At 41.3% G+C, this 144,179-nt stretch overlaps 1 protein-coding gene across 1 annotated transcript; it reads right to left on the bottom strand.

The window, feature by feature from the left end:
- Window positions 1-63,430: 63,430 nt before the first annotated feature.
- Window positions 63,431-143,040, bottom strand: LOC310955319 (neurexophilin-1; the record flags this gene model as incomplete). The annotated part of the gene is made up of 2 exons (XM_083925132.1): window positions 63,431-64,186; window positions 142,987-143,040. The coding sequence occupies 2 exons, from the start codon at window positions 143,038-143,040 to the stop codon at window positions 63,431-63,433; spliced, it is 810 nt and encodes a 269-aa protein (XP_083781258.1).
- Window positions 143,041-144,179: the final 1,139 nt, after the last annotated feature.

The following is a 144,179-nucleotide window of genomic DNA, read 5'->3' as shown; positions in this document are numbered from 1 at the left end:
CAACATCAGGCTGCTCCCTCTGTGCTCTGCTGGCCTTAGTCAATGGGCTGTAACTGTGAAAAAGATATCAGCCTGACAATCAGATGTGGGCTTGTCCTGTTAAAGCCTGTTCTGAACCCTCTCATGATCAGGAGTGCTCCGAATCAGCCCAGTCACAAGTGAGCAGACTCTTCTTTCAGCCTTATCAATCTGTCCCTCTGTGCTCTCAAATCTTGACTTGCAGATAGATTACAGCTAGAATGTGTTTTGTTCCAGCTCAATAGTTTTGTCATTAATAAAGTGCCACAGCTGAAGGATGAAGGAGGAGGAGGATGTTCCTTGACTCATGTGTGTGAAAATCACAAAGCAAATTTTATCTTTCAGATAAAAAAAAAAATCACTTGAAGTGCAGACTAATTTCACTTAGTCACTGACTTTTTCTCTGCGAGCCCCCACATTTTTATAAGCTGAAGCTGGAGCTGTGAGAGAGCAGGTCAAGAGCCTCATTGATCTCAGTCTCATAGGTGGCTGTATTTTGTTCAAAGCCCTTTGGCGCAGAGTGTACTTCGATCCACGGGTGATTTATCAAGTCTGCAGGGCCAGTGCCTTGCTACAAGTCACAACACACTGCCACGGTGATTCATTATGTGCTTGAATGGCAATACGGAGTGTAAGCTTGTACATGATGTGACAAGAAGGGTCAATAACCTGTAGTCAAATGGACCTGCAGAGAGGAAGGACCTCCTGGCATGATTACATTTTACAGAAAGGCTGTTTGGAGACACATGCAGAAACATGACATAACCCAAATATATACACAAAAAAATATCATGTATCATACACAACAATAACAACAGTAGAGATAACAGTTAAGGAGGCCCTGCTGCAGAAGGGTAACATTTTACATAGGACAGGGTGATAATTTAATATGATCTTTTATCAACTTCCAGTCGCTTGGTATTGTGATTAAATGGTCATAGTTTCATGAATGGTTCTGAGAACAACACAGAGAGCTGGGACCCAAATGCAGACACGGAAACTGAGTCAGGTTTAAACGAGCCTTTAATGCAAGAACTATGTACAAAAGTGTCCAGGAATTGGGGGAAAAAGGAAAGAGGTCAAGGTGAAGGTGCAGCTCTCCAGAACGATTCCGGTGACGGTGAAGAAACAAACAATGAGGTGATCACTATAAAAACACGAACGGGTGGCAGGCAAGCAGGCGGGGATGCAGACAGGGAAACAGGATCACGGGAAACTAAAACAAAAATAAACAAAGAAACAATGAACACTGAAAACATGGAACAAACTAACTTTCTCAAACACAACGTGGAGCCAACGAATGAGAAACGATACAGAGTAGATGATGAAAGATCTGGTGCCGGACGTGTCCAATATTCAGCTTCTTATACTGTTAGGGACGTGATTAATGGGATTAGCTTCAGCTGGTCCAGAACCACGCCTCCCGTCTCCAAACAGACAAACACAGAGAGGGGAGACAAACGCAAGCACGAAAGGAAAAGGGAAAGGGCTGCCAGAACTGGGATCCTGACACATAGTGTGGTATCTTTTTTAATTCTGTTTTCTAAAATTATGATTTTAAGGCAAAATATTGAAAGAGTTTTTTATATTTTATATGATCATAGTAAGGTCTTAATTGAGAGACGTTTCAAGATTGGGTTAAAGATATACTCCATAAGATTTTCATCTTTGTCTGTTAAGTTACTATCTATTAAAGTGAGTTAAAACAATAGTGACTTATCATATGACCCACTAATAAAAGCACTTGTATTTTCTGCTTTGAGAAAAATATGATCCCAGTGTCTGTGGTCACATTCTCTCACAAGGTTAGTGACACTTTTTACGTCAGTCAGCAGCGGTTGGTCTGCCCAGGTGGGGTTCCTAGGTGGAAAAGTGCAATGAAACGGAGCGTTCAAGTCTGAATTTCAAGTCAGGCTCGTTTGTATGTGTCTTATTGGTGCAGGTACATGTCATTACTGCTGACTCACAATGGAGGCTCAACAGACATATAGAGCATGTGAAGGCATGACGCCACATCACAGAGGGGAGAGCTGCCAATCTGCTGACATCATACAGTCCACACTGTTCGGTTTTCAAAGGAACTCTGGAAGATGAGGCTTGCCTGCAGTTACATCTTACTGCCAAAGAGTCTGTTAGAAACTCTGTATCTGAATTCTTACAAATTACAACTTTAACTTGTAAGGGGTGTAACTTGAAGCTGTTGGGGTTGGTGTGGGGGGGGGCATACATCAACTGTGCTGGCTGAAGTGGAAACTAGTGGTAAACCTGAACTTGTACTTGTACTCAAACCCGAACTTGTACCTGTACCTGAACTTGTACCTGTGCCTGTATCAAAACTTGTATCTCATTTGTAGTCTGTGCTTAAACCTGTACTTCTACCTGTACCTTTACCTGAACTTGAACTTGTACCTGTGCCTAGTCTTAAGCTTTGCACAATCTTGACACCCCATGTATATTATTGGTAATTGGTAAATGGTTAATGGACTTGTACTTATGTAGCGCCGTTCTTGTCTTCTGACTACTCAAAATGCTATCACACCTCTTTATCACATTCACAGAGACATTCATACTGATGGCAGAGGCTACTTGCCCATCATTTAATCTAATCATCCACACCACATTAACACATCCATGTGCAGCAAAGGGAGCAATGGGGTTCAGTGTCTTGGCCAAGGACACTTTGACATGCAGACGGGAGGAGCCATAGATCAAACCATCGATCTTTTTCGAAGGGAGGCCACACCCGCCCCTTGTCATATGCAACAAATGGGGTTACATTCATTTAACTTCCTCCTTTGTGTCTAACGAATCCCAATGCTGTATAGAATAGGATAGAATAGAAATACTTTATTGTTGTATTATGTGTGAAAATGTAATCAAAATAACATTGTTATTACAAATTAAAATAATTTAGTTTTTTCTAATATACCTGTATTTTTAGTCTGTATAATATTTGTTGTTTGTCTATCTGTCTGGAGTTTTGTAACAAAAATTATTTCCCCCTGGGATTATTAAAGATTTCTGATTCTGATTCCAAAAATGTACAAAATCAACCTTTTCATCTGACCTTATTAAAACCCAGTAAATGTCAAAATCAATCATAGACTCAAAGCACAAAAATCCACTGCATCTCAAATAATTCAGTTAAGGGTTTCACATAAACTGCAGTTATTTTGGACATCATAATTCACACTTTTCAGAAATTCTGATAGTTGACTTATGAAGCAGTACTAAAAGAGTAGTGACATTCAGATGGTGTCAGACACGTCATAGCCGGTGTACTGTAAAAGGAATCTCTGAAGGAATTTCCAAATGACACTTGATGAACTCCTGGGAATATTTGAGGGACCTCAGTGACCTTAAAGCTAATGATAAAGAAGTATAGTGTCATCATGCAGTTTTAAATCATTTAACCCATGGTGACCCATGGTGACACCCTTGTAACACACACTTTGAATGTCCTACAATCTTCCTTATACAGCTTTTTTGTTGACTTTTACTCATTAAGTCCCTAAGTGACATATTCTTAACGTCCTGGTGTGGTGGTAATGTGACAGTCATGTGACTGTGACAGGAAGTGACTTCCCAAAAATAGCATTTTGACATATGCACGCAAGTGAAGGACCTAGCTCATTTTAAAAATCATTTTTTTTGTTACTAAAGGTGAGTTAAAACCAATTGAACAATTGGTATGCGTTAATAAGGTGTCCTGTATTACATTTAACTTAGTTTGACCATATTTCATGAACAAATTAATGTAGAACAAGTTACGAAAATATCGCTGTGACATATACGTCACATCGGGTGTTATCCTTAAAATATTCTTGGAAATTTTGATGTGACATATTTGTCACAATAACAAGAATGCTAATAAGCCGCTCAATTTAGCTACACTGTTTAAATTATTTTGAATTAATATATGTTATTTTGTGCAATTCAAAGTACAGTTGAACATATATAATTAAAAAATAATGATAAATTATAGTGTTATTGATCAAATATATTACAAAACTATTTTTGCATATCAGTAAATAAAACAAACACAATTCACTGTCCCATGCTGGTCCCATTTAAATGTAGAAGGCTAATTGTTTAGTTTTTTAATTGATTTGTAGTATGACTGATAATAAGCACTACACTGTTGAGAATGCACTTGAGATCATCATGGGAGATGACAGTGAATTTGAAGGCTGTGACGACGATACCTCGGATGAGGACCCTGATTACACTCCCAACAAAAAAGAAATGGAGAGGGATGAGTGTGGCGATTCAGACTCTAGTGAATCAAGTGATGTAGATGAAGTGCCACAACCAAACACAACTGTTGATGGGAAAAAACAGTTTTCTTGGAGAAAGAAATCTTTTGATGTCCCTGAGTGCACATTCAAAGGACCAAGTGTCATCGCTCCAGACAATCCTCTTTCTCCCCTGGAGCATTTCAGAAAGTTCATAACACCTGACATGCTTGAGTTACTGATTGAAATTGTTTCAAATCTTACCATTAGGCTAAACTGTAGAAGATGCCTAACATATGTAAGAACTGAGAAACATGGTTCAAACATGGTGCTGATAATACAAAGGTTTTGTTTCCCTTCAGCATGTTTTGGTCTGTTGCACTATGTTTGTGTTCCCAAGTACATAAGTCTATTGCTCGGGTTTCTACGGATACAGTAGCTTGTTGAGAGGTGCTCCAATGAGGCAATGTTATGTGATTGCCTTTATGAGATGTGTTATGCGGTTCTATTCAGAATGCGCATTTTGTGACGAAAAAAAGTCTTCAAAATGATTTGTTGTTAAACAGAATGTTTCCATGTTGTGGAAATGCAAATAAAAATGCAAATGCATGTTACTTAGCAGAAAAACTGTCATGTTGATTAATTTTCAATTAAGGAATACATTTACCATAAACGCCCACTGTGACATATTTGTCACATCACAGATCTTTGACATTAGGGGTAGTATTTGAAAAAAAACTTCAGAAATGTGTTCTTTGTGGTCCACTTGGTCTGTGTTATATCCCCCATATTTTTCCTTTAAGGAGAAATGGGTCTGGGTTCTTATGGGTTAACTAGTTCTGCTGTTTAACCAAGTATTTCTTCTATTTATTTATATCATATCAGTAATGAAACATCACTGAAATTGAGCAGATAAATGGCTTCCTCGGCTTTTTAGTTACTCTGCCTCCTAAAGGTGCGTTCACACCAGGCCGCGACAGACGTGACAAATCGTTTGACATGCGAGATATGTGTTGCATAATTATATTTATCATTATATGATCAAGCATTAGGAGAGACAGGCAGTTAGCTATTTAGCCATGTTGTGCTAAATGAGTAGTTATGCTTGTGCTAGCCAGGTCTGAATTCTTCTAAAAGAACAGGAATGAGCTCTCAGATGAAGTGTGTGGCTCTTAAAAGAGCCATTGTGTTTTAGTGAGAACAGACCGTGATTAAATCTCCAAAGTCGTACTGGCTGCTGACCTGTCTCTTCAGGCAGCGGGTCTCCGGTAGATCAGCCCGCCATACACTTCACTCTGTAGTGACAGCTTTCTTCTTCTTCTGGATTTCTGGCAGACTAGAAGTCACTGCCATCCACAGGTCAGAGTTATATCCATTATTTTATTATATCCATAGGAACGGTCTGGTTTCCCTGATGCAGTCAAGGACTGCAACCACTGCGGCTTTGGTTATGACGCTTAACTTGATGAACTTGCTGACGCACCACATTGTCTCGTGACACACCTGAAAAGTTAAATAATTTCAGCTGGCCCGCTTGACGCGTTTGACGCATTTGAAGCGTCATCACGTCCATCTTGTCGTGCAAAATGCGCCTAGCGTGTTGGCGTCTTGAAGTCGCGTCTGTACACTGACTTTGTATGTATTCCTGTCACGTTTGTCGTGTCTGTCGCCCCTGGTGTGAACGCAACAATGTATTCATGAAGTTGAACTTACTAAAAGGAATTTATACATACAATGTTAGCCTTTAAATGCATTGAAACATCTAAGGTATTAGTAGGATCATGGGTTGCTAAAGCTGAGCTGATGGGCCTTCATTTACACCTGTGTATCCCATTCTCTGTTCTATGTAGTTCTTCAGTGCTGGAATTAATTTAGGAATAAGCACAAATCTGAAAAGATCTTCCTTAAGGCTCTTATCTTTCCTTGTGATACTGTGCATGATTTGTACATATTGAATCAATATCAGAATCAGCTTCATTGGCCAGGTATGCTTGCATATACACAGAACTTTCCAAACGAATGTTTAAATTACATTTCCACAAACCAGATGACACAAAGTAAAGGCCTTTTTTATCCAGAAAGGTGCTTAAGGTCATTTGCTCCAGTATTTAAACAGGCTTGACTTGTTATTTTGATTTAAAAAAGGTGTAAATGAAAGCAGGATAGTTCCTGAGCATCACAACAGACAGTTAGCTGTGAAGTTTTTACAAACATCTTGTTAAACGGTCAATCATATTCTTTTCCTCTCTCAGTGGTTGTCATGCCAACTGTAACATCATGCTGATGCAGTCCTAGTTGTTTAAAAAGTGTATTTGTTGGTGATCTTTTCTTAAACAGATTTAGTTTGAGACACTTGACGGTTCAGAACACTGGTCGGCTCCATATTGTGGACTATCATTTCACTTTCCGGGCACACGTAGGCTTTCAGTCATCCATCAAAGACACAATGGGTGAGACTTGGGGAGAGTTAGGGGAGTGGTTTTCAGGTCCAATGTATTCGTTCCATAGAGTAAAGCAAGTTACGTACGCAGTATCTTAATGAGTATGTATGTGGAACCGATGGGCGCTCCGAAAATTGCCATTGTCAATCTCGTCTGAGACCTGTAATCAATGCAGTCGTTGCTTTAAGTTACTTTAATTGCAGAAAATGCATTATAAGCTACTCAATGACGACACAATTGTAATAATAGGATGAAAATAATGAATGAATAAAATCAATTAAAAAAAGAATTAAGTTTGATGCAGAGCAGGAGGGGCGGTGCCCTTGCACCCTCTATGGGCCAGCCTCCACTGGTCATGTATTTGGGAATGGTCTGTGAGAGTTGGTGAAAGAAATCCAAGCCAAACCTTTCTTCAGAATTTAAAGCTCAGCTCCTTTAATGTTTTGTGAGTGTTACATCTGTTTTGAGACTTTTGGTTCAGGCCTGTGTGTGTGAACTGTGTTTAAAATAATAAGTGGAAAAATGTGTTCAAGCAAATGATAAAAACTGCAACTCTATCCTCCTGCATGTATATTCCAGACACTTTGCTTCCTCTTTGTTAGGTCCCTTCTCATTTTAATGACCCTGGTTTCATGCCAATAGTGTTAATTTTCTCAATATGTAAATTTTGTTAATGTGAACCCCCCTTTGACTGGCAAAAAGTGTTGTGAGTTAATGAAGCTTTTGTAATTACGATTGCTATAGCAACAGCGGTACCTGGGCCTGGATGATATTACATGCAGTCTGTTTTCGCAGTCAGCAGACACAGGCTACCAAAGCCGATTAAAAGCATCTCATAATGTGGAGACATTGCCTCAGAGCACAAATAGGTAGGAGCACAATGCATCGTTAGCCTCTGAAAAACGAAACACTAATGCCATTAAAGCAACATAATGCAGCATAACAACCAGCCAGGTATTTTCTCTTTAGCTTTTCATTAGATCTTGTTGTCAGGACCCGCTTGGCCAAATTAAATCAACAATGAGCCAAATCAAGAGTTGACAATTTGGTTCTTCATAATACAAGAATCGCATAACACCTCATAATTAAAGAATTCAATGTGAGACATGAAAATGAGAAATAGAGAAATGATGGCCTGATAATCCCCATAGAGATGAAATTAAATGAGGAAATCAGAGGGCTTAATGAGTGGTGATGCTCTATATGTCCACTTAGGTCAGGGTATAGACCATAGATATATACACACAGATACCACATCCAGGTTTGAGAGATGCGTGTCAGCTGCCACCATCTTGGGACAGGGTTCAGACCTTTTCTAGACTCATAGAAAATGTTCAAACGAAAGAAATACCAAAAGTAATTAAAATGGATTAACATTTCCCAGATGAGAAATTGTTTTATAATATTTTACTGTTCTGTATGTGTTGGATTTGATATAGCACAAGAGGGAGGTCCTAATCCTTTAAAGCCAACATAAACTTATGTGACTGTATAAATAATTGACATAGTCTCTGTGATGTCACCCATAGGTTTCTGAAGAACCAAAATTAAGCTAAGGCTGGGCTCAAAGTTGACAGCATCATAGCCCTGCTAATTCAATAATGCCCAAAGAAGTGGAGCCGATATCAACTTTAATATCAACAGCGCTTTGCAAGATTATTAACTTGACTGTTGAAAAACAATAATGGTAACCAAAGTAAAAACATTCTGGAATTTCAATCACAGACAGACTCAGACAGACAGCTAGCAGCTAACATAAGCCTCATGAGACGGCAGCAACTTGCCAATCAAAGCAGCCACACCCTTAATTATGCAAAACTTTAAGCCTTAATAGCCTTATATTAATGGGAGAGATATAAACAATTTACCCCCCCATGTAGTTGTCATAAATAGTTAGATTATCTATAGAGACCAAACCCGTGTTCTGTACCAGGCTGTAAACATGTTTATTTCTGCTGTGAATTTAAGCATTTTAACATGGGGCTCTATGGGGATTTGCTCTGTTTTGGAGTCAGTGTCAAGTGGCCCATTGATGAACTGCAGTTTTTGGCACTTCTGCATTGGCTTCATTTCTCAGACCCAGAGGTAGCACCTTGGTCCTGATGCTAACTTAAGCTAACACTAGCTTATTTCGGATATATAGTTATCAGTAATATTTCAGTAAGATGCTGAAAATTATGTTTGGCACTGTATGTCATACAAGAGACAACCTCTGGGCTGAACTGCAGTTCCTCCTATGGCTACTTGGGGTGTTCTCCAAGTAAGTCGATCCCAATAGACTTAGACTTAGACTTCTCTTTATTGAGCCCTTTGGGATGACTCCCGCAAGGAAATTAAGTTTCTAGCAGCTTACAAAAAAACACAAGGGAGGTATAAAAGATACATTATAAGATAAACAAGAAACAGTAAACAACGAACTCTTCGTTAAATATATATATAAAGTAGCGATCTGAATACAGGTCAATAGAATTCATGGAAAATAAAATCAGATAAGATAGACCCCCAATGTTAAAATGCCCAACTTTACAGCAGAGATAAAGATGTCTACAGCTTGGTGCAATAACAATTTTGGTCTCTATACATAAAGGGCAATTAGCCCCATTCATGACATCTGCACTGGGGCTGACTTTTTACACAGTTTACCCATTTAAATTATATTAAGGTTTAAAAATGCTTACGCCTCTCTAATATCAAACCATTGAGATTTTATTACTTCTCACATGATTTTCAGAAGTGTATTTGATCATGAGCATGAGCATAGTTTTCTTGTCTAATAAAATATGTATGGTGGGCAAGTAAACATGCTGAGACTGAGCGCCTTTGCTATCTTTGCTACTTCTGTCTGATACTTTGTCAGGGGTAAGATCACTCTCAGTTAAAGTGGTAATAGTTTACAACCTGTTTGTTGGATTGTCTGACTGCCCATGTGTATTTCCCCATCAGACTTTGTTTTGGCAATATCACCACGTTCAAGAAACTAGTAATCAGTACTTATGATTAAATATTAAAAAAGCATCCAATCATTTATTTTACAATTTAAGTATTTTTCTTTTTTACCATGAACATACATAATTATCACCACGGTGGTGTTTTGAGCATCATGTCTTTTAAATAAAGACTTCATTATTAACTGTCAATTGTATAAAATGTATGTGTGTGTGTGTGATGTGACTTAGCTGTTATAGGACATCTAAGAATAGGATTGATAAATGCATCACAATCCTGTCCGGAAAGATGATGTCTTGATGAAAAAAACTCAATACTCGGAAATTTCATTTCATTTTGTCCTACTTTTGATAGAAAAACACAAAAACCTTAATTCTAACTTGCAGGATCCTGGGGTTACTCTGTAATAGAACTGTCTCAGGGCGCACTCACACTGTCCAATTGTACCGTGCCCATGCACGCTTCACGGCTTAAGTCTAGTTCATTTGACCAGTGTGAGTGCAACTGTACTGTGCCCAGGCATGGCACGCTTCCCAGCCACAGCCCGGTTGAGAGGTGGGCTTTACTAAAGCACGGATAAACATGTACAGGCACATGCATGCGCACGTGTACAAGCATGAGCGCGAGCATTGACGGTGGTCCTGATGTCTATATATATACTTCTGTTCCCCGAGACGGACATTTATAAAGATGTGCTGAATGGTTTGCAGTGCTTTGATGTGGAGTCTTTACTGCAGATTTGGTCAGATGAAAATAATAAAAAACAGTCAGACAAAACTAAATCTCAGAGGAGTGATGATGTGTTCGGATCATTTCAAGTAATGTGAGTACAAACTGGCCTGGGCCGTGGGGAAAGAGGGAGGGGGGAAAATCACCCTAAAGCACGGGGCACGGTACGAATGGACAGCATGAATGCGCCCTCAAACTATCAAACTAAGACCCAATTCGTGGACCACATGTTCGAAGCCTGTGCCTCCTTGTTATCTGTTTTGATATTATCTTGTCATGTGCCAAACATATAGCAAAAAGCTTTTTGGGATTATTTCTACACTAAAAGGGGCACATTTTGTCTTAACTTATAATGTAAATGTTGACTGCACTTTGTCATGGCTATAGAATAATGATCCAATATTTAGATTGGTTCTCTTGAGCTTTGCTTTCACCGTACAGTTCTGTCTGCAACCAAGTACAAACTTCTGTCTTCCAATGAGTACAATTTCCTGTCTACCATGATGAAGGTTTGCTTTAGGGCACAAAGGAAGAGCAAAGCATTTGAGTTATGCCTATACACAACTAAACATATGTTATAATAAAACTGAGGCTCCGTAGTCTGAGCTAAGCTGGCAAACTCTTTATTGCCTCCCTCATTGTCCGCACATTACAGCTTTACTACTTCCATTCTTACCTTTGGCAATAAAAGGTACTGTCGAGCTGGTCGACAGTATGTGTCACTGCTTTCCAGAAGGCATTTCCCTAAGAGTCAATGCAACAAAATATCTTTCACCTCAACATAATAGGTACAGGTAGCATGAATGGCAGACGTTGGACATACTGGAGTAACTGTGGATGTTCTAATGTTAAGTAGCAAAGGAAAAACAGCCCTGTGGAAGGAAGAAGAGGCAAAGACAGTGTAGAGGGAGAGGGATAAAAAACATTCTTTCGACTAAGCTAAGTAAGTGACAAAACCTGCCTACTCAAGAATACTGCCGGTTGATTCACTCTGCCTTTATCAGAGCAATGAGCCCGGGGTTTCTGGTTTAAACTGGGATTCTGAGCATTCTTGTTTTGGACAGTAGCCAGGCTGCTGCCCCTTATTGATACTGTATGAGTTAAAACGTTTTTTTTTGTTTCCATTTTAAAATATTTCTATTTCCTCTTGGAGAACATCAAATGTGATTTAAGGTGACCAGCTAACCTCCCCCATCATATGAAGCCACATGTGGCCATTAGCTTGTGAGTGGTAGCAGCTAGCACAGCTGTATCATGGGTAAGAGGTACAGTACAAACTTGGTTTTCACCCTTGTTCTCTGCCTCCAACTCTAATTAGGCAGGTGCAGTTTTATACCACAGAGACTCTTCAGAGTATTGTGCTCACTATGATCTAATTAAATCCCTGTCAGTTATGATGAAACCCCCTCCTGCCCATATTCCCTTTCACTCTGTAGTACTTCACATTATTGTAGACGCTCTACCTGCTGTTTCACTGTGATGTAAATAAGAGGGCATGCTATGAGTGACTTCCTAAATAATTCTGGTTATTCTAACAACATAGGTTGGCAATCTCAGATGTTACATTAAAATATAAACCAATTATTTGCCATCAAACAGATTTCCCTTACCTTTACATCAGTGACTCCCCCAAAGTATTTCAGCTGTTAGTTAAACCACGTCATTTATATTTTAACACATATATTTCATTTGATAGACGGAACATATCTCAGTCTGCATCCTCTCAGACTCCCCTCTGTGAACCACAGAGGGAGGTAAAGTTATGGAGAAAGCCCAGCAGCTGACATTCTGTCATACAGTTAAACTCAGTGCTACATTTTTCCATTGACATTAATTGCAGGTGACAGGGCTAAGTACTAGGCTCCACACAGTGACAATCATGACTCTGGAGGAAATTCTTCATAGTCTCCCCTCTGTCGTTGTGACAGGAGTGATTATGCAGACTAGGAACTTGTCAAGACAGCATTACTGGACCCTGGCTGACTGAGGCGACCCAATATTGGACAAAAGACGAAATCCAACCGAATCAAAAGCCTTTTTCACTTGAGTGACTGAATTTAGAAATGTGGTTTGTTTTTAGTTGTTCTTGTTTAAGATCAAGTGTAGTCTACTTCCACTTTTTGCTTAATGTCTTTTAGGTGTTCTCCTTTTAACTTATGGCTTATTTTTCATTTTACCTTTTATTTATGTTGTTTCTATTCTGCTCTGTAGCACTTTGAGATTGTTGAATTAAGAGTGCAATACAGATGAAATGTATTATTATTAATATTCTTATTATTATTATGGCTTATACATCATCACCCCTCCGAGTTTTTCTATTGGCCAACTGTTTTTGAATATTTTCATCTGACCAAATGCAGTAAACACTCCACCTCCACATCAGACCACCACAAACTGCGAACTGTTTTTTTTATGTCCATTGCGGGGAACAGTAGCATATAATAATGCATAGTGTAGTTTTATTTCAAATTTTTTTTAGATGATATAGTAAAACAAGAAACAATTAGAGTAAAAGTGTAAAGGTAAAGTGATATGCAATGAGCTCATTGCTCAAGAGTTCATTGTGCAGGCATTGTGCTGGAGGGCAGCACATTGCCTCAGTCAATTCAAAGAATAAAGTAAATATGTACGGTATATACATGTGTGTGTGTGTGTGCGTCTGTGTGTATATGTACAGTATATGTATATGTATATACATATATGTGTATACATGTATGCAATATAACTAACAATCAAATATGGAAAACAGGAACTACTTTTTTTTACAATTAGGGTTATAACTAGGTTATAACTTATACAGCCATAATTTTCTTCTATATTGGATTATTTTTTTCATATTTGATTGTTGCCTTGTTGCTGTTGTTAGCTGGCTCTATGGAGGACAAAGTTGGTTGGTCCGTCCACTATAATCGTTGAGACTAAATTAGACTATTAAAGAAATGGATGTAGCTATCATGACATCAGTTTATGGACTACCATTTTGAAGTTTTTTTTTGCTGTGTCCATCTTGGTATTTTGGAGCCAGAAGTGATCATATTTGGGCAAGCGGGCGGAGCTGGGGGGGACTTCAATGCAAGTGACATTCCAATGCCGCTGCACTAAGCTAAACACTAAAGAGGGTTTTACAATTTTCAACCGAATGACATAAATCCTTCAGTGCATGAGCAGGTACCTCCCGGTGTTGGTACCGTTACTCCGCATGTACTACAGTCACACAGAGCTGGTTGAAAATCTGCAGTTTCCTTTAGTTACCAGCTAATGCTAGAGCTAGCTTGGATAGCACGTTGCAACCACCAAGTGCTGATCAAGACGCCAACCAAAACGTTATCAACTGTGATAAAGGGAAATCACGCTGTGAGGGGGTCAAAGTCTTAAAACAATAACGGAGAACACCCAAAAAACAAGTTGACAGCTATTTTAATATCCACAGAGTCCATTACTTTAGTTTATGACCAAATGACCTGCAAACTAATTTAATTTTAGTCGGCCTCAGCTTTACTTCGTTTTTATAGTGCTATTTAGCCGGTGTTAGCACGCCAACACACTAAGCTATAGTGAACACTTTTAGCATACCATCATCATCAGCATGTCCAAATTGTCCTTAAGAGCATGTTACAGTCGGGGATAGCCTCGTAGAGCTGCTAGTCTTATTCAGGTTAAATTAGAATAGAATAGAATAGAATAGAATAGAATAGAATAGAATAGAAAAGAATAGAATTACTTTAATGATCCCAGACTGGGAAATTATTTTGTAACAGCAGTAGTAGTGGGTCAGCAAATAAACACTTTGTACATAACATAAATAGAATCCAATATATACATAGTGTATATATACAGTGCACAGTGTGCTATAAACAATAAACAATAATAATATATACAACAAAATATGCAAAATATACTATAACAATAATAACAATAATGATATATATACAACAAAACAGTAGAGAGACCAGAGTTCTCTGTCAGGCAGAGGTGAGAGAGTTATTATATACAGTGATGGATTGTGGCAGGAAAGATTTCCTGTATCTGTTGCTACGGCAGCGAAGCTGAAGCAGCCTTCTGGAGAAGGTGCTCCGCTGTCTGACAAGTGTGAGTTGGAGAGGGTGGAGAGGATTATCCATGATGGATAACAAATTTTTCAGTGTCCTCCTCTCCACCACAGCCTCCTGTTTGCAGCCAATCACAGAGCCAGCCTTCCTGATCAGTTTGTTGAGTCTGTTGGTGTCGCTGGCTCCGATGCTGTTTCCCCAACAAACCACAGCAAAGAAAAGTACACTGGCCACCACAGACTGATAAAAGATATCCAACATCTTGCTGCACGTTGAAGGATCTCAGCTTCCTCAGGAAGTAAAGTCTGCTCATCCCCTTCTTGTAAACAGTTTCAGTGTTAGATCTCCAGTCCAGTCTGTGGTTGATGGTAACACCCAGGTACTTGTAATCCTCCAACGCCTCCACATCCCTTCCCAGAATGCACAGAGGTTGGAAAGCCGTCTTCCTCTTCTCCCTGAAATCTATCACCATCTCTCTGGTCTTGCTGATGTTCAGCTGCAGGGGATTCTGTCCAGTCCACTTCACAAAGTTGTCTACCAATGCCCTGTACTCCTCCTCCTGTCCCTCACTTATACACCCAACAACAGCCGAGTCGTCAGAAAACTTTTGCAGGTGACACGACCCAGTGTTGTACTGAAAGTCAGTGGTGTATAAGGTGAACAGGAAAGGAGACAGTACAGTTCCCTGTGGAGCTCCTGTATCACTAGCCACCACATCAGACAGAACACTGCAGATACGGACAAACTGTGGCCTGCCTGTCAGGTAGTCAGTAATCCAGGAGATTATTGTGTCATCTACTCCCATCACCCACAGCTTCTCCCCCAGTGGCAGTGGCTGAATGGTGTTAAAAGCACTAGAGAATTAAAAGAATGTGATTCTCACAGTACCTCCTCCACCATCCAGGTGCAAATGGGCTCGTTGCAGCAGGTAGATGACAGCGTCATCAACTCCCAAGTGGGGCTGGTAAGCAAATGGCAGAGGGTCTAGCAGGGCTCTCACCTGCGGCCTCAGGTTGACCAAAACCAGTCTCTCCAGCACCTTCATGACGTAAGATGTGAGGGCCACTTGTCGATAGTCATTGAGGTCTGATGGTGTCGACTTCTTTGGAACAGGAATCAGGCAGGAAGTCTTCCAAAGCACTGGTATTCTCTCCTGACCAAGGCTCAGGTTGTAGAGGTGTTTTAGGACAGGAGACAGCTGGCTGGCACATGTCTTCAGGATCCTGGGGCTGATACCGTCAGGGCCTGCAGCCCTATGCTGGTGGAGTCTCTCCAGCTGTCTCCTAACCTGGCCTGCAGTCACAGTCATGCTGCTGGTGTCTTCAGTGAAGGACAAGGAGGTGTAGGAGGAGGTGAAGGTGAAGGTGGAGGAGGAGGAGGCAGAGGAGGAGGAAGTGGAGGAGGAGGAGAGGTGCTGCACAGGAGAGCTCACAGCAGGGGATTGAGGGGGGAGGGGAGGAAGCATTTGGGGGCAGTGAGGGTGTGTGGGGGTCTGGAGGTGTCATGGAGACGTCAGAAGGCTGTGAGCAGAACCTATTGAAGAATCTGTTCAGCTCGTTTGCCCTCTCCAGGCTGCCTGATTACTGTCTGCCGCTCACCTTACACCCAGTGATCTGCTTCATACCAGTCCACACATCCCTCACATTATTTTGCTGGAGTTTGGCCTCCAGCTTCCTCCTGTAGACGTCTTTACATGTCCTCAGCATATCCCTGAGTTCATGCTGCACTTTCCTCAGTTCTTCCTTCTCCCCAGACCTGAACGCCCACTTCTTCTTGTTTAGAACGGCTTTCAGGTCATTAGTGATCCACGGCTTATTATTAGGGAAGCAGCGTACAGTCCGGGTTGGCATGGTGGTGTATTCACAGAACCTAATGTATTCTGTGATGCAGTCGGTCATGCTGTCCAGATCCTCTCCATGTGGCTCAACAAGTGCATCCCAGTCTGTCGACTCAAAGCAGTGCTGTAGTGCATCAGCAGCCTCCTGAGTCCACCTCCTCACGCTCCTAGTGTGGACAGGCTGCCGATGAACAAGGGGAATAGACTTAGGGGTCAGCAGAACCAGGTTGTGGTCAGATCTTCCAAGAGGGGGGAGGGCTGTGGGACTGTATGCATCCTTAGCATTTTCATACAACAGATCCAGTGTGTTACAGTCTCTGGTGGGGCAGTCAACATACTGGTGAAATGTTGGAGGGGTTTTATCCAGTGAGACGTGATTAAAATCCCCAGTGATGACATTAAATGCATTAGGATGCAGCGTCTGTATCTGGGCAACAGCGGAGTGGATGACGTCACAGGCCAGCGCTGCATCAGCTGAAGGAGGAACATACACACCTGTAATGATGGCAGATGTGAATTCCCGGGGCAAATAATAAGGCCTCATCCCCACAGTCAACAGTTCGATGTCCGGGGCACAGAGACGTTTCTTCACGTGAACATGCCCGGTATTACACCACCTCTTACCCACGTAGAGTGAAATCCCTCCTCCTTTTTTCTTTCTGCTGCTTTTCACGTCCCTGTCCGCCCGAACAGTGCTGAAACCGGGAATCGCCACGCTGTTGTAGGTGCAACCGGCACCCAAAGATGATTGTTCATTTCTTGATTAACTCAAACTTTCAGTTTGACTAAGACTAGGCCCAACGCCTGGTTGCCTTTGTCTCTGAAACAAAGGCCTGCCATGCCTTCTCCCACACAAATCACACCCAGGTGTGATTCTCTAAGGGACCCCCAAACTGTTCATTGGCTGACTTTACCTCTGACGATGACATCACCAGGGCCTATATAAAGTGTAGCACACAACCTGTACTTCCTCTTTCTCCTCTCTTCCTCCCGATCTCTCTCCTGGATCACTCAACTCGACACGCTCCTGCGGATCCAGGAGACCAGCTTCCCGCTGTCCCCTCGGCCCTGGACCTGGCCTACAGCGATCAACAGCAGAAGTTTAACCAACCGGTTATCCTCAACTGAGCAGAACAAAGAGCGATCCTCTTTTGCCTAAGCGCACAACTAAGACGAGCTTCCAGCTTCTTTTCTTCAACCAGCCATTGGCATCAAGCAACGCAAAACATCTCCCATCTCATGAACTGGTAACTAATCACCAACTGGGCATTACTACATGTTATAGGACTTTATGAACGGCTAGATACAATTGTAACTTTGTCATAAGGACTGAGAAATGAGATTTCAAGCTGCTGGTGCTTTGTGTAACTTAAATGTTCACACCTTCTCTGCAGGGTTCCAAGCCCCACCTCTTCTCTTTGTCTCTCTCACACTCACACACACACACACCCACACACACACACACACACACACACACACACACACACACACACACACACAAACACACACACACAAACACACACATTTGCTGTTAGCTTTGGTTAGTTTATTGTGTTTTGTTTGTTGCATTTATTAATTTGTTAATAAATGTTTGTGTTTACCATATGTCTGATTATTTAATATTACACAACGATGAATGAGCCAGCTTCTACTAAGAAAAGAACTTTTAAATCCTTCAACTAATTAAACTATTACATTTATCGGTGTTTAACCCTTAATTAGTAGTTTAATATATTTAATGAGACTTTAATATTAGTTGTCACTCCGTCTATGACGGTGGTGCCCCGATGAACTCTGGTTTGACTAGAGTGATTTTGATTATTATCTTTGATAATTATTGGTGATAACTAATATTTACTTGATTAACAATAAGTTTATTGAGAATACTCAATCTCATAATCTGAACGTGAGTCAAGGCCCTACATTTGATTGGTTCTCCGTGTGAAGTTTTAATAAATTAAAGTTATTAATTTGTAGTAATTTTTCTCTATTAATTTTCTTTATCAAATATTTAATTTGATAGTCACACTATTGATCCAATTAAACCTAATGTACCTACATTGGTGCCCCGTGTGAGGGTTAGTTATGTTGGCTGGCAATAATTCATAATTGTGTGATATTAATATTCGTCATATTTTTGGACATTTTACAATTTTTGGATTTTTCATCCAAAATTTTTCGAAGTCGTTCCATTGAACCCCATGTTGTCTTCCACAGGAGTAGACATCCAGCTGTACTTACAAACAAGTATAAAGTGGTGTTCTTTGATTAATTCTCCAAATTTAGCTAAAGCGATTTGAGAATATTGATAACCTCTGTAAGCCTGATAGTTTCCCTTAAGATTTTGCTATTGCTGCTAGCTAGTCAAGTTTGGTTTAGCATTTGAATATCACATATTCAATGCAATCTAATGAGTCTTGTCATAAATTGTTGCTAAATTAAGTGCTTCTTCCCCTTAACTCATTGCGTGCCCCCAGCCCTTTGAACCCGAGAGCTTGAACTTTTGGAACTGCCTTGCATTTCAACCTGAGTGGAGATAGATAGAGACACAGTGTGCTACCAGCCCTGTGAAATAAAGTTACATGCCCAGCTGTTTCTTCCATGTGTCTCAGCTTGAGTAGTACTTTACAGATATTATTCCCTGACTGACTGCCCTGCATCTCAGTTAGTGTAAATTCTGGTCCCAGAATCAAATTGTGCTGCAGTTGCCCCTCCCCGTGCAGGAAGCAAGCTGACCACATAGTGTAGATCAGAGGAACTGTTGTTTTAGGCTAGTGTACTGCCCAAGTCACGTCACAACAATTGTTGTACTAGACAACAAGTTTTAATCTCACCTTCCATTTTAACACAATGGAGAACCCATGTGTAGAGAATTTAATTTCTTCCCTAGCACAGAGCCTTAAACCTGGCTACGCTGAGTTCATTAACACATTGAACTTAAGTGAGTGCAGTAAAGAAATAGAAGCACTTCTCAGTGACACATCTAAAGGGTCAGTGTTGAGATGTTTGCTCCTAAACATCCACTGGCAAACTAACATTGTCTGTCACAGCAAAAACAGCATTAGAAAAGGAAATAGAATCCCTTAAAGCTCAAAATGCTAATCTCATTAGTGAAGTTCAGATAGCAAATCACAAAGTCCTGAGTTATTTAGAAGATTTGAACTCAGCAGAGTCACAGCTCTTCTCCCACAAAAAGGAATTGTTAGGGCTTAGATCAGAAACTCTTGCCCCACCAAAGTCATTCAGCCATGCTGATTCTGGGTTTTCAAATTCAAATTCCTCCCTCAATGAGAGATTAACGCCCTCTCCAGAGCCGACCAGGGAAGTTCAGTCCTGCTCTACCTCCTCACTGCATCACTTTGAGAGTGATGACAGAGCTAGCATAGTCTTGCCTTCACAAACGGTGACCTCACAATGTCCCCGCCTTGAAGAGCTTGAGCTTCTAGCTAAAGATATGGACGTGTTTGATCCAGACAACTGCGATCATAACATTGAGGACCATTTTAGGGAATTAGATGAAAATCTAATTGACCTGCCCAATGCAACACAGAGAGAGAAAGTTAAACTTGTGTGGAAAACCAGCTCAAAAGCTGTCCACAAAGTTATACAGTCTCAACCTGCCAGAGTCAGAAATTACTACAATGAGCTCTGTCATGCACTGAAAGAAGAATTCTCTTCTACTGCAGACGAAATCGCTTCTTTGGTTGCAGCTAGTCAAATTAAACACACCCGTCAAGTCCCAGAGACTATTACAGACGTTTGAGACACGTATACTTTCAAGGAAAGAATGCACCAGGCTTAGAAGAGAACCCAACCTTTAAGTCCCTGTACTTGCAGAATCTCCATCCTTGTATACGTACGCACGTTATTCTTGGGACAAGAAAAGATAACCTCTCTCTTAACGAGGTTAGGAAAATAGCACAGGTGGCTTGGGAAACTGTTGTCAATTGCAAAGCAAGGGAAACAACATCTGCTTCCAGCAGCTCAAAAGCCGTGAGGTCACACAGACCTTCTGTCTCAGAACCCCAACCTCAGAACAGATCGAAAGGGGGGGACAAAACACAGCATAGGGACACAGAGCGTAAACGCCATTTCCGCCAGCTGCCACAGGATAGTCATGCCCAGAGCAGGAGCTGTAGAAGGCCATATTCTGAGATCCTGGCCCAGCGTAATGACCTGCCAAACCACTGCTCAGATGATGACCACAGCATCTCTGACCGCAGCTCAGAATCCAACAGTGACTGCGCCTCTGAGTGTCTCACCCTAAGACTTTACATAACTAACACTTCTGTTCTCACTAACCTGAAGAGTAGCTGAGAATCAATGTTTATTGTGTATTTAGTATAGTGCCATTGTCATGTTTAGATTTTGTTTTGTAACTTTTGTTCTTGCCTAGTCGAGATATTAGTCGTGTTTAGCCAATTCCCAGTTGGTGAAATAACTGCCCAAAACGTTGCAGACAGTAAATGAACTGACAAATGAACTCTGTACATCTATGGACTGTGAAAGATGCCCTTAAAACCGCACATCGGGTGCAGTCTCAAGGACATCGGGGGGATATGTAGGTGCAACCTCACACATCACAGGATGTGTGAGTGAAGCACACTGCACTGCACTCACAATATTCCCTCTGAGCCTTTATCAGCGCGGCGAGCTCGTGCGTCTTGTTCCCCAGAGACCTCACGTTCCCTTTTCACCCTCCGTTTCACTCCAGCTCTGCAGCCACTCCTCCGCAGCTCCTTCAGGACCTCAGGTCTGGCTCCGGGCAGCAGTACAGGTTCACACAGCGCATGAGCTGGTCGCGTGTGTAAACAATGCGCTCAGTAATGCGCTCTGACCCTCTGTTGCTAGGGTTAGCAAAACCATCACAAAAACAAAAACATCACAAAAATTGCCGTAACAGCTTAAAAAAGGGGGAAAAAAAAAAGGTTTTCGTCCTCTCCCAGTCTCCGGAGAAGAGACGCCAAAAGTTCAGCAAAAACCAGAACACAAACACAACAAAAACTTTTTTAAAAACTTAAAAACCCACGGGGGCTGCTGTTACAGGCTGCCACCTAGTACGGCGCCTTAGCAACAAGCTCTATCTCATATAACAAACATTAATCATTAATCGTGCAAATAGTTTGTAGAGTTCTGCCAAAGTAGAACATCAGGGGGATTATACAGTATACTGCGGGACTAACCCACGCACATTTGAATCATTGTGGACATTGCCAAAGTCAGTACTTAAAGGAGGACTACACAACTGACGACGGGGGTTTTGCTGACGTCACTGCTCAGGGGAACGTCTTTAAGAATTCACTTATGGCCATTTAGGACAGCTAACAAGCAAAGTCATTTAATACATCTTTAAACATGTTGTTCAGTGCATTCTCTAATTCCCCACTCACCTCCCACCATGCTCCACAGTACATGCGCACACACAAATACACCCCCCACACACCTCACCCTTATTCTCTAGTCTTTTCTTCTTCCTTTTTCAACACCTTAAGGTGTCATCTGCGGAGCTGTAATGGCTGTTTTAATGGTCCTGAAATAAGTGCTTTGAACTCGTTGAGTGTAATCACCTTAGACATTTCCCACTTAATCATTTCATATTTGCAGCATTCCAATTACTCTATAATTTATGCCCCTAGTAAGCTTCACACTTAGACTATGGGACACTAACACTCAGCACTGAAACACAGGGTAATAACAATAAATGTACTGTAGTGATGAACTTAGATAGAATTCAAATTTCTAATAAAAATAAGTTCAGGTCAATGATTCCAATAGGAACACAGTAAAGTCCTACATTTAAAAAATAGACTTGCCATCAGGTAAACTGTGGTCTTAGCATGCACCTCACAACTGTCAGGCCACTGACACTTTGGTGTTGATCAATCGAAATCTAAAAAAAGTAGATTGTACTGAAATTATTGTTTTTCACGTTTTGCAAATGGGTGAAATTTCGTGAAATCCGGTCCACCAGATTTTGAGATACACATTTGTGGTATTTGTGGTGCCACCTGTGGGTTGAGCTCAAAATCCTTTGGTAGGTCTATTCCTCAGGATAGGCATAATATGTTCAATATCTTCCATAATTTATGACGATTGGATAAATTGTTGAGTTGAGTTGTGGCAAATTTCATGCTAAGCCCTGCCTTTTTTTTTTTTTTTTAACCAGTCATGTTCATTTATAGTAGAAATGTGTATCACACAGTGGCATTGATGGAATCAAAATCCAAAAAAGAGATGTCCAACTATTTTTCAAATTAGTCAAATTAGAAAAAAATCCATCATGGCTGACTTCTATGGTCCAAGAGGCTTTAGTTGTAGAGCACATTGAGTTTGATTTGTGTGCAGTATGTAATGTCAATCAAACTCACATACATTTTTTTATACAACTTGAATGTCGACATTGTTCTTATTATTCCAGTTTAAAACTTGCGCACAAACAGGCAAAATATTTTCCTAAATTTCAAAAGAAAAACATGTATACATGTGATAACATGTATAAAACAACTCAAATGAGTATTCATTTTCTGAGTAGGGATGTGTTCTTACTCAAGACTGCTACTTCTTAAAGTTTAATCAGTTTATTATTAAAACAACAGCAAATAATTTTCTGCTTGGCAAAGGGGTCTTTTGCATCAGAATTCGCAGTTAGTGGGTTGGTAGGTCTCTGCAAACACCTCAGACAAAAGAACCCAGAGCCTCGCATGTACAATGTAGTAATACAGTTTTTAGCTTGTTGTCAAACAGTGAACTTGGTTAGAGCAGAGGGTTCGACTCCGTCTGTCCTATATGGTAAAAGGCCTGAAAAAAAAAAAAAAAAGGCCGGAAAATAATAATTAAAAAAAAAACAACCTGTTCAAACATCCCTACTTTAATTTTAAGGCCATCCATCCCACATACACACTCAGATGCACTCACTCACACACTCACATGCACACTTTTCATTAATTCAGTGGTGGTGCACAGGCGAGCCCCCGCCTCTTCGGCGCAGTTCTCCAATCAGCAACAAATTTCTGAAAAGAGAAAAACCTCCTTTCTCAGTTAATGATATCTGACTCCCCTGTGTTCTACTCTCACGTTCCTTCTGTATCAGATTTCTTCTCCCAATACTATTGTTTTTCTGCCTAGTCTGAGGCAACATTCCTTCATTTAGTCATCTGTTAGATTACTGATTATATAAAAGCATGCTAAACTAATTATCTAATAATTCTATACGTGCACAATAAACAATAGTAAATCATATTGTGACAAAAATAAACACTTTGTGTAAAAAAAAAATATATGAGTGCAGTGAGCAATAGTATACTTTAATCATATTGTGACAAAAATAAACACTTTATGATTAAAAAGACCCACAGTAGCCCAACTGAATTGAATTTGGTTAAGTGTGTAGTGTGTTGAGTGTGTGTTGGAGCTGACTGGAGAATGTGCCCTGTGACAGATCCATACGGGGAAGAGGTCTGGTGTGTGATAAACCTGTCACAGGAGGAGAGAGTACAGTGGATATCAATCTTCTTTTTGATACATATGACTCTGCTCTCATGGAGAGTCAGAGATTCACTGCATTCCATCTGACTGTTGAAGATCCTTAAGACATTGATTCCTCCCTCCTGCCCTTCACACACTGCATCAGCTGTAGGTGGAGCTGGGGGATATGTTTAAAATCTTCCACCCTAATATAGGTTATTACATATCCTGTATCCCTATTTTTTGGCAATTTCAAAAATCGCAGTCTATATGAACATGGTAAAGCCTATTTTGTGGCAACATGAGCATATTGTTAATATTTTAGAGACCCCCAAAATTTCACAAATCCTGTTATCAGGAGAGCTCATGTCTTCTTACGAGGAGCCAAGCTCCCCCTGGCTCCCTGTATTTCGCATCCTGAATCAAACTTGAACTGATGGAAATTAATCGGCTGATTGTAGAGTTGTCTCTGCCTCTCCATTGAAAACTATCCAGCGTGGTCTGTCTTTGGGGAGGGGGAGGAGCCTTTCTGCATCAGCTGTTTGTTGACCAGCAGTTGGTATTTGAGACTCACTCACATGGACAGTAAATGCAGATAATTTTGGTCTTGTCCAGAGAACCACATGGATTTGAAGCTGAACTTGCCATTCAAAAGTGCCTCTTAATCATTTCTGCTCAAGGAGGTTTGCTTCTGTTCATCAACCACAATGTTACTGCTGCATCTCTTCCTGATTTCCCAAACTACAGGGTGGGCTGACTGCATTATCAATCAACGAACACGCACATGTTAATCACATGTCAAAAAGAGTAGTGTTAAAAGGAATTTGCATTCACATGTTATCGCTTTGACTTCGACAGCCTTAATATATATATATATATATATATATATATATATATATATATACACTATGGTCTTCTTTCAGAGTGGTGGAATGAAAACATCTTAAATACAAATGTAGATGTTTATTTTACCACACTTTGTGTATTTGCGTCTCTAGATATCTCCTAAATTCAATAAAAGTTTGAGCGTTTGGTATTTCCTCATTTGCACACTTAAACATACATTTTCAGAATACTTGTATTAGTTATAAAATTATTTGTCTTCATTGGAGTTTCATGGGGGATATCTATTTGTTAAACTTGTTTGTTGTTTGTGTCAGACCTGGGCAGGAATGAGGACTCAAATGCGGAGGTACGCAGGTCAAACTGGTATTTGTTCTCAAAATCCAAAACGTGAGGCACTGAGCCAGTAAAACACAGAACAAAAGGTCACTCCAAACAGGGGGAGAAACAATAATCAAAGTTAACAATTTAAACACAAAAACAAAGTCACTCCTGTTTCACGAAGCAGGTTTAGTGAAAACTCTGAGTCTGTTAACCCTGAAATGAGGGAAACTCTGAGGTTTCCGTTTCACAAAGGGAGGTTACTCAAACCAGAGACAGAGGGGTAACTCTAGCCTGTTTCACAAAGAGGGGTAACTTAACCTCTCGGTCAGTTACCATGGTAACATGCTCTCTGAAACTAACCTGGTCGGGACCAGGTTTTTCTCAGAAAACCTTGAGTTTCTCTCCTTCTCCGCCCTCTTTCAGCCACACATGGTATTTGATTTCCTCATTCATTCAGTCAGCACGCGTGTTTTGGCGTAGTATAGTTCTGTCGTCTGTTTTTTCAGAAAATCATTGCAAACATCAGTCAGTAGGCCTACATTAGAAGTTATATTAGGTGGCGACTATTTCACTACCATGGCGTGTCCTTTTGATAACGATCCCGTGGATGAAGGTGCAGCATTACTGCACAGAGAATTAAATATTCATCGGGAGATGATTATCAAACTATTGATTATAGATGTTCTTGCATTTCCAGGCAATTCTCTTTTTGAGCGGTACCTTTTCATATCACAGTAGATATTGTGTGTTGCGCTGCGTTTTTTTGCAAATGGGAGTTTTTTATACAACATATAAAACAGCCACTTACGGTAATATTTACTTTATCATGTAAAACATGCTTGAAATGAGGCGTCACCATGAGATTGTGCCGATGTTTAACCTGTTTGAACAATATTTTTATGTTTCATCTTAAGCTGCTGCCAAGTGCGCTTCTCCCCCGCGGGGTTGCACTTAAATGAAATAAACTAATAGGCTCCCACTCAAGCAGTTCCCCCTGTGATATTACTGTGATTGCTTGATTTTGCTGCAGCAGCGATGTAAACCTGCTCAAACTCACCGTATGAGCGCATTAATATTCCCAATTTCCAGTGGTAGCGTAGCCCTCCGCTTCCCCGTTGCTATGGTGACTCGTCGAATCAGGGCTCCATTGATGCTGTCTTTTTTTACTTGTGGTGCACGCACTTAACTCCAGGTCAAACTACTCTGAGTTGATCAACCTAACGCAAATCTGCTGTTCTGAACCGAAAACTCAGAGTTTCCTATCTCAGAGTAGATCAACTCAGAGTTCAGGGTTAGACTCAGAGTTTTTTGAACCTGCTTTGTGAAACGGACCCCTGGAGGATAACAGGGTGAGAAAAAGAGCTTTCAAAAAAGTTATTCTTACTAGGAAAAACAGGGAATACAAAAACCTGAGCATGGATACTAGGATCTCTTGACATGAAACAAGGCTATGGAAACGAGCTGGAAACATTCGGCATAACGGACGAAATATTCTGGCAACGAGACAGGGAAAGACACAGACTATATACACATGAAGGGAGGGGGGCCACAGGTGGAAACAATCCAGGATCAAGGAATGACGTCAGACCGGTGACAGAGGAGGAAGGGCAAGTTTTTAAAATAAAACAGGAAATTCACAAGACAAAAACCAAAAGACAGGACAGACCTCACCTTGGCGTGACAGTTTGGACTTTTTCATGTCTTACAGGACAGCTGGACATTGACAGGAAACGGGGGATAGAGAGGGGCTGACCTGCAACAAAGGGCCACAGATATGAGGCAAACCTAGGCTGCTGTGGCAAGGACACAAAGCTTCTGTATATGGAACGCTTGCTCCACTGCTGAGCCACCGGGTGCCCCTGGATACACATTTTACCTTTTCGGCTGTAAAGTCTCTCCTTAATAAGAACACATTAAGAGTTGTGAGTGTATGTCCTGGGAAAGTTCTTCTGCTGTGACTGAGGTGAACTTCCATACTTCATCAGCAAAGACTGATACTGACTGGGTGACAACTAATATAGAATCAAATGTATTACACCCAAGCTCCCACCACAGCGACTTCCTGGTTGATCCAATAAGGAAGTGCCAAAAAGTGCAGTTCTATGAGTGTCCACTAGGGGCATGTTTCATGATAAAGCAATTACTCATTGACACCCATGTTAAACAGGTTGTTTTCACAGCATAATTAAACCTGTTTAAGGCCTGGGACGAAAAAACTTTCTAGTCTGTATATTTAAGACATATCTCCATGAGAACAAGGAGGGGGGTGATTTTTTTCAGGGTAGTTTTTATTTTATTGGAGGTTTGAGCCCCCCACCCCTCACACCAATGCCCTTTTTTGGTAAGAGGAAATGAGGCAGAGTCAAAGTCTGACAAGATGGTGACTCCTGTAGGCGAGGACGATTGGAATAAGTTAAGAGAACAGACCCCGACGGGTATGCTACGTCCAACCTGATCTCTCTGCCGTGGCGGCTGTGGCAGCATTACAGCCGGTCATCCATTAACCACGAGGTTGGCGGTTTGCTACCCAGCTCTTCCTGTCCCCATGTCTGCAAGAGTCCTTGAGCAAGACCCTGAACCCTACATTGTCCCTGACGGCGGGCCACCTTGCAAAGCAGCTCTTCCACCATCTGATTATGAATGTGTGTGTACGTGGTTAAATTGTCCAGTGAGGTACAGTTGAAATGTGCTAATTGAAGTCTATTTACCATGTTCCTATTCTTCCTATTTGTTTTTTCACACCATGAACATCCACACCAATGTTGTGTGTGTCTAGTATGTGGGTATAAAAACAGGACAGCAGCTTCACCACAGTCCTAGCTGCTGAACAACCTAATAGTTTTGTTTTGGATTTTCAAGCATGATTGCCTTTTGAAATTATGAATAATGTGCTCGCGCAAAAACATGCAGCCCATTGAAAAAGATGGGTTTGTGCACCCAAACAGGCTGCTGTGCTAGGGGGGTTGGGATTGTCAGAATCATACTCAGTTACACATCATTATCATTTATAATTTGTTTAATCATGGAACATGAAACCAGACGACAACAGTAAAAAACACTGATATTAAGGACAGAGACAATACATAACAATGGATTGGATTTCTATAGCGCTTTTCTCAGTACTCAAGGCGCTTTACAGAGTCCAGGTTCCATTCATTCACACAGACATACATGGGGGTGGTGGTAAACTACGATAGTAGTCACAGCTGCCCTGGGGCAGACTGACAGAAGCGTGGCTGCTAATCAGAGCCTATGGCCCCTCTGACCACCTCCGCAAACATACAGCAGTCATACACATTCACACGAGGCAAGGTGTGTGAAGTGCCTTGCCCAAGGACACCACGACCATGACACGAGTCGGGCAGGGCGGGGACTGATAATATCATAATAACATGATGTTAAAAAAATTTACCAAAAATAATGAGTTCTGCCATCTGCTGATGAAGACCATGAGATGCACTAAAAGCCTAACAAAGTTAGTAAGTTGGCCCAGTATTTTTTCTGTCAAACTAATTTCATGGTCAAGACGAAAACGTATTGTCAGTCTTTAACACTGGTACAATAACAACAGTAACACTTTGTCTATATAGCAGTCTTTAAAGTTGTACTGTTCTTTCAGAGTCTCCATGTTGTCACGTTCACATTCAATGTGTGTGTTGTTGTATTATTATTTTTTTTGGTCTTTTGTTGAAATTGAAACACATTCACCTCTCTACTTTCAGTCCGGCCCCTATATGTAACCCTCTTAAATCCATACATACACACACACACACATACACACACACACACACACACACACACACACACACACACACACACACATGTGTTACTATTATGCAGTACTTCTACCCTTACTTCAAGCCTGACTCAGAAGTTGGAAGTTCCAATTTCTAGTTTCAAGTGAACGCAGCATAACTGTTAGTGACGATCTGGGCCGACAGACCAATGGCTGTCAGCAGAGTCACTAAAATGGCGGCTTATTTACATCTAGAGAGGGAATGTCTCCACAGACACAGATATTGGAATACTCAGCAAAAAAGGCAACAAGTTCTTTCATTAGTGGGTCATGTGATCAATCACCATTGTTTTATCTCACTCTGTGATAGAAAGGAACTCAAAAGACAATTAAATAGATGGAAATTTTATGGAGTACAACTTTAACACAAACTGTATATTGCAAAGTGATTCTTGACACACGTGATGAACCACATTCAGCAATTAAAACTGTTACTAGGTTAATATATACAATTATAATTAACTGTAAATGAATAATATAATGACGTTAAAGCAAGTATGCCATTAAATTTCTTTTTATCATTATTACATCACTATTTGGCTCCCTCGTGGCCTTTCAATGGGTAAAAACAAGTACAATCTGTTTAAAAATATACGTAAGATAGGTCATTGTACCAGTCATCAGAAAGGTCTGACTACATAGGACTGGAAAGATGGGGAAGTTACAGTTATCCTGCCATACTTTGGTATGTAGCTACTGATGCACAGTTACCTGTGTAATAATAATAATAATAATAATAATAATATAAAACGTTTATTTGATATAGCACCTTTTACAGACAAAGTCACAAAGTGCTTCACATGATAAAATTATTATAAAGACCAAAAAAGGCCAATGGAAATAAAATTTAAAAAATAAAGAGATTTAAAAAACACAAAATTACAAACACGAGACAAAAGCCAGTTTAAACAAGTGAGTCTTAAGCTGCTTTTTAAAAGCATCAACAGAGGCCACAGAATGTAAAACAACAGGAAGGATGTTTCACAGAGTGGGAGCCAACGCTTCAAAGGCATGGTTACCTTTAGTTTTTAGTCTAGTGTGATGCTCTATATGTCAGAACAAGAACTTTAAATTATATCCTCCCCTTTGGGAGCCAATGTAATGCTGATAAAACGGGAGTCATGTGAGATGACCTGCTGGACCTGGTCAGTAGCCTTGCAGCAGCATTCTGGACCAGCTGTAGACGGTTCAGGGACGACTTGCTGAGGCAGGTGAAAAGGGAAATGCTGAACCGTGAATGATCATCTCAAGCTCAGATTGCAATACAACAGCTCTAAGTTTGGCAATGTTTTTAAATAAAAAAAAACCTGAATGGGTCAGTGATTTCATATGTTGATCAAAATACATATTATGATCAAATATAACACAATATTTCTTGGACTGTACGAATGAAGAAAGGGTTATAACAGCACTAGCCTACCTCTGCTCTGTCTGCAGCCCGTGTCTCTACTCTTGGAGCAGCATTTTTCTGGATGAAAATATTCTTTGGTAGGACGTCCTCTCCTCTTTGTCTGGCAGTAGTTTCCTAGTCAAACTGCAGACCCGATGGTCTGAAGGTGCAGTGTATCTGCTGTTAGTATGGTAGAACAATGTATTATAAAAATAGAAAGGTCTACAAGAAGGAGTCAGCAGAGAGGTCTCACAGCAATCAAGGAGAATTTATTGAATCAAGGTTTGATACACTCATCACAGAGTTCCGAGATTCACAATACCAAAATTCTAAATGTCTCTTAACATAAGTTCCTGTCTTATACCAAGGTCTGCGTGATGACAAAGTTTACACGCCCCATCAGGTCTTTCCAATACACACTCAGTACATTTACAATCAGTGGCGTCTACTTTGTGTCCAGACGTCATCATGCCCAAATACAGTTCAATTGTTTCTAAACAGAATGTGCTTATCAGGCCCTATGTCCCCAGTACACTGTGACCTCGGCCTGTTATTCACTTTCTCAATCATATTTTCTAACACATTAGCTGGGTAAAGTGTACAGTAGCTCCACATATTGTTTGCACAATTTGCAAATGCATAAAAATGAACCAGTATTTCTAATAAAATGGTTTAGATAATAAAGCTACAGTTCTGACAACATTCAGCAAAATTTCAGAACGAGGTGTCAGAACAAGACTTCACCATCTTTCCAAAATACAGTCAGACACTTCTGATATCAATGTGAGCCAGTGGCAAAAACAAATTATTGTACTAGACATTGACAGTGCTCAGGCTCCCTGTTTGATTACATTCAATGTGTGAACTAACCCAGGACACCATAATTATATCTTTACATACCACAAATATGTTTTCTGCTGCAATAATGTTTTGATTGTTAAGTACAGAACCTTTTCATCATATATTATACTGTATATTCTTGAAACATTCCTTTCAAAATAAGGAATAAGATATAAGAGTTAAATCAATTCTCAAATTATAAGGAAACCAGTGCAATAATGCTGGAGTCTTGATTCATGATTTTAATTAGGCTCTGAAAGCTGCTTCTGACTGAGGCAGGAATAAAGAAAGTTGCACTGGTCTAATTGATAAAAGACAAATACATGTAAGACCTTCTTCATGTAACTGAAAGACATGATAGATATTATTATAGAAATATATTAGTAAGAAAAACATCATTATCTTTCTTCATAACTTGTTTGATTGCGTCTTGAATTAATCTATCTAACACAAATCTCAAATGTAAAGTGCTGAAACTGTCTAAAAATGAAATTCTATATTTAGAATAAAGCAAATCTTTTTCAGGAGAAATAGAAATAATCTATCAGGATGGAAAGCAAACAGGCTAACTGATATTTGCATTTATAGGGTTTGCTCAACACCTGCCTCTAATAAGCCATTTATTCGCTCTCCTTCTTTTGTTTTTATTTGCGTATGATGGAAATATTAGTTCCTGTCTGTCAAATTCTACACAGCTGTCACAACCAATGAAGGAGTCCATTTGTTTCTACACACTCCCACACTGTGCATTTACACCAATACTAGGACACAGGGCAGAGCAGGTCAAAAATCAATAGAGATTGGATACAGTCCAGTTCCTGCCTCAGGTCTCCTTTCAGGCAGAAAGGCATGCTGGGACAGACCTGCAGAGGCCAGAGGAGAAAATCTCCAGATTTCAGTAATGTCCGAGTTACAAATGCTGGTACGTTTACTAGAGATGGATGGATCCACTTTTTTTTTCAGTTACCAGTTACCTGGATTTTGTATTTTATCACTTGAATCTGCCAATACTGATACAGATACCAGAGCTCTTTGTGCCTCCCATTTAAAGGAGAAGATTTGTATTTATCTGCCACATACAACCATACAGTACAGTGGAGGCAAATTCAATGAAAACACAGTGGCCCTCATTTATCAAACGAACGTACAGCAGAAAAACTTGCGTACGACCATTTCCAAGCAAACTTCGGCATTTATCAATTTGGACGTGAGCGTGAGCTACGATCAAATCTCACGTCTGGTCTGAGATCATGTACGCAAATTTGAGCCTGTGTATTTGCGGTGCAGCACAGCAAAATCTGGCTGAAAATAATGAACAAACCTCAGTTGTCATTAAGCATAAGCAGTCACATATTAAGAACAGATCAAAACGGATTCTTAAAACGAATAAAAAAAATAAAAATTGTGGTTGGAGCAATTGATTGTACTCATGTGCGTCTGAAGGCACCATCCATGAATGATTACGCATTCATCAATCGCAAAAACTACCACTGGATAAATGTACAGGTGATTTGTGATGCCAAGCTATCGCTTTTAAACGTGGCGGCCAGGTGACCAGGGGGACACACACGATTCTTTTATATTTCAAAACAGCTCGGCTCCAGCCCCCCGCGACCCCGACAGGGACAAGCGGTTGAAGATGAATGAATGAATGAATGAATGAATGTGTTGGCGCGCGGCTGCAGGAAAGCGCACTGCAGAGCCAAAGTCATCTCCTCGGTAAGTGGCTACCCTTGATAAATTGCATTAAATCAAACAAGGTATCAGATGATTAACATCTTGGTATGGTTCTTCTAGGTGACAAAGTTGATCCTCTAACTGAATACTTAATAACCCAGCTGGCAAACCCCGCTACAGAGCAGGAGCGCAGGTTCAACAGTGCGCACACACGCACACGGGTCACAGTGGAGCGCTGCTTCGGGTTGACTGCCTCCATTTTTCTTTTCCATACAGCGTTTTTATGGGCCCCTATTATTCAGCTGTTATTATATCTTTATTTTGCTCCATCTCGGATGTCAGGATGCCGATCTCTGTGTCGGAAAAGTTTCTTTTCTTACCAGTGTTTCTTCTCTCCATGTTTGACCTCAGTGGGCGAGGCCTCCGAAACAGGAATACTTACAACATGTTAATGACGATCGAATTCAGCCGCCACATTTATCAAGGCCCGCTCATTCGTACACTGAGATTGGTCAGATACGAATGTTTCATAAATCACACGTGTGTCCTGTCGTACGACCAATTTGGCGATCAGATCTGCGCCCGTTTTCACGCAAGATTGATAAATGAGGGCCATTGTGTGGCAGAGATGGGGACTCAAGTTTCAGACTCTAACTCAAGATGCACGCAAATTGTGACTTAAGACTTGACTCGGAATCAAGATCTGGGACTCATGCACAATCTTTTTATTTCTGTACTTTTTGGAGCATTAACATCAGGAGCAGAAAGTCATTCTCTCCCACAGAGATGTGTGAGCGGACACACTCCACAGATGACATAGAGAGCACGTCACCTGCTGCTGCTGACCGGGGTGAGGTTAGTTTTTAGTTGGATATTTGACAGATGTTTGACAGATGTCGAATATCCAACTTCAAACTAACTTCAACCCGGACTGCTGCTGCAGTTACATTACTGTTTGTCATATAGTTTGGCTTTTATAACTTTTACTCAAAACCAAAACAAAAGAATTGCTGAATGCAATGTCTGTGTTTAAAACACATTCATAAACTATCAACGTGGACCTTCTACTAATGTTAGCTTTGTGAGGGATTAACTTTTAGATTGGCATTCGTTGAATAACATAACTATTATGTTATTATGTTAATTATCAATGTCAGCTAAAGGCAGGTTTACGTTACAGGTTTATTGTTGACCACATAATGTTAATGGTGCGCGGTTATTAGCTTTAACCATTACACTGAGTTTGAGAGGCTGGATGATGTTTTTATTCATTTAACCTGTTTTTTATCGTTGACATTAAAAATCTCTTTTTTCAGCAACAACAAAAACAAGTTATTTCAAATGTCTTTACAATCCTCCAAAGAGAGCAGGACCTGGAGTTTCAGGTGTGTTAGTTCAGGTAAAGGGTCTTATAAGCTGTCATTAGTTGGGACCTCAATCTGCTTTGTTACATAATGATACAAAGTAATAAAAGGTATTGTGTATGTTGTAATACTGATTTGAGACCGTAAGTGATTTTCACTGATATGTATGTGCTGTCACATTAGAAACAGGTTTAGGTTTTGAAAAGTTTGCCAGCAGAGCCCCTGTGAGTTAAAAGAGGCTTTGACTTTTCCAAAAAAGATCGAATGGAACAGACATTCCCACCTCCGCATCTTTCATAGGAAACTAAGGGTCTACTCAAGATGATTCGTGCTGTGCTAAAGCGCAATTAGTTACAATCACACTGATCAAACAAACTAGACTTTAGCCGTGATTCGTGCTTGAGCACAGTACGAATGGTAGTGTGTGTAGACCCTTACAGATTAATGTGTTTACATAGACATGAATATCCCCTTTATGTGCTTGAGCATGAAAACACCATATCCTGTTTTCAGAAACCTGGATAAACCTTTATCCTGTTTATGAGAAACCCAAATATGCTAGGCTGGCTGAAAAAAGGGTGTAATATGATTTATAAGAGAAGATGCAGAGCGTTGGAGAAGGACACAGAGTGGGGTTTGATGTTAAACTGCTCAGGGGTTTCATTGGAGCTGGCTAAGCACTGGTGTGCCATCTGGTCGGAGCACAACGACCTGGCAGAGAGTTGAGGGAGAGAGAAACGAAAGGAAGGGGATGAAATGAATGGAATTGAACTGAAATGCACACACACACATGAACACACACAAACACATACACATACACACACACACACACACACACACACACACACACACACACACACACGCGCGCACACACACACACACACACACACACACACACACACACACACACATACACACCTTTTAGAAAAAAATCCCCTGACAAAGCAGAATTACTGTACCAGCATTTGCACAGGGATGTACATGCTTTTCCCAGACAATTGTGTTGGATGTAAGCTTTCTGATTTGTGTTAGTTGCAGGCCACTTCACCATTCCAGAGGCCTGTCAATGTTGTTGCACAAAGAGGGCCACATGAATCCTTCTTGTTATGGTCAAATTCGTCATTTTGGAAGACACATAGATCTGTGTTGTCATGTAGGTATGATGACTGTCCCCATTTCCATGATCTTTCCATTTCCATCTTCGCAACATAGCATCCCAAACAGCTTTCCCAAAATACCCTTGGCCCACCCCCCCGACACCCCTTCATTTGTTTCCATACCACTTTGTGAGAATAGATTTAGATTTTATATTTCTTTATTTAAAAGGGAAAACGCACATTAATAAGTAAGAGCAACAAGTCACGTATTTAAATGTGCCAGAATTAGCCATGCAGGCTCATTTTCATCCGCAGTCCCTGACAGGTCGATAACATTTAAGAAAACATTAAAAAGCATAGAGGAACGTGCAGCACAAAAAATAGAATAGAATAGAATAGCCTTTATTGTCATTGCATTTGCATACAACAAAATTGGAGTGCTACTCCCCCTTGGTACATTTTAGAAAAGAATATATAATAAAACAATAAGCAAAGTATAATATAAGCAATAAAAACACAATTTAGTATAAACAATATAATAATGTGAACGGTATAGACAGATGGGGAACAGTATAAACAGATGGGGAACAGTATAAACAGATGGGGAACAGTATAAACAGATGGGGAACAGTATAACAGATGGGGAACAGTATAAACAGATGGGGAACAGTATAAACAGATGGGTGGAGAACAGAAACTATACTAAAATATGTATATTTAGAGTGGAGCATGTTATTATTGTACAATAACTTTAAAGTGGCTTTTTTCAGTTTAAAGTGGCTTTGTTTCAAGTTATTTAAATTCTATCCGTAAAGCAATTTCAGTCAAAAAATTTCACCATTGAAGGGCTTAAAGAGAAAGCGGACCTCTCACTCCAGAAACTGACATCAATCCTACCTGTCTCTATCATGGAAAGAGTTGTGGATTTCACCCAGAAAGCCCAACTATCTCAGCACAACAAGAGCAAAGAGAGACAAACCAAGAAATTTCACAATTTGCAATCCCGGGATACTGGCAAAAACACAGAAATACTCACTTGGAGGCAAAAAACTGACTTTCCAGCAAAGGAAGAAACACAAAACAGATGGGTTAAGAATTTGTCGGACAGAGATCTTTCCCACCCAGAGAAGGAGGTCTTAGCCAAGGGCTTGAACTTTGCCATGACACCAAAAGAGGTACCCGTTGTGGAGTTGATTACGGCTACGGAATCGGCTATAAAGAAAAACAACCTTAATGGAACTGAGGCTGAACAGCTAAGGTTGAAAGTGTCAGCAGCGTTGTCCCAGGCTAAGGTCCCCCCATCGAACCTCACCATTGAGGAGAGAAAAGCAGTAACGGCACTGAGCAAAGACCACAGCATCACTATCCTTCCAGCAGACAAGGGTAGATGCACAGTTGTTCTCAATACAACTGATTATCAGGCAAAGATATCTGCATTACTCAGTGACTCTAACACTTATGAAACTCTGAAACGAGACCCTACCAGCGGTTACAAAAAGAAGGTGATATAATGTCTACAGCAACTACAAAAAGAAGGAGTCATTAGCAAACCACAGTATTACAGGCTTTACCCCCAGGACTCAACCCCCTGCTTATATGGACTCCCAAAAATCCATAAAGAAGGGGGCCCGCTCAGGCCCATTGTCAGCAGCATAAATTCGGTCACTTATAACATTGCCAAGCATGTTGCCAATATTCTGGCACCACTGGTGGGAAACACCCCATGCCACATCCAAAACTCCATGGACTTTGAGAACAAAGTCTGAGACCTAAAAATGGATCCAGATGAAACCATGGTGTCCTACGATGTGACTTCCTTGTTCACCTGTATTCCAACCATGGAGGCCTTGGCCACGGTAAGAGAGCGGCTCACAGGACAATTCCTTACAAAACCGAACAAATCTCAAACCAGACCATATTTGCCAACTTCTGGATTTGTGCCTGAATACCACATATTTCCAGTTTAATGGCATTTTTTACAGACAGAACCACGGCTGTGCCATGGGTTCACCAGTATCCCCTATTGTGGCAAATCTGTACATGGAGGAGGTAGAGGGCAAGGCTTTGAACTCCTTTAAAGGAGTAACCCCAAGCCACTGGTTCAGATATGTGGACGACACATGGGTTAAGATCAAATCCAAAGAGGTGCAAACTTTTACTGAACATATCAACTCAGTGGACAGTAACATCAAGTTCACCAGAGAGGAAGTTAAAGACAACAGCTTGCCCTTCTTGGACTGTGACGTCCATATGGAGAATGACAGGAGCCTCCACATAGGGGTATACAGAAAACCCACTCACACGGATCAATATCTACTTTTTGACTCTCACCACCCTTTGGAACACAAGCTTGGCGTTATCAGAACACTGCAGCATAGAGCTGATAACGTACCCACTAGCTCACAGGCTCAAGGGGAAGAACGCAAGCACCTGAGAGGCGCCCTCACAACTTGTGGCTACCCCAGCTGGACCTTTGTTAAAACAGCAGCTGCCTCCAGAAAGAAAACCAAAGTGGTTGAGAAAGAAAAAGATAACAGGAGAAACAACATAGTCATCCCATATGTGGCTGGGGTATCAGAGAAACTCAGGAGGATTTTCAACAAACACTGCATCCCTGTGTATTTCAAACCTGGTAACACTCTCAGACAGAGACTAGTACATCCGAAGGACAGAACACCACACCACCACAAAAGCAACCTGGTTTATGCTGTCCAATGCAACGAGGAATGCAAAGATCTTTACATTGGAGAAACAAAACAACCACTGCATAAACGCATGGCCCAACACAGGAGAGCTAACTCCTCAGGCCTGGACTCCGCTGTCCACTTACACCTCAAGGAGGAAACCCACTCCTTTGATGACAGCAATGTCCAAATCTTGGACAGAGAGGACAGATGGTTTGAAAGAGGAGTAAAAGAAGCCATCTATGTAAAAGTGGAGAAACCATCGCTAAACAGAGGAGGGGGTCTGAGACACCACTTATCTCCAATTTACAATGCTGCCCTTTCATCCCTTCCCAGGAGATTCAACAATCTAACCTCAAAGGACAACTGTTCACACATGGCCCGGGTGACCCCAATGACTGTCGTTCAGACTCAATAGAGCACTAACGAAGTCGAAACCAACTGCCCACCAACGACTGTCACTCCTAGACGGACGTGGGCACTTGGAGCACAAAGGGTGTCAGTGACATCATCGGCCTTGTGAGAGGTTAAATACCTGGATCTCCACACCAGTTAGTTAGACCAGTCCCAGCCTGGTCAGATGCGTACATGAACTGATGAAGCCTCTTGGATGAGAGGTGAAACGTCTTCCTAGACAAACAACCAGTCCAGTTGTTTTTGACTGAAATTGCTTTACGGATAACGATGACCTGGACGAATGAGAACATTCACAGGCCTATTTAAATTCTAAATTTTAAAACTGATCAATGTGATCAATATTTGTAAAATTTGAGGTAGTTTGTTTCATTGTTGTTTTTTTTTGCTATTGACTGCAGTGATAGCTCTAGAAAAGAAGCAATCTCTGAGTCTGTTTGTCCGTGATTTTTGTGACCTGTAGCGTCGGCCTGAGGGTAACAGGTCAAACAGGTGATTGCTGGGGTGAAAGGAGTCCTTGATAATGTTTTCAGCTCTGCTGAGGTAGCGAGAGCTGGCAATGTCCTCCAGGCAGCGCCTTCCTGTCTGCGGCTGAGCACCCTGCATACCATGCTGTGATGCAGTACGTCAGGATGCTCTCTATGGCGGCTCTGTAGAACATCACCAGCAGCTTCTCCTCCAGGTTATTTCTCCTGAGCACCCTCAGGAAGTGGAGACGCTGCTGGCCTTCTTAACCACCGCCGTGGTGTTTGCAGTCCAGGAGAGGTCATCGGCCATCTGCACACTCAGGAACTTGATGGAGTCACAGTCCCCGTGGATGTAAAGGGAGGCTGGGTCCGCTCTGCCCTTTCTGAAGTCCAGTACCAATTCCTTTGTTTTTGTGGTGTTCAGTTGGAGGTTGTTTACTGAACACCACGTCGTCAGTCTGTTTACCTCGTCCCTGTAGTCGGACTCGTCTCCCCCTGAGATGAGCCCGACCACCGTGGTGTCGTCGGCAAACTTGATGAAGGTGTTTGAGAGATGGGTCGGGGAGCAGTCGTGTGTGTATAGGGTGAACAGAAGGGGACTCAATACGTATCCCTGTGGAGAGCCTGTGCTGAGGGTGATCGCGTGGAGATGTGAGGGCCAAGTCTGATAGACTGTGGTCGGTTTGTCAGGAAGTCTTTAATCCAGTGGCAGATGGGGGTGGAGAGGCCCAGGTGAGAGAGTTTCTGCACCAGGATCTCTGGTATGATGTGATTGAATGCAGAGCTGAAGTCCAGGAAGAGCATCCTCACGTAGCTCCCCCTGTGCTCCAGGTGGCTCAGCGCGGTGTGGAGTGCTGTGGTGATGGCGTCCTCGGTGGATCTGTTTGCCCTGTAGGCAAACTGATGGGGATCCAGAGTGGGAGGCAGACAGGCCCTGATGTGCGGAGAGACACATAGTCTTTCAAAGCACTTCATGACTACAGGCGTGAGTGCAATGGGTCTGTAGTCGTTGGGGCTGTCCACTGCTGTCTTCTTGGGGACGGGGATGATTGTGGAGGCTTTGAGGTAGGGTGGTATGGTGGCCTGTGCCAGGGACTGGTTAAAAATCCTTGTGAAGACTCCAGTCAGTTGTTCAGCGCATGCTCTGAGCACCTTGCCAGGTACTCCGTCGGGGCCGGCCGCCTTCCTGGGGTTCACTGTCCTGGCTGGAGGGAGGTGGGAGTGGTGTGGCTGCTGAGGACCTGTCTGTCTCGAAGCGGGCAAAGAAGAGATTGAGCTCCTCTGCCAGCGAGGCGTCAGTCCTAGCAGTCCCCTGGTTGTTGCTTCTGTAGTTGGTTATGTGATTTATTCCCTGCCACATCTTTCTGGGGTCATTCACAGCGAAGTGGTCTTCAGTCTTCCTCTTAAAAGCCGCCTTGGCCTCCCTGATGCCTCTTTTCAGGTCTGACCTGGCCGCACTGTACAGGGCCCTGTCCCCTGACTTTAAGGCGGTGTTGCGTTTTTTTAGGAGGGACTGGACTTCACTTTTCATCCAGGGCTTCTGGTTCGGAAAGACCCTGACCCTTTTTTCGACGGTGACGTTGTCGACACAGTTCTTGATGTAGGAGAGCACAGTGTCAGTGTGCTCCTGGAGGTTATGGTTATAGAATAAATCCCATACTGTCTTGAGAAACAGTCCTGCAACTGAGAGAGGGCTCCCTCAGGCCACGTTTTTATTGTCTTTGTTAGTGGCTTTGTATTCCTCAGCAGGGTGGTGTAGGTGGGAGTGAGGGACATGCTGAGATGGTCAGATCCAGCAAGGTGGGGGAGGGGTGTCGCTCTGTATGCATGTTTGAAGTTAGAGTAAACATGGTCCAAAGTATTTTCCCCTCTGGTGGCAAAATTCACGAGCTGTTGTTTGTTTATGATAGCAAGCAGGAGGCTGAGGGCCGTGCTAACGTTAGCATCCGGTGGGATGTAAACAGCTATCACAATGGCTACAGTGAACTCCCTCGGTAGATAAAAAGGTCTGCACGAGACTGCCAGAACATCTAGATCAGGAGAACAGTGTGTGTCAACGATCCTGCTGTCACAGCACCACTCGTTATGTACGTTAATGCAAAGCCCCCCTCCTCTGCTCTTACCCGAGTCTCCGTTTCTGTCCTGCCGGTGTAGCGTGCAGTCTGCTAGCTCAACTGCAGCATCGGGAATCAGCGGGTGAAGCCACGTCTCCGTGATGACAATAACGCTGCAGTTTCGTACAAAACTGGTTGTTGCCATCTGTAGCTCCAGTTCGCCCATTTTATGGGTGATGGATCTGGCGTTGGAGATGAAGAGGCTTGGTAATGCTGGCCTGTGCGGTTGTTTACGTAGCCTAGTATCTGGGCCCGACCGGCATCCTCGCTTCTGCTTCCTCTCTCTCCGCCGCCTCCTGCGCTTCCTGGGCGGGATGACCATCCACGGAGATCCCGGTGGTCTCACGATGTCCTCCGGGAAGTTGTGTTTTTGCTGATAGTCGCCAGTTACAGACAGAGTGTGCCTTAGGCCCAGGTCGATTAGGTTCTGGCGACTATATGTGATGGCTGCAGTGCAAAAGTCCAACAAAAAATTCAAAAAAAGTAATAAAACAAGACACCAAGTTGGAGAGCTAAGAGCCGCTGCACCCGCGCGCGCCGCCATCACACAAGCTGTGACACAAGAACACATAAGCAAAACAAATAAAACAACACAAGTGTTAGTTAAAACATAACACATTCACATGGAAGCAATTGAGCAGAACACAGACAAAAAATAAAAATGTGTGACATAAAACGCATTTAAATACATGAGCATTTAAACACAGACAAGGAGCAGAAGTGCACAAACTACAAGTAAGGACAAAGTAAAATGCATCAATCCAGATAATGGCAGCATGTCTAATTGAATTGAATAGCCTTTGTTTTATAGATTTGGAATAGGTGTTGTACACATCTCTAAAATATAAGTGACAGTGATTTGCTCAGTCGGGAACATCCTTGCAGTGTCTTCTGGCAAGACTAGTGCATGTGGTGTTAGCTCTATCACACTGCATGCTCCATGGTCTCTGATGTAGGGCACTGGTCTATACCTTACCCCAGGTCAGATGTCACGGTCTTTGGAGTACACCGCAGCTATGTATTGGTACTTTACCCAGTAATCAGACTGTGCTAGGTATGGACTCACCCAGTGCTGCACTTCTTCCTCCTGCAGGCCCCAGCGTGTAGATCTGGTGTCTCTCCAATGACCTTCCGTCCAGGCTTGTAGAATATCATTGACTGTCCTATTGCTTCTTAGCCCAATTCTTATCATTGTTCAGGTTTTGGTTTAGTTTGCAACAAAATCCCTTCATGAATATAAAACCACCTAGGTCTTGTTCTGTAAGACTTGAACAGAAGACAGTTTTTTTTTATTTACAGTGCTATTCTTTTTTTCAAGTTTTAGTTGTTAAGACGATTTCCTACAATCCAGTAAGTTTGTATTTCAGAGACTCTCCCTGTAATTAGTTTTGTGAGGAGATGAGTCCACCAGAGCATGGTCAGCAATTTACTCATACTGAACATACAGTACCGATCTTTATTTGCTAATGATTTATTTAGATCAGATTCTTTTTTGGCATTTTTCCAAGCCTTTATTACATTGGATAGACAGGAAATGGGGTGAGAGAGAGGGGGAGATATGCAGCAAAGGGCCGCAGGTCGGAGACGAACCCGCAACCGCTGCCTCGAGGACCTTCTCTAACCATTGTTCTATCAGCCGCCCTGTGATTTTTATCCATTATTTATTAGTGTTCATTTCTAGAATTGGTTGACAATTTTAAATATTGTATAAATAATGTATAATAATGATACATATTCTTTAATAAAGTTACTTGTTTAGGAAAGCAGCCTTCTGGTTACCTTTGCAGAGTCAGATTTGCAGTCTGGCTCTACCATAGGCTGTATAATCAGACTCACCTAAGGGAGTCTTATCAGAATTTGACTCCCCCTCATATCCTTTTACCAAACAGGGCATTGATGTTACGTTGGGGGGAGGGAGATACGTCCATCTGGCTGACATTTACCTCCAAGGAGAAATGAGGGCCACAGGCTAGCTGTCACTCAAGAGGCCACGCCTCTAATTATTCATAAACTTTAACCTCCAATAAAATAAAAACTAGCCTGGTACAAAACAATTCACCCCCTCAGTGTTGTCATGGAGATATGACAAGCAAACAAACATATTTGCTACTTACGTATGCCCAAAAGTCTCCAGAAAACTCATAATAACATCAAAAACATCAGAATATAAAATTATATATATGTCATAGTTATGTGGTGGGGGCTTGGGGCCCTTCTTTGTAGCCAATTTTGTAATATTAAAATTATAAGCAAGTAGGAAATAAAGATCACCCAGTTTCATAAATATTGTTGGAAATAAAATACCAACTGGGGGCCTTCCTTAATCCATTTCATCGTAATGTATTATGATCAGTTTGTTCTTTTCTGATTCAATGGTTAGAAATGATTTGTTAGCCCACAGTTGCTGTCACCGGAAACTTCATAGACTACACTGATTCATTGGATTACTGTTCTGTCATATAACAAAATAAAACATAATACCTGCATTTTGCAACTGGATTTTTCCAAGCTGACTTAAACAGTGTAATCCATTAAACATTGTGAATGCAACTATTTACATTTAACCAAACAGCCATGGTTATCTGGTTATTAGACAGATGCGCAGTTAACCAATTCTATTATATTGTTAAATAGGGACCTTCTTCCTCTTCGTCATGTGCTCAGAATCATCAGATCAGAATTCACATAAAGATATCTAACTAAAGCAAAATAAATATTTTCCCTGGCTATGGTCCAATCGCATCCTCATAAGATCAAAGTTGCAATGACCTTGGTGACTTTCATTTTTCAGTGTGTTATTTAATAATATGGCAGATGATGTGTAGTGTTATGAATTGCATTTGATGTAAGTGAAGCTACAGAAATATCCCTTATTCTCCAGGATCTTTATCCGCCTGTGTTGACCCTGCAGTCACCTTGAACATAACAAATGATTCAGATAGCTCACAGTGACAGCGCACACACAGCTGATGTTATGTGAAGCCTGTCACAGGTCACTTCTTGAAGGATCTTTCTTATTTGTTTCTATATGAGGAGCTCATGGATCTGTAGCTGAGGAACAGAGGAAGTAACTGAAGCAGAGAATGCAAGGTTTTGTTGTCTGGAAATGACTTACAAAGGTAAGTAATAAAACCACACATATTGCAAAATGAAGCTATAGATAGGAGATGCTCGTATGTATTTCCTATTCATTCAAATTGGCTTGGATGACATGCAGACAAAAACACAATGAAAAAAGCATAATCAAATATTATAGATTAAGTTATTAGCAAGGATTATTAACCCTATTTAGTTTAGTTTTTTTGATAAAAAGTCTAATTTTTGATGGTAGCAGTGATGCAGTTTAAACAGTTTTTGATGTTTTGAGGGCTAAAAAGCTGTCCTTTGTTTTGTTCTGGTGTTCCATCTATAAGCTCCAGACCTGCTGGAGCCCGTTCAGTTAGCCAAGCTGACCTCAAAGAACTAGTAGCAACGAAGGCTGACTGTTGCATCTTAAAGTGTAATTCCGGGGCAAAATCAACTCATGGGCTTTGTTTTGGCACTTGCATACAGTAAATAAGCCATCAAGAAAGTTTTTTTTCGTGTACCAACTATTAATGAAGAAATCGCTAACAGCCAGACATGGCTAACACTTATTAACTCAGGGCAGTACAGTGAAGGCATTAAAACATCTTTTTTAACCACTAATACTGCTCAAAAAAACACCAAACCTCTGCAGTAGCATGAGAAGAGTCCCTACACATATAACAAGGGGCCAACAACGTAGTTAGTGAACCCAGAGTTTATTAAAAGAGTGTTTTAAAGACTTACCTACTGGCCCCTGTACCAGCTCCTCTCTTAGTAAAGTCCATTCAAGTGGATTACCAAAGTCAATCCAAAAGGGAGGAGCCCATTGGTGCTTTGTTTTATGTGAAGGGACTCTTCTCATGCTGCTGCAGAGGTTTGCTGTTATTTTGAGCAGAATTAGTGGTTAAAAAAGACGTTTTAATGCCTTCATGATACTACCCTGATCAGTGTCCGGCCACGTCAAGCTGTTAGCGACTCTACAGACATTCTACGAGGCTGATGAATATGCAATTGTGACGTAGTTTGAGAAGGAAAGAAATAGAAGAAGAATTCCTTTTTCCTATTAATCCCGCAAGGGAAATTACATTTTTTTCACTCTGTTATTTTATTCCTCACATTTCACACACACAGAGGCCCAAAATACACACGCACAAACAGGACCTATATACATGCAATTAATGGAGAGATGTCAGAGCGAGGGGGCTGCCAATGGCTCAGCGCCCCAAGCAGTTGGGGGTTCGGTGCCTTGCTCAACAGCACATCGGCAGTGCCCAGGAGATGAACTGGCACCTCTCCAGCCACCAGTCCACGTTCCATTCATGGTTCACACAGGAACTGGAACCGGCAACCCTCCGGTTCCCAACCGAGTCACTTATGGACTGAGCCAGTGACCCGTTAACTGGGCACTTTTACCTGAAAGAGTCTGCTTTTGCCATAGTGACGGCAGATGTTATTAACAGGAAGAGGATGGTAGCTGTCCTCGTGAACGCCTCTATGTTTAATTTTTCATTACAATGTTAAACATAACGTCACCTATCATCAGTCTTTATAGTTTTGTTTGAGGTAATCTGTCAGTGGTTGTGGGACAGTGAACAGGGATGGGTCGCTCCAAGCCACTGCAGCTAGGAGTTGCTAGCTCTTCATGTCTTATCCCAACTTCTCAGCCAGAGCAAAAGGCTTTCCTTCTTGGCCTCTTTGGATAGCTCCTTGGTGGCTTTGTGCAGAACCAAGACTTTATGAATTCTCACAAGTTCAGGTTATGAGAGCTCCAGGTCACAAGCTGTTCTTGTAGTGGAAAAGAGCTCATACGTAGTTACCAACAGTAACTGAAAAACTCCTGTCACGCTAACTATTATACATTATGTAACATACAATAATAAAGAATGAACAATCTGGACAACCTGGAAGTGAACCAGAATAATAACAATAGTTTACTACTGCGGGCTTACATATACTTGAGTTTTTCAGCCTGTTATCAAGAACTCTTGTAGACTTGGTCAGTCAGCAAGCAAACAAACATATTTGCTACTTACGTATGCCCATAAGTCTCCAGAAAACTCATAATAACATTAAAAACATCAGAATAGAAAATTATATATATGTCATAGTTATGTGTAAGTTTGTATGAGATAATGAATCCTGTTAATTTCTCTGGGCTTTCAGTGGCAGAAGTCACACTTCTCTCCCACAAATATGGCTACCTTTGTCCTCAATCCTGAAAGAAACAGAAAAAGTAAGTGGGTTTTATGTGGAGAGGTGATCCTGACACATCCCGTCTATTTTACTTTTATGTAATGACTGTCTCAATTAATGTGGAAGGGCAGGTAACAGATACTCTAGCACTAGGACACAGGCAAGAGGCAGAGTCAATAAGAAGAGGTGAGAAACTCACCTGGCCCTTTCTTCCTGTACTTTTCACAGAGAGGATCCTATGTTCCCCGGTCTATTATTTTTTCCACAATCAGTGCCAAATTCCCCGGCTATTGGCCTATATGTAGACCCTAACACTACCCCCTAACCCTGAACCCGACCGTAAACCCCAACCCTAACAAAATGCTGAATTAAATCAGTGGAGGCAGAGGCTTATGCTGTTTGCGGTTTGATTCATTGTGTTTGTTGAGGGATTAGGGCTATATTCATATTAAATGCCGTCTCATCATCTCATCATCTCATCTCATCTTCAACCACTTATCCGGGGTCGGATAAGCGGTTGCAGCTTTAGCAGGGGACCCCAAACTTCCCTTTCCCGGGCACGATTAACCAGCTCTAACTGGGGGATCCCGAGACGTTCCCAGGCCAGTGTGGAGATATAATCTCTCCTCCTAGTCCTGGGTCATCCCCGAGGCCTCCTCCCAGCCGGACGTGCCTGGAACACCTCCCTAGGGATGCGCCCAGGGGGCATCCTTACTAGATGCCCGAACCACCTCAACTGGCTCCTTTCAATGGCTCTACACCAAGTTCCTAACGGATGGCTGAACTTCTCACCCTATCTCTAAGGAAGACTCCAGCCGCCCTCCTAAGAAAACCCATTTCAGCCGCTTGTACCCGCGACCTCGTTCTTTCGGTCATGACCCAGCTTCCATGACCATAGGTGAGGGTAGGAACGAAGATTGACCGGTAGATCGAGAGCTTTGCTCAGCTCTCTTTTCGTGTGCGGTGGAGCAACTGCAACACCGCCCCCGCTGCTCCGATTCTCCAGCCAAACTCACGCTCCATCGTCCCCTCACTCGTGAACATGATCCCGAAGTACTTGAACTCCTTCACTTGGGGTAAGGACTCATTCCCTACCTGGAGTAAGCAATCCACCGGTTTTCTACTGAGAGCAATGGCCTCAGATTTAGAGGTGCTGATCCTTATCCCAGCCGTTTCACACTCGGCTGTGAACTGATCCAGTGAGTGCTGAAGGTCACTGACCGACGATGCCATCAGGACCACATCATCTGCAAAAAGCTGAGACGAGATCCTCAGCCCACCAAACTGCAACCCCTGCCCACAACGACTACGCCTCGATATCCTGTCCGTGAAAACCACGAACAGGATTGGTGACAAAGCGCACCCCTAGCGAAGGCCAACCCCCACCGGGAACGAATGCGACTTACTGCCGAGAGTCCGGACACAGCTCTCGCTTTGGGTGTACAGAGATTGGATGGCCCACAGAAGTGACCCCCCTCACACTATTACAAGCCAGTGTGGTCCAAATGCGGTGGTCCAGCTCGCTAAGCTCTGCTCTGTTGTTCTCAATCGTTTCAGTTAAATCTGTGGTTAAATCCCCATCACAATGTCTCTTTCTACTCTGAAAAAAAAAAGGTTGACAGAAAACCGTCAGTTCACCAAAGAATGGAAAGAGAAGTTTTTGTTTATAACTGTCTCTGTGAAGCCTGTGTTTATTCTGCAGCCATATCGGTCATCATCATGCTACTATACATTTATGTTACGTTAATTTTTGTCAGTCAAGTTTTTCATGACTAAACTAATGTTTCATATGTACTTGAAAGCCTGGTAAGGTAACTAGTAACTGAAGTAATCAGATAAATGTACTTGAGTAAAAAGTAGAATATTTCCACTGATTTGTAGTGGAGTAGAAGTATGACGGAGCATGTAAATAAAATACTCAAGTAAAGGAGAAGAGCCTCAAACTTGATGGTATGGTATGTTCATTTGACAAGGATGTTTTTTGACAAGCTTGTTGCACTTTGAGGCCTATGACTGATATTTACATTGATAAAATAAAGACAATATATTTACTCCTATGTTGCTGTAGTGTTTTACAATATCCATTAATGTGATGCTCATTTTTTTCCGGCCCCTAATTTTGGATCATTTTCGTCAACCGGCCCCAATTCCAAATTAATTCAATTCAATTCAATTTTATTTATAGTGCCAAATCATAACAAAGGTTATCTCAGGACACTTTACAGAGTAGGTATAGACCACACTCTATGACTTATTTATGATTTACATAGACCCAACAATTCCCCCATAGAGTATGATGGCAACGAAAACCTTCCCTATAACAGACAGGAAAGTCAGACAGACCCAGCTCTATGGAGGACGGACATCTGTCTTGACAAAATCATCTTAAAAATAACAACATAGCTAAGGGCTTGTAAGCCCTAGCTGTAAGCTTTATCAAAAAGGATATTTTTAAGTTTACTCTTAAATATGGGGACTGTGTCAGTGCCTCCCGAATAATGTGGGTTGATTCCACAGGAGAGGAGCTTGGTAGCTGAAGGCTCTGCCTCCCATTCTGCTTTTGGAGACTCTGGATTGACAAGTAGCCCTGCATTCTCAGAGCGCAGCGATCTAGTCCGGTAATACGGTACTATGAGCTCTTTAAGATACGACGGAGTCTGACCAATCAGAGCTTTGTAGGTAAGGAGAAGGATTTTAAATTATATTCTAGATTTTACAGGTAGCCAATGCAAAGAAGCTAATACAGGAGATATATGTTCTCTTCGAGTTGTTTTATTCAGTACTCGAGCTGCAGCATTTTGGACCAACTGTAGACTCTTAACAGACTTATTGGAGCAGCCTGATAATAAGGAGTTGCAATAGTCCAGCCTAGAAGTAACAAATGCATGGACTAGTTTTTCTGCACAATGTTCCTAATTTTCGCAATATTACGCAAGTGAAAATATGCAGTCCTTGTTGTTAGTTTTATGTGAGAATCGAAGGACATATCCTGATAAAAAATAACACCCAGATTCCTTACTGTGGTGCTGGAGGAAAACACAACATCATCCAGAGTAACAATATCTTTAGCTATTGAGTTTCGGAGGCCTTCTGGGCCAAGTACAATAACTTCAGTTCAACATCAGAAAATTGCAGGTCATCCAGCTTTTTATTTCCTTAATGCACATTTGAAGTTTATCTAACTGATTGGATTCTTGTGGTTTGATCGACAAATATAATTGTGTATAATCAGCATAACAATGAAAATGTACGGAGTGCTTCCTTATAATATTTCCTAAGGGAAGCATATATAAGGTGAATAGAATCGATCCAAGGACAGAACCCTGTGGGACTCCGTGACTAACTTTAGTGTGCATGGAGGATTTGTCATTAGGATGTACAAACTGACATCTATCTGATAAATACGACTTAAACCAGCTTAATACGGTTCCTTTAATGCCAATTAGATGCTCCCAGCAGGATGCAATGGTCAATAGTGTCAAAGGCAGCACTGAGATCTAGTAAAACAAGTACAGAGACAAGTCCTTTGTCTGAGGCTATTAAAAGGTCGTTAGTCATTTTTACCAGTGCTGTCTCAGTGCTATGATCCATTCTAAATCCTGACTGGAAGTCCTCAAATATCTCATTATTATGTAAAATGTCACACAGCTGATTGGCAACTAATTTCTCGAGGATTTTAGAGAGAAAAGGAAGGTTAGATACAGGTCTATAGTTGGCTAGAACCTCAGGATCAAGACTGGGCTTTTTAAGAAGAGGTTTAATTACAGCTACTTTAAAAGACTCTGGTTCATAACCTGCTGATAAAGACATATTGATCATATCTAATACAGGAGTGCTAATTAAAGGTAACACTTCTTTAAGTAACCTAGTTGGAATAGAGTCTAGAAGACAAGTAGAAGGCTTTGATGCCGAAATAGTAGAGGTTAATTTGTTAAGGTCAACTTTAGAAAAGACTTCCAAGAATATATTGGGTCGTACAGTTGTTTCTAAGGTTCCTGGTTTTGAAGAAAAATTGGTGCCAAGCGAGTTGATTTTGTCTCCAATAGTTATAATTTTGTCATTAAAGAAGGTCATGAAGTCGTTACTACTGAGGGTTATAGGAATACATGGCTCAATAGAGCTGTGGCTCTTTGTCAGCCTGGATACAGTGCTGAAAAGAAATCTAGGATTGTTCTTATTCTCCTCTATTAAAGATGAGTATTAGGCTGCTCTGACATTACGGAGGGCCTTCCTATATGTTTTTAAACTTTCTTGGCAAACTAAGTGAGATTAAGTGGAACGCCATTTACTTTCCAATTTTTGCGATATTTGTTTTAATTCACGAGTTTGTGAGTTAAACCATGGACCTAACTTCCTCTGTTTCATTATCTTATTTTTTAAAGGAGTAACAGAGTCAATTTTTGTTCGTAGTGAGCCTGCAACACTGTCAACAAGGTGATCAATTTCAGAGAAACTAACATTAGTGCAGGAATCTGGAATATTAGGATAAGGCATTAAATTAAATGCAGATGGAAACGCTTCCTTAAATTTAGTTACAGCACTATCAGATAAACATCTAGTGTAGAAACTTTTGCCCAGAGGTGAGTAGTCCTTTAATACGAATCCAAAAGTTATTGAATAATGGTCTGAAAAATAGGATTCTTTGAAAAGACTATTAAGTCATTGATTTCCACGCCATAAGCCAAAACAAGGGGTGTGATTAAAACAGTGAGTAGGTTTATGTATACTCTGACTAAAACCAATCAAATCTAATAGAGAGATAATCGCAATACCAAGGCTATTATTATCAACGTCCACGTGAATATTAAAAACTCCTACAATGATTACTTTATCAGATTTAAGGACTAAATTTGACAGAAACTCTGAGAATTCAGACAGAAATTCAGAGCACGGTACACTATAACATGTATAATTGGCTTTACAGTTTTTCAGGTTGAATGTGAAAGACTAAGAACAAGACTTTCAAATGAATTATAATTTAGTTTAGGTTTAGGGATGATTAATAGGCCTGAGTCAAAAATAGCTGCAACGCTTCCTCCTCGGCCACTGCCCCGTGGAATAGGAGTATTAATGTGACTGGGAGGAGTGGATCTATTTAGGCATATAACATATTCTTCATGACACAGCCAGGTTTCAGTCAGATAGAGTACATCAATATGGTTATCTGATATCAGATCATGTATTAACACAGCTTTAGATTGCAGAGATCTGATGTTTAAAAGTCCACATTTTATTTTCAGATTTGGTATTGATTTGTATCAAGTTTTTCTATATAGTTCCTTTTCTGTTATTTTTTTTATTTAATTAATTAAGATGATCATGAGGCACACAGTGTTTGTATAGGATACTGAGCTGGAAAGTGATCCACAGGGAGCGCGAAGGGATGTGTAAGACTGCAACTCTGCTTCCTGTGCGTCTGTGGTAAGGGCAGTGCAGAGAGGTGTAATAAACTGTGACTCTGCATCCTGATCCCAACACTGGGTTGTTGTCAGGAGGTGGTGGTGGTCCAGAACTGGACAGTCAGGTCAATGTTGGCAGATAAAAGTATTGACCCCTCCTGGTTAGGGTTTCAGGCCGTCGTATTTAAAAAGCCTGGGTCTGTTTAAGAAAGCCGTAAAATTGTCCACAAATGGAATACTTTTCCCCAGGCAGTATCCTTTAAGCCAAAGGTGCAGCTGGCAGAGGCGGCTGTACATGACCTCACTGGGCTGGCGGGTCTTTCAATCATTGGTACCGCCCTGCAGGAACAGCATGGAGGCCGAGCCGTGCTGTCAACACAGCTGGAGGGCGGAGGACTGACGCGGGCTCCAGGCCCGCAGAAGGTCTGGCCGCCACGTACCCTCACGTGCCTGACCATCGAGGTCCCGACCACCAGCACGGAGGGAATGCGCCGGCCCACGGCTGCTCCTAACCGAGACAGAGGGTAGGGATTGGGTTGGGCGAGCGGATCCCGGCTCCTGGGTCGGCGAGAGCCACGACCGGCTGACCGGGGTGGAGCTGGAGCGCACACCCAGTGGAGGAAAAACCTGCAGGCTTAGGACGTCATACCTGTTATCCAGTGGTAGATCCGGAGGCAGAGGAGGGAGAGCCCCAGTGCCCCTGTTCACCACTGACCAGGGTTCACTCGGCTTGAGAGGAGTTGAGCTCACCTGAACCATAGCCACCGCTCCGTCCTCCCTGGTGGAGCACTGCCACTCCGTGGGGCGAAGGCAGGGGTTGGAGCGTGCCGATGGCTTGGGCTTGGCTCCCTGGTGGTGCCAGCGGGACTTGGTGAGTGCTGGTGCCAGAGATCCAGTGGTGATGGAGCCAGTCCACGGCAGGGTGGTGTTGTCGGCGGCCGTCATGGTCCAGTCACCAGCGCAGGAAGCCCTAAAATGGGCTGGGATTATTTAGATTTGTGTATGTATTTAACTAGTATATTGAATGGACCATCCTCTGTTTTATTTTTCCTGCTGGGCTTTCTGCTGTGTTAAAGGGGAGGCTAGTGGTAGAGAAGCCATCTTGCATGTGTGCTTTATTGTGTGGGTTGAGTCACCTTAGCTTGCTGAGAGTAGGTATATTGGATTGTTGAAGAACAGTTCTAATTTGGATGATTTGTGTGTTTTGGTGGCTTAGTCTGCCAACATATTTTTTGGCAATTTCCTCTTTTTAAGGGTAACTCACTGCCCTCCCTGATAGTACAGTCTCACTCCACATTTGAAACTGCCTTGCTTCTTTTCCATTCTTATGGAGACACACACACACACACACACACACACACACACACACACACACTCAAATATTTGAAAACTAGGACTGTTCATAGGATGCCGCGTCACTTTGTATGGAAACCATTTGAACACTGTATGAAAACAACGATGAGGGGCACGGTGGAATGGTGGTTAGCATTGCGCCTCACAGCAAGAGGGTTCCTGGTTTGAATCCCGGCTGGGGCTCTTCTTTGTGGAGTTTGCATGTTCTCCCTGTGTCTGTGTGAGTTTTCTCCGGGTTCTCCTGCTTCCTCCCACAGTCCAAAGACATGCACGTGTTTGATTAATTGGTAACTCTAAATTGCCCGTAGATGTGAATGGTTGTTTTGTCTCTATGTGCCCTGTCCTGTCGCTGATGGATGGATGGAAACAATGATGCCAATTTTAATACAGCGAGGAATCTGTACTTCAACACATAGTGCATTTTGTTGAGAAAGAAGAGAAACAAATGTAAAAGTATATTTCTATAGTAAGGAGCTTAAATAAGTGACAGAAAGGAAAGAGATATGTGCAGAAACAAGAAAATCATTCTGATTGTCTGCCGCTCAGAGTTCAAGAATGATTTTCAGATGAACCTCTGGGTGTCATGTCAAAGTAGAGAAGATATAGTGTGAGTGAGGAAGTGGACCACAGTGCCAGCCATCAAACGACTCACCTTATGACTCAAAATACTGTGTGAGAGCACTTTCTAACCTCCAGTCAGAAGACATCTAATTGCTAATCTATAATCCTTTTAATACGCTTTTGCCTTTTTCCGATTGATCCTTTTCCAACCGGAACAGCACCACCGGGGGCTACATTAATCCTGTTATTGAAAGCCTGGAGTGTGGCTCTAGAAATCCAAATAGCTCTTTTACCCTTGTCACCCAGGCACCCCACCCATCAGGTCCCCTGTTATTGTCTGTAATTGATCACCCCATCGAAATGAAACAAAAGGACCATAAGGAAATAAGCCCTGTGTTCAGCGGCAGAAGAAAGGAATTTTCTCTGCATTGTGTCTATTGACAAATCTTTCCTCTTCATGGAGCAATATGTACAGTATTGTAAGTCCAAACACACCACCATTCCTGTCACGGAACCACATGTAAGGTGAGTTTTATAATAATAAAAAAATGACTTTTAATGATAATTAAATGTAGTAAGATATGTAGTAAAGTCTGGCTGATAAGGGGGATGAAACTCCTGCCAGTCTCAAAATCATATAACAGGATACAACTGTCTTACCATCAATAACTAAAAGAGACAAACGTCTACCTGATTTTAGTTTTTAATTATTAGTATATAAATGGCATGGAACAGAAGGCCATGAGACATAATTTATGATAAATAATGAAACTCAAATTGTGTAATTAAGTTTGAAATTATCATAAAAAATTCATCTCATCTCATCTTCAACCGCTTATTCGGGGTCAGGGGCAGCAACTCTAGCAGGGGACCCCAAACTTCCCTTTCCCGGGTCACATTAACCAGAAATATTTACATTTAAAGAACAGAATATCTCATTGTTTGCAGTGATCTTATATGTTTTAGAGTTTTTTATCCAGTGTCAAACAGCCAGAATACAAATTTAAGAATTTGCACTGAATTTCTTACATTTGTTGCTTTACAAGTTATCTCCTGTATTTAGGTGGATTATTAATGTGCACTACATAGATCTGTTCTATTTGTAAAAATAAAAAACATATATTAGGAAATACTTCATCTTAGTCCTATATGTTGATCATAGTTGTGATTAAAGGTCTGAGAGAAGATTTTCAGATTTAAAATTGGGCCGCAGCGTTCTTAAGTTTGGGAGGCCTTGGGATCTTATATACAGTACGATGTTTGACTGTTGGTTGTAACAAAACATGACACCCAACAGGGGTCAACAATAACAGCTGCCAGGTTGCTATTGGCAATCACTTTGACAAACTGTCTAAATATGCTTGGCCATTCTATGTAACATATAACAAATAGGGACAACATGTGTACACCAAACTGCACATATTTGCAGTGTTACTCCTGTGCATTTTAGAGACAATGGTGAAGCAAATGAAGTTGTAAAAGTGCAAACTGATGTAACTGACAAAGAACCACATGAACCTGAAACAAAATCAAAAAGGACATTTGTACATTTATGGATAACTGCACACTATCTTATGGGGACAGTTCACCTCCAAATCCAAACTACATTTTCTTCCTCTTACCTGTACAGCACCAAAGATACATGTGAGACAGCAATGTGTCTTTACAGTAATCATGACCTTCTCACTCAAGATAATCCACAGAACTGTTGTGAGTACTTTCATGTGTGGTGGGTGTAGTTTGGTAGAAAAAAACACAGGTCTGGGGATTATCTGGAGTAACCGGGTCATGGTTTCTGGAAAGACACAGAGATTTTCAGTTTGAGAGCCATGTATTGGAGAGAAGGCAGAAAATAGTGGCACAATGTAAAAGATAAATGTAGGGAAAACTTTGAAAAAGTGTAATGTAGGTCAAGTAGTGTTTAAGTCTGCTAAATGACTCAGCAATGTCAGTGACACAGAAATATCTGACTTTGCTAACATTAGCTAACATTAGCTACTGCAGCAGCTGAGTTTATGGCTGCTATTGAGCAATTATGTTTTGTGACTTTGAATTCAACTTTATATTTATAGAAAGAAGATATTTAAAAAAAAAATGTTACTTAGTCTAAAGTCTAAGTTAAACATTTTGGGAAATATGTTCATTCACTTTTTGATGGAGAGCGGTGCTAAAAACACACTAAGTCAGAGCTCAACACTAACATTTCAAAGTTCCCTTTTTGTGTTCTGTTCAGGTTCATCTGGTTCTTTGTCTCTAAAACAGATGTCTGTGAGTTAACGCAAAAAACACACGTGCAGCGTTTTCAAGTGCAGTTGTCTGGTTGTGACTGTAACAACGATATTTAAATATCCCTTATGCAACACTAGGCCTGTTTCCATTAGGGTAAATGTCGCCACTGGAAAGTTTCAGTCCACACCCTCTCAAATGGCCATTCACTCGTCTTTTACAAAATAAAGGCCCCAGAGGAATTTAGGAGACTCTAGAGGTGACTTCACAACATCAACTTATGTACAAGTAACATGAAAGAAAACAGGCTTACAGTACAGTGTGTGTGTGTGTGTGTGTGTGTGTGTGTGTGGTGTGTGTGTGTGTGTGTGTGTGTGTGTGTGTGTGTGTGTGTGTGTGTGTGTGTGTGTGTGTGTGTGTGTGTGTGTGTGTGTGTGTGTGTGTGTGTGTGTGTGTGTGTGTGTGTGTGTGTGTGTGTGTGTGAAAATGGGGGAGAAAATGAGTGGCTGGAACAGAAGAGGGGCACTGTTCAGCCAGCCAAACTGAGCCGTGAAGGTTTCACAGTTTAGGTTAATGGATTTATCTTATATGACCTTTTAATATCTCATAAGACCATGTATTTAAAGGGAAAGTGGCATCCCTATTATATTCATTAAGGGATATCACTAGCTTGAGATAAGGGATAACAATAGTCTCAATAATTTACAGATATTGTACTTAGGTATAACCAATAACTGGACAATAATCCAATGATGATTTAAGCTGAACCATTCTGAATGGTAGCTAGTCCAACATTTCCATCTAAAGTTAGTGTTGTATTTCTTGTATGTGTTCAGAGTATGTTATAATGTATGTGAGTGCAACATCATATATCCTTTTATGGGATTAGTAGATAATATACTTAATTTTAACTTTATAGTACTTCATGGAAAAATTGCCTCCTTTCTTGAGTATCTCCACAGCCTATCACCAGACACTTCAGGCTGACCCCTGAGGTCGCACTGATGTGTGCAGTGACCTGCCCTGCATTCGATGCTGTTAACCCCCCATCAATAGAATCCGATACGTCTGCTTGTGCTAAGAAAGTTGCAGCTTACAGTAGTTATGGCAGGAAGTCTGCTTAAATAAAGAGGAAGAGAAAGGGAAAGGTTAAAAAGATAAGGCAAAGAGGGGTGTGTACTGCAGGTAATTAATTATCCTAGATTAAAACAGCTACATGATTCATCGGACATGTTCCACACCCTGAGGCACAGCTCTTTCAGACACAATCAGTATTAATTAAATTGTTTCCCATAGTGTGAACTTATAACAAACAGCCATCAAGAGGCCCTTATAGCTGTCTTGAAAGCTCTCCTGGGTCCCTTGAGAACTGTATCATTAAATGTGAGGATAACCTTTATCTCTGTGTCATTTCAGACTCACTGATGTAGGTCTAATGGAATTTGGGAATGGAAGTGGAAGGGGTTATGAGTTTGATAAAGTTTGTCAAGATGCATTAATTCAGGGGATTCACACTGATTATATGGTCATCATAGGGTATGTTAAATAATATGTCAAAACATAATAGCTACTGTTCAACGCTCAGGATGTAAGTGATAATCCTCTTGTCTTATCAGCCATCAAGGATTCCCCGGTAAAAATTTATCTAGTCTGTATGTTTAGGTCATGTCTCCATGACAACATTGAGGGGGCCGCATTTTTTTGTACCAGGCTAGTTTTTATTTTATTGGAGGTTATGAATAATTAGGGGTGTGTCCTCTTGAGTGACAGCTAGCCTCTGATCCTCACTTCTCCTCGGAGGTATACGTCAGCCAGATGAACGTATCTCCCTCCCCCAACGTCACATACACGCCCTTTTTTTGGTAAGAGGAAATGAGGCGGAGTCAAAGTCTGACAAGATGGAGACTCACGTAGGCGAGGACGATTGGATCAAGTTGAGAGAACGGATCTCGATGGAGTCCATTTTTTATACAGTCTATGGTTCAGACCCACAGAACCTGACACTCTAGACATCCCAAAGTTTCAGGCTCAGATTTGGAGAAAAGTGTATACATTGCTATACAATGTCATCAATAAAAGACACTACAGCATTTTCTTTTAATCTAATAATAATAATAATCACCCCTTTACACTGATCACATCAATCAATCAATTATTTCACTTCCACCTTCTTTTTTTGTTGGTTTATTCTTGTGGTTATTTATGCACAATAGAACAAATTGACCATACAGTTAGGATGGGGGTTAAATAATACTGGCTACATCGGTTTATAAAATGGCCCTAGGACGGAATGAATGATGGCCAGTTAACCCAGGAAAGGGACTGTGACTTAGCAGGCAGGCATTAACTCTAAATCACGGCAGTCCATAAGTCCATAAGTTTCATTTCTATCCATCATTTCCTTAGTCCAACCTTAAACTTCACGGACACCTGTTGATTGTTGACTCTGTCGGGGACCTGATCAAGGACGTCTTAATGGCAACTTGCTGTGTTATTGCGATGACACCAAGAGTTCCCAGATAGATATGCAGAGCAAATTTATGTGAATCAATCCATCAATAACAAACTGGTGCACTGATTTTGAGGCTGGACGGGGCAACTCCACTTATGGACACTTTACACACATCAATACAGGCAGACCTTGGGACGTAAGAGAAATTCTTGAAGCTGAAACAGTCTCAGTTGTCCAGACGCTCATCTATCATCTGCATTTAAAAATGTCTCTACAGCTTACAGACTTATTTTATCAAATTGTTTGTTGGTACAAAATGTCCCATTCTCACAATTCATAAAATGCCAGAAAGTAGAAATAAAAAGCAGACTTTCAGTTTGCTTTTGCCCTTTGAAAATGTCACACAAGTACTTACGTGTCATGTTCTTTCTCAGTCACAGTCGGGTTATGTTCAAGTGACTAATGTGTGCTGCTGAAGAAAGAAGGTGGACGAGCTCCCGCTGAGAACAAATTGAGAAAGAAACAGATGTACAGATAGTTTGTCTGTGTAGAGAGGACCGGGGAGCTGAAATCATTCAAAGACATCTGACTTACTAATCCAGTGAAACCTTTTCTTTTTCTTTTTTGCTGTGGTATAGAGACCTTCAGGGACTTCTATCAAACTTTCCAAGAACCTTTTCACCTACCAATCCAACAAGGCCAGCCGAGAATGGCACATAGAAATTGGAGATTAGAGTAAATTTTACATTAATATTTCTGTAATTACATTGGTTATATTGGGTCTAGTTTAACACTGGAAAATTATAATGCCCCTCTGAGAGTGTTCTCGAATCAATCTTGTCTCTCTAAAAACAACATGTAGCCCGGAGAACAAACATCTGAATGAAGTGAACCTCTTGTCTGACCCGTGATGAACCTTTCTTTGGAACTTAGAATTTAATGTTGATCATCCAAAACCTTGTAGGAAGTGATGAGCAACAGTTTGGAGCTGTAAAGGCCGGCGTCTAATCGTGAAGATTCAGTGATTAAGAAGAAAATTATTTTATGGCAATTAAAATGATTAAAGCTGGAGGGCTTTTTGTGGTTAGACTGAAATGCTGAAGGAATGAGGTTGCAACAAAGCTGGGAAGCAAATTGCATTAGTAAGTTGAGGAGAACTGTATTAAAATGCAAATGTACAGCTGTTAATAGTTCTTCAAAAACCAATAATCCCCCACAGTCAGTCATGTGTCAAAATGGTTAATGGAAAAATATCCCAGAGGCATGCGGGGTCCTTTTTCCATTCCACTTTTGATTATAGCAGAAATTCTGTAAGGGCAAAAGCACAGTATAGGTCAGGATGGGATTGGCAAAGATGGCTTAATGTGGGCAGGATCCCAAACTCATTGTTCTGATGCCCTGATTTCACAGATATGTCTTCTCATGGGAAGAACCCTTATCACGACCACAAGGATGCCAGGCTGCATATCAGATCTGCAGTTATTACAGGCATTCATCATACAGCTGAGTGGGACACAACTTGTGCAGGGAATATGGACATGAAATAATGCTACGAGCTGCTGAACAGAGAGGAGGGGAGGGGCATTTTCCAGTAGCAGGACCAATACTAAACATATGTTTCTTTAATTATAGTCACTGATGCTGAAGTCATATGAACAAAACGTCCCGAGCCAGCACAGGAAATCATTTATTTTGTCAGATTAGGCTAATAAAAAAGGTCAATTACATAACTAGCTAACTAGAGAATAGGTCATGCTTTATTTCAAGGCAGATTATAGGCTATCCAAGGTCTAGTTACTTGCATAATTCGTTTTTGCAGTCGATAAACTGAGCTATAATTCTTCTATCTTAGCATTTGTGTTGGCAAAAAGTATATACGACACAATCTCGAGGACGCACTGTATATGCCCTTTATTCCTTTTCACCCCAGCCTTTCAAAATGTCTGTGCACACCACATTGCATAGTTCTGTGTTTTCTTTTTTACTTTTCTCTTTACAGTTGCTGTATGTCTTTACTTTGTAGTTGTACAAAGTTAAAAAAATAATCAGTGTGAAGTGTGAAATGTGTGTGAAATGCAAGAATTCCCTGTTGGTCTGCATAGAAACCAAATTACAGCATTTCCTCGAAGCTATAGAGGCTATGGTGAGGTTGAAAAAATGGCTTTGTGTTCATTACATTTCAAATTAACAGGCATTGTTTTGTTATGTGTTTGCTTCTACACTGATGGTATTTAGCCATATACTATGAAATCCCTGCTGGCTTGTTAAAAGTGAGCATTGAGGGCAAACTTTTGAGGCAGCTCCTTAATGAGGACAGCTATAAAAGCACCCTGCGGACCGCCAATGAACACACAAACCTGGCATCCACTTTAATTACTGATAAGTTGTGAGCCAGCTAAAGGCAGCGGATTTCCCTCCCCCAGAGCCCCTAATCTGTTTAAAGCCGACTGCTGATCCTAACTGCCGAGTCGGAGGATTCGATGGCAGGTGCCACTGTGAAGTCCCAGAACAGACGCTATCAGTCTTGCATCCCAATCTCCACATCTCCCGGGGACAGAAAAACAAGTTCACCTCTATGTGTCCAAGTTTCTGGCACACTCGATTATTAGGAAATCTGCTCGATCACACATGGAGCGAAATCAGAAGATGCTCCAAGTAGTAATTATAGTCAGTCACAGAGCTTATGTGTTCTGGGTCCCTTTAACTGTGGAGGCAATGTGACGCTTTCCACAGACTGTTTACATACACTCTGTTTGTACACTATTCACATGAGAAATATGGAGGCTGCTTCGTTTGTTAGAACACATACCAAGTACTTAATTGGAAATGTCCTCACCATTTTATAGTGCTGAAATAAACAATTCCAGTGAATATAAGCATTAAGGCTTTATTGTGTGTGTATGTGTGTGTGTGTGTGTGTGGGTGTGTGTGTTTTAAAGTGTGGCTGATGTTATTTCTCATGGTGAGGGACCCCCGATTGTCTAAGACCACTTCATACACAGGTCAACAGAAATCAGTGGATGAATATCTGTGGTCAGAGATTTGCACTCAACCAGTAACTATTCAAACCAAAATAGACTTTGAGTGGTAACATTTGTAATAAGCTATTGTAAACATTTAAAACATACGTAGTTCATTGTACAATAAATTCCATTATTTAATTATTAAATTATTTGGGGGGAATTGAGGGCCAGAGGCTAGTTGTCACTCAAGAGGCCAAACCCCTAATTATTATTTGACCTAAGCATACAGACTAGAATGTTTTTTGTACCAGGCCTTAAATAGGTTTAATTATGCTGTGAAAATGGCCTGTTTAACATGGGGGTCAATGACAAACTGCTCTATTATGAAACTTGCCCCTAGTGGACACTCAGAGAACTGCCGTTTTTGGCACTTCCTTATTGGATCAACCAGGAAGTCACTGTGGTGGGGGCTTGGTCCAAACCCTGAAGGTTCCTGTTTTCCTGAAGGTTTACCATAACTCATGCTGTACATACAAGTGGTTGCTGTGTTCTCTGGGATTCTCACAGATGACCGTCCACCATAGAGCCTGGTCTGTCCAACGTTCCTGCTACACAAAGGTCTTCACCACCAATGTTTCTAAGTCTCTGTTTCTGATGTTGCAATTTGCTCATGGGTCAAAACATGTGGTCTAGACTAATGTATATGGAACATGTCCTGCAATAACTCCTGTTATTATTTGACAATATAAATCAAATTAAATTGAATTGAACTTTGTTGTAATTCAGTGTACTACTGCACGTTGGATCCTGACGTTAAACTTGCTTCAAACAGCTGACAGGCGTAGTTACATGTCACCAGACTTTAACCTTACTGACTCATTATTACAGCAAGACTCACAGAAAGAACTCACACATTCACTAACATGCAATTGATAAAATTTACTGTAGTCTTTAATTCATATGTACATCGCCATCACACCCCCCAATAAAGAAAAATCCAACGGATACTTTTAATATATTAAGTCAGTTTTACAGCTTCTGTACAGGATTGCTGATTTAAAGAAATTCACATCTAGGGCAGCAACATCATTTTCTTTGATAGAGGAACCAAGAACGAGCATAAATGGAGTGAACAAGAGGACATAGCAGGTAGGGGGTAAACATACAGCTCATGGGGGGAATGTACAGAAGCAGCGCAATTGGGATAAACTATGTACAATACAAACCATTCATACAAATTAGGCTCTAAGATATAGAATTCAATACATTACATTTGATATATTTATTGACAATGAGCAAGCCCCATCCCCCACGAACGACCCACTGATCAATCAATCAATCAGGTAATCAGACATCCAATCAGCTGAGAATGAACCAATTACCCAACAAACTCAACATCAAGCTGTACTAGCAGGAACACTCTGACGCCAGCTGAAGAGTGACAGTGTTACAGCATCTGAGATAATTAATGCATTTTCTCTCTCAACTGAAACTGGCATGGTCATCCCTATGTTCCCCTTTTTGGAAAAAAAGGGTCCTATGTCGCATGAGCCTCTGTCTTCAGGGATTTATTTCAGCATTTTGTCAGGGTTAGGGGTTAGGGTCGGGGTTTCGGGGGTAGTGTTAGGGTCTACGTAGACCTATTTGCCGGCAAATTCGGCCCTGACTGTTGAAAAAATAACAGACTGGGGAATATAGGACCCTTTCTGTGAAAAGCAGGGAACAGCGGACCCTTTTTTTTAAAAAAGGGCCAGTGTTTAAACTGGCCAGAGGGAGAAGCCTGCTCAGATCTAGCTCATCCTTACAGAGCTTAGACCACCTCACATTGCTAAAAGCATCAAACTCACATTTGAATCTTCACTGTCCTCTTCAGCTGCATTGCAGGTTTTGTAAAAAACGTCTCAGGATTTTCTTTTTTTTTAAATTCTTTTTAAATGATGAGTTAATTTTGTTTTCCATTTATGCAGGATAAACTGCAGAGCGTAAATAGCACAGCAGGGTCAAACAGTCCATATATTGTTGTTCAAAGAGTTAATGTAGTGTATATGAAATGTGCTAAAAGAGGAAAACAAAGTTATCCACATCTAGTTTGAACAGAAGTGCGAAATAAACAAAACAACAAAAAGGGGCAGAGTTTATCGTGATAACAACCCCAAAAGGACCAAGAAGCCCTGCTATCTACACATAGTTCAACAGGGACAGGACATACTTCAGGAACAAAATTCTAACTGTTAATAGTAACCACAGAGTTTTTCAGGTCATTTTTAAGCATATTACAGTCCTATATACCAAATTTTGACTGTTAAAGGAACTACTCTCTCTGCAAAATGTAGAACATCAAATTGGGAAATCAGTTGGGATGGCTGACTCTCTGGTTTGAACATGTTTAGGGACAGTATCTAACATACACATTTCTCTGGGTTGGGTAGAAGCCCCAGTCTGTGCTCCACTTGTCCACCTCTCTAAAAGGTGTAAGTGTATGGGAACATCAGCCAGAAGGGAAATAGGGAGTGTCACTGTGGTAGTTATAGTCTGGGCACACTTTCTGCACCAGTTTGTAGTCGGTACTGTAGAAGGAAATGAAGATGCAGATGACTTTGAAAGGTTTGGAGCAGAGCCAGGAGACGTGGCTCTGGGTCTGCTCCTGGTAGCAGGTCTTGGACGGGTCGAAGTTGCAGAGTGTGTTCTTGGCACCCTTCTCTACCTTCTCATACTCTATGCGGCAGTTGAAGGACTTTGAGTCCTTGGCGTCGATGACGGACTGCTGCGCCGCCACATCGAACTCCACTATCTTGGTTGGAGGGACCAAGCTGACGGACACGTTGCCCTGGCCTGTGGAGTTGTGCCGGAAGTAGACACTGAAGGTGCCGTTGCCGTGATCCACGATCTTACCAGTGATCAGCAGGTTGAGTTTGACCGTCTTGATGTTAGAGTGGAAGTCCCCCCAGCCGAACATCTTCTTGAACTTCCCGGTTTTAACCATTGGCCGCCTTTTAGCCCGTGGCCGCGAGTCCTGCATGTCTGTGGTGTTCCTCAGCCAGTCCCACAGGTCCTGCTCAGAGTAGGGCTCTGGAGTGTCATAGCGAAGGTCCAAGGCTGTGCTGTTCTCTTTGCCATGTAGCGTCTGTGACAGCAGCCTACTGATGGACATATCCTTACTGCTTTCTGTCCATATATGCTTTAGTGTGGATTTGGGGCTTCCCGACTTGACAATGTCCGACTTTGATCCATGGGCACTTGTTACCTGGGGAAGAGAGAAAAGACATCCGGTTGGCTACAAATCTCTTTACACTACTGTTTGCTTTGTTTAACCTGTTTTCTTCAAATGTAATTTCGTAGTAATAATTTGTGAAATAAAAAATATTGTTTAAATGTGAAACAGACAACAATAAAATCAACACATGAAGACTAAAACTGGTCAAAGTCATTAAATAATGAATACAGGCTTACATGTAGGTGTTCTATTTTCTCTATAATTAGTTCCTTTCATGGAAACTTCCAAGGAAATGATAAAGGAAATACAAAAAATAAAGTGTCACTTTAAATCCTGTTAAATCCTTTCAATGGCACATTACTTCATAACTACGTTACTGTTATTGACTGTGCGTGAGTAGAATAGTGTAAAGCAGTAGAAGTGTGTATTCTTTCATGTGCATGTGTGTCATTGTGTGGGTGTTAGTCTCAGAGAAATCATCCATAGGTGCTCAAAGTGGGTAGCTCCTATGGGTGTAAACAGAGACTTGGATACAGTTTTCAAGGTGGATCCCCATTCATACCTTTGAAAGTTTCTCAGTGGTGAATGAGGCCAAAAAAGTTCAACTGCTGCGTCTAAAAACACCCACATGATCAACACTTCTTCTGTATTATGGAGCCCACAGAGCAGGCTCACTATGTACTTCAGGGGCCTGTTTCACAAAGCAGGTTCAAAAAACTCTGAGTCTAACCCTGAGCTCTGAGTTGATCTACTCTGAGATAGGAAACTCTGAGTTTTCGGTTCCAGAACAGCAGATTTGCGTTAGGTTGATCAACTCAGAGTAGTTTGACCTGGAGTTAAGCGCGTGCACCACAAGTAAAAAAAGACAGCATCAATGGAGCCCTGATTCGACGAGTCACCATGGCAACGGGGAAGCGAAGGGCTACGCTACAACTGGAAATGGAAACATTAATGCGCTCATACGGAGAGTTTGAGCAGGTTTACACCGCTGCAGCAGCAAAAGAGAGGGAGACGCGTGGGAGGACATTGCTGCTCGGGTCAGTGCATAAGTTTAAATGTATTCCAGTTGCAATCACAGTAATATCACAGGGGGAACTGCATGAGTGGGAGCCTATTAATTTATTTCATTTAAGTGCATTCCCACGGGGGAGAAGCGCAGCTTAAGATGAAACATAAAAACATTTTTCAAACAGGTAAAACCTCTGCACAGTCTCATGGTGACACCCCATTTTGAGCAGGTTTTACATCGTAAAGTAAATATTACCGTAAGTGGCTGTTTTTTATACAACATATCAATGTTGTATAAAAAAACTCCCATTTGCAAAAAAAACGCAGCGCAACACACAATATCTGCTGTGATATGAGAGCATTACTGGTTGTTAATGTTGGAAATGTAAGGAGGGATGAGATGGACTGTGACATGAAACGGTGTTGTGCCGTATTCAGCCCCCTCGCATTATAGGTGATATTCTGGATCAGAAGGCTGTATAGGAGTAGTTAATATACCGGTAACCCAACTAAAAGCACACACTTTTGAACCTATGAATTGCAAGAAAAGCTGGGATTATATTTAGAAACGCTGAGTCAAATACATTCAACTTGCTCAAAAGATCCATTTCATTCATTTTGTAATTATGACTGCAGCATATTAAGGACGTCTATGCGCGGTCTGATAATCATCTCCCGACGAATATTTAATTCTCTTTGCGAAATGCGTCACCTTCATTCACGGGATCGTTATCAAAATGACACGCCATGGTAGTGTAAATATTCACCACCTAATATAACTTTTAATGTAGGCCTACTGAATGACTTTTATACGTTGTATACAAAAACTCCCGTTTGCAAAAAAACGCAGCGCAACACACAATATCTGCTGTGATATGAAAGCATTACTGGTTGTTAATGTTGGAAATGTAAGGAGGGGTGAGATGGACTGTGACATGAAACGGTGTTGTGCCGTATTCAGCCCCCTCGCATTATAGGTGATATTCTGGATCAGAAGGCTATACAGTATAGGAGTAGTTAATATACCGGTAACCCGGTTAAAAGCACACACTTTTGAACCTATGAATTGCAAGAAAAGCTGGGATTATATTTAGAAACGCTGAGTCAAATACATTCAACTTGCTCAAAAGATCCATTTCATTCATTTTGTAATTATGGCTGCAGCATATTAAGGACGTCTATGCGCGGTCTGATAATCATCTCCCGACGAATATTTAATTCTCTTTGCGAAATGCGTCACCTTCATTCACGGGATCGTTATCAAAAGGACACGCCATGGTAGTGTAAATATTCACCACCTAATATAACTTCTAATGTAGGCCTACTGAATGACTTTTATACGTTGTATACAAAAACTCCCGTTTGCAAAAAAACGCAGCGCAACACAGAATATCTGCTGTGATATGAAACGGTACCGCTCAAAAAGAGAATTGCCTGGAAATGCAAGAACATCTATAATCAATAGTCTGATAATCATCTCCCGACGAATATATAATTCTCTGCGCAGTAATGCTGCAGCTTCATCCACGGGATTGTTATCAGAAGGACACGCCATGGTAGTGAAATAGTCGCCACCTAATATAACTTCTAATGTCTGATATTTGCAGTGATTTTCTGAAAAAACAGACGGAACTATAGCAGAACTATACTTCGCCAAAACTCGCCCGCTGACTGAATGAATGAGGAAATGAAACACCGTGTGTGGCTGAAAGAGGGCGGAGACAGAGAGAAACTCAAGGTTTTCTGAGAAAAACCTGGTCCCAACCAGGTTAGTTTCAGAGAGCATGTTACCATGGTAACTGACCGAGAGTTTAAGTTACCTCCCTTTGTGAAACAGGCTAGAGTTACCCCTCTGTCTCTGGTTTGAGTTACCTCCCTTTGTGAAACGGAAAACTCAGAGTTTCCCTCATTTCAGGGTTAACATACTCAGAGTTTTCACTAAACCTGCTTTGTGAAACAGGCCCCAGTTGTTTTAGCCTTTCAAAATATAATCAGATCAAAAATAACCAAATTTGTATAGTGAAACAAGTCATTTTGCAGCGGTTTTAATGCTCGACAAGGATGTATCGATGCTTGTGCACGAACTGTGAACTGCACAGAGTGGACAGGATGATACGGGCACGGTGGATTTTGCAAAACAAACAACAGGCTATAGGTTCACGTAGAGGCATGTTTTTTTTTTCTAAAACCGGATGATTTATGTTGTTCTATCGAAGCAAAGTGTCAGCTTCAGTGACTATGATCAAACAAATGTTGCCATCTGTGACTTTAAACAGGTGAGTTATATAACAATGCATGTAGAGTCTTAACACTTTGGGGCTCTATGGGGATTTGCTCTGTTTTGGAGTCAGTCTCAAGTGGACACTTGATGAACTGCAGTTTTTGGCACTTCTGCATTGGCTTAATTTTTCAGTGTTTGCTGCTTGAGTATGATATACAAACAAGAAAGAGATCAACTCATTAAAACACCTTTAATTTCCAGCATCACACATCCAACCATCGTTTTGATTACAAGTCTGATTTGAGATCATAAGTAAAAACAACTGCTTTGGTGTAGATGGCCTTTACAAGAACACTCCTTGAATTTGTTATATAAACTAATGTCAACTCCAAATCCTCAAATGTATGAACACCTCATCAACACACCTGATAACCAGGAAGTCCACAAAGTTCAAAGGTGAAGGCACTGTTCTGTTAAGGGATTCACAGTCCTAGTGCAACTAGTTTCACCTTCCAGTATGTTTTGTACATAATGTTAAATAGTTCAAATAATTCAGTTCAAAGTCCTTGACAAGTGTGAGCCAGCCCTGCCCGTATAAGAGCATGTTTCCATATTGGGTGAAATGTTACCTCATGAGTTATTACTCATCCATATCATTCAGGAAATATTGACTTTCACACTGAAGCATGCTGTTGTCCACAAAATTCACCAATCAAATGTATTCTGTGAGGGGTTTGAGAGATCAATCGTTGCTGCAAGCTTCAGTTTCAAATGATGATAGCAGACAGCTCCGAATTTGGAATTAGAGTGAAGCAAGCTGAGCGAGTAAGAGAATTCAGCAATCAAAGTAAAACATATTGTTCCTGTCTCCTCCCTCTGCTAAATTGAGGGAGTATCTGCTGGCTCACGCAGATACATGCAGTGGCTATTCAGAGGCTAAAGAGCGGACTATTAACCAAAAAGTGCTCCTTGAGTTGATGATTGATGAACCCAAGGGTTTTCACTATTTAGTTCCGATGAGTGGAATTAGGCTCATACAGGCCCCAGTGGAGGTATGTGACACTGATTGCCTGATTTCTACTGTAAGACGTGACAACAAATCCGTCTTGCTGAGGTTTTTGCATTTTGCAGGTTGCCCACTGGATCAATACTTGGAAAATAAGGTTTTGCCACTTAGTTTGAATTGAATTGCCTTACAGCATGTCTCTCGACACCTTGGGGACAACGGAATGCTTTACACATACTGGTATCAGTATACCTGTACTATAAAGGATGTCAGAGGGGCAACACATAATGAATGAAGATGTGATTCTGAGGGCACTCTTGAATTTTACATTAAGCTGATAAAGACATAACTCAATAACAGTGATTGTGTTGAACTACTTCTTGCCTTGGCCAAAATTGTTACTGTAATCACTGGACTTTAAAAAATGTGTCTTTTTTTGTGTATACATTAGAATAGTATTTTTATGTTTCTTTTCTCTCTTTGTTCATGTCTTTCCTTCATTAAATGATGGTTGCCTCAAAGGTTTTCTGTTGTTTGCTGCTCTGAAGACACTGACCACAACACTAAATCAATGACATTGAGAAAGTGAGGTATACATGCAAATTTAAGACATTCCACGCAGCTTGGCTCTAAGGACAGTCAGTGTTGGTTTGTTGGTGGGTCAGTCAGCCGGTCCACCACTTTGGTCCAAACTGAAAATATTGGGTGGGTTGCTATGTAATTTCGGAAATAAATTCATGGTACCCTGATGATGAACTTGCAGGTGATCCTCTTTTCTTCAGACACCATGAGGTTGATGTTTAGGACTCCGTGTGAAATATCATAAAAACTAATATATGGTGCAGATAATCCTGTTCCCCTCAGGACAAATACTGACTTTGGTGATCCCCTGGCTTTCCCTTTAATGCCACCATAAGGTTGACATTTTAACTTTTTTCTTCTCAGAGAAAATGCCCAGAGTGTGCTATATCGCTCCGAGAGTGTGGTGCTCTAACAGAACAATACAGTATATTCCAACAGCATTCCAAATATACAAAAGTGTAGTGTTTGTGCGAGAATGTGTTCTGATGGTCAGAGTGACTATTTAATGATGGATTGTCTGTGTGCGCCTATGTGACAATGTTGAATGCAGCTAGTTCAGGCAGAAAATATTCCCAACATAAATTCAGCACTTGAGCTTACACTAAATGCATAGGGTTCAGGTCGGGCTAGGTTACTACTCTCTTTGGACAGAAATATGCAGCTCGAGTCACACTCTTTTCTATACACAAGCCTGTTCACAAACAGTTAAGTGGCATCATCAGCAACAATGTTTTTTTTGTCATTGAAAACTATGAATCGAAAGTTTGGTTGCACCATGCTGATAAAACTAATGTTATTTACTGTATATAGCACTAGTGTTAGCTGGGGTCATCCCTTTGTTCGCATAGGTCGCATTAGCCTCTGCCTTCACAGATTTAATTCAGCATTTTGTTAGGGTTAGAGGTTATGGTTAGTGTTATAGTCTACAAAGGCCTATTTGCCGTGGAATTCACTGACTGTGGAAAAATAACAGACATTATAGGGCCCTTTCTTTGAATAGCAGGGAACATCAGAGCCTTTGGCCACAGGTAAACAGGGATCTCTGGGTGCAATTCATCTGCATGTATCGTCCATACTGCAATGACACCAAGCGGTTGAAAATCTGCAATTTCCCTTACTGTAAGTAATCAGCTAACACTATCATCATACAGCTAACATTAGCTTTGTTAACAAGGTGCAACCAAATACTGAAGTTATTTTATCATTCACATTTATTCACAGCTATTCACAGCATGGCGACCTGTCAATCACAAAGTACCATTGCCCTAAGGCATACCCTGCTTTGTCATCTATTTGACTCTAAAAGGGACAATAATTTGAAAAATGAACATCATGCTCTATTAGAGAAGACTTGAAACTAGTGATTAACGATAAACTCATTCGGAAAATGGTTACTGAGTTTATAAATCAAGTAGTGTAATTTTCTCATTGACTTCTATACATTCGGAATTATTTTTGGAGCCACTAGGGTTGTCCCTGCTGGACATTAGAGAGAATGCAGGTTTAACGCACTAATGCATTGTCCTCACTTTTCAGGACAGGTCCTTCTTTATTATACAGTCAATGGACTGTATAATAACTGTGGCTTCATCCCTAGAGAGTGAAGCCAGCTCCTGAATGATCATGCTGCTCTGCAGTGGCGAGCAAAGGTAGCTGCTATAATGACCAGCGAGGCAGAATCACAGAGAGTGAGCTGCTCTGTTTAAACAGCCAGAGTCTACAGAGAAGAGTTTGTCTGTTGTTTTACAATCTGTCATATACAGGTCAACAGTGCCTTTCCCACTAACCTCTTGATAGATGAGAATAACACCTGTAACCATGGTAACTGCACACATCAAAGATGGCGACAGCTGTAGCCTAAGAAAGCTTATAAGACATAGGAATTAAAAATGCACAACATAAATGAGGCAAAATTTCATGAAATCTAAACTGAAACTAAAAAACCTGACACCTGTTGGTAAATGTGACTAAAACTGATATACATTTTCATAAAAAGACTGAAACCAGACCAAGAACAAGTACCAAAATTAGCGCTTTTTGCACTTACAATAGCACACCACAAAGCTTTGGATTTAACAATTAATTAATTAATCATGAGTTAATCTGAAAAAAAACTGTAACATTCAAAGAACATTTATTACATCCAGACCTAATAGTGCACTAAGTAGACTATTAAATACTATAAAGTAGTTACCTCCTGGAGAATGTGTTTTACATTAGACGTGAAAAATCAAAAGGAAAGAAACAAACGGAAGCTGACAGAAGTCAACAGCTCACTCAGTGGAGCTGAAGAGGGTCTCAGGGATCCATCTTTAGCCTTAAGGGTTAAACTCATAGAGCACTTGGGTTCGTGAGGCAGATACACTCAGCAATCATTTCCTATTCAAACAGGTGAGGTGGCCTTCTCATACTAAAGAATATCCAAGGGTGGTGGAGGGTGAGGATTACGTCTAAATGGATTTATGATAATGTGCCTGCTTATGAAGAGGATCTGGAAAAGTCCCTTTTCTCATAGTGCATTCAATAGAATTGATTAAAAAATGAACATAAAAACAGAACACTAAGCGCTTAAGATGCAGTTGCTTTGAGGGGAATCGTCTTTTCCCTCCATTTTTTAATCCTCACAGAAATGCAGTTCTTGCACATGTAGTCAGCTATAGAAAATAACATAAAAACTATGATACATACCAGCTGTACAGCAGCATCAGACCTTTTTTATATATTATTTATAAAAAGTTTAAAATTTGAATATTTTACTTAGGTACAACAGGGGCAGATTAACTCACTAGGGGGTGAAAATTAACTCTGTAGCACAGTAGTTTAAGCAATCATCGCTCAAACAGAAGTAAATAGTGCAGCAGACTGTTTTTAATTGTGCATTAATAAACATTTGTTGTATTTACAGTTGGAATTTAAACAACAGGCATTAGAGGTTGCTGTGAACCACAGAAACAATTAAAGGTTTTTTGGCAGCCTCTAGCATCTGTATGATACACACAGGGCTTTCAAATGACCACAAGTGCTCCAGAAGTCAGGCGACGTAGTATAACAAGCCTCAAACTTCGCTAAGGAATAAAAAAAGTCAGGGTGTATGGTTGGGTCGAACACACACCGCCACAGTATGTGTCCTGTTCCGTGTGAAAGTGATACTTAATTGCATAACAGATACTTATTTTAACCAAACCATGTAGGTTTGATGCCTAATCCTAACTGTGGAGCGCCAATGTGTCTGTATTTGACGAGTAGGGAAGGAGGATGGGTTGCAGTGGTTCAGAAGTGTAAGTTCAATGTATCTGTGCTTTGCAGAAACGTACAATGCCAGCTTTGTTTTCCTGGTGACCTGGTTGGATCAGGTGAGCTAATTTCTGTTTATTGTTATTCTGTTCTGTTTCCCTAACCTGCCAGAAAGAGTAACATAGAGTAACATACAGTATCTTTCCAGCCACCGGCATTTTCAGTCATGGAGACTGCAGCAGTGGTTCTAAGAGTTTAGAGTTTACTTTTTAGAGTTTAATGTTGAGAGTTTAGAGTTGAGAATTTAGAGTTTAGTATTTAGAATTTAGAGTTAGAGTTTAGAATTCAGAGTTAGAGTTTAGAATTTAGACTTTAGAGTTTAGAATTTAGAGTTAGATTTAGAATTTAGAGTTTGTAATTTAGAGTTTAGAATTTCGAGTTAGAGTTTAGAATTTAGAGTTTGTAATTTAGAGTTTAGAATTTAGAGTTAGAGTTTAGAATTTAGAGTTTAGAGTTAGAGTTTAGAATTCAGAGATTGCTTTAACATTTTTCACATAACAACCTGTACAGCTGCAACAATCTTATCCACATTACTGTGCCAATTTTTCTTTCATGGATGTAGCTTGTTATCTCACTATGTGAGAGGTTGTTGCCCCATATCTATATCCCACCCACACCGCTCTGATTGGCTAATTATTTCACCAATCACCAGAAAGCTTAAGGACAATCACAACATATAGTACATGTCTGGGTCAACTGAAAATACAGCATGTGTATTCATGGTAATGAAGGAACATGTCAAAGAATGCAACAATGTGGCTCATTGATGTGCCAGGCCCTGTTTAGACGGAGACGACCTGTACAGGAAACGCAAAAGTGGTGTTGCGTTCTCACTTTTCATTCCGCATTTAGACATGCATCTTTGGGGGGGGAAGTGTGTGAAATTTGATGTAGTATGTACACCAGGTGGCTAATTGGTGCCGTGAGGCACTGCCACACAACACCACCAAGAGCTCACGCATGCGTAGAAACGTCCTTGTACTTTCCTTAGTAGAGCGAAAAGGCCTACAGTCGAAAAACAAAACATGGCAAAGAAGCGAAGTAATACAGACAGTTTTGTCTGGACAGACAAGGAGATCAAGCTATTGCTACAAACTACATTCGATTACAAAGCCACAAAGGCAAAAGAGTGAGTGGACTGATGGAAACAGTCTGACATGTTTGTTGTTGTTTACCTGCACATGGATATTACGTAGACACGTACACGACGAGAGCCAGCGTGAGCAGATCAGAGCACATTTCAGCGTTTTTAACCCTTTGGACCTAAACACAACTTTTTTGTGTTTTTAAGCCCCAAAAACGCCGTGGCCGTCTAAACCAAAGGCTCATCTGATAAAATATTTTGTCGTTTTCACCCGTGAGCATTGTCGTGTAGACAGGGCCTAAATAGTAATAAATCGTTTTTTAACAACATGGAGCTCTATGACACAGAGGAAGAATACATATCAGGCTCTGGATACACATACACTACGTCTTAGTAGATCCATTCTTTGTTAATTAGGCTCTGCACATGGGACAATAAGCAAAAACACTAAATTTTGCCTGCCTAACCCCTCATGTAATGTTTTAAAGCCAATATATCTTGCTGTGTTGCTTAACCAGAACACACTCAGATTTGACTCAGTGTTGAAGAGGCAGTTTAAGCTTTTTCGAGTCAATCCAGCAAATGAAATATTCTCTCAATTACTATTCTTGAATGGCTATTCTTTTTTTGGAGAATACTTGATTTAAATATTTTTAATTCCCATCACTCTGCCCCTTAAGATAATTCTATATAGATATATTCATGTTTAAAAATCAAACCATTGAAGCATGTGTGTCTTTATCCCAACTAATAGAGCCTAAAGTATATGGTCTGTGGCTGTTTATCTGTGCTCATTGTTTGTCTTGTCCAGTGGGTGGGCTCTATGCGGTGCATACAGACATGTTTATCTGTGCAGTTCTCAGGCTCAGGCATCATCCAGCATGTTTCAGGCACAGAGCCAGTCAGGTTGCTCAAGCTGCCAGCTGTATAGCGCTCACCTGAGGGAACAGTGCATCTGGTAAACATGGCCGGCAATGTGGCCAGCACAGGCCTCGCGTATACCTGACTACCGGCCAGACAGCCAGTTGGTTGCCCCAAGGCAAGGAAGACTGCTGGACAAGGCAAGCAGCACAGTCTACTATTCAGTCCAGACATGAATACTTTGCTGAAGTCTCTGCACGTGGAGCAGAGCACTTTTTCAATGTCTTGACTGCTCTCAAAAGTTTTATATAAGGTTTTGTAGTGATTTGTACCTCTCATGCAATTCGTGTTGTTGCATTCAAGACTGAAGTCACTGAAATAAGCCCTTCTAGTACATGACGTATCACTTTACAAACCTTGAATTTATCCACCTGAAAAGATGGCCTTGTGAAACAGATTAAAGGGGGCCTAGTATGCTCATTTTCACGTTCATACTTGTATTTTGTGTTTCTACTAGAATGCTTTAACGTTAAAAAAAAACACTGATTTCCTCTGATTTGTGTGAGTCTGAGCCCCATTGCACTCTTGATACAGGCTTTTGTTCGTTCTAACAAGCCTGTCGAACTTGAGTGTGTGTGTGTGTGTGTTGGGGGGGCAGTCCTGAAAGTCCTGAAGGCAATAGCAGACACAATCTGCTCTGGGATCAGTAAGTCACAAAAAGACCATTGCTTTTGTCAGGGCTGGGGAGAAGCCAACACCAGCTGCCAACACCACCTTTACAGATCTGCACAAAACTGGGAGCTGAAAAATGAATTGGGAAAGCAGCTTAAGTTCCCAGGCATTGTTTTTTTTTCATTTTTTGGGGCTTTCTTGCCTTTATTATAGCAGAGCCGAAGATTGTCAGGAAACAGGCGAGAGAGCGGTGACATACAGCAAAGGGCCATGGGTTTGAGTCAAACCTGGGCCACTGTGGCGAGGCAGCACCAATGTCAGCAAGGAAATACAAACAAAAAATGCAAAATTAAATCGTACTGACACTTCCAATACAGTGATCTTTTTCTGTTTGCAGACATAATATTTTATTAAGAAGTCATGCACAACATATATTGATTTCACGTTACTCTGTAGCACGTAATGTTGATATGCCAGTGCAGCAACATATAACCGGCTAACAGGACTTTATTTCAACATGTTTATTTATTCTGTCAAAATAAGACACGACCCTAATCCATAGCACCTGCTTCGGACGTTATCACCCCTGTCACGAATCCCCGGCCATGAGGTCTGTTTGGGTGTTTTGTTATGTCTTGTGGTGTTTGTCACTTTCCTGACAGTGCTCGGGGGCGTGTCCTTCTTTGGCTGCTCACACACCTGGCTGAGATCCCCCACACACCTGCTCCTCATCAATCCCCTGCAGTACTTAAGGAGCAGCCACACATGCAGTGAACGCCGGATCGTTGTGAAGTATTGTGTATGCTACCGCATTTTCCAGCCATTTTTCGTCGTTGCTACTATTGGTTGTCTGTCTGCCTCAGCCTGCTGGAGCTGGTCCCTTGCAATCTGTGTCTGCAATTAACCGTGTCTCTCTGCCTCAGGAATCACTCCAGGAAGTCAGCCCGGGAGCCCAGTCCGCTTAGCCCCACCGCCTGTCAGCCAGCCACTCTCTGGACTTTCCACACCTCTGGGATCCAAACCTCGCCTGCCAGCTTCTCTGTTCTTCACGACCTCACAAATAACTTTGTGGTTTGGATTAGAATACTAAAGAACCATAGGAAATAAAGTTAACTTAAAAAGGCGTTGTCTCACACTGGACGCACATTCAGGTCACCTGTATAAATGTCGTGTGTTTCTGACTCAAGCACCACACTGACCTGTTGATACTTTATCATTTGGTATGGTGATACATTATCACACAGCACTGTGGTTTACCACTACGTTGACGACAACATATGGTAATAGCCTTGTGAGACCATCCTGATCTCACAAGCTCCATTATATTTTACTCACAGATCAGTCTGCCAAGCGACCAAACCAATCATGTGTGACGAAACAAGAAGTAACTGTTCAGTGTATACAACATGGCAGCTTCCACGGATGAGATAAGTGCAGCTATCGAGCAAGCCACTCACTAACTCTTTTTTCTCTGTGATCCTTCTATTGGAATATGGACCGGGCACCGAGCTTGGGCCTTTAATCCGTAAATTCACATTACGGTAAATATCCTTTAGAGACATGTTGTTTACTTTCTGAGCTTTGTCTCAACGCTGTTTGTACGTTATACACTGCATTGATCTGATTGGTGGATTCGGCCAATATGTTGGTGATAGACAGATAGTTTATCCAGTCAGCAACCAGTATTTTTGCCCCTTCCCAAAAGATCTCCAAACCAGAGTTCCCAGATGGATATGCTGAGCAAATGAGAATCATGAGAATCAATCCTTCTGGTGGAGTCAGGTTAATGGTAAAGGCCTTTTGAGGCAACTAGCAGGTAAAGCTGGCATATGTCCCCTGCCATCAGTAAGAATGTCTGTGTGAATGGGTGAATGTAAAAAATAGTGTAGTGCCTTGAGTAGTCAGAAGACTAGAAAGGCGTTATATAATACAAGTCCATTTACCATTTTACCATCACAGCTGATAACGCCCATTCAGTCGCCTGGCAATGGGCAAATCGGCTGGCCTAAGTTCATGCATATTTAACTCTGAGATGGGTCAATGTGCACATCCCATGTAATGTGGTTAGATTTGTATTAGTTTGCATTTTTTTGTGTGCAACTCCTGCCTGAGATTGGTGCTGCTTCAGAGTGGCGGCTGCAGCCAGACTCTCGTGAGGACTTTCAGCCTCTGTACATGGGGCACTCGCTTCAACCACTGAGCCAGTCTTGCAAAAACAACTTTGAGGCCATACATGATTACAATATAGGACCCTTTAAGGCACTTCACCATTATTTTTACTTTTCAGGCTCAGAGCTACATCCATTATTTATTTACTTTCTATATTTAGGGCTTACAATTGTACAACGATGTGTGGTTGTAAGATGCACTATTGCTAAGTTTTACTGCCAGAAAAAAATCAGACAGAATGATCACCTTGTGAGAGCCTGGACAGATCAGAAAGTGTCACAGTGGATCATGTGCTACTGAAATACAAGTAGGTGGTGCTGGGAGCTGGGTGACGTACTCACAACACGCTCTCGGCTGCACAGGACAATAATTTCACAGTCATAATTGCTAACTGTGACCAAGCTTTTATCCTATGAACTGAACTAATCACAAATGTGTTTTTATTTTCTTTGTTTCATACCCAGTACATAAAGAGATATTTGTGTGGAAATGAGGGACTTAAAATTGAATGCCTTTTGGTGGCTCATTTATTAACAAGACATGAAAGCCTATAAAAGCTGTATGCTGGGCAGCTGCTGGTTTACAGTGACAACAGTAATCACAGTGGAACTGAATATTATTTTTCGGGATGTTTTTGCGCTTATGATTCTCTATAGATATTTCTCAATCTCGATGAAATTTGTAAATAAGATATGCTTCAACTCAAAGTTTTCTTTTTGCCCTCTGCTTCAACAGTTGTTTCCCATTGTAACCCTCATTCTCACTTATTCTTTTCATATCACATGACCCTTTGACCGCACCTTTTTACAAGCTGGTGTAAAAGAGTTTCAAGTTGTCCTATAAATATCTCAGCTGTTTCCAGTCACAGGTCATTTGCCACAGGAAGTGTCACAGTGTGTGCGCATGTGTGTGTGATGTAAGCTGTCTGATAAGCATCAAACGTAGCTGTCACCGCTGACAGAGCCATATCTAATATAAACCCAGATACATGCTGTGGATACGTTGGTGCAGAGAGAAACAGTGATTGAAAAGTAAGAATTTTTTAAATGCGGCTTTAGCGTCCATTCTTCAGCAGAGATAAGGAGCAGGCTACAGAGGCCTGGATGGTTCAATTCATTCTTACGTATTCTATCATACAAACAGGGAATGAGAACAGCCTGACTCAAGTGAAATCACATGAGGCAATTTATTAGACTTCACACACCTCCATCTGGAAACACTAAAGGCTTGAGACATCTTTGTTCACATATGCAGGGGTACTTGATAACAACTGACCAAACTGGACATTAAGCTTTGAGATTACACGGAAGTGATAAATTCACGACCAGAAGCAATTGTTTTTTGCTTAATTTCTCATTGAAATGAACAGGGAGTAAGGTCATTGTAGTCTAGAAGCTACCTGCAAGAATGCAGAGCCAACCTTTATTCTGAGGTATGCAGAAATGAACATTTTCTTGTCTGACAGTAAGGAGGTTCATCAAGAAACTATAAAGCCTTAAACATGCATAGATATCTGCATTACTGTGGACATCAACATTTTGTGAACCAAAAAAAATACATTATTTTCAGATGTGTAATGTAGTTCTGGTAATATGGTGAGTTTACTAATAACAGGGATTAGCACCTAAACCACATTTGTGGCCGAGAAAATTGAAATGTGTACTTCTGTTCTTAAATTTAGTATAGTGAATAGAACTAACCTATTGAATGTTAGATGCCGATACCGCGCATTGAAAAAGACATTTGTAGTTTTTAGGAAACATTGTGTGTCCTATTTTTTTTTGCAGGGAGCATACATAATCCTTAGAGCAAAATTTTCCAAATTTGAACAGGTCTTACTGACTGACTGATGGTAATGTAATTTTGGTGGTGCTGGTGTTGCAAAACTCATGTACCAGTAATATTATTATATTCCCTTTATTACTATATTCGACAGAAACATGTTGATTTAAAAAATTTGATTTAATTGTAAAAGTGAACAATCAATCACAGTCTGGAGACACCTTACAGGCTGCCAAAGTACAGTGCAACTTCCTTGCCTTCTGAGACCATCCTGATCTCTGAGCTCCGTTGTATTTTACTCTCATGTCAGTCCGGTAACATGCAGCAGAGAAAATTAGGAGAAGTTTACCAAGTGACTGAACCAATCAGCGTTGGTTTTGAGGTGGATTTAAGTGACTAAACGAGAAGAGACTGTTCAGTGTAAACAACATGGAGGCTTCCATGGATAAGATTAGAGCAGCTATGGAGCAAGCCGCTCACTAACTCTTTCTTTTTTTCTCTGGATCCTTCTGTTGAATATGGATCGGGCACCTGAAATTGTGCCTTCTATCCGTAAATTCATGTTACACAAACAGCAAATATAATTTACTGACATGTTGTTTACTTTCTGAGCTTTGCCCAGACGCAATGTTCTAACTACTGGTAAGCCGATTTCTACATGAGTTCATATGTAATAACATAATTTCAAAGAGTGCAATGACAAATTGGCAACTCCTTCATAAGGTTTCGACCTCGACAGCCTGATACTGATACACTTTTTATTGTGAATGTTTAAATCATGCAATATTGCAGGTTTTGCAGCGCGGGGGGGGGCATGGTAAGGCAAGCCATGATACCTCATTGCCTCCCACCTACCAAAATTTCACCTGCCAAATAAATGACTGTGTTGTGGCACAGCACCACGTTGGAACCAATGTCAATTGGAGCATACCGTTAAACCCAGCTGAAGTTGTATCTCCAAGAACTTGTTATGCCTCATTTTCATCCAAGAAAAATCATCCACAGCCATTTACCCTGCGGTGCCCTAAACTGTGCTTTTTTAAAAGAAATCCTGGAAGTTCTTTCATTTGTTCTTGTAATTAACTTGTCGCTTTTTGCTGAACACACAGGTGTTATTGATGTGGTTTTGTCATTGCCAACAGCTAAAGACTGGGAAAATAAATCAAATCACAACACTTGCATTTCGATCCATGCTGTATTGTGAGCTCTATGGTAATTTGCTTCTCAGTGACTGGAGAAGGAAATGGCCCGAGAGAACAGATTGAGATATGAATTCATACTGTACACACTGTAACCTAGTGGTTAGCAACAACAGATAACCAATGCAATTCAACCAGTAACCATATATTGTTATTCTAGTTTCATAACAAGCAGAAAACACGGTCTAACAGAACTACATCCCAAGCTGCGGTTTCTAGAGAATGAGCAGGGCTGGCTCCATCTCATTTGCTTTTTTACTGCCCAATAAGACAGAAGACAAAAGATCTGAGATGAGATGAGCTCCAGATTCGCCGTCTCTTTTGAAAATGTCCAATCATCACACTCATGCCGAGGGAGCTGCAAAGCAGGGCCAGAATAAAATGCTGGGCAAAGAATGAAGGCCTGAGCACAATGTGGTGTGTGAAAGAAGCTGTATGAAAGCTCCAGAGAATGAAAAGAGAAAGGGAGAAATAGACAGAGAGGGAAATTTGAGGATGTTAGCTTTACAAAGAGGAAGAGCAGCACTGAGGAGGATTGACCCTGAACATACGGACAATTAACCTTCAGTTCAGCAGAGTGTAAGAGAAAACTCAGCCCTCACAGGCTGTGCACTGATAAGTGAACATACTATAAAGGCCTTTTAACAGGGTGAGCCATGAACATGTTTTCTAAGGTATCACCATTTCCTACTTGGGAATTACACAATAATCATTGATTCTGGAACTTTTTTTGTTGTTGAACATTTCAGCTGGTGGCCATAATATGTCAAAGTAAACAGCACCCTTTAATTTAATAATCAAAATCCACACATTTTAATTCAAGAGCAAATAAAATGGCTTGGGGATACAATGGCTCTTTCAACATGTTTTATCTCACAGTCAGAGTATTTGTTTATGTGTCACGAATGGTCTTGCAAAGAGTACAAGGAATTTGGCTTGTTATGATCCACATAGCTTGTACAGTACAAGATGTCTCTTACACTTCCTGTGAATGTGTTTCTCATTTTTAATATCAGGTTCAGTTACAGTCTGCTTCTTTTTCTGAACGCTATTGAGTGACACAAGCACCTCACTCCCCGTTGCTGGCATATTAAAGTAAAAAAGCTTGTCAATGTCCAGTTCTGGTTTGTTAGCTAGGTGCAGGGTCATCCCTATGTTCCCCGGTCACATTAGCCTATGTCTCAGCTGATTTAAATCAGCATTTTGTTAAGGTTAGGGTTTACCGTTAGGGTCAGGGTTAGGGGGTAGTGTTAGGGTCTACAGTTTTTTTTTTTTAAAAAGGGTCTGATGTTCCCTGGAGACATACTAAGCAGGGAACATAGGACCCGGGGAACATACGTACGTTCCCCTAGTTGCTGTCTGCTCTCCTTCAGGCGAGGGAGTCTGGCCAGAACTTAACCAGAACTTTTTTTTAGGCAGCATCAAAGAAATCTATATTTTATATAGCGAGGATTTCAAACCTATATTCAGTGCATGGTCCAGGAACAGATTAATGAAGTTTTTTTTTAACAATGGGATACACTGCAATTCATTTTTAGATTTCATACTATTTAAACTGTCCCAAGGTGGATGCCAGCTAATTTTTTTTTTTTTTTTTTTTTTTTGCTGTGTTTAGTAACCAGCTGGCATTGAAAAAAGCGTCAGTAACTTCGGTCCTAGGCAGCAAAGCTTCAGCAGGGGCAATGGAGAGTGACAGTATGTTGAGTAACATCAAAGACTGGGACCAGAATCAATTGATGTTATAATCAAGTGATTGCACACAGACTACAGTAGTATTGCTCTTTACATTTCTAGTGATTGCAACAGAATTCCAAGATACTTTTGCATCGTTTGCTTACTGCAAATACAATGTCAAGATTGCAGGCAACGTATTGACACTGCTTTCATGCTAGGGTTTATTACAGTAGATGGTTTGAAGTACAGTAGGTTGTACATAAAGGTAACAAGCACTGGCACACAGAGAAAAACAGAGAGTTACTTGTAATTTTGGATTTTTTTACAGTTTACAAATAACAAAGATTGGGTTCAGATTTGTGTTTGTTTATACACCTTAATCTACTGTGAATGGTGCTGCATAGAAAATAGTGTATGTTAGTACTGCTCAATATACTGTAGAAGTACTATTGCCACTCAAGTCATTTCCAGGTGTACAGAGGATGACTGTGCACTTGGGAGATGTGTGGCTAAAGCACTGAGCATTGGCAGCATTAAGGCGTTTAATACAGGCTGTCTTCATTCACTGTTCGTACATAACCAATAAAAAGTAATGAGTGTTATGTACTAATGTAACCCAAATATTCATTACTGTACAAATTACATCCAGAGTAAATAAAAAAGATGTAGTATGAGAGTGTAGGGACTTTCCCCCAACCATTTCTCTAATCTTAAACAAGTTGTTTTTTAAACTTAACCACTACCTTGCCTAAAAGAAACCTATGTTTTTGTTGTCTCTGTTCGGCTGATCCTTGATGACACTGTATTCCTTGGCATTATATTCTAATAATTTGCTTTATTAACCTATTTTTTTCTTTTGTGTGTACTGTGTTTTTGTACTGTGCCAGTATGGAAGCTGCTTTAATCAATTGCCCCTGGTGGGAGTTAAATAGAATGTCATATTTCATATGATATCATACAAAATTTTCGTAGGATATTATACAAACCCTTTGATGAGAATACATTGTTTAATTAGCCGCATAACCAACAGCCATGAGAAACAGGCGCATGCACATGATATGAGCACACTGAACAGTATCCATGAGCAGAAAAGCATCCTTGCAAGGGAGCATCTCTGCTCTGCATGCACAAATGTTGTTCTACAATGAAGAGTAAAATAAAAGAAAAGTCTTACACAAAGTTAGAATCTTTACGAGAGCCCAATCAATGAACGCATTGAGTTGTATACCGTATGATACACTGTTATAGAACGCTAAATTTTTCATTTGTTGGAAAAGCCTTGCAAAAGTTGGAGCCTGACTAGTTAGGCTAGGTTGTGTATATTGCCACTGGGGTCGCGTTGGTTGAGACTAGCTGTCATTAAGGGTTTTAAGAGCTTTAGCAAACTGCAGTAACATGAGGCCTGTGGCAATTTTTTGGAAGATAATGTCACCTTTTCAAACATCAAATATTTAGCTAGCTCAGTAGACAAAATAACCTTCAAGCAATATTAAAATGGGATCTCTGAAAGATGCTAACTTAGAGGTAGACTTACTTGCTCTGACACAAGAGCCCAATGAAAATGGCTGTTCTCTCGGGCAACTGTGTTGCCAACTTGGTGACTTTCTCACTAAATGTAGCAACTTTTCAGACCCTCATAGCTACTTTATTTCTAAAGTCTAGCAACATATTTAGCGAGCTCTGAAACTTTCTCTGGATTGGAACTTTTCGAAGCAGTAGAGAGTTGTGCATTATGGTATAGACACTCTTATGTAATTTAAATGCTTTATACAAATGATTGTGTGATGCTATAACCAACATGCAAATGAGCATTTAATGTCATCTTCACAGCTTGCAGGGCCGCATTGGTGCAGGTAAAGTAAAAATGCTCACAAAAATGCCCCCTCACAATGATGCTTTTGCTGTCCTGTCACTCATATCACATTCACGACTAAAAACATGACTCTGTATAACACAAAAAAATCTTTAAGGGCAGGCTGCCTGAATACATTCTACATGTGTGAAAGACATTGGTTGTTAACACTGATCTGTTTTCTGCTCAGCTACATTGAGCAGCACATTCAGATATGACCAAAGCATTCAGAGGCTGCCTTCAGTGCCCGTGTCCACATCTCACAAAGTGTTCCTCAGAGAGAATAAACCATGAAACACGGCCACTAACAGCTATCAACACCCACACCACACAATATGAGATAAACCATTGGTGCTTAGCGCCACATTGCTGCTAAGTGCCACTGGAATATCACGGTTTGCCCATGTACTAGAGCTGCTAATGGTCATATAAGCAGACTGTTAGACACATCATTAGAGCAGACTTTCTTGCTCAGTGTGCGTACAAATGTACAGACTGTGTGTGTGTGTGTATGTGTGTGTGTGTGTGTGTGTGTGTGTGTGTGTGTGTGTGTGTGTGTGTGTGTGTGTGTGTGCGTGTGTGTGTGTGTTTGGTCTAGTATGCGCTTGTTCTTTTTTCAGAGTCAGAAATCAAAACATACCAATGATTTCTAATAAAATGGGGCTGATGTAAATTTTTAGTAATGAAACCAACTGTCCAAAGCACTACTTGCACCCCTAGATGACACAGTGGTGATTTAATTCGACCTTTTAGTGCTGGACTGAACAAACAAGCATTCAATTTACTGACTATTCAAAGAGCCTTATTAATGGGACTACATGGTAAAACTGGAAAGACCATGGAAGACACAGACAGTCCTCTGGGATGCATTAATGTACAAAATGTGATGCTTGAGGAAAGGTTTTGGATAATTCTAAATAAAAAAGTTCATCCTGTGGGCACAATGGAAATTGACAATACATTTCATCACAATTAGTCCATTAGATTAAAATATTGTATTCAACCTATTGTATTCGACCTGATAATAGTTGTAAGAGGAACTGTCAGGATTCCATGAAGATTATTTGGATTCATCACAACTGTTATATAAATAAAATTACAATTTGACTGATATCTCTTTGAAAAGGTTGAGTAGTGCAGACCCATTCCTCCGTCCATTAATAATGTGGTCAAAGCTGCAGTCGGCAAGTCTGGTGGATCGAGTTGACTCAGTCAAATTTTGAATTTTACAACTCTCACGTCCCTCCCCCTCTACCACCAAACTCCTCCGCTCCCTCCCATCGAGTGCTCGTCAGTATGCGCGCACCAGATTCCTGTGAATGAGCCTGTGTCTTCTCTCATCAATAAACAGCATGGAGTACATGCTACATCGAGGTAGGCTGGCTAACTTACTCATAGATAGCAACTGCTATTGTCATTTAATGTATGCCTAGCTTGAGGCGTGTGTCTGGGAGATGTAACACGTGTGAGGGGGGATCTGTGGTGTGTGCATGAACTGTGACTGAGAGTCAACTCTGTGCTGGGTGGACAGGATGATACAGGTGCGGTGGATTTTTGCAAAACAAACAACAAGCTCTACGTGCATGTAGAGGCGCGTTTTTTGTCCTAAAACCGGATGATTTATGTTGTTCTATCAGAGCATAGTGTCGGCTTCAGTGAATATGTTGCCGACTGGGACTTCAAGCACCACTTAACGTACAGGTGGCACTGTTAACTATGAAATGCAGATTGATTTGTACTGTAATTTGTGAAGTTTATAGTCATATTGTGCAACTATAGCTGAGTCAGATGGACTTTGGAAATGATAGATCTACGTACACATTTATAAACATCCTCTCATATCTACAGTGTGTATGGTATGTGATAACTTATAGTATGGGGTTAAATACAATTAATTGTATAAAATAAGTCGTGCTTCAGTGAATTGGCTTGTATTTTGTGCTCCACACCCAGAGCTAATGAACATCAGACAGATAAAAGAATGAGACTGTGTCCAAAATCACTTCTTATTCAGCATCATATTAACAGTCCATCATTTTATCATGCTCACCGTGGGTCCTTTAAAGTCTTTAAAGTTGTATTCCCTAATATTTGAGATATGTTGTTTCTAGCATCCTCTATGTCAGTGAGATGTAACTGCAGGTGAGCCTGTCCTTTCAGAGCCTCCATCTTGTCATGTTAACAGTCACTATGTGTGTTGATAATTTTTTTTCTTTTTTGTAAACTTTATTGAAACACATTTACCTCTACTTTCAGTCCCTCCCCTATTTGTTCCCTCTTAAATCCATACACACACACACACACACACACACACACACACACACACACACACACACACACACACACACACACACACACACACACACACACACGTGTTCCTATTACACTTCTGCCCTTACTACAAGCCTGACTCAGAAGTTGTAACAGACACGGATATTGGAATACTCTGCAAAAGAGGCAACAGGTGCTTTCATTAGTGGGTCACATTATCAATCACCATTGTTTTAACTCACTCTGTGAAAGATATTAACTTGAAAGGCAATTAAATAGATGGAAATCTTATGAAGTATCACTTTAAAGTTTGTAAATTTGAGAGAAAAAAATCAAGGGCATTAAAGTTTTTTGAAAATAGACCTAAATAGACATGGGTTAATGAATTGTGCTCAAATTCATATCTTTTGTGCATGAATAGCAATAGAAGCTCTTTTGATATGTTTGTTAAATTAATTGTCTCCTGCAGTTGCGTCATGGTTAAAATGCGCTTTAAACGTTCAAAAGGGGCTGGTACACACCGAGTTTTAGGGCGCACTCACACTGTCCATCCATACCGTGCACAAACAGGTTTCACGGCAAAAGTCTAGTTCGTTTGACAGTGTGAGTGCAACCGTACAGCGGGATTTTGTAAAGCACGTTTGCACATGTACAAGCACGAGCGTGCACACGTGTACGAGCACGAGGCCTATGGGGGTTCTGACGTCATTTTATGTGCGCCTGTTCATACATAGAAAAAAAAAGGACGGGCCATGCGCAGACATTTAAAACAATGGCAGTGAAATGTTCACGTTGGTGTGATGCAGAGGTGGAGTGTTTACTGCAGATTTGGTCAGATGAAAATATTCAAAAACAGTCGGACAAGACGCACAAAAACTCTGAGGTCTATGGAAAGATTTGTAAACAAAGCGACGCAACGCAATGATGTCATCAATGCGTGTGACGTGTTACGGCGTGATGACGTATAGGCAGGCAAGAAGCATTCGCGCGAGGCCCAGGCCCGTTTGTACTCACATTGCTTAGGCCTTGCGCGGATGCTTCTTGCCTGCCTATACGTCATCACGGCGTCACCCGGGGGAAGAGGGAGGGGGAAGACAAGTACCCTAAAGCACAGGGCACGGTACGGACAGACAGTGTGAGTGCGCCCTTAGAATGAAAACCACAAATGTAAATAGAAGCACTTTTTGTTTGCATTAATATTAAAATCATAATACAGCCTTTCACAGCGATTTTCTTCCTGCATGGTCTGCAGACAGGGTGAACATCTTTCATTAAGTTTCTCCCAGCACAAATGACCACACTTTAGACTCTAGTTGGAACAAATTTACCTTGAGTTGTTTTGTGCGGTCATCATCATTTTAATAATAATTGCAATTTAAAATTGTAATACTAATCATCAGGAATCTTACAGCAGTTCATCATTAAAGCAGTGCTGTACTGCAACAGTAATTAACTTTGCTCCATGTCTTAAACTATGCCCTGGAAAGTCTTTAAAAGGTTCTTGAATTTGATGTTTACGAAGGTGTGGAAAACCTGTTTTAAGTCAAAGTCAAAAGTTTGAGGATAAGATGTAATGTATAGTGCACTCAAAAATGACCCAAATATTACAAACTAGTGTCTATGGCTGTATTTGAAATATCCTCCTAACAGCAGTTAGTACTGCTTTGGCCAAAATGGAAAAAAAAAAAGAAAATCCAAGTTTAATCATTTCAGTAATATTGCAATAATGGTATGAGTTAATGTGTTTTGTCCAGTACCTTGCCTAATATACAGCAAAATTCATTGGACAGCTTCATACTACTTCAGTACTGTGTTTGTCTGTAAGCGGTTCTGATTACAGCCTGTGAATTTCTCCTAACAATCCAACAATAGACTAACCTGACTTCACCAGATGGATTGATTCTCATTGTCTCAGCATGTCCATCTGGGAACTCTCATTTGGAGATCTTTTGGGAAGCGGCTAAAATACTGGTGCTAATTGGATAAACCATCTGTCTATCACCAACATACGGGCCATAACAACCAATCACATCAATGAAGCATATCACCTACTAGCGTCGACAACATCAAGGCAAAGCTCATAAAGTAAACAACATGTGGGTAAAGGGTATTTGCCATTTGTGTAACTTTAATTTACGGATCAAAGGCCCAATTTCAGGAGCCCGGTCCATATTCAACAGAAGGATCACAGTGAAAATAGAGTTAGTGAGCGGCTTGCTCCATAGCTGCGCTCATCTCATCCATGGAAGCCGCCATGTTGTTTACACTGAACAGTCGCATCTGAACTGAAATTTGGAGAAGTGTGCTAAGTGACCGAACCAATCAATGGTTTTGAGGCAGATTTGAAGTGTGACATTAAAAAGTTGTCTCACTTAAATCCGCCTTAAAAACAACGTTGATTGGCAAACTTCTCAATTTTTTTCTGCTGCACACTACCAGACTGATCTGTGAGTCAAATACAATGGAGCTTGTGAGATCAGGATGGGCTCACGAGGCTAAACAATAAACATATGATTATGAAATTTTTTTATTTTTTGCAACTTTACACCCGTTAGTGATGATGCAAAACCACAATGATTCATGAGCGCAACAAATTCTGAGCGCTGCTCAACGGAGCCCCATTCCCCTCTTTTTCATGGGAAAACTCCACCTACTGAAAAAAATAGGAAGTACACCTCAAGTCAAAATGATGTTCTCAAACTACTATTACCAAGGTCAAGAATATATTGTTATGCCAAATTTATGTCATGGTGTCATCCTCTGGATCCAAGTGTTGGAACCCTCAGCTCATACCTGCATACACAACATCTACAAAGGAAATAACTAATGAGAATCATTAACATTCATAAAACAAACAGTTCATTCTTGGTTCACATCTAATCTATACATTCTAGAGAAACAAAAATATTTCTTATGCTCAAGTTTAAAGGCAGGGTTGAGTTTCTTGCTGGTGAAATTCAGAAGCTAATATGTCCTGAGGTACCATAAATCAAAGCCGGCTTTATTTTGTCAGCACGCAGATGGCCCAAATACACAACTCACCTCAATTAAGACCTGAGGAGGGGAGCTAAAAGGGAAAAATGTTTGGAGAGGAAAAAGGGCACCTGTTCGCCTGTCATATCCGCAGCTCTTCTGATCAGCGACTCGGAGCTTCCCCCTGAGCTGTTTCAATGCTGAATTAATGATGGCAAACAAAGCCAAAGCCTCCTCACAGCCCCGTTGTGAGTTCATTCTCTTTCCACTTTGGTCCCTCTCAACTAATCTTCAGTGTCACACTTAATGAGATTTTCAGTTTGTAAAGTAAGTGGAGCAATAACTCCCCCAGCACACACCACCATCTCCATTCACACCATTGCCTTGAATGCTTTTAAGCAACCACTTCTGCACCCTCTGTATATTCCTCCTCACAGTAAAAGATGCATTATGAAGGATTATTACTTATACAAATCGCATTGAATTATTCACACTGCAAACACGCTGCTGAAAGTACAGTATGTTTGTAATGTGCGGTGTTATTTTTTTCCATTATTCATAATGAGCCATTTCTGCAGCTTCTTCTTCTGCAGAATAACAAACAATGAGTCATGAAACATCATGCAAATGAGATACTGTACGCATATCACCATTAGTCGAGTTAAACAGAAATTAAGTGTTAATTATGTTGCCATCTGAAAAGGCTGTTTGATTTCATGTAATTAGTGTTGTGGTGTGATGTTGAATATAATCTCCCAGGCTACTGAGAGGCTCTAATAGAGGCAACTCATTAGCATGTTGACTTCTTTGCATAGAGATGTTAACTTTTTCTAGATCCTGTTGTTCCCCTCTCACTGTCATGACATTGTATTTTGACTGGCTGTTAACCTCAAACACTGTTCTATATTAGTGCTTCCAGTGGCGGATGGTAACAGTTTGGTTAGGTTAAGGCTGCCTTAGCAATGGATTTTAAATAAATCTTTAATTGTTCTTTAAAAATCTAGGGCTGGACCTGAAAATTCGACTATTCAGATAATTGTTCGTTAGGTACTGTAGGTATTAGAAGTGAGAATCTTTGGGTGTCTCGCAATTCGATTCAATTCAATTCAGTTCAATTAAATTCCGATTTGTGGTGTCACGATTCGATTCAGAATGATACTTGATTCAAAATCCATTATTGAATTAGTACCTGCTTTAGGATCTACTCCAGTCCTAATTATGGCATGAAAACATTAGATTATTTTTTTGAAAAAGGTATCAACTGATCGCTATATTGTAAACACACAAAGGCAAATCTATGACCAAACGGAATTTATTCATGCTTAACTTCCACAATTGGCCATTTACAAAAATAAAAATTGTACAAAAGTAATACTGACAAACTGGTATTTTGCCTGTTTTTCTATTTTTTTTATAAAATATCATATTTTTAGTGTAAGGTATATTTCGAAAGACATTCTATCCCAAAATTCCACAGTGAAAAGTTCTGTGAATATTATGCTATTAACCTTATTTCCATATTTATTTGGTATTTGGGCCTGATCTTGTAACACTTTTCCGAAAACTGAAAACCGGACGTGTTCACAAGAAAAATATTTTTCTTGTGTCACGTGGTGTGTTCATTTAAAGTTAATTATTCATCTTCTCTCTGCAGGTCAGAGTTTTATACTGCAGAGTGAGACAGATTGACAGTAAAGTGTTTACCTTTATGTCAGAGTTTTATACTGCCCAGTGAGACAGATTGACAGTAAAGTGTTTACCTTTATGTCAGAGTTTTATACTGCAGAGTGAGACAGAATGACAGTAAAGTGTTTACCTTCATGTCAGAGTTTTATACTGCAGAGTGAGACAGAATGACAGTAAAGTGTTTACCTACATGTCAGAGTTTTATACTGCAGAGTGAGACAGAATGACAGTCAAGTGTTTACCTTCATGTCAGAGTTTTATACTGCAGAGTGAGACAGAATGACAGTAAAGTGTTTACCTTCATGTCAGCTCCTCTGAGCAGTTTCAATGCATTTACCATAAATGTCAGAATACGAGCGCACTACAATCATAGGGCCGGCTGGTTTGACTACAGAGAAGTAAATGAAGGCTCTCCTGACTGCAGTGGGCGTTTGCAGTGTTGCCGAAGTACTTGACTTTCACTTTCTGAACCCTCATATTGAATGAGCCATGTCCAGCTTCTCCTTCCCTGGAGGTTGTCAAATCCAAAGTGCGCCTAAACACTTGCCTTCATTAACGGGCGGTCCTCTCTCTTCTCTCCTTAGTCCAATTTTAGATTTTTGCCTGCTTTCATCAGATCTTAATAGATGTAACATATTATGTGAAACTGAGATACATTGCACCTTGTGGCATATCACATATTCAATGAGTACATTTAATCATTTAATCCACGGACCAAATATCAAAAGATTTATATTGTTCAAAGGTCAAATTAATTCAGTACAGTAGCTCTTTCAAAAGCCTTGGTTGAAATAAATAAATATAATTTCCAAGACATTAGTAAACTCTAAACAAGACCAGAACATATGTATATATATATATATATATATATATATATATATATATATATATATATATATATATATATATATATATATATATAAAGATGTTTGCTTACAGTGATCACTTCTAGAATAAGTACATGACTACATTTCACTGAGTGTCTTAGACAAAACAAATTTTGACTAATCAATTCATTTTACAAGTATTTAACATTAGCCAGTCTTTAACTGGAAGTCTTTCTTTGAGTGCTGTGTAATACCTGGAGACAAACCCAGCCCAGTAGCCTACAGAAGACCGGAGTCTGTTTGAGCCTGTTTGAACCCATCCCCTCCAGCAAATCACACCATGAAAACAAGTATTTCAGAGGAGTTTGACCAGTGACGTGCAGTGAGGGTTGGGGTTGGGGAGGCACTGACTCACAAGTCAGATTTACAAACATACAGTAGAATGCCAATAGGATAGGATGAGAGAATAGGATGCTGAAAACCATTTTAAAACACCAGTGCAACTGTATATTGCAGTATGTCTTACCTTTACTTGTAAATGACTTCTTGCTTTGACTGAAAGTCCAGCTTTGGAAAATGTCTTAGTATATTTATTATTTTCAGGGCGAGAAATGACACCTTGTCGCTAAGCTCTATAGCTTCGCACAGCACACTTGTGTTTACTTTTTGCACACAGGTTAGAGTTCACCGTGACCTGCTGGCTATCAGGCTGCTCACTAACGCCGCCTGCCTTGAGGCAGAGGTACTGCCTGCCTTAAGCCAAGCATTTTCCCTGTGGATTTATGTCACATCATTAAGATGTAAATATTACACACATACGTAAAATACATTACTGAACACCATGGAAGAGAAGACGTATACTTTTATTACATAAAAGTGTCCTCAACCATCATATTGGAAACATACACAGAAATGGGAACAAGCACGCGCCGTTTGCACGCGCTCAATCCAGTTTGTGAGTGATTGCGCAATCTGGAGGGAGGCTCGGCTGTCCGTGCCACACCTCTCGTCTCCGAAGTGACTCCGTTTATTTAAGCAGGAAATACAGAATTTTCTGCAATTTTTACTATAAAAATACTTGTGTTATTTTATTATTTTGTTTCTTTTTCCTCTCATGATGACAGGGGAGGCACAGCCTCACCTGCCTCCCCTGACTGCACGTCACTGAGTTTGACTGACAGTTAGCGTTAGCATTAGCCGTTCCAGCTAAGTAAAGATGAAAGTGATGTTAGTGATCAAGGAGAAATGTAGCCATTTGGGCGTGCGTTTTAATGCCGTTTCTCTCCTTTCTCTCAGTCCATGGAGTGAATGCTCGGCCTATATTGACCCTGGTTTTTTCCCGTCTCCGCTCACTCAGCTGCTGGGACAAATAACGCCCCCTTCACTGAGGCTCCGACGCAGCTGCAGGATTGGCACCCAGTGCCAGCCTACAGTAGCTGCACCCGACAACAGACAACCCTGGCAACCCGCAATGCCCAACGCTATTGGCTGCTACCATGGAAACAGAACTGGACAGAAAGGCATTGCCAAACCCCTCAAAAAATGTTTAAATATTAATTCAGACTAAATATATTTTATAATGGAAAATAAATACTTATATTCTGTACCCCTCAAAATGCCTCATGGGTGAATTCTTTATTTTTTTTTAAATATAGCTTTTAATAAAGATTCTACATATTCAACCTTTAAGTTTTCATTCCCATGCTGCCTTTTTTGTTCAATTTCAGATAAGCTTTTATAAACCTTTATCAAGGGAATCAATATTACGTTAATCAAATAACCTATTGGTCTTATGATTCCCTTATTATAAGCATTGGTCTCAATAATAGAACCAAATATTTGATCATCAGCGATTCTTAAAGGCGATCCTTTTCCAGACAGATATTAAAAGCTACATCAATGGACGATGACATAAACACATGATTACTCTTCAGGTAAGAGTGAAATGAAAGATTAGTCAGTAGAAGTTGCAAGAAAATGGAGACAACTATCTTAGACTACACAACATTTGTGTCATTTTTCAATCAGTAAAAAACACACTAGACAAAACTACAACTGTTGGAAACAGAACGTTAGCACCTTCACCTACTCCATTGCTAGGGGACACTGGTGCTCTAAAGTGATCGTGTCTAAATGTCAGAGTTCAGTACAAAGAAAAAACACATCATTCTGCTTGTATAACTAAACATTATGGTAAATTATGAGCTTGAAGCTTGCTACACACACACACACACACACACACACACACACACACACACACACACACACACGATACCTTTAGTTATTTGAAAATTATATTTTGTAACTCTATATGTAACTCTGGAACTTACACTTAGTTGATGGAACCCAGTGTAGAGCCAAACTGTTCAAGATGCTTACATCACAATGTAGCCTAGTTTGAACTTAATTTCTAACTAAGGTTGCACTTTACGTGTGACTAACATTTGTAGGGTTGCTACAGCTGAAATAGTTTTAATAGGCAAAAGAAAATTGGTTTTGCAACCTGTTCTCATTCAGTTCTCATAACATACAGACACAGTTGGTGCTCAATGGTTGCAGTTTTAAACATAGGTTAACGTTCAAACAAAAACTATTACATCGGTTCAGGCACTAGTTGGGTCTAGGAAATTATAGTGGTTTTGATAAAAGTAAGTAAATCTGTTAGGTAATTAAGTTTCACTTTCACAGGGGATGGGACACATCCCACAATCTCCTGGATGAAAGGTGTGTGTCAGGTTAGTGTTTGTCCCAACTATCCACCATGACCTCCTCCCCAAGTTGAGTTTGCGTTTTTTTGTACTGTGTCACCTGACTTGGTATCAGCGTATCATACAGACATAAAATGCTACCAAAAAATATATCAACATTTCTGTAGTTCGCAGAATCATATAACAGAACCCTTTTTCTAGTGACTGGTTGTGTTTTTATAGTATTCCCCTAAAGTCTGAGCAGAGTTTGTTTCTGTTCTTCAGTTAGTCTGATGCTGACTGCACACACACACAAATACATATGCACGTTCACAAAGATTGTGTTTGTTCAAACAATGCTGTGGGATTAGTGAAATTATTTTGATTACTAATTTATCATCAGTCTAATTTACAGGTTTTTTTAATACATTCTGAATGTTTCCTCCTCGCTCAACACATGCTTACACAAACTAAAAAGACACTGCAGCCACACCTATTTGCCTTTTAATATTCCTCAAACACACATACACCCCCTAACTACAGGGACTTAAAAGTATAAATTCTGGTTCAGAAGCAGAAGAAACCACAAAAGTCATATCATCATTACAGCAAAGACATGTATGCTTTTACTTACTTAACATTTACATTGTCTTCAGCTTTATAAAAGTATAATATTTGAGATATCTGAAAGTTATGATGAAGTTTTGCCTGATGAATGAAAAGGAGCTTAAAGCACAACAGAAAATTAGTGTCACATGTCAAATCATCATTGTCAGAGTGTTGGCAGGGAAGGATTTATGCCAGCATGAAAGGCTTGCTTGAATTAGTTTATTTGGAATGACCCTCCACCTCATCCCCTAACTATACAGAATTTAAATTCTGTACTTACTGTGACTATTTTGAGTGCACAGTGTGTTCACAGTGACAAAGTACGCCAACATGCAGGGCATTACAAATGGTGCACTTTTAGCGATTAAAAAGATGCATGTTAAACGCTTGACACTACTCACTCCCCACAGTTGCTATCTTTGCTACGTAGCAGAAGCTACAGGACCTCAAACGTCTTTTCAAACAGATGAAAATGGCAGGCAAGGAAGCAGTTGTAATTTAAATGGTGAACACCCAACTATACAAATACAAGTTACACATGTTTTTGTTTGAAGTGTTGAAGTGTTGATGTGTTGACGTTGTTGGTAAGCGTACTGCCTCATCTCTGGTGTGTCTGTTACTCATAGTTCACTGTTTGCAGCTCTAGCCAAACTCAGAGAATTTCACTAAAATATTCACCACAGCAACTAAATACCACTTAACATTTAATTATGCAATAGTTATTCTCAAGCTCTTACAACTCTCCTTCTTTCAGCAACTTTCTCACTAATCTTACACTGTTTACATGCTATTAGCTCTGTTAGCAACTTTAGCTTAGCAGTTAGCTTCGCAGCTGGTGATGGCTTCTCTCCCTCTCTGTCTTGCTCTCTCTTGCTCCGAGTGTCTTATGTTTAGCCTTTCCCCTTCCTCCTTTAGTGATAATGGGAAATATAATAAGTGTAATGTATTTGTAGCATTGTAGGTGATGCTTAGTGAATTAGAAACGTAGCTCCCCACCATAAATAAGTCACTTCTATGCTACTGCAGCTAGCCCATACCATCTATAGCCGGTGTGGACTGACATAGTGTAGATTCTGATAGCCCTCCCCCTGCAATCCCTGAGCAGCTGGGTGAATGTAGTCCGAGGATGGCATAGTAGTAAGCCGAGGCCCATGGTTCACGTTTTTAAGTTTTCCTCACTCAGTGACACACCTGCTGAGGAAACATCGCTGGTTATTGGCAGCTTTATTCTGAGAAACATAAACTTAGCGACACCAGGGACCATAGTAAAATGCGTCCCAGGGGCCAGAGCGGGCGACATTACGTCCTATTTGAAACTATCCTTGCTGGCTAAGGATAAATCATATGTTTAGGTCATATCTCCATGACAACACTGAGGGGGTGAATATTTTTGTACCAGGCTAGTTTTTATTTTATTGTAGGTTAAAGTTGATGAATAATTAGGGGCGTGGATTCTTGATTGACAGTTAGCCTCTGGCCCTCACTTCTCCTCGGAGGTAAACGTCAGCCAGATCTTACTCCCCCCCAATGTCACATACATGCCCTTTTTTGGTAAGAGGAAATGAGGGAGAGTCAAAGTCTGACAAGATGGCGACTCCCATAGGAGAGTACGATTGGATCAAGTTGAGAGAACGGACCTCAACGGAGATGCTTTTGTGTAGAGTCTATGCGTTCCACCATTCTAGAAGAATCTCACACCAACAACAACCCAACAGACTGTCAAGACAGAGAGCTGTTAAAGGGAAGGTTTTCATTGCCAATATGTGCACAGGCTTTCTGGATAGATACTGTATACATATATATATTATTATTATATACTGTATATAGTGCATCTTGAGATAACTTTTGTAATGATTTGGCACTATAAATAGTGCCAAATCATTACAAAAGTCCCACTTTACTGTAGTTGGATACTACGAGAACAAACCGGCCAATATTTTGTCCGGCGACAATAAGTTTTGGTAGTACTCCACACATTTGCAATTCACCATGAAAAAGACGAGGAAGAATAAGCTATTCCAGTAGGTTCATAATGGTTGTGTTCGGATATATGTACTACACAGGTACATAGTACATAGTGTACACAGTTTACTTCATGTAAGTGTACTAACGCAAGTATCCAAAGGGAGACACAACACCTGGGTCACCTCGGACATCTTCTCAGATAGTGAGGCATGCAAAATATATATTCAGCAGTATCATAAGAGACCAGTCTGCTGCTTTATTTGATTTGCTCTCACACATAATGAAGTTTGTTTTTCTCTGAAGAGCAGAGATGTTGAGAGCTGAATTGAGAGCGTGCTGGAGCTGACCTGGAATCTGCATGGGAATGGGGATTAACAGCAATCAGGTAAAGAAAGAGCCAAAGGAGCGCAGCCACATCTCCATACCTTATTACTATGCAGCAATGTTACCTGAAATCAAATTAAACTCATAAACCAATAAAGCATTCATTTTTTTTCTTCCACTGATGCCAGGACCTCATCTCAAACCTATGACAAGCTGTAATCAATACTGCTGATATAAGAGGTGAAGGCATAAATAACTCAGCTGAGATAAAAGGATGTAGTTACAAGGTCACTCCAGTTTTTTGTATTGGCTGCCTGTAATTACATTTTAGAAATGCTTTTTAGTTTGCTACTGTCTATCATTGATTTCCAGGCTATGAGGTGACATTAAAGACGAAGAGGAGGGAGTGTGGGACAGGATTCATGCATACCCATTTACCCGCATATTAATGCACATTCACTGAATCAGCAATTCTATGTGTACTGTCAGTGGTTGCAGTATGCTCCGAATATAAAAAAAAGGCTGAAATAAGTAAATGAGGATTGCAACTACGGAGTTTTTTCATAAGCAAGTGTTACTCATATTATAAATATGATTACTTGAGCATGGCCATATTAACCTTTTTAAAAAAAAAAAAAAAAAAACGTATTGGGCCCCTATTATCCCTTTTTCTTCCAACCCAGATCTAGTTCTAGTTTTTGTGCTGGGTTGGTGCTGGTGCTGGTTCACCGCTGGTTCAACTTGGGAACCTTCTCAGAACCTGTTTGGTTTTCCACAGGCTAGAGAGCCCAAAGAGCCACATCATTACGTCACTGTATACGTCGGAGGTTTCCGACGCCCACTTCAAGCACAACAACAACAACAATGGTGGACGACAACACCCTTGTATATCCATGTTTATGTTTGTTTTCCAATTTGTTAATAGTTCTTTCATTTTCTGAAAGGAACTGTATATAATTATTGTGCATAACTGTGAATTAACATTTTTAATTAATTCATTAATTTATGTTAATATGTTACTCACTTACTTAATCTGTTGATTAAGCATACCAAAGAAGACATGTCCCTATAAAAAAGGTTTAAAAAACAACAACAATAAAATACACAAATTCTATAATCACAACATCTGTGGTGCTTGTTAATGACCAGCATAGAGTTGGTGCTGCTCTGGAACCAGGAAGAACCGGTTCAAGATTGGGCACCGGCTCTGAACCGGCCCGCAAAATGTCTCAGTCATAAAGGGGTAATCGAGATATATTGTGAACATATCAGTAAGTGTGATATTATCATCATAGCTTATAACAGCTTCCATCTAACCCTGACCAGCAGCAGCAGGCAGCTGTTTTCAGGGACAAAGCTCTGACTTCAACATCCAAACAGCATTTAAATGTATATAATCTTGTTTGGCGAAGTCAACCTACAACAGTGTCAGAGACCAAGATAAGTCTGTTTCACAAGGCTGGGACAATTAAAAACTAAATATGGCCTGGGGAGCAGGCTGCAGTAATTCAGAACTACAAATGCAGAGTGTGACTGCTATCAGCATCCAGCATAACTACAGGCCTGTGGGGATTAGCTGCAGTTGGATTTAAGAAAAAAAGAAAGAAAAACAACTCTAACATCACGGAATCATTCTTTCGACAAAAAGCAGATAAGGACAAATGGCTTTCTAAGATATGACAAAACTGGAAATAACAAAAAATTAACACATAACTTTTAACTGATATCAGTATATTAAAAGAATAACTTCACGTGTCTTATAGCACGTTGCCTAATTCACCTACGTCACAATCTTAAAGCAAAATAAGGCTGAGGACAGCTGAATATATACAGTATCTGATGATGTCATGAGCTCTCTCTCTCTGCCTGGCAACTCACTAATTGTACTCATCAGCTTCACCTGTCTCTGCTCTGCTCCCGTTTACCTGCCAGCTGCAGTGCATTTCCCACTCACCACCTCCAGCATAAAGAGTCCTGCTTTTCAGCTCAGCCTTGTCAGACCGTCTGCAAAGTTGCTTCCGTATCGTGCTTCACTGGCTTTACTCCCTGACTCCTGTACAACCCGGACCTGCCTGTAAACCTGCCTGATCTTCTGCCCCGGAAAACCCGACCTGCCTTCGCCCCTGAACCTGCCTGATCTTCTGCCCTGGTAAACCCGACCTGTCTTCGCCCCTGAACCTGCCTGATCGTCTGCCCCGGAAAACCCGACCTGCCTTCGCCCCTGAACCTGCCTGATCTTCTGCCCTGGTAAACCCGACCTGTCTTCGCCCCTGAACCTGCCTGATCGTCTGCCCTGGAAAACCCGACCTGCCTTCTCCTCTGGACCTGTATGATCTTCTGCCCCGGTAAACCGACCTGCCTTTCTGCCTGACTACGATCACTGCCTCACCCTGAACTGCACTCCCTTTCCCTCTCTGGAACCCTCAATAAAACTCTTAAAACGTGACGCACTTGTGGTCCTCATCCGTCTGGTCCGTGACAGTACGGTCTGACCAGCATGGACCCAGCGCACGACACACCCAGCATGGAACCCACCGACTCTGAACCACCGACTGCCATGCAGCGCCTCGAACATGCAGAGGGAGCGTTGCAACGGATGGCTGGAGACCTCATCGTTGATTCAGCTCGGTCACCAACAACAACAGCTTATCCGACAGCAGCAACAACAGCTAGCCCAGGTCCTGCAAATGCTCACAAACCTGACCTCTCCGTCTGCTCATGACCCCTCCCCAGCTACACCTGCAACTGCACCTGCTCTGTCTGCGCCTTCTCTCCTCTCTGCCCCAGCACCTCTTCAGCATTCAATTGTTCCAGACCCCAACGCTCCAGCTCCCTGTGCGCCTGAGCCAAGGATCGGCAACCCAGAACGTTTCGATGGCACCCCGGCTCATGTACGGGCATTCTTAACCAGCTGTCGGGTCCAGTTTTCGCTACAGCCCAGGACCTTCGCCACAGAGGGGGCCAAAGTGGGGTACGTCATTACACACCTGACGGGCCGGGCTCGACTGTGGGGAACCGCTGAGTTTGACCGGCAGACCCCAGCTTGTGCTTCCTTCGATGCCTTCGTCGAGGAGATGTTAATGGTGTTCGACCTGGGCTCATCAACAGCGGAGGCGTCCAGGGAACTAATGACCATCCGCCAAGGGAACCGGACTGTGGCGGACTACTCCATTGATTTCCGAACCCTGGCAAGGCGCAGCTCATGGAACGGGGCCGCACTAGTGGATGCCTTCCTTCACAGCCTGGCGGATTATGTGAAGGATGAACTCGTCTCGCATGACCAACCCTCAACACTCGATGAGGCCATCGCCCTTGCCGTTCGTATCGACCGTCGGATCCAGACACGTCGACGGGAGAAGGGACGCTCCACCCAGCCGTCCGTCCGCACTGTGAGTAATTCGGCTGCTCGGCCACCCTCTTCAGTCACTCCCCAGAGCCAGCTCGACCCGCCAGAACCCATGGAGATTGGCCGTGCCTCTCTCACTCCTGCAGAGCGCCAGCGTCGCCTCTCGTCCAACCTCTGCCTGTACTGTGGGGCCAATGGTCATCGTGTCGCCACCTGTCCAGTAAAAGCCGGAGCTCATCGGATGTAGGAGGGATCCGGTTGAGCTCGATGATCACCCAACCCTCCACCAGCCGTAAGCCCCTGTTTCAATTTCGACTTGTCCTCTCCGAAACCACCCATACTTTAGCAGCCCTGGTGGACTCCGTAGCCGAGGCTAACATCATGGACATCGAGCTGGCCCATCAGTTGGGGCTGGAGAGTCAACATCTGCCCTGTCCTGTCCCAGCCCGAGCTCTGGATGGCCATCTCCTTGGCACAGTCACCAGCGTCACTGCCCCCATCTCAATGTTGCTCTCAGGTAACCACCATGAAACTATCCGTTTTCACCTGCTCCGCTCCCCAGGCCAACCCCTCATCCTGGGTTACCCATGGCTTCGCCAGCATAACCCCCACCTTGACTGGACGACTGGGACAATCACTGAGTGGGGAAAGGACTGCCACCGGACCTGTTTGCGCTCTGCCATGCTACCCTCCCGTTCGGTACCCACCGATTCTGTCCCTGACCTCTCTAACGTCCCCACATGCTATCACGGACTCCGGGAGGTATTCAACAAGGCCAAGGCCACTTCTCTGCCCCCACATCGGCCCTACGACTGTGCCATAGACCTCCGTCCAGGAACCGCTCCACCCAAAGGTGGTCTCTACTCTCTTTCTGCCCCCGAAAGAAGAGCCATGGAGGACTACATCAACAACTCCCTGGCAGCCGGAATCATCCGTCCGTCTTCTTCCCCTGCTGGTGCTGGCTTCTTTGTGGGGAAGAAAGATGGGTCCCTCCGTCCCTGCATCGACTACCGGGGCTTAAACGACATCACCATCAAGAACCGGTATCCTCTTCCCCTGCTCACCTCTGCCTTCGAGTTGCTCCAGGGAGCCACGGTCTTCACCAAGCTTGACCTGAGGAATGCTTACCACCTCGTGCGGATAAGGGAGGGAGATGAGTGGAAAACGGCATTTAACACCCCCACTGGCCATTACGAGTACCCGGTGATGCCATTCGGTCTCTCCAACGCCCCAGCAGTGTTCCAGACTCTGGTCAATGATGTCTTACGGGACATGCTGAACAAGTTCGTCTTTGTGTACCTGGACGACATCTTGATCTTCTCCCGTACCCTGTCCGAACACACCCGCCATGTCCAGCTAGTCCTCAATCGCCTCCTGGAGAACTCCCTATATGTCAAGGCAGAGAAGTGTGAATTCCATGCTCGGTCTGTGGCCTTCCTGGGATACATTGTGGCAGAGGGGAGCATCCAAATGAATCCAGCCAAGGTCTCTGCTGTGACTTCATGGCCTTTACCAGAAAACAGGAAGAAGCTTCAGCAGTTCCTCGGATTTGCCAATTTCTACCGCAAGTTCATCCGAAACTACAGCACCGTTGCCTCCCCTCTCACCGCCCTGACTAGTCCCAAAGTGTCATTCTTCTGGACCTCGGCAGCCGACGACGCCTTCAGTATCCTAAAGTCACGCTTCACTTCTGCCCAAATCCTTCAGATGCCTGACCCAGATCGGCAGTTCATTGTAGAGGTAGATGCCTCTGATGTCGGCGTTGGCGCTGTGCTCTCTCAACGAGCGGCAGAGGATGGCAAACTCCACCCCTGTGCATTCTTCTCTCGTCGACTTTCGCCATCTGAACAAAATTACGACATCGGCAACCGGGAGCTGCTGGCGGTCAAGCTCGCTCTGGAGGAGTGGCGCCACTGGCTGGAGGGCTCAATAGTTCCATTCCTGGTCTGGACCGACCATAAGAATCTTGAGTACATCCGCTCCGCCAAACGGCTGAACCCCAGACAGTCCCGCTGGGCTCTGTTCTTCACCCGCTTCGACTTTACACTGTCTTACCGTCCTGGGTCACGCAACACCAAGCCTGACGCCCTGTCCCGTCAGTTTCAGAGAGACGATATGCACACCAAGGAACCCGTGCCCATCCTGCCTGGTCCCTGTGTTGTTGCTGCCCTAACCTGGGATGTTGAACAGCAAGTACAGGAGGCTCTCCGCAACCACCCTGGACCCAGTTCATGTCCTGCAGACCGTCTCTTTGTCCCCGAAGAGTTGAGATCCCAGGTCCTACAGTGGGGACACAACTCCCGTCTTGCTTGCCACCCTGGATCCACTCGGACCTGCCATCTCCTCACCCAGCGGTTCTGGTGGCCGTCTCTGAAGAAGGACGTTCGAGAGTTTGTTCGTGCCTGTCCCACCTGTAACCAGAACAAGTCTTCCAACCAGCCCCCAGCTGGCCTACTCCAGCCACTATCTGTGCCCTCACAACCTTGGTCGCATGTCTCTATGGACTTTGTTACTGGCCTACCCCCATCTGACGGCATGACTGTCATCCTCACCATAGTGGACCATTTTAGCAAGATGGCACACTTCGTCCCCCTTCGGAAGCTGCCATCTGCCAAAGAGACCGCCCAGGTGGTCCTAGACCACGCCTTCCGGATACACGGGTTGCCAGGGGATGTCGTCTCGGACCGGGGCCCACAGTTCGCTTCCACCTTCTGGAAGGAGTTCTGCCATCTGCTGGGGGCCACAGTCAGTTTATCCTCTGGATTTCACCCCCAGTCCAATGGCCAGTCGGAGACAGTAAACCAGGAGCTAGAGAAGGCACTCCGTTGCGTGGCATCTTCCAACCCCCGGGCCTGGGCAAAACAACTGACATGGGTGGAGTATGCACACAACTCTCTCACCTGCTCTGCAACTGGCATGTCACCCTTCCAGTGTGTGTATGGCTACCAACCTCCTCTCTTCGCCAGCCAGGAGGGGGAGGTCACCTGTCCATCAGCCCTGGCCTATGCTCGACAATGTCGCCGTACCTGGTCTCAGGCCCGCGCCACACTCCTCAGATCTGCCACCAGCTACGCCATCGGGGCCAACCGTCGGAGGACTCCGGCACCGACCTACCAGGTGGGCCAGAAGGTGTGGTTGTCGGCCAAGGACCTGCCACTCAGAGTTGAGTCACGAAAGCTGGCTCCACGGTTCCTTGGTCCATTCCCCATCCAGAGGATCATCAGTGCAACTGCTGTCCAGCTCCAACTACCCAGGTCCATGAGAGTGCACCCCACATTTCATGTCTCCAAGATAAAGCCAGTTCACGAGAGCCCGCTGGTTCCGGCTGCACCCCCTCCTCCTCCTCCCCGTCTCGTAGACGGAGGTCTGGTCTACTCCGTCTGGCGACTGCTTCGGTCCAGGCGGCAGTACCTGGTGGACTGGGCAGGTTACGGCCCAGAGGAGAGGACCTGGGTGCCTGCCAGACGGATTGTGGATCGGACTCTCATCTCTGAGTTCCATCGTCAGCATCCTGACCAACCCTCTGTCCGGCGTGGCCGCCCAAGGGGCCCCCAACATGTTACCTGCCCGACACCTGACGCTGGGCCGGACCCGGCACCTGACCTGGATTCTGACCAATCAGAGGAATTCTGACCCTCCTCCAGTTCCGCCCGCCCGGCTTGGTGATGCTTCTTGGGGACTTCTGGGGCCGTCCCTTAGGGGGGGGGGGTTCTGTCATGAGCTCTCTCTCTCTGCCTGGCAACTCACTAATTGTACTCATCAGCTTCACCTGTCTCTGCTCTGCTCCCGTTTACCTGCCAGCTGCAGTGCATTTCCCACTCACCACCTCCAGCATAAAGAGTCCTGCTTTTCAGCTCGGCCTTGTCAGACCGTCTGCGAAGTTGCTTCCGTATCGTGCTTCACTGGCTTTACTCCCTGACTCCTGTACAACCCGGACCTGCCTGTAAACCTGCCTGATCTTCTGCCCCGGAAAACCCGACCTGCCTTCGCCCCTGAACCTGCCTGATCTTCTGCCCTGGTAAACCCGACCTGTCTTCGCCCCTGAACCTGCCTGATCGTCTGCCCCGGAAAACCCGACCTGTCTTCGCCCCTGAACCTGCCTGATCGTCTGCCCTGGAAAACCCGACCTGCCTTCTCCTCTGGACCTGTATGATCTTCTGCCCCGGTAAACCGACCTGCCTTTCTGCCTGACTACGATCACTGCCTCACCCTGAACTGCACTCCCTTTCCCTCTCTGGAACCCTCAATAAAACTCTTAAAACGTGACGCACTTGTGGTCCTCATCTGTCTGGTCCGTGACAGATGATGCCCCATTGCTGCATTTTGTACCTCTCAGGGTTCAACATTATCCCTCTGTGGTCACAGAAAGTAACCGTGTGGTCACGGAATATCTCCTGTAGGTGACCACCACATTTTTTCATGTGTCTTCAGAATGAGACCGGAGGACTTTGTGTCCCGTTAGCTCAATGCTAAGGAACGCTGCTGTTGTTACCATGTTTCTGTGAAAATCATAATGTCGCAGTCCATAATTCATGTGAGTGGTGATCCATAGCCACAGTTCATCCATTTCAAGATTCAAGAAGCTTTATTTATCCCGAATAAATTATTGTGCAACAGTTTCAATACAAAGGTGGGAAAGGATCAGAGTGACAATAAGCTAACATAATCAAATCAAAATGAAGCTAACATAAAAATAAATCAGACAATAACTAAGTGTGACAAAGTGCAACGGAAATTGTGGTTAAACGTAGGTATATACAATATACAATATACAACGATACGTACCGTGCAGTTTAGCAGCATATTGAAATAAGATAAGTACAAACTAAATAAGGGATGAGGAGCGATAAGTGATCTTGTTTGCAAGAGATTGTGCGTTGGTGAGGAAATGCTGAGTAGTCATAGCCTGTAAAGGGCGCACTCACACTGTCCATCCGTACCGTACCCAAGCACGTTTCACGGCTAAAGTCTTGTTCGTTTGACCAGTGTGAGTGCAACCGTACCGCGGGTCATGGCCGTTTGGAAGAGGTGGGCTTTTGTAAAGCACGTTTGCACATGTACGAGCACAAGTGTGCACATGTGAACGAGCATGAGGCCTACGGGGGTTGTGACGTAATTTTATGTGCGCTTGTTCGGACATAGAGCAGAGCCAGGTGTGAAGCCCTCGTCAGTGTTAGAGTACTCATTATCATTAAATTGCCTGTGGATGGAACTACCAGTTTATCATACCCTCTAGCTTTGTTTTGTTTTTCAAAATGGCCACAAGCTGAATAAGGGGAATTAACCAGGTCCCCAGGACAGGCGCTCTCATCGTATGCCAACATGGGTGTAGCGGAAAAGCGTGGTACTGCAGCACTCGTCTGTTTGTATGGCGGTCCTGGGCCGGGAGCACATTCATCCATTCAGTCCCATACATCCAAAAATGTTTTGGATGCCTATCAAAAGTCTGATAATTATCTTCAGACCCACATAATTTTAGATCCTGCCAAAATCTAGTTATGGGCAGGAGAAGGAGGGTGCACAGCTAAAAACAGCCGTAGTGAAACACCACAGCAGCTTAGATCCCCTCTCCGTAGAGACACAACTCTTCCGCGCAAACTTTTTGTGTATTGTGTTTGTTGTTTTTTCTATTGTTTTTTTATTATTCCTGAAGGGAGCCTGCGCCACTGACCCACTTTCCATAGGAATGAATAGGCGCCTTTTTTTTTTGTCCATTCATTTTTCTATGGCCATGGAATTAACAGTAAAAACAAAACTTTGCAAAACAAAAACATTACAAAAATGTAATGACTATTTAATATTAATAGTGTTTTAGCTATGTTAGTGTAGGGATTAGATCAGGCTGTGTGGATGGCAGTGTCATTGGTTGGTTGGTTGGTCCACCACCAGACAGATTGTCATAAAATTTGGTACAGGCTTTCCCCAGACTTTTCAGAGAGCCACTACGAAGGCAGTACAAATAATATATTCCGTGATAAATAGAAATATAATGTATTTATCAAGGCATTCAATGTTATGTCAGCACAAAACACTGATATAATTGACCTGATAATTGACTTTTCAGACCATTTAAATTGGCTTCCAAAAATCAAAATAAGTGTCTTAAGTCTGATACTGATATGGTCTCCTTTGTCTGCTCATGAATGATCCTCATGAATATTTAAAGTTGTACTCCATAAGATTCAAGCTGCCTTGTTCCTAGCAGCCTCTTTGTCAGTAAGATTTAACTGCAGGCAAGCCTGTACTTTCAGGGCTTCCATCTTGTCATGTTCATGGTCACTATGTGTGTGATCAGTCACAAAACATTCTAATAAAGATGAAACAGCCCCATGCTGTCCACTGCTGTCATCATGTGCAAAGTAGAAATTATTACAAGAAGACTGGTTTAAATACAAGAAATGGGTTGAAATAATTTAAGAAAAATGAAAACAATGGAAATAAACACTCTCAAATCATTTCTCAGAAGTCATAAATTGAAAGTATCCCCACAGTCTTTTTTTCTTATCAATAGAATCAAAGTGACGGCCAATAGATTGCTTTTAACCAGTCTTATCGGTCTATTCCAATTAAATTCACACCAGCTGCTTCCTATTCAAAGCATGTTGCCTAGCTGCACTTCTTAATCACACTACTGTGAGGGAGTTCATTTTCATTCCAATGACTCCAACCAAGTGCTCACCTGCATCTCAGTGCTCCAGCAGCCTCCGAGGCCAGGATGAGGGGATATGAGGCCCACCACACAACATTACTTTGGATTCTGAGGAAGCTCAGTACAGCAGCTAGTCTGAGATTAGCCCTTATCAGGCTGCCTGAAGCTCCTGTGAGAGGAGGGGAGTGGAGGATGGTTTAGGCTAACACTATCTCTACTGCTCATTTTTTAACATCATAAGCCAGGTAGGTTTAGGCAATGCTTCCTCTATTCCGGCTGCTAATGGGAAAATCAAAAGCCTGTGTCGTCTCTGAAGCCAGAGGGTGGAGGCTACTAAGTGAACGCCACGCTCTGGATTTCACGCCATGTCTGTCTTTCTCTCTCTGCATCATCGAAGCAGAGCAGCAGAGGAACATGAGCTCTTATCCATTACCTGAGGACTAATTGGCCCCTTAATTCCATATCAGATCTGTGCTCACTTCAGCTGCTCTCAACTGACTGAGCGGCCACACAACATCATTGTATCAAAGCACTCTGTCGAGGTATGGCATGTAGCAAAGCTGTTAAAAAGTCACCTATCCCTTTCTAATGTGCTTTGGGCTCCTGGCAGGTATGTCTGGTGGCAATGCACCAAAGCACCAAAATCAGAATGTGAGAGGAGAGAAATTTTAAATACACATTCAATTGTCCAATGAGGTGTTAAATCAATAGGGGGACATGTTTTGATTGTTGATGATTATTAAAATATTTCAAAATCCCCAATATGACCTGATCTGTGACAACCCCTCATCATCATGGATCATGTAGCAGCGTCTCAAAGCCCCTCTGAGACGGCAAAAGCAAAGGGAGATGCATCCAACAAATTTGGAACTTTCTCAAACACACATTCTGACAATCACACCCACTTTACCTGTGATTGGTGAGGTCTGTTAGGTGTGAGGTAAGTATGAAGGGTTTGGACTATTGTGCAAGGAGGTGTGCACCATTAAACACAACTGTATTATTAATTGTATCGAGGCTACAAAAACAGGTAAAAGAAATAATTCTTGAAGAGAAGCGGTAGAATGCCAGGATGACAGTAGACTTTTTACCACATATCCAAGTCACACCAAACTGGACAGATATACATAAGACTGCCTTAAGAGAAGAGGTCCGAAAAAAACATGTTGTCAGAGCATAACCAATAGGGGCCATATTAATGTAAAGGATGTCCTGATCATCAAAAGGTTTTGTCCTCTTGGGTGCATGAAGGTGCAGAGCAAATTCCATATGGTTCCATCATATAGATTTCAAAACTATTGCTGTCAGTGCTTCAGAATTTTAAAAATGTTATGAAGACGCAAATAAACAACTCTGGAGCTGTCCCTGAGTACAGCATTTTGCCCTCTAGCAAAGTGACAAACAGGGACAAAAGCCTTGATGGCTACTTTACCATAAAACCATTCTCATGAGTTAGCTAGCTAGCGCAACCCTGGTCCCTCTGCCTCACTCCACCACTAGGAGGAGAGTAGGCTGTTGCTCCAGAGATGGAACTTCAGTTAGTGGCTGTTGCAACTCAAATTTAGCCAGTGCAACACTGGAGCTCACAACGGGCTGGTGGTCAACAGCAGTGCTGCAACAACAGTAACAGATTCGGGCTGATTCGGAATCAGCACATTTTCTGTTAAACCTAATCCATACCCCACTAAGCATTGGACGTCGGATAGACGTGCAGATCATGTCTATATACAGTATGTTTTTTTTTAATATCGCATTTTCCAGTTTCAGTGGTTTATTTTGAATAATCAAGTTATATATTTATGCATATATGTATTTTTGCATTTCTCTGTTTTTTTATTTGGAAATGCAATTTGCGGAAAATAAAACCATGGTACCCTATCGTGCTTATTATGACAGAACTCTCCGACAGTGAAATACTACCGAGCCAGAAAATGCAGGTCAGGAGCAACAAGCAAATCTTAGCGCTTCTGCAAACAACAATGGAACCTGGTACACTTTAGGAGTTCTTTGAGTATGGTCTATGACCCTAGAAGAGTGCCATATTACTATTATTATGGAAGTATTAAAAATGTGTCTAAATTTAATGTTGAAAAGATGTCCACAGATGATCACATTTGGACTTTATATATCAGTTACACGGAGGTCCCACAGACGTCAACATTGGCAGAGTGTAAACGTCGAATAAAGAAGTCACCTGGCGCTAAACAACACCTCCTTCAGTGTAAACTGGACATCCAAAAATGACACAGAAAACACGTCACTCCAACATCCCATTGCGCAGAGGGAACCCTAACCCTGCTGAACGAATCCTAGAGGAAACGTTGTAATTCACGGCAATCTACCAATTAGATTACAAGATATCCTGCATGCACAGTTGACTGAGGGTGAAGATTAAGGAAAAGTCACAAGGAATCATCCTCTGATGAACATGAATGTGCTTAGCAATTTCCATGGTAATCTACCCATTATCTATTATCTACATCTAATACACTTTGATTTTGATTTTGTACAAGTCGTTCTTTTGACCTGAGGAAGGCCCAAGATTCACCAAATTCAAACTATGGATTTATTGTCTCTGGAACATGCCCACTTTAATTGCTATGTATGAAGAGATTTTGACTAAAGGAAAGGTTAGAGCCCCCCAGGAATCATCAATCTCCACAGGGAAAATACAATGTTGTCAGTAGTTCATTGAGATATCTTTTTTGAACCAAAGTTTGACAGATAGATGGAAAACCTTAATGAGGTGACTTACTGACTTTACCATCCCTATGCTTGACTAACAGCAGAGTGACAAATTAAAGAAAGTCTATGTAAATGGCTTTAATTTGTGCTACATTCCTGCTGCTGCCTTGACATGAGTGCAGAAGTGTGTTACCTCCTCTGTAACCTTATATATTTGAAAATAAATCCCGGTCAAGCTGTAGGTCACTTGCTCAACCTTGCATGCATAACGAGGCTCAGAATAAAACCCATTTGCAGTATTGTCCATGTTTCTGAACTCATCTGTAGAGCCCTCGCTCCCAAAACAAGGACTGATATTTGAACAAAAGGTGCACAGGTTGACTTTGACTGTGTCGAGACCTTGCCTATTGTTCTGCAGCACGATTGGGCTTTTGTAGGAATAATGTCCATTTAAAATGCTCATTGTCCTCGCAGTGTGCCTTTCAGTGGATGCTGTGCAACATTAATCACAGTGGACAGGGGCTGGCTGACATCCTCAGACTGATGGGAAACGCAGGATTTAATCGCACACGCCAGAGAGGGTTGGACAGTGTATATGCATGGTGTGTGTGAGAGAGGGTGAAAGGGTGTGTGCCACTGCATGTGTATGGCAAACAGAAAACACTGACTAAGGCCTGATATATCTTATTCCTTTGTGCCACAGAACTCCATTGTTGTCCATTGCACTTCTGCCGTTGCCAGGGGATGTACTTCGAAAGATTTTTGAGCAACTAATTTAAAAAAATAGAAATTCTGATTTGATTAAAAAAAATTGAATAACACTACATGTTGCACTTAGATGTAAGAGAGAGAAAACAAGTTCAAAAGTGAGCACAGAAACAGGCAGCTAAGAGTAATAAATAAACAGTCCTAATGGTTATCTTAAAGTAATTAAGAGATAGATAGTTGAAATAGTTGTCTGTCGGAGTGATATCACCACTTACCAGGATGTCAGCAATTAACCTGGTAAATAAAACATTGTTTTAACAGATATGTGTGATGGACACAACTTCAAAAAATAAGATTTAGTTTGTTAAAATAAGACAGAATTCTCATATAACGTAGATTCTGTCATGGGAGGTACAGTAGCAGTCCAAAACCTGTTTGCTGTAATTACTGTAATCATTGTAGTGTCTGACTTGTCAATAGTGTTCACTAACCTGACTCCACCAGATTGATTGATATACATGATTCTTAATTTCTCAGCATTTCCATCTGGGAACTCTCGTTTGGAGATTTATTAGGAAGGGCGAAAATACTGGTTGCTGATTGGATTAACCATCTGACTATCACCAACATAAGGGCCAAATCAACCAATCAGATCAACAAAGCGCATGATGTACGAACAGTGTTGAGGCAAAGCTCAGAAAGTAAACAACACGTGGGTAAAAGATATTTTCCATTTGTGTAACGTGAATTTAAGGCTCAAAGGCCCAATTTCATGAGCCTGGTCTATATCCAAAAGAAGGATCCAAGAGAAAAAAGAGTTAGTGAGTGACTTGCTCCATAGCTTCACTCATCTCATCTGTGGAAGCCGCCATGTTGTTAACATTGAACAGTCACTTCTCGTTTCGTCACAATGGCTGGCACTATAGGTCATAAGTCCCGCCCCCACCATGTTAGCAGATGGGACATGGGCCAAACTCATCATGCTAGTGTTTGTTGAATTGTAAATATTTCTGATAAGCTTATTTTTAATTACTGGTACTTATTGATGCCATAATAAACTGTGTTATACATCATGACGATAGCTGTGATTGGTCGGACAGGGGCATGGACAGGACTGTGAAGTGGAGACGCATCATCCATCTTTACATACAGTCTGTGCTTCCTCTAAAAGCTCTGTAATATCTGAGGTTGCACAGCCCAAAAAAAAACAAACATTGTTTCTAATCATTCTGAATACAGGAGGAAGCTGGGGAGGTGGAGGGACTGAATGGGTGCCAGATGTTTGTAAGGACTGCTTATTAAGAGAGCTGGGTCATGGACATACATGATTGGAGTGTGCATGGAACATGATTATAAAATGACCTCTGTGCACACCTGAACTACAGACTCCATTCTTTTGGATTTTACCCAGAATCATGAGAAGGTTATTTTGTGATTGTAATATTATCTTGTTATATTTTTTAGATCACAAAAGTTGGTGGTCATGAGCAAACATTTAAATTTTGTACGTTTTTGACACGCCCTGTGATAGACTGGCATCCTGTCCAGGGTGTAGCTGGGATGGGCTCCAGCCCCCGACTGGGATAAGCGTTTGAAGATGATGGATAGATGATGGACATTTTCAAACTTTGACATAATTTTCATAATATAACTTAATGAATTGAATGTTTTCTAGCTACGGCAATTTTGTCATTATAAAGTAACAAAGTGTTAACCTGAGATATCCATCTGGGAACTCTCGTTTGGAGATTTTTTGGGAAAGGGCGAAAATACTGGTTGCTAATTGGATAAACCATCTTTCTATCCCCAAAATACAGGCCAAATCAACCAATCTGATCAACAAAGCCTATTACGTGCTAACAGAGCATTGAGGTAAAGCTCAGAGATTTGTCGCTTGTGTAATGTGAATTTACAGATCAAAGGCCCAATTTCATCAGAAGGATCCAGAGAAAAAAGAGTTAGTGATTGGCTTGCTCAATGGCTGTGCTCATCTCATCGTGGAAGCCGCCATGTTGTTCACACTGAACAGTCGCTTCTCGTGTCATCACACTTAAATCCACCTCAAAACCAACTGGCTGACTCGTGACTGGTTCAATTTCTTGGTAAACTTTTCCAAGTTTTTTCTGCCGCACGTTACCAGACTGATCTGAGAGTAAAATACAATGGAGCTCGCAAGATCAGGATGGGCTCACGAGGCTAACAAAGTGTATGATCATAGGGAGAATTAAACATGATGAATAAATATCTAAATGCTTATTTCCTATCTGACCTTCCTTATCCCGTTTCAGCACACCACCTCCATCCTGCATCCATTCCAGACCATAGTTTAGCCGTAAATGGAGGATTCACACAACAGTGGATCTCTCACAGATAGCTCTGAATGAGATATTCAGATCAGTGAACACTTACAGTGTCCGATACACAAGTTGCGTGAGAGAGGAATGCAGATTAGCTGGAAATGACTCATGACAGGACCAGGAGAGCAGCGGGATTACAAATGAAAGGGGATTTAAAATGGTAGATTTAACCTTAAATGGCATTTGCCACACTCTGTTATCACTTGACTTGGGGGAGGGGAGTCAGCACTGAGACTCACTACTACTTGCTCTAAAATATCAGTGAAACAAGGATTGGGTTAACTAGTTCCTCCATTCGGTAAGGGGCTGCGATTAGGTGTAGCTTTGGTAATCCAATCATTTTAAGAGGAAAACGACAGCCATTTTCTTCTTTTGGAAAAAAACAATGTCTTAGTTGTATATGTATAAGAAATTTACTAAATATACTCAGTACTATATAGTTTTTACCTGTTGGAGGGCCACATAGATGCGCGAAAAGGGGATAAAATAGACAAGCTGCGTCAATTAGATATAATGGACACACTGTGCTGCGGGCATCCCATGAGAGCCGTGTCATGCCGCTTACAGGGTCCATAGTGTTTCACCATTATAATAACAATCTGAGCCTGTCAGCTGCAAAAACAAATACTTTTAGTGAACATAACTTGATGGTCCCTATTGCCCAGTTTGATTACGTTGCAGCCGGGTCACAGCTGTAGCACTCCCGCTCAATATTGGAACAATTTTAAAAATTGTTGTTCCCATTATTCACTTAGACACATAAACATGGGGAAATATAGCCTGGCATCAGCCCCTCTCAGTTCATTTTCAGTTTCCAAGGGCTGTTATAAACAGTAAAGAGCAAAATGCTTCTGGATGCAATCGGATAGACCTGCAGCCAATCAGAGCAATAACACGGCAGTGCTTGCTCATTGCTAGTTTGACAGTTTGATCAAATTTCCTGAGCCTGAAAAGCTGTGCTGCAGACTGGATGGTGATGGTGTCAGTCATCGTCTTAAACCCGCCCCACATGAGAAAAACGGTTGTGATTGGTCCGCACAGGGCCAGAACATAAAGAACATTAATTTATAAATAAACATACAATAATTTATGAAAATAGAATGAGATTATATTACTAATATATGATAAGATAAAAACTGTGAATAAATATAATCACTTAAAGTGGAATAATCATCAGCGTAAAATAATCCCATCGTCTTTTTCTGCACTAACATACATTAAATAAACCATCCAGACAATTTCTTTTAGTGTATAAACTATTAACGGAGAAATCCAGTAGACTTCCTAACAGCCAGACGTGGCTAACCTGGATTAGCTCGGGGCAGTACGGTGAAGGCATTAAAACATCTTTTTTAACCACTAATACAGCTCAAAATAACACCAAACCTCTGCAGTAGCATGAGAAGAGTCCCTACACATAAAACAAAGCACCAACAACATAGTTAGTGAACCCGGAGTTTATTAAAAGAGTGTTTTGAAAGACTTACCACCTGACCCCTGTACCAGCTCCTCCCATAGTAAACTCCATTCAAGTGGATTACAAAAGTCAATCCAATAAGTCTATCATTTTCATGCTACTGCAGAGGTTTGCTGTTATTTTGAGCAGCATTAGTGGTTAAAAAAGTTGTTTTAATGCCTTCACTGTACTGCCCCGAGCTAATCAGTGTTAGCCACATTAGGCTATTAGTGACTCTCCTGGATTTCTCCGTTCATAGTTCATACACTAAAAAAAACTGTCTCGATGGCTTATTTGATGAGTGCCGAAAAAGACCATGGGATGATTTTACGCTGGAATTACATTTTTAGGCCAAACAAAGGCCAGCAACCTCACATATTATGCATGTTACATACTTGTTTCTGCAATATAATGCTGAATAAGTGAGTAATTTCAAGTGAGACACATTACTAATCCATACAGAAACTGCTGTCTTTATTTGGGAACATCTGTTATTTGCCCGGGTTGAACTAAGTTCTCGCCTGCCTGATCCACAACTCATGCTGACAGCATGCACACTGCATATGGTCTCCTGTATTTGAATCTGGCACAGAGCTGTCTGATGTGATGCTGCAAAGTTAAACTGCTCGATTCTCCAAAGTAATACACAGTCATTTGAACAGCTGTAGTATTAGCTGTACAGGGTTTTTCTCCTGGTGACTGAGAGCAGCTCATAGCCACTGAGGATTTAGTCCAACTTTTCAGATGGGTGGATTAGAGAGCCAATTCCATCCCTGCATTCCCCACTATGGGCCAGCCTGGAGCTCAACTGGAGTGTGTGTTCGCGTTGTGTGTTAGTGTTAGACCTGCTCTGCTGTTCGTCGTAACAAGATAAATAAACAGCGAGAAAGGGGGAAATGTGTGTCTTACAGTGCAATAACTGAACAGCGGCTGAATTTCAATACATGATTCATTAGACACAGTCCCCAGGCTAATGATTAAAAATATCTCCTTGGGTAAAATATTCAGCCAAGTACATAAACGCTCTACTAATGACAGGACATGATTTAAGATTGACTGGTGCTTTTCATGGCGGTGGGTAACAGCAGGCGGGCGAGCACGAGGGGTTTGTAAGAAGTAATGCTCAGGTGTTAAACATGGGGAAGTAGATCCAGCTCTGGTCTGACATGCCAGCAAGTTTTTCCAGACGCTTTCAGCCTGTCAATCATCGCTCGGTATCTGCATGCTCAGGAGCGGACACAAATTAGTACAGCATTTCCTGTTCCATCCTCTCCTCCTGTTCTGCTGCGGCCGTAACTCTGCATTTATGCTGACTGTAAGGAATGTGCAAGAGCAAACACATTCAATTAACTCCACCGCATTTTTTGGAATGGCTTTACTGCCTGAGCCATTAACTTGAGAATTAGAGCCCAATAGTTTTTGAAATTTTAGCTGAGTCGGATGTATAAACTGAGATTTTATTGGGGAATGTGCAACTACAGGAGACATTCTGCAACAGCAATACTGCGCCCAGCTCTATTTAAAGCTGGGCTCATTACTCAAAAAGTAATTTGACTACTTATTACTATCTGGGAGCAGTAATTTGTGACATTCCTGCTTTACTGTTACACCTCTAAAGTGACGAGTGCATCACTTCACATTATCAGAAATGTCTTTCTTCTTATATGAAAAAGAATTTAATGAATTCTTTTTTTACTCAGTCTCCACCTTACTGCAGCATCTTTCTCGCTCTTACATCTCAGTGATGGGACCAAATGCTAAGTTAGATGTACATGCTGTATAACAGCGGTTGTAACAGTGCTCACTACAGATCACATGTGTCGTCTGTCTGACCAAACGTGTACCTGTGTATTCTGGCTGCAACATATATCGGTCGTAACCTACTGAAAACTGCTCAACACATACTGTAAACTGTATTCAACATATGCAAGTCAGTAGGATTGTAGCATAGTAATTATTTTATCTTGATTATTTTGTTTTCATATTTGTTGGAAGCCATTATCATAATTGAAACTAAAATAAATAATATAATAAATATTAAGCAGCCCTAAAATCTATTAGTTAGTGTTCACCCTATTCAGTGTCTTGCAAAATGTATGACTTAACAATCCTTATCTGTAAATGCCATTTCTCAAAATATGTTTTTTTTCACTCTCACACACACACACACACACGCACACAAAGACACACACACACACACACGCACTCAAAGACACACACACATGCACACGCACACACACACACACACACACACACACACACACACACACACACACACACACACACACACACACACACACACGCACACACATACAGACCCCAGACTTTCTAGTTTCATTCCTATCTACATTCTAAAGGTTTTTACAGAGCGCTTTGTTCATATGTCTTTCACAGACTGATTCATACAGCATTTGATTCATAATAACATGAAGACAGTTCGGTGGCTGTTGAAAATGTTGGTGTTCAGCAAACAAGACTGGATGTCATCTGCACATCCAGTCATGTAAAGGTAAGTGAAGGTAAATATGTAACAGTAATAGTGTAATCCAATACTGTTGCTATTATTGATTCAATGAGTCTAACTTCATTCATAGATCACCCTTCATACCAGTGACGTGCGGTCAGGGGAGGCAGGTGAGGCTATGCCTCCCCTGTCATCATGAGAGGAAAAAGAAACGAAATAATAAAATAACACAAGTATTAATATTTGTCCTCTGGACTATGATTTTGGTGTGGTTCTTAATGTATTTTGACCGTTTTTAAAGTAAAAATCGCAGAAAATTCTGTATTTCCTGTTTAAATAAACGGAGTCTCTTCGGGGACGAGAGGTGAGGCACGGACAGCCGTGCCTCCCTCCAGATTGCGAAATCACTCACAAACTGGACTGAGCGTGTGCAAACGGCGCGTGCTTGTTGCCATTTCTGTTTATGTTTCCAATATGATGGTTGAGGACCCTTTTATGTAATAAAAGCATAGGTCTTCTTTTCCATGGTGTTCAGTAATGTATTTTACGCATGTGTGTAATATTTAGATGTTATTGATAAGACATAAATCCACAGGGAAAATGCCTGGCTTGAGGCAGGCAGTACCTCTGCCTCAAGGAAGGCGGCGATAGTGAGCAGCCTGCCAGCAGTCAGGTCATGGTGAACTCTGACCCGCGTTTGATTTCTAAACTAAGACATTTTTCAAAGCTGGACTTTCAGTCAGTAAAGGTAAGGTATACTGCAATATACAGTCATTTACAGTAAAGGTAAGATATACTGCAATATACAGTCATTTACAGTAAAGGTAAGATATACTGCAATATATAGTCATTTACAGTAAAGGTAAGATATACTGCAATATACAGTTGCACTGGTGTTTTAAAATGGTTTTCAGCATCCTATTCTCTCCTCCTATCCTATTGGCATCCTACTGTATGTTTGTAAATCTGACTTGTGAGTCAGTGCCTCCCCAACCCCAACCCTCACTGCACGCCACTGCTTCATACGTGTAAGTGCAGTTCAAAGTGAACCACATGTATATATAAATGCAATTGCAAAAATAATTCAAATGTAAGGAACAACCTCTGGGCAGTTGATCTAACAACTGTAAGGTGAGAAATTCTGAGGTTTACCCTTTGCACTTGGGAACCGTTCAAATGAGGGCCTCTCCTGGTTCATACATATTCTCACTGCATCACTCAGACTGCTATCTCTGACTCTCTTAGGTCAGGGCCGGATCATGGTCCAGTGAGGCCCCGGGGCAAATCCCCCCCAGCTTGGATCTTATTAATACTGCATCTTAACATTACATTACATTACATCTTGTCTAGTCCAGTCTTTGCATTATGAAGTGGATTCCTCCTCCCCCATCTCCCCTCCCGTGCCCTCCTCCACTCTCACCCTGACCGTTCCACCCTCCAGACTGAAAAGCTTCGGCGACCGAGCCTTCTCCATATCAGCACCCCGACTATGAAAACCCCCTCCCCCAACCTGTCCTCGACTCTCCCTCACTCCCCACATTTAAATCCCTCCTATAAACCTTCCTCTTTGCCCAAGCTTTTGACCTCCCCTACCCCTAACCAACTTACCCTGTTCCCTTCCCTCACCTTTCCATTCTGCTCTCCACTCTCCCATCAGACCCACCGCCCACCTGCATTCTCCAATCCCTCCTCGCCACCCTGCCCCTAATTGTAACTTCTGTAGCTTCTGTTTACTTTTGTGCTGTCTTTTGCTTGTCCCGCCCTACTGTCATTACCCCTTTCCTTCCTGTTTTTGTTTTTTGTTGTTATGTCATTGTAAGCGTCTTTAGGTAACTGAAAAGCACTATATAAATATTATTAATTAAGTATTATTAATTATTATTATTATTATTATTTCAGTGCTTGGTCTAATGGTTTGCAATAATATCACCTCCTTCAAACTGTGATGTAGAATGAAGTGGGGAATGTTGTATACTGTCATCATATTGTAGCATGCCAACCAGTGGCTCAGTCTCTCATTTTAAGCATATACTGTATGTACCAAGGGGCCCAGGTGTTGTGCTTGATGAATCCACAGGGGCCTGGGGGCCCTAGTGGTCATATCACACCGTAAACACCAGTGATGAGCACTAGTTTAGTTGCTGGTAACACATTACTTTCCCCAGTAACAAGTAGAAATAATATTACAGAAATGACATTACTGTTATCAGTTTGAGACAAGCGTGCTTTTCATCCAGCCTGTAACTTTTATGAATTCATAGACTGTAGAAAACACTGCTGGTTTGAAGCCTTAGCCGTGCTTTGAAGCCATTACCCTGACATTCACACAGAGGCAGACATGTGGAATGTGAATTTAGTGATGAATTTTGTAATGAATTACTGTAATAACATTACTTTTGAAAAGAGTAACAAGTAACAAATAATAAATGACATTTTTTGAGTAACAAGCCCAACCCTGGCCCAGGAGGCCCCCTGGCAGTCTGAGGCCCCGTGCCCGTGTGATAATCCTACCATGCCCTGTCTCTGTCCACGCTCAAACACAGAAATCTCTTGTACATCATCTTGGTGGAGCCGCTCTCTGAGCAGCTAATGTTTTAAGTAATGGCTTGTAAGGCCTGATAGATGGGCCCCGCCCCCTCCAGCCCCCCCGAGCTGCAGGCCCGACACTCAGAGAGGCGAGCGAATCCATCAAAGCGACAGGATGAATTAGTGCAGACACCTCACTACCTGTTAGGAAGAACTCCCATCAGCAGTAATTGATTTGATAAATGCTGGAGCATACACGGAATGAGAGACGCGGGAAGAGACATGAGCCGCATAGAACGACAGGACACACTTCTGTACTCTGTATCACACCTGTTTCCAGCAGCCAACAGCAACTTTTCATTCAGTTACGACAACTTCCCGACCAGGGCAACAGCTTTCATATCTGACAATCACAGCATGGGTATTTTCTTTGGGATTTGGATTTATTTCATTTCAGAAACCTGTTAAAATACTTATCCCATTCAGATCCCCTGACCATTCCAATAAACTTTTTTAGATATGTGCTTACTGTCATCTGACTCCACCCAAATGCACATACGGATTTAACTGGACCCAGTCACAGTGTACCACAATATGTAAAGTGAACTGCAGTAGAGCCACACCCCCTTTTTCAACAAGCACGGTCGACCATGAGGAGGGAGCACAAGGCACATCTGAATCACTGGGAAATGAAAGGAAGGGAAAGAAAATAGGGAAATGCATCTTTATGATACTGTACAGAACTTTAAACTCAGAACTGACCCCTTATTATTTAATTCAAATGTGTTAAAATAATGCAACATACGTAGATATACAGTACAATGTGTTTTAAAGCATCCCATTATTCACTGATATGAGTTTAACATTCACAAAGAAAAATAATAAACCCATGATTTTTCCTTTAAAAAAAGGTCTCTTAAGAATTGTGATTTTTACTATCAGAGGTTACTTATTAGATTATCAGTCAATTTGAATGGAAAGAAAAAAATTAACCCATTATGAAATATTTACATCTTTTTTGCCGCTGATCTCTCTCTCTCTCTCTCTCTCTCTCACTATATATATATATATATATATATATATATACAGTATATACACTGGAAATCCAATATTGTTATTTTTATACCACTTCTGTACTAGCATGTTTTTTTAAATAACCCAGGCACTTCAACAAAGACCTTTATTTTGTGAAAAAAAAACTATGAGCAAAATTAGAGAAAAGTAACCATTGTGTCAGAAGAGAAGATTTGTTTTCTTAGGGCCATAGGATTCAAAAATAGAGAATCTCTGGAAAATCCTCAGCAACAAAGTTACCGAATAGTGGAAGAGATTGGAGAATGGTAAATGGACTTAGCGCCTTTCTAGTCTTCTGACTACTCAAGGCGCTTTCACTCTATTTGTCACATTCACTCACACTGATGGCAGTGGACAGATGTACATACCATCTAATCTAACCATTCACACCACATTTACACACCCATGTGCAGCACGAGGAGCAATTTGGGGTTCAGTGTCATGCCCAAGGACACTTCGACATGCGGACCGGGGGAGCTGGGGATGGAACAGCCAATCTCGCTGGAGGACGACCCACTCTACCACTGATCCATAGAAGAATGGACCATGATCAAACCAGAGCAGTGTGAGAAACTAGTGATGTCCTGTGGGCGCAGATGTGCTGATGTCATTCAAAGCTGTGGCCTCTACACTTCCCGTTCATTTTTGAATCCTAGAGAAGAAAGCATTGTAGAAAACAATACAAAATACCAATATTTCAGAATAAATCAAGTATTTATACTTAATTCTCTAATGTTGATCTCCAGTGTTATTATTATGGCCATCCCTGAAAGCAGTAAACATCTGTGTAAAGAGCTTGTAAGTTGGCCTCGACTTAAGATGATTTTGTTAAACCACAGTACATATCTTAATCTTTGCTTAAATCAGTCATAACTAAAGAGCCCAACTCCACCGCCTTAAAAGCAAATTCATGCAAATTAGCACTTGGTAATCGAACCGTCTGTGACAGAGTTATGGTGCACACACCAGCAGCAGACTTGATGGAATTTCAGCTGCTCATGAGCTGCATTTCTGACCCGTACTGCAACATAAGCTGCCACACTGACAAAACACTGATACACAAACCAAACAGGCTCTGTGTTAGCAGACAAACATGACAGCAGTGTATGCTGGATTAACCCATTCAGAACCCAAAAAATATTGGGATGGTGGATTTCTATTCTAAACTCTCAGCTCTTTTTTGTTAATTCCAATGGGCGAAGAATCTGAACAGGAGAAACCATAGTAAAAAATAAAAAAAAAGACCGCTTTTTCAATCATCATGGGTGGATTATTTTCCATGATTGTAGAACACTTACTGATGAATAATGTGATGTTTTAAAACACACTGGATATTTGTTTTTGCATTATTTCTCTAAATTATTGATGAAAAAAAAATGTGTGTGATATCTTACAAAATATGACAGGTTTATGGTTAGGATTAGAAAAACGGTTGTGGTTTGGCTTCCAGGACATGAACACCGGTTCCCCATTAGAAAGGCCTGTATTTTGGGACCCGTCCCCCACCCCTTTTCTCATCCATACATAATAATAATAATAATAATAACTTTTTAATATATCACCTTTAAAAACAAACGTTTACAAAGTGCTTTGACAGGGCAAAGACAAAAATCACATAGAAGTCCATATAAACATCAACAAGTCGAGATTAACAGTAGGACACTTTAACAGGCAGTAAAAACAACAAATGAAAAACAAGAGAAATACAATTAGTAAGTCAATAAGTACATTAAATAAATAAAAATCAAATAAAAAGACAACACCACATAAAAGGAAGTCTATAAAAGTGTGTTTAAAAAAGTGTTTTAAAAGAAAGTCACTGATTCTTACATGGAGTTTAGCGCTGTTATACTACGTCACCTGATTTACTTTTTTGTTCAATACATACTTTCTACTACATATTAATTGCAGTGCATTACGTTTCATGGTTATATGTACAAACAGTGGATGACGACAGGCTGAGATAATCAAAAGTATGCATTATTAGCTGACTGTATCATTAGGAATCCAATCCGAATAAATTTAAACAGTATTCCCCTATTCATGTCTTTATTCTGTTGACATTCAGATTCCATGTCCATTCCAATGGGCTGATGGGCTCTGTCAAAACTATAAATCTTTCTTTCACATGATATTTTTACATGTATAAATAATAAATAATATTATGTTTACTTAAACACAGTTTAAACACAAATGATGTACTTTACCAACATGATTGATTGATTCAAATGTGCCGTACGCTTCCTCCTCACACTCGACTATGTTTGCTGAAAGAGGGTGAGTTTTACTGCAGTCCACTTTAGATGATGTTGAACTGCGATTGACTTATAGACATCCAGTCAAATGAGTTTGTGCTTTTGGGTGGAGTCAGATGACAATATTATGTATATATATATATATATATATGTATATATATATATATATATATATATATATGTATATATACATATAATAATTATTCCAGCAGTCAGGTTGCCAGGTTTGTTGCCGGATGTGTCAAGCGGTCAGTCTGCTCCATGTCAAGTGATGAATCATTCAGGGTAACAACTCATTTGGACTAATCAATTATTTTGACAGTATTTAATGTTAGTTATTCAAGACCGGCTTCAAACTTGGAGTCAGGCCCGGCCCAGCAGCCTACAGGAGACCGGAGTCTGTTTGAGTCTGTTTGAACCCATCCCCTCTGGCAAATTGCACCATAAAAACAATTATTAGAGGAGTTTGACTGACAGTTAGCAATAGCCGTTAGTGTTAGCCATTCCAGCTAAGTAAAGATGAAAGTGATGTTAGCGATCAAGGAGAAACGTAGCCATTTTGGCGTGCGTTTTAATGGCGTTTCTCTCCTTTCTCTCAGTCCATGGAGTGAATGCTCGGCCTATAGTGACTCTGGTTGTTGCCCGTCTCCGCTCACTCAGCTGCTGGGACAAATAACGCCCCCTTCACTGAGGCTCCGAAGCAGCTGCAGGATTGGCAAACTCCATTTCACCCAGTGCCAGCCTACAGTAGCTGCACCCAACAACAGGCAACCAGCAACGCCCAACGCTATTGGCTGCTACAATGGAGACACAACGGGACAGAAAGTCATTGTCAAACCCGTCAAATTAAAAAATATATATAAATTCAGACTAAAGATATTTTATTATGGAAAACCCATTTTGTGGGTGTATTGTTTTTTTTAAAGGTTTAGGAATGATACCCAAATGTCTTTTAATAGAGATTCTACATATTCAACCTTCCATCAGAATGGTGGGGGGAACTGACGGGTTAAAGGTGCCGCTGACTGATGGTCTCTCTGTCTGCTGCAGTGTCTTCATCACCTGCAATAGTCCCACAGCTTTAATCAGTCCTCTACAGCGCAGATCTGAATTCTGTCTGTTTTTACTGAGAGTGGCTGACAGTAAACAGGGACATTCAAGCAAGTATGTTTACACTGTATATTTGAACAAGACCCTGCATGAAATTCATTCTCTTCCTCAGGTAGAAAAACACAAATTGATGGCATTGGAATGATAAGAGGGAAAGAAATCTAGAAAATGGCCAACAATAAGGAGAAGCACATCTGATTCCCAGAAAAGGAAGGGAGCGTTTGAAGTCGAGGGTCAGTTTGATAAGAAGAGTTATTCATGTGAGGGGAGAGTGTGGAGAATAGAAAGTCAGGGAGAGTGAGAGAACCGGACAAGGAGACAGAGAGGAGCGGTAAATGAGAAAGAGAGATAAGGGAGGAATGAAGGCTCCCTCCTCTTCATCCTCGCCTTTCTCCGCTGCAACGCCTCTCTAAAGGATGACTCTCATCTCGCTGACACATGATTGACAGCTGACAGCCACAGACAGATGCTCCTCGTGGCTGTTTTCTCTGCAGTCCTCCGGGACAAGAAACCATCCACAGGCAAAAAAATAGAATTGTAATTCTGAAAATCAATACGGCCACAATCTCCAGGGCTGCTGTATGTAATGAAGCCCTGTCATTCGCAGCATTGGGGAGCTGATAAGGCCTGTGATTGGTCTATTCCATCATCACCGCAGCCCTCACTCCAAGTAGAAAAAAGGACACAAAGGTCTGTGGTGTAAGGTATTGATTAGTGGTCCACGATAAGCTGCATTTCAGTGTGTTTGCAGTAAAATGAATTAAAGTTACAATCCATAATTTTGTTGGCACGCCCAACAGTGCCACCCGGGGGTGTGTGTCCTGAAAAAGTAAGCCCGTAACAGCCACTGAAAAGAGCTGCAGCCCATTACCAAGCAGGGTGCAGCTCACTGATACACGGTAACTGTTGTGTAATCAATAAGAGCAATTATTCACTCACGTTACACTTTTTTGTAATTTTATAATTAGCTTAAAATGACTTATTCCTCTTCACTCTCTACAGTGCTTTTCCACTTCCAAAACAAATCACATTTCTGCTTCTTTCTCAGTCATAGTAAGTTGCACTTAGATATCAGCAATAGTGATGCATCCATAGATCAGGGCCGTAATCTCAGATTTACATTTTCAATATACTTTATGCCTTCTGTGATCAACCCTAAAGGACAGTCTGGGGGAACACCCCAATGCCTATTGAGATCACAAATGCCACAACCTTTAAATCCCTTCTTAAAACTTTATTTTATAGAAAAGTGTTTATGAATATTTTCATTTGCATATTTTATACAGTTTATTTATATACAGTATATATATATATATATATATATATATATATAGAGAGAGAGAGAGAGAGAGAGAGAGAGAGAGGGAGAGAGAGAGAGAAAGAGAGAGATGAATTATACTGTAATTACTCCCTGTCACAGATAATGTGTTCATGTATCATATTGCCCAACTGCAGACACCCTCTGCTTTACTGAGCTTTTTTATGGCTACTTTACAGCACATTGACAGGAAACTTTTGCTAACACAAAAACACAAAAAAACACAAAATTTCAACTAATGCAGCTTTAATTAACTTAATGCTTGTCATTGTGAGATTTATTACTCAGGAGGGTCTGTTTTTGATGATATTAAAATCGTCTGATGACAGTGATCATAATCCCTAAACCATAATAAATAATCGCATTAATATGTTCAGCCTTATAATAACTTAACAACATCAGGCTGTGGATTAGCAACTACCAGGGCAGTTTCTATCTGTTTGGGTGCCACAAGTAGGGTTACCAACTCCCTGAAAAAAAATAAGGCCTGCAAATTTGCCTTCACCCTTCCTGGCGTAATGAATCCTTTCAGCCCTTTTTTGTATGTGTGAAGCAATTTTTTTAAATTATTTGACCCAAACCTGACGCATACTTTTGTTTCTGAATACGGGATGATTCTGTTTTTCAAGGAACAGTTGGCAACCCTACCCACAAGATATACTTTTCGATTTTCCCGCCGGTCCTCACAAGTCTCGCCGTCTCTCTGGACATTTTCGTTAGCGTCTTTGTGTAAATCAACCTTTGTCTTCACCATCGGAGGCTTTTTTACCCTCAATAAAAACGTTGTCAACACTTTCTTAAAGAGGACCTATTCTGCTTTTCCATCTTTTCTGACTTATAAGTGTTATAATGTTTTATAGTCATGTTAAATAATACCAAAGTGTCAAATGATGAAGTACTTGCATTTAGATGTGAGCCCTGCTGACCATCTGGGTTGGCTCTGAACTCTGGGGTGTTGGTCGTTATCAGAGATTTCTCTGAATTTCCAGAATTTGTCTCCATAGAAGAATCCTGACTTTCCTATTGGTCATGCTGCTACACACAGGCTCAAACTGTAAACTGTGAGTTCGGCCACTTTTATGCTGTTTTGGTGTTTATTTTGGAAGTCAACCTGTTAAAGCTATTAAAGCTACATTATTATGTTGTGCAGCTAACGTGGCTAGCTTCCATATAGACAGTGTTTTCAGCTGCTGATGTAACTGATTCCGTATATGGTAAGGGGAATAACATTTCCCAGTACGGAACATAAACAGTTGACCAATCACAGCAGTGAAGACCAGCCGACCAATCAGAGCACACTGGGCTGTTTTTTGTTGTTTTTTCTGTGTGTGTGTGTGTGGGGGGGGGGGGCATGGGTGCTGCTTTAATAGACAATATGAGAAATATGTGTTTTTTAAAGATCAAAGCATGTCAACCTATTGTAGATGACCCGACAAATACAGATATGACCCTGAAAACTAGCATAATAGGGCACCTTTAAGTATCTTTCTTCTAGTAGTATCTTATTCATGTCAACAGCCTACCTTTTGTACTATCTACGTGCACAGAAGGGAAGAAGAATAACACACAGGTTGTCACTTTGTTGTCAAATCTGACTTTATCATTTGTTCCTCTTAAAAAACATATCTGTTTACAATTTGATTTCTGCTTCTCCTCGGCTGCATTATACATCAGCTTGTTTGCTCGGAGTGATGGCAACAGCACAAACAGCCGGCCTGAAAGACGTGTGGGTGAGGACAACAAATTGGCATACTGTACTTGTAAAGCAGACTGAGCATAAAAGTCACTCACACGCCAACCCTCCACTTTCCTTTTTCCTGTTATCTTCCACATCTCACATTTCTGTCAATTCAACTACAAAGTCAGAAAGTTGACCAGAGTTGCTGCTTTGGAGATTTAATGGCAGGATTTTGCTGTGCTCTGATATGAAGAGTGGAGAAGGAGCACAGACATAGGTAACTGCAGCATTAAACAACCAGCCCACTTGAGACTACACCAAAACTTAGTTTGTCTGATAACAGCAGCCCAAAGTCACTGAATATCCAGGACCACTATTATATTTCCGCAAGTACTGGATCCGTTTTGGTAGGTTGGTATGTGGCTGGTTAAAATATTGGTTCAGATAGCTTAACCTGACTCTGCCAGATAGATTGCTTTGAATGATTTGCATTTGCTCAGCATATACATCTTTTGGGAAGGGCGAAAATACTGGTTGCTGATAGGATCAACCATCCTTCTATCACCAACATACGGGCCAATCCAATCAGATCAATGAAGTGTATGACATGCTAACAGCGTCAAGGCAAAGCTAAGCAAAGGATATTTGCCGTTTGTGTAACGTGAATTTACGTATAAAATAGTGGTAGGACACAATTAAAAAAATAAATCTAATTAATAAGAGGCTTTGTAATTCATTAATCACGCTTAATCGCATATCAATATTTAACACAAGAATCAACATTGTCTTAATCAATGAATAAACAAAAATTAGTTTAAACAACAAAATGTGTTTATTTTTATCAGTGAGCACTAACTTTTTGTAAAGTTTTACGTCTGAAACAAATTTGTTTTGGGTTATAAAAAATAAAACAGTGCTTAGTACGGTATATTCAAGAAAACTGGAAAACTAACATTGCAAAAATATTTAGAATAATATCCTTGGCATAAAATAAACAGTTTAACATAGGAAGCTTTTTCTCCAAGTTTTCAAAAACAGAAACAAAAATGATCCATCAACTGATGACAGTCCCTCAGGAGTGTTGTCTGTGCTAACGTTAGCTGCAGCATGTTCAGCGTTGTCTGTGCTAACGTTAGCTGCAGCATGTTCAGGTTGTCTGTGCTAACGTTAGCTGCAGCATGTTAAGCGCTGTCTGTGCTAATTTAGCTGCAGCATATTCAGTGTTGTCTGTGCTAACGAATTTTTACACAACCGTGCCCTTGTCCATGTTTTCACTTGATCATTTTTAGGACTCAAATGTCACACACTGAACCCAGCAACAACTCATCATCTCTCATCGGTTTCATTTCTCTCATGTTGCGTCCTGTTTGTCAGTACTACGGGCCGGGCGGGAACGTTCAGCACAGTGCAAAAATATATTGCATTTAAGTGCATATAGCATTGGAGGCAAAGCCCCGTTCATTCAAGCCAGTTTTACTTACTGGGCAAAAGCTACCTGAATGATCAGCACTACCTCCACCATACTTCCGCATTGCTGGGCCCATTGGGCAGGTGCTCTAGAGGCTTCTGGTTTAACTTGAATGGGGATTCAATTGTTTGGTCATGCGGCACCTTTAGACTCTCGAAATGACGGACAGAATGGATCAAATCTGATAGTGAAATTAATCATTTTGTAGGGTGGTTATGATGCTCAAAAAATGTATTCACTGATTTAAAGACATCTCTTTCACCATGTAAGTCAGTAGGTCAAATTATTTCTGGGCCCAATGGCATCATGTGACCAACAAGTAAGTTGTAATTCCACTGTTTGGCTACTATGTTGAATTAGCTTCAAAGTCCAGCACACTGCTGGGTGCCTCAGATCAATCGGGATAAGTATTTTTTGGCCAGAGGGCATCACGTGAGTAACCCAGTAGTAGCAATTCCAGTGTTTGGCCACAATGGCCTCAAATTGACTTCAGAGGCCTGTGCACTTCCAGCGGCTTGCTCAAAAACTCTTAGGGAGAAGGCCTTGGATCATTGTTAGCATCTTGCTCCCTAACAACCACACAATCTTTCACTCAGCTTGACCAAGTAGTTTTGTGCCTGAACCTAACCAAACCTTACCCATAAAAGGGGGAAGCTCAGGAATTTGTATTAAGTGGTAGTAAGTTATGGCAGCATCAGTTATTTCAGCAAGTGACATAAATATAATAAATATGACAGGAGCAAAAGAGGAAGTCAGGTGATTGTTAGAGAAACAAGATACACAGAGGGAGGAGATCAACAAAACATCAGACTCAATAGGAGGCCGCCGTTCGTTACCTGTTTTAGACTGACAGCCAACATTTTTGCCAGCATGACCACAATGGCATAATTTTTTTAGCCGCGACAACAAAGGTTTCTTAACCTGATCAAAGTATTTATTTAAACCTAAACCATGATCTGTCTCTAAACCTTACCAAGTCGTTTTATTGCTGAAACTAACCAAACCTTAACCATAGTGCCGTTGAGGGTTAACTACCACATAACTAGTGGACATTTGTAGCTCTACGGCTGTTAAGACGTGACGTCACACCCTTTCAAAATATGAATGCTGGGTCCAAGCCGTTCTGAGCCTCATATTTCTACAACACAGCTTTGCCGTGTTCCCCATTTGAACAGATCTGAGTTTTTTAAAAAACAACATAATTTGACCTCTTTCTTATTGATGAAAAAGAAAGCTGACGAAAGATGTGATCGTAATTGTTCACGTTCAGCCGTTGTTGTCTGTTTTGTTTCAACGATGCGTTTGGACCCGGAAATCTTATTTTGAAAGGGTGTCACGTCAGACTTAACAGCCGGCTAATAGCCCACATTGAAACACAGATTTAATACAAACGCTATGATCTAAGCTCAGAGTAAAACACAGTCAACTATTGTCAGCACTTGTGTAACAATAGCACTAGACTACGGTTCAGGCACGAGGCCACTCTCTGCCAACATTCCCTGCAAAAAAGTTTGCCGGAATTATCAGGCAAATAGGCTTATGTAGACCCTACCCCAAATTCCAAAAATTATTATTTTATTATTTAATGTTATTTTAAGGTGGCTAACATAGTTACATAGTAGTGTAATTAATGTATTCGGCACACTTCTCAATAAACATTTTGGCTGTTAATAATTTCATCTGCCGGACAACTGTGTAATACGGGCAGAACAACAACTGATAACAACTGATGTTGTCTTTCTGTTAGGAGCAGCAAATCAGAAAACCCTTCCAAAGGACATGGACAAACAACATGTTAACATGTAATTGGTGCAGAGGGGGGTATTTATTGGATACTACAGTAACACTGATATTAAGTGCACACTCTATAAAACAAGTCTATAAAAATCAATGAAGTCTCCCCATGCTCTGAGGCAGCAGCGATGGAATTTAAGTGTTACAGGCTGTACTGAACAAACAGGAACAGTAAAAATGAATTTCACTGTGATTTATCTGTTATTAATTACAGTAAGATTCGTTTTCGTTGTTGATAGATTTGGAACTGTGATAGATTTAGAACAAAAACTCCTTAATACTGGTTTGGTCATAGAACATTCAAGCGAGTAGAAAGGACACTGAGCTGTTTACCATGGTTATTTGACTAGTACAAAACAAAATGTCCTCAAGAGTGATGAGCAGGGATTGTTAGGCTCAGCCTGCTGTTCGGCTCTTTTTCTGCAGCTAATGCAGCATTAATACGTGGCCAGTGTTTCCCCTACCATTATATTAGCCCCCTTCTTAACATACAGAGACTTTTACTTTAAAATTGTTTGTTGTCACATGTATTTCTGTTTCCTGCTAGCTCTCTAACTCAGCCACCCCGACACAACCCTACACACAATACAAGCCACATTTGAAAAGATGTTGCTTTCTGTTTTCACCTTCACTTATATCACTGTTTTACATGGCACAAGTCGGTTTACAGTATATGGAAGTTTTTACAGAAGTTAGTACACATAAAAATGGCAGTCGCTCTGGCCATTTTGCTATGTGGATTGGAATGGAAATGTCCTTTCTATCCAACTCCATTCCTGTGGGTTTGGTCTGTGGCATTAATTACCATGGCAACATAGCTTTCTGACACCAATTAAGCCTAAAGTTAGCTGATTCAAAAACTTGTACTTGCTTGTAAAAATTATTTTCAGTTTCAATGACTATTGAAGCATAGGACAACATTGTAAAGTCTCACAAATACAGTAGTGGTGGTTTAATTTGTATTTGTTTTTCATTAATCATTACTTAATTGGAAATTACTGGATAGATGGAGCAAATTTCTCCAACATGGGTTTTTGGATTAAATTTAATACGTTTCTGCTCAGAATATTTCAAGTAAACAGTGGTCTGCTCAGGGATTTTTTTATCAATTTCAGGGTGAAAAACCTACTGAGACAGCACTTGCATTTGAGCATTTGATAGTAAAACTCTCCAGTGAAACCAGCTCTTTAGACAGGGCAAAGCTGGGTTCATTGCAGATTTTACACTGTTGAGTAAAACCTTTCCACATTCCACTGCAATGATTTCCCTCCTACAGAAATAGTCCAATATTGTCAGCCAATATATTGGTCCAAACCTTGGAAGGGGGTGCTCACATGAATGTTCATCACTCATTGATTTTTTAAAAAGTCATCCATACATGTCTCTGGAGTGGGGCGACAGCGCCCGCATGACCAGTCACTGAAACCTGCCGGAAAGATCTAAAGCAGAAGATAACGGACATAGCTGGTAATTCCCATTGCGTGACTGTCGGACTGTGCAGCAGACGTGGGCTCCGATGGCAGATCCGTCACTGCCGACGCAGTGGAGGGAAGCATCCTCCTCCTCCTCTCCATTTCCACTATTTCAGAGTGCAGCATCTCAGCCTACTCTGTTTCACTGGTCAGTCAAGCCCATCATCAGGTTATAAAGCAGGGCAATCCATCACTTTAAAACTCCAAATCCACCAGCTGGATAGTATCCATTCAGTACCAGAGCACAGACAGTATTACTCCGACAGTATGTTTTCACCACAATCAATGCCTGAATTCAGACTGAACAACTGGAACTGAAACACTTAATCTCCTTAATATACGGATATTATGGGACTTGGTCACTCTGAAAGAAGAACTAAAATCATTAGTCTCAATTTCAACCAACGACATTTTTCTTAAAATAGAAGAATTCCATAAAATGGGAGTTTTAACAGTATCTTAATACAAAAAAGAATAATACAAACCCCTGAAGGATCACACAGCTAAGACTTTTAAATAAAACATGTTTCAATGTGATGGAATAAAACTAATTTTGTACAAATCAAAAGGGATTTTCTTTTTATTTTATTTATTTATTATTAGCAGATCAAGAGGTACTTCTCACTTTCTAGTGGCTATGTCTATGAAGTGGAAGAGTCAAATAGCTGAAGAGACATTACAACACAGAATGGACCACTGTCTGCCACAAATCTTTGCAAAACTATTCATTAAAAAAGTCATCAAGTGCATTGGTATTTTCTCACACCACTATGATGAACTTTCTGTTTAACAGGGAAAAAAAACACCTGCCCAAAGCTGCTACTGAAAATACTTCATTTACTTGATACCATCATGCTTCACTAGAAGGCCAGACATAGCAGCTGGAGACCCGCGGTGAGCTTGAGTGCATTGAAAGCATTGCACCTGACATACTGAGCTTTCTGTTCACTTTTTTGGAGCCATTCTTCAGTGCCCAGAGAGAGCTCTCCAAATCTGGAGACTTCCCAAATCCTCCTCCATCCTAGAGAGAAATGTGTCCCTGTTTCTGGTGTTAGTGGAGACTTTAGTGCTGTTTAAGACTTTGATGCACCAATCACTCTGCAGTTAGTGTCCTCAACAAGCAGAGGGTGCTGCTGGGAGCCCCTTCTCCGTCCCAAAGCACTCACAGGCGCCACTTTCTCACTACTTTTTGCGACCTTCTTGGCAACTTGCTATCCAGACAACAACGCCATGGGGGGCGTTCTCAAAATGTCTGATATATATAAGGGACTTTCTCTTTGGTGTGTGGGTGATGTGTATTAAAGTGTAAATCCAGCCTAAAATCATCCCGTGGTCTTTTTTGACACTTACATATATCAAATAAACCATCAAGACATTTTTTTTTTTACATGAACTGCTCACTAACAGTCACTAACAGCCGGACATTCATAGTTAATGGTTAATAGTTAATAGTTCATACACGAAATAAACTGCCTCAATGGCTTATTTCATGTGTGTCAAAAAAAAACATTTTTACGCCGGAATTATACTTTAAGGGAATTTCACTTGAAACCTCAGTTTTATCAGTTTAAAGAAAAACATCTGAAGGCATAGATGGTCATGAAATTGTTGTATGCTGGCTTGCATGTCATCCCTATTATCTGTTATATCATTTTCCTTTCATCTCCACTATCTAACAAAGTGAAGAATGCTCCCAAAACATACAGTGTACGTCATGTCCATCAGAGGAAGCACATGTGTGGAACTGGACTTTCCAAACTGGGAGGATAAGGGGTAAAACAGAACAGAACAACTGTAAAGAGAAGCTGCCAACATGTCACAGATAAGAGTGAGAGAAACGCTGTGGAGCAGATTTTACAGACCATCATTGGAGAGGAATCAGTGAGGTGGAGCCAGACTCTGTTCAGACCAAATGTGGAAAATGGACCCAGTCACCAGTGAAGCCATCGGCATTACACACACTCATGCTCACGTTAGATCACATTACTGATGATTTGGACTGCACGGCTCATTGTCAGAACAACAGAAAAATATCAGAATAAGTACTTTCAATTTAAACGTGATTGAATTAAAATGAAATGAAATCAATTGTAAAAAATAATCTGAAAGAATGTTTCATGTGTTGTTTATACTTTTGATGGTTTGGAACACTATTCATATCTTGTCAAACCACAGTGAGGGGACATTTGGGGGTTTGATGGCACTAAAGTTGATCATATTCAGTATGTTATTTAGGCTACTAGTGGACCTCATAAATATGCAAAGAAACAAACCTGAACACTAACAGCTGCATTAATGAATCTGGTCATGTGGGGGTAGCAGAACAAGCTGAAAACCCAACATTGACATACCGCTAAATAAAGCTGTTAAGGCTAATGTGTGAGCAAATTGTTGTTTATTTACACACCAAGCACACAGAGAAACATTCATCTGAACACCTGATGAAATAGTCTAATATCCACCTGCATTTCTGTCTGTTTGGTCTCCACAGACTCCTGAGAGAGATTTTCTAGTTTTCTAAAAACATTGATATGTTCAGTGGTCTGCTGTTGGTGCTGGGCAGGTTGAGTGCACTGAGTTTATCAGAGCTTTTTTGATGAAACGTTTCAGTGCTGTGGCTGCAGGCCGTAAACCTGAGACAATGAGCTGAAAGATGCTCAAAGGCTCTGTGAAGAGAAACGATTCTCGGTCTTTAAAACAGACCACATACTGTATAACACAGTCATTTGATTCACTGTTGATATTAATAATATTGATAAGCATTGCTTTAAAGGAATAGTTTGGCTTTTTGGAAGTGGGATAGTCCAGTCATTTTATGAAAAAAGGTTGATAAATTGCAACAGAATCAAACTCAAATGATTGTGTATTCTCAATATGTCCTGAGTCAGGAAAAAAAAGCCCTGAAGAATCCTAATAGGGGAAAGTTTCTAAAATTACCCAACTATACCCTATGATTCAACTATTCATTATTTTTCTCAAAAGAAACCTTCAGATATCACCATGAAAATTGCTGAGTTGATTATTTACCACAAAACAAACAAAAAATGTGTTTCAAGTTTTTTTTTTTTTGTTTGTTCACAAACGTGGCATAATCTAATTACATATATGCTAATTTTCATAAAATCCACAACGGATCTAAACATTGGGTATGGTGAAAATGTTCTGTTGAATCTTTTTGACATATAACAGTAACAGACTTAATGTTAAGGTGTGTATGAACCCATTTAGTTGACCCATGAGCATTAATAAATGGAGGCAGAAGAAGAACTTTAAAGCAGCCTTCCTGAGGGATCATTGCAGAGATGGGCTTTGGGGCTGGGTCTGTGGGACTGTTTCTGTTGGATGAGTCTGAGATAAGAACAGGAGACAGGAGAACACAGAAGACAAAAGGTAGCTAAAATAATGTATTTGTCTATTGTGTAATTTTGTATCTTGTGCAGGATACATTTATAGTTCTCAGTCATCTACAGGAGTGAAATCCATTCCATTGCATCCCAAGTATGAGGAACATTAAGGCTGGTTTTAATGGTGCGTTCCATTTACCTCGGAAGTCTGAAGTCAGAGCTGGGAATGACGTCAAACGATTTATCAGCGTTTTCCGTTACAAAGTCAGAAAAAACACCAACTGAAACTACCAGGCTACGGTTAGCTGTTGTTAGCACGGCCTGCTTTGTAGTTCGCATATACACATGAAAAATGTAAATCCCACAATGACAGCATTTCCATATATATATATATACATATAAAAATACTATGTTTATGGCTGACTTATTGTGACAACAAATAAAAAAAAGTGTAAAAGGAATATTACAGGAGCTTCTTTACCGTTTATAAGCGGGGCAGCCATCTTTTAATGTCATCTCGGGGGTCCTGTGGATCGTCCGATGTTCCGAGTCGGAAATCCGACCTTGGGGGTTGTTCTACTCGAAAGTTCAGACTGGGGGCTCGGAAATCCCGACTTCCGAGTACAACTGGAACGCACCATAAGTACTTCTTGTAATTTGTCTTACAATGACTGGACTACTTGTGTGCCGCACTTATCCATAGTCAGTGTTACCTACAGTAGATGACAGTTAGTAGGCTGTCAGTTTGGAGAAGCAGACAGAAGGACACACACACACACAAGCTGCTGTGGACGGGGGCAGGGAAACAGACTTTAGTCATATTAAATAAAGGACCACCTAAAAGACATCAACATCAGTTGTGTACACTATATTTTGAATATTTTCACAACTGTGACAGCCCTTTGGCACTACAATTTCTCAACGCATTCCTACGCAAAAACACAACTATGACACTTGACTATGACAATCAGCTGTTTGAGTTAGACTTATGTAATAAACAAACACAAGAAAATAAAAAATAAATGTTATGATTATAGCAGCGAGGATGAAATTCTGTTCACTGTGGAGAGATAAGAATCCTTTTAGAGGACAGAGAGTACAGAACAAGAACTTCTGCAGACTAGAGCTGCTACTAACCATTCATTTCATTCCTCTGAAGATCATTTTCTTGATTAATCGATTGGTTGTTTGGTTTATGAAATGTCAGAAAGTGGGGGATCAGTGTTTCCCAAATCCTCAGATGTCATAATTTGTCCACAACTCAAGGATATTTATTTTACTGTCATAGAGGAGAAACAATGTTGATGTTACGTCTTAAATACTCCTTCAACAGGACACAGGCGCCTGGAAATCTGACTGAATGTAGATATGAGAGAGTGTTGGAGAGGGCCGCTCGCTCACTCGGGCTCACGGCGGACTCCAGAATCAGAGAAGGACCTGGAAATGTAAAGCAGGTTGGACGGGGTTATCAAGTCCCTTCAGAGACACTTCTCTCTACCGCTCTCTCTCTGCTTCAAAGTGCTGCTATAAAGGAGCCACACTCCTCGTCATAAACGGATTGCTCTATGTGGAGAGGGAAGTGTGTGTGTGTGTGTGTGTGTGTGTGTGTGTGTGTCTGTGTGTGTGTGTGTGTGTGTGTGTGTGTGTGTGTGTGTGTGTGTGTGTGTGTGTGTGTGTGTGTGTGTGTGTGTGTGTGTCTGTGTGTGCGGTGGTGGTGGTGGTGGTGGGGGGGGGGCTTCCCTCAGGATCAAACCCGGGTCGTGAGCTGGGCTGGATTTTCTGAGAACGACGCCCTTCAACGATCTGCTCCAGCTTTGACCTCTGAACTGTGAATGCGATTGAAAATCTGGAGCGGTGTGTGGAAGAGAGAATAGAGGCTGTAGTCATTAATCACACACGCCTACCGCCTCAAACATAGCCTCCACACACACACACACACAGACACACATACTGATGACATTCAGACTGCAAAGTCAGACTAGGAGGTTGTGCTGGGAATATTTGAGGGAGATCCCTCTCCAATTAAACCCGGTGAAAGATCCAGAGACAGATGTCCCTCAGTCCCGTCCCGTCCCCCCCCCCCCCCCCCCCCCCCCCAACTAAATAGTCACCCCTGCAATGATGCATTCAGGGAAGAAAAATAAACCAGGAGCCCAAAGTGCCGATCCCAGACGCCACAGTAGGTGCTTATATCATCGGCTTTATGGCCAAACACCAAGGTCAAGTGCCTAGGCTGTTTGTGTGAGTGTGCGGCCGCCTGGGGAGGAGGGCCTCACATCAGACTGCCCAGGACTCAGACACAGGAGCACACAGGTTACAGTTCACGCAGCGTACAGCACTACCAGACCAGGTCACCTTGACGTGTCAATTCAAAGTTGCTCACCATCAATCTTCCTGCACAGACTCACAGCAGCACTATGATTGGTCAAAGGTCAGCAGTTTCACTTAGAGTTGTGACATAATTCATATAAAATACCTTTTTATTTCTTGTTATCTTTGATGACTATATTATCATAAAATCAAATTTTCTAGTTTTAAAATTCTGGCTGATGTCAGATGATGCACATGTGCAGATGTCAGGAAATCAAAAGTATTTGATTTCTTGTTTTGTTTTTTGCCTGTGTGTAACTCACACCATGCCACCATAAATCACAACTTGACTGTGATCACCTTTGTCCTAAACAGCCAACAGAGTATCACTGCTTACTTAACTGTTATGTTAGTAAATCATCATTTTAACTGTTTTATTAGTAAATCATCATTTTACTGAACTGTTATATTAATAAATCATAATTTTACTGAACTGTTATATTAATAAATCATTATTTTAAGGGTCTTCATGTAAAGTCTCCTCAGCCCAAGTTCTTCTCCCAGTGTATGGGACTACTTTATGCATGATTAAATTATATGGATGAATATGAAAATATGAATCCTTTTTTAAAGCCTGCTGATCATCAGCGTCTGTGTAAGAAACTCCCGTTCATTTGTGTTTAGGTGGAGCAGAGCAGAGATGGATGTGGAGTCAGAAATAGATTGGTCAAACATTATTTGTTCCATCATTTCAATCATTTCTTTCTAGATGGGAAGTTAAAATTTGAAGAATGTAAAGTCTGAAAATACATTTGTTACATTTTTGAATAATTTAGGGTATTTTTATTGGGTGTCACAATTCATGTTTTTCAGAAATGGGGGGGACATGTCCACCCCTGGATCTGCACCCATGTGCAGATAATCACAAGAGAACATTTAGTAACTACTACATACAACAGAGAGCTGAAACAATGAGTTGAATTTGTCAGTCAACAGAAAATGAATCAGGAAGTATTTTGACAATTGATTAATATTTTCAGTAATTTCCAAGCAAAAATGACACACTCTGGCTCCAGCCTTTAGTGATGATTTGCTTTCCATTAGTATCTGTAAAGTGAATCTGTGGGCTCTGGAGGCAGAACATTTCATTTGAAGACATCATGTTCCACTAATGGCTACTTATCACAATTTTTTTCGGACCCTTAAAGACAGAATGATTCATCACTTAAGTAAAACACATCAGAAAGAATCATTAGTTGCAGCCCTGACTAAGACATCACTGGGGATGAGATCCACAGTGGAGGTTAAAAGCTGATGATCATATCAATATGATAGATTTAGATAAATAATCATATTTCAGCCAATAGTCTAATTTGTAATTGAATGCTTGAGTTTAAGAAGCCTTTTTTAAAGGATCCCTTAAATGCACATTATATATATTATATGATATTATATATTTATATATATATATATATATATACACTAGGGCTGGCTGATATGGTTTATATGGCCAAAATCTTCTATTCCATATAAGTAATTTCTTATCCTATATATATATCAAAATATAGCATGTTTTGTGCTAATTTCATAAATGTATAGTCTGTGTGAACTAAAACCATGGTGAAGCCTGTTTCAGTATACTCTTGTGTGAATAAAATACTTGAAAAATGAAATGTGTAAAAGAGTGTTTTCTAATTTTATTTATTTAACTTGAACAACTTAAATACACTGCCCGGGGCACTACCCATAGCTATTGTAAAGTCTGGCAACCGTTTCTGTCGTACTTTGAAGATGAACTCCCCTTAACATAGTGTAGCAACCCCTTTTTGTGTGTGTGTGTGTGTGTGTGTGTGTGTGTGTGTGTGTGTGTGTGTGTGTGTGTGTGTGTGTGTGTGTGTGTGTGTGTGTGTGTGTGTGTGTGTGTGTGTGTGTGTGTGTGTGTGTGTGTGTGTGTGTGTGTGTGTGTGTGTGTGTGTGTGTGTGTGTTTATATTACTCTGTATATGCAGTTATGTGTGTGTATGCATACATATGTATGAATTGTTTTATTAGTAAATCATCATTTTACTGAACTGTTATATTAGTAAATCATCATTTTAACTGTTATATTAGTAAATTATCATTTTACTGAACTGTTATATTATTGAATCATCATTTTAACTGTTATATTAGTAAATCATCATTTTACTGAACTGTTATATCAGTAAATCATCATTCTACTGAACTGTTATATTAGTAAATCAGCATTTATTTAACTGTTATATTAGTAAATCATCATTTTACTGAACTGTTATATTAGTAAATCATCATTTTAAGGGTCTTCATGCTCAAGCGCCCTCACCCCCATCCCCGACCCCCCCCCCCCCCCCCCCCCGACGTATTTCCACGCTTCGTATGGAGTACCCTCTCAGACTGGGGACCAATTGTCAGCGTCTTTAGAGGCAGCGGACTCTGTAACAGACTGTAACAGACTGTAACAGAGCTGGGCAACCGGACTGAGCTGAGGTAGAGATGGTGGTCTGGGGGGGGGGGGGGGGGGGGGGCTCTAAAGTGACGCCTCTTCGCTGCATTAAAAGCTAAGTAGCCCAAAGGTTGAGCTGGAGAAATGTTCACTCAGTAGACATCTGGGCTGGAAAACACAACACTCCACACTCTCCACGGCTCCCACTTGATGACCACACAACGTGCTTGTCTGAGGACATGTATCCCGTATCTGTGTGTGTGTGTGTTTTCAGTCACACAGCATGTGGGCATTTGCGTGAAAGCCTTTGCAATAGAACTGAATTAATACCGACTCCGCTCTTGATTTCAGCTTCAAAGAGCTCAGTGAAAAGATTTTTTTATTTTATTTGCAGGAGCTCATTTAGAGGCCTTCGTGCTGAAGAGGGGGAGTGGTGAGTTGGAGGTGGAGGTGGAGGTGGGGTGGGGTGGGGGTTTTCGAGGGTTCACACTGTGTGAGCTGTGCTGTAGTGATCTCAGTGGGACTTTCTTTCCTCCCCACCGTGCAGACCGTTTGACACCGCAGGCCCCATTTGCACCGTTTGATAATAACACTTTAATGTGACTGCTATGACTGTCACGGGCGGTCCACTGCGTCTGCTACTCCCAGGGGAGAGAGGAGGGAGAGGGGGGAGTGACTTCGAGTCACAATGCTGCACCGAGGCCCAGACAGAACCACATCTGCCATTTAAAACAAAAAAACAACCCTGTCAGCAGTGTCAACATGGCTCAAATCCTTAAATCCTCCCCGCAGTCTGACTTCATATAAGAGGAAACTGATGGGATGAAATTAAACCATTCCTCCGTGGAAAAGAGTCACTACAAATAATTATACAACAAAGATAATCAAGTTTAAAAATACTATAAGAGCAAATAATGCAGAGCCACATAATGTGGTAAATTCACCAAGTGTAGACAGCTGTTAAATAAACAACACGAATGTGTGTGTAAAATGTAAAAATGCCAAACAAAGATTAAAGAGACAGTGGGAGTTAGGCATATGAAATAGGAATAGACATTTAAACCACAGCCGAATTTATCTGAAATATGAAATGAAACGAGTGGATTTTCAGCAAAAAAGGGGGGTCCAAATCAAACTAATATTCATTCTAGAAGTGAAATATTTTCTTTCAGAATGATTCGTTCCCCTTTCTGTACAAATAGGTAGATACATGTTCACCTAAACACACAACAAATGATATGGGATAAATAAGAGACGTATGACAGCTTATTTTAAAGGGGAAAATCATGGACCACAATTCAAATTCTAGGCACAGTTTGAATATGAATTACAGCGTTATGAAGCAGGGAAGTATAAAACAATAAGCTGGATTGAACACCTTTAACCTTTTATCCGTGTTAAGTGCTGTGAATTAAATGTACAGAAGGTCCATTAAATGAAGTATGAATAAAAAACCATGATAACCCAGATGGAATTGTGCCGTCCAGGAATCATAGCAGGCAGGTTAATTAAATCCCCACAGGTGATGGTCCCGCTCTGTGCTCTATATTTACCTGGGCTGCTGTACTGTTATCGGGGTCAAGGCGCGGCTCTCAGACAAGAGGCTTAAACGGAGACAAGAGCCTTTAACACGGCATAAAACCATCAAAGTTGGGCTCTAATCCCCGCCGCTGTGGATAAGGCTGACTGTTAACGGGCTGCACAATAACCTCCGTTTACTCTGGGTGAGATGGCTTTGTCTGTGTGCTTTTTTTTCTTCTACAGCTACACAACTGAACACGGCGGACAGGGTTTATTGGAAAAGCCGAGTAGATTTTTCATCCCCAGTGCGCTTTAGTTAAAAAACACACCTTTCCCTCGCCAGTTAGGAATTTGACTTTACTAAATGAAATGGGCGTGTTTGTATTGTCATAATTTCTATAATGGAAATCAAGCTTGGAAAAATTGAATTGAGAAAAGAGAGCCCCAGGGGATATCAGGAGTGGTCCGAATTTGGATAAATCATGGAGGATTTTTATTTAAACGTTTGTGGGTTTTTTCATCAATGTGTTTCTAAAAAAGCAAGCATTTCATTTAGGTTTTATGTAGATTTCTAAGTTGAGAATGGCGTCAAAACAGGACAAACAGTACAACATCGGCCCCAATCATTAGGTTTCATTTTGAGGTTGGTTTTAAAAATGTATTTTTTTTTCAGATAAAACAGTTTTTTATTATTATTGTTATTATTATTTGGAGGCCTGGTTGTATTCCTGTGATGAGTCCTTAAAGCATATCGGTTCTATTTAAAGACTTTCAGCACCTTGGGGAGCTCCATGTCCCCGGGCTGGGTGTGAGATTTTAGATAAATGATGAGGTCACTAAAGCCACCGCGCATACAGACTTTAATACTACTGAAGATGAGTCAAACACGTGTATAATCTGCGGGATTGCATTGAGGAGTTATTGAAATGTCAGGAGAAACTAGTAAGTCATAACTCACGTGTGTTTTTCGCTCATATTCATTTTATAAGGTCAAAAATTCAGATTTTGAAGTGATTACAGATTACACCTGTTGGCAGTGAGCTTAAATCCACCAGATGAGTTATTTTATTTATAAAATATAGAATAGCAGAATATTGAACCTATTCTAGTAAACATGATCCAATTAAATTAAACACAACATTTAGAATCTTGCGTGTGTAAATGGAGAAGAACCGGGTTTACACTTTCTCTGTTTCCAGGCCTGATTCCACAGGATCTAAAAGTTTATAATTTAAAGTGTAAAGAGGATCAAGTTCCTCCGTTTTTTCTTTTCTTCTATCTGTTTGTGTTGTGTCCTGATCATAGGGTCGATGTTAGAATAACTGACAGTAAAAACCTCTCTCGGTGGGTCAGTTCAGACACTATATTTGTACTAAAGCACTTCAACTAAAGTGTGTATCAGGATATATTTGAATGTTTAAAGCGGAACACTTTCATCTGAGTTTTTTTAAACACTGAGGGCAGCTTAACCAAACCGAAAAGGCAGATTCATTATAACGCGTGTTTCCTCTTGTGCTTGCCTGGTAATCTATCCAGTCACACCAGGGTCCAACTGGTCTCTGTCATTGGGTCCCGGTCTAACCCGCTGTGCAGTGTGACGGCCACTTTGATTTGCTATTGCGCCCCCGTGAGACCGTTTCACTGCCTGTGTGCTGTTCACAGATCGCTGTTTAGGCACCGCGTGTATTTAGTATTCAAACATCAACGTTGAAACCTTCGAAAATCACACTGTTTCCCTGCGTGGAGGAAGCGCTTTCCTCATGAACTAACTGCATTTTACGCACAGCGGTATTGCGCACAGGGAAGACCCACCTAGTGCACGTTTCATTTCATTATGTAAATATAAAAACAAGAGTTAAGATAAAGTTAGAATCACACTTGACATTTTATACACTGCGCCACACAGTGAAATAACCTTCGAGCCACGTCTCTCCAGTCACAGTGTACGCGTTTGGAAATGCGCACCGGGTAAAGTGAGCTCATAGTGAGGAAAACATAACAATTATGGCGTTTTAGACTGTTTGTCAGAGCAGTGTGAGTGGTGAAAGTTGAGCTGGAAGTATAGGCTTAGCAGGAGAATGGAACTCACCAGGCAAAGTGCAGGCGTCAGGAGGAACACGGCGCACCAACGCGTCACCTGCATCCTCCCGGAGCTCAAAGTTCCACTAGTTTCCTTCGGCTTGTAGTTGCGGCTTTGAGGACCATAAATCCACCTGATGTCCGCTTCACAGCACGGTCGAGCCCCTCAACAGCCCAGGCAAAAAGGACACACCGCACCCCATGACCGCAGAACAAAATATGAGAGTTGGAGTGTGTGGTGGGGGCAGGACGGAGGAGCCGGTGAGGAGGCTGCTACTGCTGCTTCTGCTGCGGGTGGTGGTGATGATGGTGATGGTGGCGGACGGGGTGGGGGCGAAACAGAGCGGTTAGTTGAGAGTAAATCCAGGTAGAGAGAGCGGCAGGGTCATAGCTGTGAGCAGGTTCAGGTCCTGATTGTCTGGTAGCTGGCGCGCGCAGCGGTCGAAGCGCTCCGATGTGAAGAGAGCGGCGGGGCTTTGCGCTTTATAACACGCGCCCACAACACAAGCGGGGAGACACTCGCTCCAGGGGGGAGGGACGAGATGGGGAGAAAAGGCAGGAAAAGACAAATACAACGAAAGGAGATTGGTCCGAGGCGCAGAGAGGATGAAGAAAGCGAAGTTTTTTCCCGTCTTTTATTTTTTCCCTAAACAGACGCTCGTGCAGGAAAAAGCGTTTCACCTTGGCTGCTGGTTTTGTGAGCTTGATGTAGATGAATGAGCTGACATTCACAACTCCGCTGCCAATAACTCCAGGCAGCCCCCCCCCCCCTTCCATCCAGACCCAAACACGAGAGGCTCACACCTGAACAAATGAAGCACAACAGCTGTTCATGTCATTTCAGTATATTAACACTCATCACATCATCACTGTCGCAACCTACTGCTAATAGTAATCCTAAAACATCTCCAACATGTGCTGAGCATCCAACAGTGTTTTTCGCATTTTTTCACTTATTTGCACAGGATTACTTCAACTGCAAAACATCTCCATCTTATCAATAATAAGTGTAAACATGTTGACAATAAAACAACAACAACAATAACAGAGAAAAATAATTATTCAAGTTGTTTCCAAGATAAACTGGAACTTCTCCAAACCAGTGTCACATTGTGTCACACAGACAGTGGCCCGCACAGACTTTTTGAAGGGATGGGGCGAAAAGGGAAAAGGGGCACTTTAGCATGCGTTTTGGCTCCTATA

The sequence above is a fragment of the Echiichthys vipera genome (genome assembly GCF_963691815.1).
Source record: "Echiichthys vipera genome assembly, chromosome: 13".
In the NCBI taxonomy this organism is placed as follows: domain Eukaryota; kingdom Metazoa; phylum Chordata; class Actinopteri; order Perciformes; family Trachinidae; genus Echiichthys; species Echiichthys vipera.
This window is presented reverse-complemented; position numbering and strand designations above follow the sequence as displayed.